Source organism: Peromyscus maniculatus, chromosome 1 (assembly GCF_049852395.1).
Source record: "Peromyscus maniculatus bairdii isolate BWxNUB_F1_BW_parent chromosome 1, HU_Pman_BW_mat_3.1, whole genome shotgun sequence".
Lineage (NCBI taxonomy): Eukaryota > Metazoa > Chordata > Mammalia > Rodentia > Cricetidae > Peromyscus > Peromyscus maniculatus.
In genome coordinates, this window is record NC_134852.1 from 101,174,965 (window position 1) to 101,286,058 (window position 111,094).

General features: G+C 38.5%; 1 protein-coding gene and 2 pseudogenes across 21 annotated transcripts; 1 reads left to right on the forward strand and 2 right to left on the reverse strand.

Annotated features, from left to right (window-relative positions):
* Positions 1-2,385: 2,385 nt before the first annotated feature.
* Picalm (phosphatidylinositol binding clathrin assembly protein) lies at positions 2,386-93,759 on the forward strand. 21 transcript variants are annotated; one of them, XM_042279174.2, is made up of 22 exons: positions 2,388-2,621; positions 36,451-36,593; positions 43,589-43,664; positions 48,025-48,127; positions 53,854-53,947; positions 55,519-55,630; positions 57,229-57,335; positions 59,295-59,336; positions 60,881-60,966; positions 62,853-62,976; positions 63,240-63,376; positions 63,885-63,988; positions 70,366-70,515; positions 76,309-76,416; positions 78,643-78,774; positions 78,860-78,890; positions 79,049-79,148; positions 81,683-81,706; positions 83,238-83,297; positions 84,309-84,413; positions 90,933-91,034; positions 92,406-93,759. In XM_042279174.2, exons 1-21 carry the CDS (start codon positions 2,492-2,494, stop codon positions 91,023-91,025), a joined length of 2,061 nt encoding a protein of 686 aa, XP_042135108.1. In that variant the 5' UTR covers positions 2,388-2,491; the 3' UTR covers positions 91,026-91,034; positions 92,406-93,759. The 21 variants fall into 21 exon arrangements, with proteins under 21 accessions (XP_076403072.1, XP_042135108.1, XP_042135114.1 ...); XM_042279180.2 differs by having other exon boundaries at positions 78,658-78,774; XM_042279182.2 differs by having other exon boundaries at positions 2,408-2,621; positions 70,387-70,515.
* On the reverse strand, positions 27,559-27,714 carry LOC121827058 (U2 spliceosomal RNA; annotated as a pseudogene).
* On the reverse strand, positions 28,422-28,880 carry LOC102918207 (large ribosomal subunit protein uL23 pseudogene; annotated as a pseudogene).
* Positions 93,760-111,094: the final 17,335 nt, after the last annotated feature.

Sequence of the window (111,094 nt, forward strand, 5' to 3'; positions counted from 1 at the left end):
TCCACCTGCCTCTGCCTCCTGAGTGCTGGGACTAAGGGCATGTACCACCACTGCCTGGCAAGACTGGGTAATGTTTAATAAACATACATTGATTAGTTCTGGAAGCTAGGAGGTCCAAATTCAAGAGCCTGATTATTCTAGGGAACAAGGTAAAGAGAAAGTGGGAGAGAGGGAGGAGCTGGAACTTCAAGGCCTTTTATAATTAGCATGAATCCATTTATGATCTAAACACCTCCCATTAGACCACACCTCTTCACACTGTTGAGGATTCAGAAACTGTCGAATGGAGGGTTAAACGATAGAGAAGTTAGCTAAGAAATTACTAGATCAGTTTGAGAATAAAGGGGATTATAATGGATTAAAACTTACACTCACACACATACGTGCATCAACATGGGAACATGCATACATGCATGCATACCATATGCAAATGAAAAAAATCTGGTCATCCCACTGCCTGACAAACATGGGGCACCGAACTACAGATGGACTGCAGAGGCACCACAGGGAGTTTTTCAGTTTGGTGGAATTTCAAGCTGCTTTGCCCAGAGTGAAACCTGCAGGCTTAAGAACTCTGAGTTCTTGGCAAAAGCATTGGTGGCTTCAGAATTTCAACCAGCCATAAAGTGTGTGTGTGTGTGTGTGTGTGTGTGTGTGTGTGTGTGTGTGTGTGAAATAAAAAGGGAATGGAAAGAGACCACGGAATTCCTGATACCACACATATAATTTTAAACATCTATTAGTTTTTCATCTTTTGAGAGTCAACAGATTTAAGCACAGTATTCTAGATTTGGTTGGCAGATGGTGTACACAGATTTTGAGTACGTTAGCATTTCATTTGAAACTAGCAAGATTACATATAACCATGATGGTAACTTAACATTCACAGAGAATTTAAAATTTATCCCTAACCCTGAGTTAAAGGTAGAGCATTAATAACATTTTAAAAGGCTTTGTTAATAGGTCGTCTGGATTTCATAGATCGGAGACTCAGGATGTAATACTGTTCTAAAATGCCTACCGGGCAGCGTCAATATCTTTCCATGGAAATCTGGCTCACACAAGAGGAGAAAAGAGGCCAAAGGGAAGAAAGACTAAACCAGGGGAGATCGCAGGTACTGATGTCTGACTCTCTGAATGAGACTTCTCCATTTACCGCCCGGCCTCACTTCCTTCTATGGTGTGGACCTTTAATCTCCCCAGTTGTCAGCCTTGTAGGGTCAAGTTAATCACTGTTGACATCATCCTACTACTTCCCTTTTCAAATTCCACCGAAGCTATGTGTTTCCTGTCGTATTTGACACCGTAGAAAACGAATACCGGGCTGCCGCTTTCTATCTAAATTTAGCCTGGCAGGAACGTGGCGAGTTTTAGTAGTCGAGATAAACAAAACTAGGTGACATTTCCAACACTCAAGGAAAACGGGTGGTGGTGGTGCAAGAAGACCTTTCCGACTTTTAAAAACCAGAAAACGGTGTGGACGTGGCTTTGAACAGTTCCACGGCCAAGAGGCCTGCGTGTAGGCTCAGAACACGAGACTGGCCGGGGCCTTTGCCTTTAAAAAGGCAGGAGGAGGGCCACGGGGGTCGTCGCCAGATTGAGCGAGGGAGAAGCCCCGGGGGGGGGGGGTTCCCAGACACCTCCACCTCCGGGGGCGAAGCTGCGCGAACGGGCAGCCGCCTCACCTCTTTGTCAAGCCGCCCGCCTCTGCCTCGGCCACGAGGACGTCCTCGCCCTGGCACCGAAAGAGGGGGCGCAGCGGGCCGCCCCTCCCCCTCCCCTCCCCCCCCCCCCCCGCCCGCCCCTATGACACGCGGGCCCTGCCTGGGGCGACCTGTTGGCAGGGCGCATCACGTGACGCGGCGGCCCGCGCCGTCCCCCCCCCCCCCTCCGCCCCGCCCCCCCCTCGCCGCGGGCGGGCCTCCTGTTGCGCCCGCCGGGCGGGTTCCACCACGTCGCGCGCGCGCGTGGGCGCCGCCCCGCTCTTTCCCTCGCCGCCGCCGCCGCCGCCGCCGCCGCCGGAGCGAGGGAGGGGGGGGGGGGCGCGCCGGAGAGGAAAGGGAAGGGAAAGGGAAAAGGGGCGGGAGGAAGGGAGCAGGGGGAGGGGGCGGGGCCCGAGTCACGTGACGCCGGGGCCGCCCGGAAAGCTCCGAGGAGGAGCCTGGCGCCGCCATTTTCCTGCAGCTGCCTGCCTGTCCCTCTTGGCCGGCCGGGTTCCAGCTGACCAGGGCAGGGGTGGGCCCGAGGCTGCGGCGGCGCGGGGCCCGGCAGTGGCCCGACTGGGTGTGGGAGCCCGCGGCGGTAGCACGCGAGCCGGGGCTCTCTCCGGGCGGGTGGCGGCGCGCGGCCCTGAGCCCCGCCCCAGGCCGGCAGGCGGGCCGGGAGCCGGTGGGGGTAGGGGGGTGCGGTGGGGGGTGGGGACCCTCGGGCGCTTGGGGGTCCCAGGCCCCGGCGGCTGCCGAGCGGAAGGGGTGGCGGACGAGCCGCAGAGATGTCTGGCCAGAGCCTGACGGACCGAATCACCGCGGCCCAGCACAGTGTCACTGGCTCGGCGGTCTCCAAGACAGTATGCAAGGCCACGACCCACGAGATCATGGGCCCCAAGAAAAAGCATCTGGACTGTGAGTGAAGCCCCCCCCTCTTCCCGCCCCGCACCCCCTCCTGCCCCCTTCTCCATCGTCTTCCTCTCCCTCTGGAGCTGCCTTTTCCCTCCCTGCGTCTTATCTGCACCGTGGATCCTGTGCCTCCTATGTCGGGCTGTGTGTGTTCTTTTCTGCTTCCATCACCCCTGCCTTTAACGGCCTCAGCTCTCCCCTCAAAAGAGAAAGCAGTATGACAAGCCATTTTCTCCCCCGGAGATCCCCCCGAGACCCTCTCCTCCTGGCTCCAGGCACCACCATGCCCCATCGCGCTCCACCAACTTGCCTCCCACCCAGCTCCTCACCCCAACTCCTTTCCCAGCCACTGCAGCTTTTGCCCTTCCTTCCCACCCGTCCCGTACCTCCTCGCCGCCCTCGGCTCAGTGTCTCCCTGCTAGCTCCGGGACTCACCGCCCCATTGTTCCCCCGTTAGCTTTTTTTTCGCGTTTCCGTACTAAATCGGCTCGGTGGGCCCAGATTCCTGTCACTTCGCAGCCCTTGAAGTGGTTTCCACATCTTTCCTAGATTTTTCCTCCCATTCCCTTTGGGTTTCCTTTTTTACTTTTCTATCTCCCTTTTGGGTTATCTTTGCCTCTGTAGCTTCCATTAGGTTCCTTTGACTTTATGTCACCTCCTTCCTTCAATATTGTACCCAGGTATTCGGCTTTTATTCCGTTTATATTTGCGGGGAGTAGAAACAAAGGGATTCGGGGTGGTGTGGGGAAAGCTTTGTGGGAAGTTACTCTTTTTATTTGCCATCATTATACTGTCTTGAGTTTTAAAGTTGGGTGAGTTGTACATGTCCGACCTTTCCCTTTTTTAATTCATATGGGATATGGAAAAAGGCTTTACGGATTGGGTATCGGTTCCTGGAACTGTTAACATTGGCGGTTTGAATTTGGAAGCTTGAGTGTGAAGTGTTGGGATTAGAAATGGATTAATAAATTTAAGTACAAATAATCAAGTGTGGAAACATTTTAATTCATGCTGGTTGTATTTTTGATAACTACGATTGCTTAAGCGGCATAGTATTACTCCAGCACTAATTTAGGTACAGTTAATAGAACAAACTCCTCCCAATTGTTTTCTAACCCGGGAGCCACCTGTAAAACCACCTCCTTTTTCTTGTTGCTCCTTTGCCTCAGGATACAAAGCTCAGTGGATCACTCTATCCTTGAGTCAGTGGAACGTTTCAGGGAAAAAAAAATAGAGATATAGTCAACGATAGTAAATTCTCTTTTTAAATGACTCCCGGACACATTAGCTGAACTGACTTTCATCATACATGAAAGTTGCTTTGCCCTGTGAAGCAAGAGTGAGCTTGTCCTGAAAGGGAATTCACTGTAAGGAATCTTGTTTCTCATTTGGACTTTGGCTGTTAGGTTTGTATTTCACACACACACACACACACACACACACACACACACACACACACACACAGCGTGTGAATTCTTCTAAGATACATTGCTCATGAAGTGCTGTTAGAACAAGTTATTGTCACAGACAGACCTATTATTCATTGTAATTTGTTCCCTAGCTCTGAAAAAGTTTTTATAAAACTCTGCATCTTGGTTGGCTGTGGTCCTCATACAGGCTGCTGTTCAACTGTCTTTCCCTGTTTAGAGAGTGGATTTAAAATGGTGACACATCTGTAAACATTCTTTATGATAGTGTGGATAAATCATAAATGGGTTTTGAAAATAAATAATAATTGGAGTAGATGTTTCTGTTTACATTCTTTGGGAAGACTACCCACAGAATCATTTCTCCTCCCTCCTTCCAGTTCCAGGCTTGTCTCAAAATTGGCTGTGTAGCCCAGGCTGGCCTTGAACTTGAGACCATCCTTTTGCCTCAGCCCTCCTGGCCTAGGCTGGAATACTGGGTTCTGTGATGCAAAATCCTACTGTTTGTTTTAATGCTATGTTTGTGGGTTTTCATTTGTTTTTGTTTTTTGGTGTGGAGAGGGCAGAAGATACTTGGGCATATGTGAAATGTTTTTCTTTAACTCAGATGATCAATTATAACAACAGATACAGCATTGAAACATTCTTTATAAAGGTTGATTCTTCAGTTGCAGCAAAGATTCTAAAGTGAATGGGTAGAAGTCAGAAGTAAAGGTTGTGGTTTTATCAAGTTAGTGACCTTTTGTAATAGTCACTACTAGAGATTTGAACTAGTTGGTCTTTAAGGATAACCTTATATCTGTACTTTTTCTCTACTACAGCTGTGTTTACAAATTCCCATACTTTTAGAGCTTGAATATACTTACTAATGTTTTAATACTAGTGTATTAATAATAAGGTGCCTCTGTGTCTTCTTAATGAGGCCTTAAAACAATGAGACTTTTCCCCCTTTATTGTAAAACTGTTTCTCACTAATATTTTAGTAAAATCTCTCTAATGATTGGTTTACAACCCTCCCTTCCCACTCAACCTGCTTTGAAAAGTTATCCACAGACAATTTTCGGTGTCAATGCCATGAACATCAGGCTATATAATATATAATAAAGAAATGCATCATTTTAAGTAATTTTTGCCCCTTTAAAAAACTTAATTTTGAAAACTTAGTTCTCTTAGGCTTCTTAATATCCTCAACTACTAATGTCTGTTTCTTTGAACTGAGTGGAATCAATTTCATTTAACAAAAATATGCCTAGTAATTTGCCATCCCTATAAATCCTTTAGCACGTGGAGGTACTTCCTTGGCAGTATCTTTCCATATTTAGGAAGTGATTATTGTCCATAAATTATGAGTCAATTCATACTACATTGTATGTTTATTGAAGTTTTTTTGGCTTATAGGTATTAGTGCATAAAAGTGTTTACTAATGTTCCTAGTGTGAAGAGTCTTTAAACTTGAAAAATAAGCATGATTTTCCATTTAATTTCAGGCTTCTAATGGCTATTTGTAATCAAGATAGAAGAGCACAACCCTTAAATTTTTAGACACAGCCATCTCCCCACCTGAATCTACAGCTGTTCAAGTCCTTTGTATAAAGTGCAGCATTTGCTCACAACCTACACATCTTCCTGTACATCTTACAGCGTCTCCACATTACTTAAACCTGCTATGATGTAAATGCTGTGTAAACAGTTGTAGTTGTTCAGGGATTAATGAAGAAAAAAAATGTATGTGGTTCAGATACAACTTGTTTCCTACCAAATGATTTTGATCAGATGATGTGGAACTCATGTAAACAGAAGGCCAATCTCCTTTTATTATTTTTATTTTTATTTATTTTTTTTTTTAATTTTTTTTTTCAAGACAGGGTTTCTCTGTGTGGCCCTGGCTGTCCAGGAACTTGATTTATAGACCAGGCTGGCCTCGAACTCAGAGAGATCTGCCTACCTCTGCCTCTCGAGTGCTGGGATTAAACCACCGCCCGGCAAAAGAGAAAACTTTTTTCTTTTTTTTTCATAAACATGGAAAACTTTATTACTTCTCACAATCAGAGATCTGACATTCATCCTTTTTAGCTGTTGGGATTGTAATTACCAAATAAATTCGAAAACATTTTTAAAAAGTGATTATATTTAAGAAGTGCTTAATAATATAATTGGAGAATCATGTTTCTTAGCTTTATTATATATTTCTTTATATAGATAATTTTAAAGTGTCTTTTAGTTTAGAACTGTAAGTGAGAAATGAAACACTTCATAGTGACTTGACTATTTTTTTATGTTTTGCATGCTTAGGTTGGCCTGGAAATCTATGTAGCCCAGGTTGGCTTTGAACTCAGAATCATGCCTCTGCCTCCTGAGAGATGGGATTGATGAAAAGCATATACTTCCATGATTGCTCGCAAAGCATTTACATGAAATATATTGATGTTTTAAAATAATCTCATTAAAAATTCTAGTTATCAAAAACTTCTAGTTATTAAAATTGATTTAATTTACAATAATAGGGACTGAATCTAGGGCCTCATACATGCTGGGCAAGTGCTCTACCACTGAGCTGTATATATACCACCCTTTACTTATTTTTTGTTCTTGAGACAGAATGACCTTGAGTTTTCTTTATAGCCCAGGCAGACCTTGAACTTGTGATCTTCCTGCCTCAGCTTTCCATGGCACCAGGCCCCAAAGTTTTGCTTTATTTTAAATAAAAGTGCTTACTTTGACTTTGTCCATCATTTAGAATATTAAAATGAAAGTTTACCACAATTCATAGAGAGTTGCATGTTTATTTTTAGTTTCAAAGTGTTTAATGTTACTGCTTTTTAAAAATCAAATCGGTAAGAAACCGAGTATAAAGGTTTCTTGGGAAAGAGGTTGGAGTCCTACCTCCTTTGAAAGTAAAGGTTTAGTATTTGCTCTTCCTGTTCTTTTGGTGGCGAAAGTGGCATTTCCGTTACTTTGTGTTCTGTCTCATTGTGTTCCCAGTTGAAGTGCTTTATGTATTTTTCTAGAGAACTGGAATTTTGAATATGACCTTTTAGAGTTTTCTATGTTCATTGTGTATATTGTTCTTTTCATGAAGAATTGTTCTGTTAATTTTGACTAATGAATTCATTAAAAAACGTTATATTGGTGAATCTAAACTTTTGCATTAAAAATTATATTCAGAATTTTGATTTGCCGGATTTTGTCATAATTCTGAGGATTTCTCATATATTTGTAGGTAGCTAGTGTATAGCTTTGGGGCTTATGCCTAGTTTTATTTATTAATATTTTTTGAAACAGGGTCCCATGTAGACCAGGCTAGCCTCAGACTCACTATGTAGCTGATGATAACCTTAAACTCTTGGTTCTCTTGCCTCTACTTCTCAAGTGCTAGGATTATAGACATGTGCCACCATTGATTTTTTTTTTGATGAATATTCTTTTGAATTTATTGTATGCAGGACACTTTACATTTATTAACTAGTTCTTTTTAATAACTTCACATGAGAGGCTTTTGTTTCTCTATAAGATCACATTCAGGAAGAGGTGGACTGGGCATTGAGCTCAAGTCTAGCATTGAAGTATGTTAAGGTTCAGCAAGGTGAGTATTTCTTAGAGCGCTATTCAGTTCATAGGAAGGGTCAGAGATTTCCCATGTAGTTGCATTCCCTCATGTCTATATTGTCAAAAATGTTGACTAAAGTGGTACATTTGTATAATTGATAAACCCCTTTTAATATATCACCACCACCAAGCAGTTCACATTAGGATTCACTCTTGGCTTTTGTAATTCTATAGGTTTGGACAAATATATGCATATACCCACTATTACATTGTCATATAGGGTTAATTTGACTGTCCTGAAATGCTTTGTGGTTTTCCAAACCCCTTGAAGCCTCTGATTTTTCACTGTCTTCATAGCTTTACTTTTTTCAGAAAGCTATGTGGTTGGGATCTTGCATACAGTAGGTAGCCTTTTCACATTGGGCTTTTCACCCAGTAATATGCACTTCAAATGAGCCTGTCTTTCCATGGCTGAGTACAACTCATTTTCTTTAAACACTGAATAATATTCTGTTGTATGTACCATGGATTATTTGTCCATTCTGCTGAAGGACATCTTGGTTCTGCCCAAGTTTTGCCAATTATGTTTTAACCTTTTTCAGCCTTTTTCTGTATGTGTTGCAGTAAGTATGTTTTGTTTTGTGAGAAACTGCTAAACCATTTTTCCAAAGTCACCTCATCACTTTTTATTCCTACCAGTAATGAATGAGAATCTTGTCTTGTGTTTGATGTTTTCACTTCATTCTGGATTTGACTACTCTTTGTAGGTGGGTGATAGGGTTCATCCTATTCATATCATGCCTTATATGATAGTTCTTCATATACTTGGTTGGTATCTGTAGGTCTTTGATGAAGTTTCTTCTGTTACAGTCTTTGATTCTTCCTAAAAATCAGATTCTTTGTTTTCTTACTGAATTTTAAGAGGGGGCTTTTGTTTTTTATTTTTTGTGTATTTTGGATAATTGACTTGTCTCACATCTTTTGCAAATACTTTTGTGGCTAGTCCTTTTTTGCTTGTTTGTTTGTTTGTTTGTTTTTGACAGTATCCAGAAAGCAGAAAGTTTTAGTTTCAGTATAGTCTAGACCAATGTTGAGCGACCCTTTGACAGGGGTCACATATCAGATAGCCTGCATATCAGATCTTCACGTTATGATTTATAACAGTAGCAAAATTACAGTTATGAAATAGTGAAAATAATTTTAAGGTTGGAGGTCACTGCGACATGAGGAACTGTACTAAAGGGTCGCAGCATTAAGAAGTGTGAGAACCACTGGTCTAAGCACCACTGGTCTAAGCATCACTTCCTCTTGGATTATGCCTTTAGTGTTGTATCTAAAGAGTAAACACCAAATCCAAAGTTGTTTGGATTACTCTCCATATTGTCTTCCAGAAACTTGGTTCTGTAATTTTCATTTGGTTCTGTACTCATTTTGCGCCAGTTTCTGTGAAAGGTGTGATAAGGTCTGCGTCATTCATGTTTCTTTTGCATGTGGGTGTTCCTTTGTTCCCATACCACAGACCTGGTCTTTGCCCCTTTGTTGGCAGCAGTTCCTTAGGTCTTGGCCAAGGACTCCTGGGAGTCTACAAGCTTGGCAAGTTTTTGAGGTCAAAACTTAGTGTTACATATCCTAAGATACAACTGCTCTTCTCTGTTCTTGTACAGTAGAGTTTTCTAGAGGCTTTGTGCTGTGTGATTATTGCAAATGAATGTATTGGCAAACAGTAACCGCTTAACTCTATTGTCAATCCATATAGTAAAGACTTATGAAAAGTATTCTAATGCTAGTCTTCTAAATTTTAAATATAATTTTCATAAAACTCGCTAATACAGTGATTTTATTTCCAAATGAATACATTTAAAACTACTCAGTTTCAATTTCTGACATTAAATATTCATAGAGAAAACTCACAAGAAGGTTCTTTAGGATCCTCAGTTTTTATGCATATAAAGGTACCAAGACTAAAATATATACTTTTGGGAAGGATATTAGGAGTAAAGGGTGCTCCAGGAGGAACTTGATATACAAAATATTTTTAAAAGATTAGTTATTTTTAGTTATATGTGTCTGGGTCTGAACACAAGTGCAGTGCCCACAGAGGCCAGAGGCCTTGGATCCCTTTGAAGCTGCAGTTACTGGCAATTGTAAGTTGTCTGACGTGGGTGCTGAGAACTAAACTCAGGCCCGCTGAAAGAGCACTTTTGAAAAGGAAGCACTTCTCTCTCTCTCTCTCTCTCTCTCTCTCTCTCTCTCTCTCTCTCAAACAGGGTTTCTCTGTGTAACAGCCCTGACTGTCCTAGAACTCACTATGTAGACCGGGCTAGCCTCGAATTCACAGAGATCCACCTGCCTCTGCCTCTCAAGTGCTGGGATTAAAGGCATGCGTCACCACTGCCCGGTTCTCTTTCTTTTGAAATATTTCACCACATACATTCTTTTCTTGTGGAGTCTAAGCTGAAAACGCCATGTAAATGGGTCACCAAGTAAGCACTCGTTAACTACTGAGCCATCTCTCCAGCATATTGACCACCATTTACAAAGTTTGTAATTTTCTTAAACTGTAGTCAGAGCAGATATACTGGTGGGATTTATGTGAAAAGTTTTGTTGTAGTTTTTGTTTCCCTGGCTGTCCTGTTTCTCTTCACAGTATACTCAGTAGCACTCTGGTGTTCAGTAAATAGTGGATAGGCATGTATCTGTCTTTATGGCTAACAGTAATCCGGGAAGTCTGTGGAAACAGCGGAGAGATCTGTCTCAGCAGTCTAGGATTGGTTTTCCTAGTTCAGCTTACTTATATCTGGTGTAACATTGCAAAGACATTGTAACCTAATGGGCGGCTGTGGGTTTCTTAGGCCTCAGAAGCTCTTAAGAGGTGTGGTTTAGTTCAATTGTTTGTTGGTGATGAGGGAGAAACATTGTAACAAGCAAAACTTTTGGTTATGGTTCTTCAATTGGAAGGAGGTATTAAAATGTACATCTTGAAGGATGTTCTTGAAAGGAGTACAATTTTAAGTATGAAGTAGGGATCTAAAACTAGATCTCAAATGATTGAATCCGTCTGTGCTCTACTCCAAGGAGGTGCTTATCACATTGACCTTCAAGGGGACAACTATGTGGGAGGTCTCCCCCCCCCCCCCCAGATAACAAAGGAGAAATATACTTACCAGATAGAAATGAAATAATTGTTTTGGAAGGAATCTGAATGAAATCCAGGTAAGGATTAGGAGAGCTAGTGATGGTAGTAAAAAATATTACTAAATCTGGAACTTCATTTCATGCCAGGGATTGATGGAGATTGTTGAAATTTTCTCTGAAACCTGGAAATTCTAGTCTTAGAAATGTGCTAGAATCTTTAGTAGCAACTTACTACTGGAGAGTGCTAGGGGCCAGATATACCTCGAGGATAGTTCTTTCAATAGTGGGTGAGGACGTTAAGCATGTTTACGACTTTCCTCACTACAGATTTCCAGGGTTGCTCTGCAGGTGTCTTCACAGGATATGGTCAGTTGCTATATTTTGATTGTGTATATTTGTATTGATTATGGGTCCTTATATGACTATAACTTAGAACACGACAGCTTGCTGGTCATAGAATTAGCTATCTTTGAGTGCTTAAGAATTACTTTGAAACATCTAATATGTAAAAATATCTATGTAATTTAACTATACACCAACAAATAAATAGTAAGGGTATTTATATAGAGAGTATTGATAAATTTTTGATATACTTCAGGTATTTTTTTATAGAAATTTATTCATTGTATAAAGTAATTTAAAGTATTACCTCATAACTAGTCCTAAGGTAGCATGAAAAGGGGATTGTGAGGTTTTATGCTCCCTCCCCCTCTCTGCATGTGTATACATGCATGCCTCAAATGTTGTGTTTACAAGTTTTAAGTTGAGAGAGAATTTTTTTTTTTTTTTTTTTTATTTTATTTTTCCCAAGACAGGCTTTCTCTGTGTTGCTCTGGCTGTCCTGGAACTCTAAACCAGGCTGGCCTTGAACTCAAAGATATCCGCCTGCTTCTGCTTCCCTTTTGCTGGCATTAAAGGCATGGTGTCACTACCACCTGGCAAGGGAGAATTTTATAATTGTTAATTGAAACATGATTCATATTGCTGACAACTTAACTGTTTCAAAGTGTTCAGTGGTGTGTATTCATAACATGTATGTGCCCGTCACTGTTACCTAATTCTAGAACATTTTTCATCCCCCTACCAAGAAATTCTGTGTCTGATAATAATCATTCCTATTCTCTTTACCACAACCAGGAATCTATTGAATCTGTTCTGGGCTTTTCATGTTAGTAAAACCATAGCATATTATCTTTGCTTCAGGTATCTGTCAACTAGCATAATGCTTTGAAGGTCCATCCTTGCTGCTGTAGTAACCATACTTCTTTCTTATAAAGGAGTAATTTTTACCTCGTATAAACATACTACATTTTGTTTGGATATTCATCCATTTTTTAAAGTTTGGACATTGTAGGTAATAGGGAAAATCCCCCAGTAGTGAGTAACACTGCCGACACAGTAAATCAAATCAGATCGAATGAATGTGTCCTGGTTTAATCTGAGCAGAACAAAGCAACTCCCATGTGACTTTGATAGACAGAAGTACTTAATATTGGTAAACATCTATTTCCTTTGGTTGTTAGTGCTATCATATCTAAGAAACCATTGGCTTATTCAAGTTTACACTTGTCTTCTAGCAGTTTTATAATTTTAGCTCTTACACATAGGATTGATTGATCACTTTTGAACTGATTATTTATATATGGTGTGAAGATGTGTCTTAATCTATTTTCTGCTACTTTAAAAGAATACCACATATTGAATAATTAAAGGAAATAAATTTACTTTTCATGGTTCTTGAGCCTAGGAAGTCCAGTATCAGTGTGCCAGCCTCTGTGAGGTCCTTCTTGCTAGGTCTTGATATGATGAAGGGCATCACATGGTAAAGAACACATGAGAGTTTTTGCTTTGCTAACTAACCTACTCTCAAAGTAATGAAATGAACCCACTCGATGAAGGTTAGGTCCTCATGGCCTAATCACATCTTAAAGGCACGCCTCTTAGGTCTGTGCATAGTGGCAGGTGAATTTCAACTTGAGTTTCTGAGGGAGAGTAGAGGCCAAAATATGAGAGAAAGTTAAGAGACTCTAAAGATAGTTGAAGGTTGTCTTGTTGGCTTTTTAAAAAACCCTTTTGAGGTCATCATGAAGTCCAGTTCTATTACCTTCATATAACATGAAATAGAAAATTTCATGAGTTAGTGTGAAGTACTGGTCATAGTTTATTGAGGAACGAATGGAATTGTTTGGCTCAAACAGTCTCTCAGTTGGATGGACCACTTGATCAGTATGTTTTTAGGTTCTGAGTTATGTGTTGTTTTTTAATTGAGTGAAGAGGTGAACCATCAATAAACAATTTTTTATACAGAAATGTCTTGGACTTCCTTATAATGATACTTTACTTGTCTCAAAGTTGTTGTTGTTGTTTTGTAGCTCTTGTAATTATAACTGTTTATAGAAAGGATCCTCATGTGTCTTCTTTTCCCATGCCAAATGCAGCATGGGACAAATATGCAATGAAAGATGCTGACTGGCTCAAGTAGTGGGGAGCTTTTTGTGGGTTTCCATGCCGTAGTACTGAGTAGTGCTTCGGAGTCTTAGGAAAGGAAGAGAAGGGTTGCTAGAAGAGTAATAGTGTTTGCTGTGTCAGTGAACAGCTTTTTTACAGACTCGAGTCAATTTTTATTTTATTTTGAGAGTGAAGGAATGATGGAAATGGGGAAATAAACATTTGGATTTAGTTCATGTAAAATTAGGGCAATTTGAAATGAAAACATTTATTCCAAGGCTCACCTATTGTTGGTATATTTGGTTTTAGGCATAGTTTTGTCAGTAAGATCTTTCCTTCAGCTTTTCTGCTTTCTAGGATTATAGGCTTATGTAGTTGTTACAAGTGAATTCTAGACAGTCCTTGGTTCTAAACTTTTGGTTATTTCCAATAGTTTGTACCTTGTGGTAGGATATAAGAGCTTATTTACTTGTGTGTTGTGATCGAGGATACCGGTAAAAGCATTTAAACTGTAACTAGGAATAGTAAGAAATGACGGATATACCTTTAACACACTGCTGTGCATGGTGATGGCAGTGTCTTCGGGCTTTGCCTCAGCGGTGTCCTTGCCCTTCTAGTTGCCATGCTGTTTTAGAAGGCCTACTGAGATTCATGGGTGTATCTTTTTGTGAGTATTTTTCTTGAAGGGTTGAGTGACAAACAAGACTCTTATTTAATGATACTTTAATGACATTCTTTAGAAAACTTGATTTTGAGAGAAAAAAAGGTGTTTTTTTTGTTTTTTGTTTTTTTTGAGACAGGGTTTCTCTGTGTATCCCTGGCCATCCTAGAACTTGCTCTGTAGACTAAGCTGACCTCGAACTCAAGAAATCCACCTGTCTCTGCTGGGATTAAAGGTGTGCCCTTCCACTGCCTGGCCTTTTTTTTTTTTAGACAAAGTCTTAACTGTATGCTAGACTGACCTGAAACTCAGCAGTCTTTCTCACCTCCTGGGATTCCAGGTGTGAAGTACCAAGCCTAGCTTTGAATTGATACTGAGCAGGATCTATGCCAGTCTTGGATCGATACAGTGAGTGGGGTAGATACAGTGAGTGAGGTGCTAAGGGAAAATGATCAAGGTTCAGGAAGAATATGAAGATGTGACCTTGTCCTTACCCTAAAAGGATTATGAGTGCAAAACTACCAAGTAATTGAAATAAATTGAGGTGTGTGTGTGTATAGTTCATGTGTGAAGTTTTCAAAGTAGGAGGGAGGAATTAAGTTGAAAAGGAGGTTAGTGAAGTCTTCACAGAGGAGGGGACCAGATTTTAAAGGATGCATAGTGATTTTGCAGGTATAGAAAGAGTTATTTTTAAATTAGCATATGTAGTGACAGGGAGGTAAGAAAGAGCTTTATAGTGTGGGAAAAACTTGGATGGTGCAATGCAGTGTATTAGAGAATAGGCTAGATGAGGCTGGATAGGGAGCCCTTAAAGGTCCTGTTACCTTGCCAGACTTTGTCTTCAACCTCTACTCCACAGAGCTTTGTCTTAGAGCCCCTATCCCTTTGCTGTTGCTAGATGCCAGGGCCACGAAGCTGGGGAGTGCGTTTTTCCTAACTTGGTAGTTTGTAGGCTGCAGAGGACGGGAAAGAAGGAACAGAGGACCAAAAAGTGGATTTTATATGTTGTTATGCATGACTGTTTGAGTTTTAATAAATGAAATCAGCTATACCGTGATCTTGTGGGGTTTTTTTGTGTGTGCTTGTTCAGATATCTAGCCTTTGGAGGGGGCTCTATATTTATGAATGGACATAAATTCTTTAGATAGTAGTGAATAATAAAGATTTTAGAGAGAGCTCCTTGATTTCTTCAATTTAACTATTTAGATGTGTTTGTCTCAAAAAGATCAATTTTTCTTGATATTTTGTTTTGTTTTTGAGACAGGGTTTCTCTGTGTAAAAGCCCTAGCTGTCCTGGAACTTGCTCAGTAACCAAACAGGCCTCGAACTCACAGAGATCCACCTGCCTCTGCCTCCTGAGTGCTGGGACTAAAGGCATTTGCAGCACTGCCCAGATTATTCTTGTATTTTTAAAAGCTGAATCTACCAAATGAGACTTGTAGTATGGTGGGAATTAATAAACTCCTAAATAATTGAAATGTTGACTGTCTTCTATTAATATATGCCCAGGTTACTGTGTGGAGATTATTCAACTCTAAAGCAAAATTGCTGACTGGGGTTCTTAATCTAGTAAGGAAAATGACATATACACATAACTCTATTACCAGGCAATGTCAGGTAGATACCAATCTAATGACATTGAGGATTTCACTGTTTGCCCAAGCTTCTCTCAAATTTGGGATTTCTCCTTCCTCAGCCTTCCAAGTGGTAGGGTAACAGATGTCATTACTCTGGGCCAGACTTGAAATTTTGACTAGATCCAATATCTTTATGTACTTAGTATCATCTTAATGTATTGTTATACTGTATACTATCATGTGTTTCAGTTTTTAATGTTACTTTATTATTAATACAGTGACAAGTGTAACACGAATTCAGAACGGTCTTACAATAAAAATACCCGGAGCCTGATAGTGGGGTAAATGCTGAAAGATCAGAGAGACAAAGGAATAAGCCACCTCTAGGACTCCTCAGCTGAAAGGGATGCTTCTGCCGAAAATCCTTTAGTGCCTATCTCCTCACGCCTTATATACCTTTCTCCACCCAGCCATCATTTCCTAGAATTAAAGGTGTGTGTGCTTCCCAGTACTGGGATTAAAGGTGTGTGCCACCACTGCCTGGCTTGGTTTTCCTCTCCTAGACTGAGTCATCTCAGGTAGTCCAGGGTGGCTTTGAACTCAGAGATCCAGACAGATTTCTGCCTCCTGAGTGCGAGGACTAAAGGTGTGTGCCACCACTATTTGGCCTCTATGTTTAATCTAGTGTCTTGTTCTGTTCTCTGATCTTCAGGTAAATTTTATTAGGGTACACAGTATAAAACACCATAGACAAGTACTGAGGGTTGGGGGTATTTCTGTCTTTTAGAAGTGAATGGGATCATTGAAGAACAACAGAAGACTTAACTTATATACCTAACTTTGATCTAAATGTAAAGATTTCCCTCCCTTCCTTCCCTCCATTTTGAGACCAGGTCTCAGTCTGAGTACTGTGTTTAAAGGCATGTACCACCATGCTTGGCAAAGTAACATTCCTTAAAAATTGAAGGAAACTTCAGTATTACATAAATTGGATAAAGTTAGTTTAATTAAGACACAGTGTACACACAATGGGATAACAGCTAACATTTGGCTTGGTATTTTTCTGTTTTTAGCATTGACATGCATCATCATCCTTATAAAAACCTATTAAAATGTACTTAGTAGATAGTCTTGTTGTAGGTTGTAAAGGTGGTTGCACACCTTTAATACCAGCACCCAGGAGGCAAAGGCAAGAGGCAGGCGATTGCTAAGAGTTTGTGGTCAGCCTGCTCTAGAGTTCCAGGCCAGTGAGAGCAATATAGGGAGACCCTGTCTCAACCCCCTCTTCCTTTAAAAAAAGAAAGAATACACTGACATTTTATCCATTTAATTTATTTATCTTGCAATGCTGGAGATTGAACCCAGAGCTTCAAAGAATACTAGGCAAGTATTCTACTACCATGATAAGTCCCTGGCCTTGACTTTTTTCTTTTTGGTCAGAATACATTTAACTTTTAGATAGTAATAAAGAACCTTGACTGGAAGTCTGGAGAAACTCCTTAGCTCACAGAAAACTTAGACTGGGAAATAGACTTCTTTGAGAAATATGATTTCTATATATATATATGTAAGTTTCTATTTGCAAATAACGACTTCAAGAGGGAACTCACCCTCTGGAGTATGGGGTCCTAGCCTTTTCTTGGTATGACCTTAGGAAAATCCATTGCTTAGCTTGCTTATCGTCTAAATTATCTCCTTCTGCTATTCTGTGATGCGATATTTGTGCTTCTGGAAACTACGGTCAGAGACAAATGGTCTATGAGCTCTTGCTTTATTTTCCATCAGTGTTCACTCCCATCTGCTGGTGTGTATTATTACTTAAAAAACAATTAGAGCTTGTATATCTTGCTACTGTTGGCAGGGAGAGATGGCGTTTTTTTAAATGTGATTTTGTTGAAGGAAAAAAATGGCTAACAAATTGTGAAATTTTTTGTACTTTATTGAAGCTATTCAAGTAAAGTGAAAATATTTGATGGTAAAAGTCTTCCTGTAGCCTCTTTAAACACATCTCATGTTTGCTTTGTAAGATCTTACTCCAGTCTCCTGGCTTGTCAAAAAGGCTTTCTATTCATGCATTAGATTGGATGCATTTGTTTGATGAAGAACAGGGCTTCCCAATCCCAACTGTCCAGCTGGGCTACACTTGACCAACCATAGCAATTGCAATAAGATTGCACCCCATACCTCTGCTGGGGTGTTTTTATTTTTTTGTACTTACAGCACCTATTCCTGAAAATAGGGACTGTTCTATTTACTTCTGAATACTCATGCCTATTGCATAAAAGTATTTTCAGTAAGTATTTAATGCCTTTTACGCTTGTGTTTTGTTTCTGAGAGAGGTTCTCATGGAGCTGGAGGCTAACAGTGATCTTGATTGATTCCTGATCTTCCTACCTCTACCTTGAGTGCTGGGTTTATAGGAGTGCTTCACCACAGCTTCTTTTAATATGCCTTTGATGATGACATGAATCCATGATGCTGGCCTAGTGAACTCTTCAGTCTCCAGTTTTTAAGTGCTAATTTGTTCATGGATAGAATTAATGTTTCAATTAATGTTGAAAGTATTCAAGTGTGATATTGATCTTAAGTTGGTTGAATTATCAGTTCAGATAGTTCATACCAGAATTGTGATTTTGGTTTTAGGAAAAGGTAAAAGGTAAAAGCAATGCTTGTAACTGTTTTCATAGATTAAATGATCTACAGTGATTAATTGTCCTGTATGTTTTTGGCTTTATCATAATAGAACACTTGAGAGTATATCAGAAGCATCATTAACCCATCACCTTGTGCCGTGTTTAAGAGAGAGTAACAGCTTAGAATTAGTTAAGTGATGAATTATAGATTATTGCATTAACCTTATTTTTATGCTTTATTTTATTTTAATATAACTATAGGAATATAAGATTTGTTACTAAGAATCTTTAGTTTGCTTGTTGGAAGGACTGCTACTGCTGTGTTTTGTGTGTGTGTGTGTGTGTGTGTGTGTGTGTGTGTGTTGGAGGATATTATTTTAAGGTATGTTACTTTCGTTTATGTTGCATTTGTTTAGAAGCTGTGTTACTGTGCCTGTTTAAAACACCAGGTGATGGTCTAATAAAAAACTGAACGGCCAATGGAGAGGCAGGAAAAAAAATGGGGCTGGCAGGCAGGGAGAATATATAGAAGGAGAAATCTGAGAGGAGAGAAGAAGTAGCCAGAGAAGGAGGAGGATCCAGGGGCTAGCCACCCAAGCTACCCAGCAAGCTCCAGAGTAAGAAGGAAAGAAAAGGTAGACAGGAATAGAGAAAGCTAAAAGCCTAGAGGCAAAAACTAGAATGGGCTAATTTAAATTAAGCTGGCTAGCAACAAGCCAAGCTAAGGCTGGGCATTCATAATTAAGAATAAACCTCCATGTGTGATTTATTTGTGAGCTGGGTGGCAGGCCTCCCAAAAGAGCCAAAGAGTAAAAAATAAACAACAACACACACATGTGTGTATGTTGTACAACAAGAAATTGCATATATGTTCTTAATAATCCCAGAATTCAGGGGTACCTTTTCAAAAAATGTATAATTGCTTACAGAGGTTTGCACTGAAATCTCTGTACCTGTGATAACTGCTGGCAGAAAAGAAGGAGTTTGTGTTCACTTGGCGGTGAATGTTCTGCTGGCTGTTAGGAGACTGATGTGCTGCTGCCTATGATGTTAGGAGGCAGATAGTACAGCTAGTTTTTAGTTGACTTATTTCCTCTTCCCCTTGGTATTTGTTTGTTGTGAGTCCTCTAGTGATTGAACATTAAACAACTTACTGGTATAGTTTATAATCTTTAATTATATTGAGTATGTAGTTACACCTAGAAAATTTGCCTTCCAACATTTGTTTGTTCCTAGTTTGTTTTCAGCTTATCTCTTTGGGAAGGAAGAATTTTGGTAGCATTTCTTTGAGGTTAGACTAGGAAACTGATTTCAGATTGTAGTTGCTAACGTTATTTCAGTAAGCTGCCTAGGGGAATTTGGGCTTTGATTTTTAAGGACAGTGACTGTACTGGAGATTACTTTTCTCTTCTTGAAAGAGTCTCATGTAGTTCTGGTTTGCTTATTTGGAGCTTGAGACACGGTCTTCTAATGGAGCACAGGCTGGTCTGGACTCACTATGCAACCCAAGTGACCTTCAACTCTGGCAGTGCTCCTGACTCAGCCACTTAAGCCCTGAGATTACAGGTTTGTGTCCATGCCTGGCCTGGTTTGCTACTGTGGTGTCATTTCCCCCTTCAGCTTTCAGAATGGGAAGGTATGTCCATTTTATCTTCCCTGTTTGTATGTTTTCTTTGGAGACAAAATCAGCTGTGTGATGACAAAAAGTTAAGGGTTAGAAAGCAATGTTTTCTTGTTAATTTTTCTTTTCTTAACAGTTTTTGTTGTTGTTTGTTTTTTAAGACATCTCATTCTGAGATAGCCTGGAATTTATTATTCATACTAGGTTAGGTTGCTGTGGAAATTGTGGCTATCTTGCCTCTGCTTCCCTAACCCTGGGTTTACAGGCATATGTCACTAAGCTCAGCCTTCGTAACTTTTCTTTATGCCACTATGTAATTGTCCTTAGCTGATTTGGAATATATGTCAGGTATTAAGTTTACTTCAGGGTTTTAGATTTTGTACACTTAGTCTCTCATTTAATTTTGGTTTCATTTTGTTTTTGCAAATTGTTTAGGGTTTGTGTGTGTGTGTGTGTGTGTGTGTGTGTGTGTGTGTGTGTGTGAGAGAGAGAGAGAGAGAGAGAGAGAGAGAGAGAGAGAGAGACTGACTGACTGACTGACTGACTTGTAGTGAACCAAGATACTACTTTTGGATAGTTTTTGTAGCCTGTCCCAGAATCACTGCATAACAGAACTGTTATGGTAGGTGCTGATTTAGAAATTACTTGGTAGTTGCAACCAGCAGAGTTTGAAAGCTGTCTAGAGCAGCTGAGGATGCAGTGTCTTGACTTGAAGCTGCTATACAGGGAGAGTTCCATTTATTCTGTACCATAAAACAGCCTTTCTCTTAGTATCTGCTGAGTTGAGTTTGTTCTGTTATTTATGATTTTCTTAAACTTACTTGTCAATTAAGTCTTAGAGTTTCTGAGTCATTTGGGGATGGGAAATACATAAAGCTTTTAAAATGTGTCCTCTGAACTTGGGTTGAATAATATACCACCTTCTTTATTTTAGTTCATTGTAGTCAGAATGAAGATGATGCCAACAGACAATTAAACCTAAGTTGTAGTTACTGCCTATACTAGAGTTAGGTTTGTGAGAGTTAAAGAGAATATATGGATTTTAGGATAATTAGGGAAGATGATAAGAAGGCTTACACCACTGATTATTGGGGGGATCTGAATATGAATCTATGTTTCCCTTCGTTTTTGGAGTGGGAAGATTATTGTTTGAAGATTCTAATTCTACCATCACTACTACTGTTTTTCACTCTAGTTAGGCATGTATTTAAAATGGGACAGTGGAGATAACAGCTTCTCTTGCTTTGTCATAAGCTTTGCAATAATCAGAAGACTAGGATGTGAAATAATAATTATGTGAAGAGACCATATGGGTAAATATTTTGCTGTTTTTGCAAGTACCCATTTAAGCATTCCTTTGTTGGTGAAAAAAAAATGGGCCTTAGAGAAGGTTTTGCAAGAGCTACTAGATTTGATAATATTACATGAGAATGAGGGGAAACTAGGTAATAAAATATGCTAAATAAAAACTATATTAATTTTTAATGGTGCTTTAAAGCTTGTGAAATAATCAAAATAGATCTTGATAATTGAGCAGGGATGTTGTGAAAATTAAATACTAATTTCTTATTTTTTAAATATAGGTATTGAAATTCAGTGATTAAGGCAGCCACAGAGCACACCTGTAATCCTAGTACTTCAGAGGGAGAGGAAGATCAGGAACTCAAGGTTACCCTAGGCTAAATAGAATTAGTTTGAGGCTAGCTTTGGTTGCATCAGACCTTATTTCAAAACAAATAAAAAGAAGAAACTAAATGGCTGAGATAGCTGAAGACATAATGGTAAGAGTGAATTTAGAATTTGATTCTAGCTCTTTCACTCATTTTGGTATGTTTCAGTCCTGTTACATAGTACAGTCATGTCCTATGGAGATGAATGGCATGTACTTGGAAGAGTTAGGAGAGCCTAGAGCAGAGCGTTAAGGATGGTGAAAGTATATCTTTATTACTATTGAAGCAGAGATGGAGTAGCACTTAGGACAGACTATTAAGTGAGAGTTCAAAGACTTCTAACAGGGAAGATGAGGTTTAAAGGACGATGTCACAGGAAGCTCTAAAAATAGACACCTCCATGCTTGCCAATTCTAGTCATTCTAAAAGGTGTCTGACAGCAGCAGTGAAGAATAAGCAGGTTCCAGTACTCCAGTGTCTGTCAAGTTAAGGAAGGCTCACCTGGAGATGTAGTATGCCCCGTAGTAGTGGCATATAGTTGAACAGAAGATTTATTTGAGGATCCTTTGACAAAATTACTCTGGAAATTAGTTCAATATTGATATTGTAGAATGGCAGTAGGAAGGTGATTAAGTTTTCTTAAAGGTGGCTACTTGTCTGTACTACTTAGGGCATTATTTCCTCATGACAAGCCAACAAGAAACGTAATATCCTTTTGGGAATTTAACAGACTTTTCAAATGTCATCCATAGATAGAATTTGGTTTTTGAAACTGTACACGTGTCATCTATTTGGTTACAGATACTTACATGAAAGCGACAGCTGCTTTTATTTTGAGGTCCTGATTATTAGCGTTACTGCAGTTGTTACTGTGGTTGATATACACATGAGCTGAATAAAAGTCCAGAGAAGTATTATGATGTATTACTAGCCAGCCAGCCAGCCTTCCTCCCTCCTCTCCTTCTCTTCCTCCCTCTTACTGTCTCCCTCACTCTTTCTTTCTTTCTCGACAGGGTTTTATTAGGTAGCTCAGGCTGGCATGGGCTCACTATGTAGATCAGAGTGGCTACACAGATATTACAGATACTTGCCTGCTTTCTCTCAAGTGCTGAAATTAAAGGTGTGTGCCCCCTTTCCTGGCCTTATTTTCAGATATTTTAGTAGCAGAAGCATGCTTATGAAGGTGTCTTGTATTAAGTGATAGTTGAAACTGACAAACCCATAATTACCAGCAAGTGTCCAAAATGTTACTATCTTTCTAATTTTAATACAAGAAATGCAGTACCACTTTTAAAAACATACTGCGTCCTCTAATTTCTTACTCTGATATACTGGATTGATTTTTCAAAACAGTGAATTGATAAATAACACATTATTTTCAGTGATCAAATTATATATATATTGCAAAATAGTGTCTCATCCTCCCTCTCCTACATAGTGGTTTTTGGAGGATAATGTTTGAGGGTCTCATGTAGCTAAGGCTAGCTTTCAACTTGCTTTGTAACCAAAGCTGGTCTCCAACTTCTGATCCTCCTGCTTCCACTTTCAGAGTGCTAGGATTACAGATGTACACCACTGTCTAGTTTATGTGGTGCTGTAGATGGAAACCAGGGCTTTGTGCATAGTAGGAAAACACTCAACCAAGTCTGTCCTCACTCCAACAAATATTTTTTGATAATCAAAGCTTGGATTTTTAAGCAGGTGTATTTTTTCTTTTAGTTCATGTTACTCGAGTATCATTTTCATGGAATTTCTAAGTTAAAAAGTATTCATCAGCTTAATTTGGGCAGCTTTTAAGACAGATACACATTACACGATAAATGCCTTTTTAGAAAAATCAAGGCTAGCCTGGTCTACATAGTGAGTTCCAGGACAGCCAGGGTTACACAGAGAAACCCTATCTCAACCACCACCACCACCACCACCACCACCACCCCACCCCCCCACCCCCCCACCCCCCCACCCTAAAAGGAAGAAAGGCATTTGTTCAGGAAAAAAAAAGTTTTAATGTTGAGTTAGGTGGGTATGGGATATAGAATCAGAGGACTTAATGTGGTTATAAAATGTGTGAGGATAGAGATTTTTGCACTGTTTAATTACCTTTTGTACAAATTCAAAAGGTTCACGTTTTAACTCATTAGGAAAAATACTTTAGCTTTATTTTATAGTGATTTAACAATGTGTTAAAACTGCTCATGCTTTCCACTTATAGAGCATTAGTTCAAAACTTAAAGCCATATAGATAGCCTATTTGCTGCTTCAAATTTCTAGCTGCACCTGCCATTTCAGCACTTTGAAAGGTGTTTTTAAGTCAGTTTTACTTTCCTAGTGATCTTGGTGCCTGCTTAATTTATTACACTTAATGAAGTGTAATAACTGGCTCGTGTTGATTTTGACTCACTTAAGGTACATTAAATGTGTGTAAAATAATTGAGACTCCAATGTTTTTGGTTACAGTCTGAAAAATCTAGAGGCTTTGCAAAATCATGTAAAGAAGATACAGTTAAGAGTCACTTCACTTGGCAAAGACAGGATGCTACTATGCTTCCTGCTCCGTGGAGTTGACATCCATAGGCATGGCCCACTAGTACTTGCTGTGATAACTAAGTCTCTATTAGTACTCTTTATTACTATCATGTAAAAATAACAGCCTCCTCCAGACAAACCCCTATCTCTGTGCTATGAAATTCTAGCAAATACTGCCAGCTGCTATGTATTTGTCTTCCTCCCACTAATAGACTCCTGATTATCTTTCCCTACCAATGTATAAACTCACCGAGGTAGAGGATTTGTTTGTCTACTCTTCTGTATGCCTAAGAAATTATTTGGTCAGTTATTCTGTACAGTGAATATTTGTAGAATAAACAGATTTCTGTTTCTTCTGAGGTTTGCAAAGCTTCTGGAAGGTAGACCATAGATTATCATTTACCTGGTTGCACTGGGGACATGGACTAGTGTTTGTGCTTTCTGGGTGAGGGAGAGGGTCAGAGAAGCGAATTAATCCAGCACTCTTTCTGAATACGCAGATTAAATTGTTAGATGTGGGAAGTGCTTTGATTCCCTGCTTATAGGGGCTTGGACAGTACAGTGATCTGGGCACAGGAAAGAGCCTTTACTGGTTCCACTCTTCCTTCCTGGAACTCACAAGCGGGGAGATGGGCATCACCTCTGAATCCATATATATTTATATCATATGAGCACATCTATCAAGTACAGTGTTCACATTGTGCAAGATAGGAAATAGATTCCTGACATTTATTTAACAGAGAAAAGGATGCCTCTGACTTATTTAAATGAAACAGTCTTGTTTTGTTGTGTTTTTTACTGTATAGCTCAAGCCAGCTTGGAACTTTCAATAATTCTCCCTCTGCCTCCCAAGTGCTTACATTATAGGCTTGTAACAGATTTGGTTTGTTCTGATTTTTTTTTAAGTGTAAAATATTTTTGGACATAAATGTAAAAATTCTAGTATTTCCAACTCCCCAGCTCTGAGAAGAAACATGCATCATTTGCCTGGGACTTTGTTAGCAGATTAGATGATTTTCAGGCAGTGCTTTCTTTAAAAAAAAAAAAAAAGGTTCAGCGACTAAGGTGAAATATGTTAGTGGGTAGGGCGAGAGGACAAAGTACAGTGAAGAATCGTGTGTTTTAGGAAGACTAGGGAAAACCCAAAATACAGCACTCAGGGCAGAAAACTACAAGTACCCAGGATGGGTTGGTGGTTTATCAACTCCTTAGCTACTTGTGAACTTTCACTAGGTTAAGTGATAACTAGGGTGACATAATTTTTGTCCCAATTGGTTCACTTGTGAGGGAGAATACAGCATAGGGACAGGTAGAAACCAGGACACTTGGTTATTCACATTTTAGAACATGGTTTTCTCTAAATTGACCCAGTTCCACATACATCTTCAGACACTTCTAAAAGTTGTACAGTACTCTCGTCTGTGTTTGCAGAGCTTCTCAAACTCTGCTTCCCTTTTATTGGTCTTGTTGGGACTTGGGAGAATTCTTTCTAAATTGAAAGAATTTCTACATGCCACCCCTGCAATATTCCAGTTTAGAGCTCTGGTGGAGGTAAGTATAGTACTCATAATGTACTTTCAATGGAATATTTTTATTAATTCTTTAGGAGTTTTATATAATGTATTTGGGTTATATTTGTTCCCCATTTCTCCCAATTTCGTGTCCTTTTTTTCTTTTAAATAACCAGTTGAGTCCAGTTTGTACTCTGCATATATTATTTCTGGGTGTGGTCATTTCCTGGAGCCTGGTCACTCTACAGGCTGTACTGAATAGACTTTAGTTTGCCTAAGAAGTTGGTCTTTGTAAATTCCTGTTTCTATACGGGACTGCTTTTGAGAATCCTGGGAATTAGTATCTCTGTCATCAGACAGAGTTACTAGTGAGATTTTAGAATATAATAACTTTGTAATTTGGCATGTAAAATTTGAATTTTTTACTGTTTGATATTTAAAATATTTTCTTTCCTGTAGGAGAGATTGTAATTCTGAAACTTCAGATCTTCAAAGAAGAGAGGAAAATACCTTTTGCTTTACCAAGATTTATTATTATTATTTGATCTTATATCACTTTAATGTTTTCATTTTGGTTTCCTGTTCAATTTAAATAAATACTTTTAAATTCTTAAATTAAGTGATGGGTTTTTACTCTTAATGTTTGATCTTGCATTTTCTGATAAATTGAAAATTGGCATGGAAGTCTTTTGAGGCAGTACTTGCGAAAAATAAGGATTCTGTGCAGTTCTTATTTGTAATTTGGGGCACGGGCGTGTAGATTTGAAAATCACTGCTTTAAAGTACATATAAAATCGAGCTCATATTCATGAGCCTGTACTCTTCTTGCCAGTGTCTGTTGTTTCTCTGGTCAGTCTGCCACCCAGTGGTAGGAATATAGAGTTCACCAGAACACAAGGGAGAAGCTCAGGGGGTGTATTAAGACTGCAGAGATGGCTCAGAGGTTGAGAGCACTGTCTGCTCTTCCAGAGGTCCTGAGTTCAAGTCACAGCAACCACATGGTAGCTTACACCCATCTATAGTGGGATCTGATGCCCTCTTCTGGCACATGCAGATAGAGCATTCATCTACATTTAATAAATAAGTAAATCTTTTAAAAAAAGTGTTCACATAGTAATCAGAAGCATTTTGATAATGTGAGGACAGGGACTTTGAATTAAGTATATAATTGCTGGATACTTAATATTTTGAAAATACATGTTTTTCTATAAAGCATCTTCATAACAAACCTTTTGCTTTTACAATTTTTTTGTGTGTATTTATGATAGATCAGTAAGCAAAGAAATCAGTGAAATAATAAGGGATAATTTTAAGAGACAGTAAGTTAAGCTGATTTGAAGAAAGTGTTTCTGTTTCAATTTTAAAATTTAAGGCAATAACACAATGACTCTCCATTAACGAAAGTAATTTATTTTCCACTTTTAATATGATTTGGCTTATGTCCTGCTGTGATTGGCCAGCTCTTGGTATGTAATATCTCAGGGGTGGCTTTGTGCACCTGTCTCCATCTGAATGCTTCTTTAAGTGTTCGTTTAAGTTCTGCTTTTCTCTGCTTCAGATGAGAGAGAGAGCAGTCAGTTCTCAACTAGATACACACCTTTTTTGGAAGCATTTTCTGTGTCCTAGTGTTGAGATGGAGGCTTTGTATTAAGGTGTTTTATACTGTGTCACTGTAGTGACAGGATAGGTATGTGGAGTACTAAAAACGTGACAGAATGTTTGCTAAGTTGCTAACACGGTTCTTACAGATTATCACTGCACCAGAGCTTAGGCTGCTTAAGTAGAGGATTGCTACTTTGTGCATACATCTTCTGTGTTGTACTTCACTTCTTTGAGTTGCTGGAATCCAGGGCCTAAGTTGTAGAAGGCAGGCAAGCACTCTCATTGAACCACACCACAATCCTCATATAGTAATTTCCTTCAGGGCATATTGTGTTGGATGCTGGCAACACAGTGAGATAGACATAGTGCTGCTTCTGCTCAGCTCGTTTTAGAAGAGAAATGCACACATACTTCACTGAGATGTGGTGTTATAATTGTGATGCATACAGGGAGTCAGGGAAACCATGTTCCCACCTTCAGTAACCTCTTGCTCCTCCTGGGTTCTATGCAAGCCCCATACATATGGATAACAATGGACACAATGCAAGACTATTTACCTTTACCCTCCAAAACCTCATTTTAAGAGAGCAATTACATGTTCTTGACTTTGTATATAGCTATTTGCCATGAATAAGTGTATCACATACACGTGCATGCACATGATAAATGTAATTGAAAATTCCCAAAATACATACCATCCATTCTTCTACACTTGATCTTAGCCAAAAGGCTGAGAAGCGATACCATCCATTCTTCTAATATTGAGACTTTTTTGTTTGGTCCTTGTGTATGGCTTCAATCTCTTCAAGGTAATTTAATTGCTTTTTATTTCCCATAGTGCTCTTACAATCCGTATTACTTGAGGTTGTGTAGTATATTTCCAGAAATATTTACTGAATCTGTATTCAGTTTTTTACATTCTTTTTCTAAAATAGTTTTCTTTAATTTGCCTTTAGTATATTCTGAAAGCTGAAACTTGCACTGAGGGAGGTCTAGTTAATGCATTCTTGTAAAAAAGAATTTTGCTTAAAATAACATAGAAGTGGTGGGGCACATGCCTTTAACCTCAGTACTTGGAGGCAGAGACTGGCAGATCTCTTTGAGTATGAGGCTAGCCTGGACTATGGAGCAAGTTTAGGACAGCCAGGGTTAATCAGAGAAACCCTATCTCAAAACTAAAAACTAAACCAAAACAAAACCAAAAAAACCCAAATAAAAGCAGATAAGAAAATTTGCAGAAATTTCATAGTAATTTGTCTATTAAAAAGATCTTGGGGAGAAAGGTTATTTCTGTATAGCATCTATAAAAATTACTAAAAGGATTGGGGCGCTTTATTAATTAGCAGGATAAATATAATGTCTATTACACAGTTGTAGAATTACTTGTTAATTATTATTATTTTTTAAATGATGAAAAAGTATATTTAGAATTAACCAGCTGGACTCACTTTAGATGATTCCAATTTTGTTGGCAACATCCAGAGCATCATAGTCAGGAGCCAACTGAACATACCATTCTTCTCTCCGTTAGGCCTTATGAGGGTATTGACTTTGGCCACATCAATGTCATAGAGTTTCTTCCCAGCCTGTTTGATCTGGTGCTTGCTGGCCTTAACATTCACAATGAGCACAAGTGTGCTGTTGTCTTCTGTCTTCTTCCTGGCTGACTAGTGGTCAGGGGAATTTGATGATGGCATAGTGGTCAAGCTTGTTTCTCCTGGGCATGCTCTTTCTAGGATATTTGGGCTGCCTCTGGAGCCACAGGGCCTTGGGCCACAAGAAGGTGGGTGATGTGTGGATCTTCTTTTTGTGGACATCTTTCAGCACTGCCTTCTTGGTTTTCAAGGCCTTCACTTTGGCTTCAGCTTTGGGAGGGGCGGGAGCTTCCGTCTTCACTTTCAGTGCCATCTTGGCGAAAAAGCTCTTAATTCTTATCCTGTTCATTTTGAGAACACAGTGACAGAAATAGCATACCTACTTTGTGCTAACAGTGATGTTTTGCCTACAATTAAGATTTTATTTTCTTTCTAAGATAGGACTGCTTTATTTTAAACTGGGGTCTAGAGATTCCTTAGGGCTGCCATTGTGAAAATTGAGTTCAAAATACTGACCTAGTCATTGAGTAGTGTCCTTCAAATTATGTACTATTTATTTGAGACTGGGTCTCTCTATGCAGCCTTGGCTATGCCTGTAACTTGCTATAGACAAGGCTGGCCTTGAACTCATAGAGATGCACCTGCCTCTGCCCTCTTCTATGTGCCAGGATTAATGGTGTGCATCACCACACTGGACTAAATTCTAAGCTCTTAAACAATGGAAATCTTGTTTTTTCCTACCTTTGCCTCACATGCTGTTTTCTGTCAGGTTTGTCTTTTCTGCTGTTGGACATAAGTTTCAGAGTCTTATGTAAGTAGTTCAGCATTCTCTCTCTCTCTCTCTCTCTCTCTCTCTCTCTCTCTCTCTCTCTCTCTCTCTCTCTCCACATACACACACACACACACACACACACACACACACACACACACACACACACACACACGAGACATGAGGAGTGTTTGTTGTAATCCCAGAGATCACACAGGTACAGGCATAACTCTTCTATGTTAGCCTTGATTCCATGTGTCAACACTGTAGACAGGGGTTCTCAACTATAAGGGCCCCATAGCAGATATCCTACATATCAGGTATTTACAATTTATAACATTAGCAAAATTACAGTTATGAAGTAGGAATGAAATAATTTTATGGTTGGGGGTCACAACATGAGAAACTGTATTAAAGGGTCACAGTGTTTAGAAGGTTGAGAACCACTACTGTAGAAGGTCAGTTCTTTTGTATCTCTGTATTTGGACAAATACAGTGTATATCAGCAGATACACAACTGAAGTATGTGTTCTTACTGCATGTTATTAATGTTTCTTCTCTGGGGCTTTTGCTTAAAAATGGGTAGACTGTTTTTCCCTAGACAGCTTTTTTTGTGTTACCTTTTAATGAACTAATTCTGTATAATTAGGCATGTCTACTACATTGTGCATTATAATCCTTAGCTTCCTAGTATTTTTTTACCAAGTTATCTGGTTATTTTGTCTTTTTAATACCTCGACTCTCCCCTTCTTTCCATATCTACTTAGCTCAGTACTTAGTCTGTACTGAGTGTTGTGCAGCCCATCTTTTTAAGAGCCATTACCTTGTTATTACCCTAAAGTCTGGTAGATTGTTAGATTGCTTTCCCAAGATATAAATTTGCCTGTATAAATAATGTTTTTGCTTTTGAGACAGGGTCTCACATGTAGTCAGGGGAGCCTTGACCTCACTGTGTAACTCAGGCTAGCTTCAATTCATAAATTTCTTGCGCTGGTTACCCTGGTGAATATAGGTATGTGTCATCATGCCAGGCTTAGCAAGTATATATTTAAATTCTAATGGAAGTTATATGAAAATACACACTGTATTCTTGTATGGTATTCCAAGCTTTAAACATAATGTTTTAGCAGTTACATGCTTTGTGATCCCTTTCAGAAGAGCTAGATGTGTAGGAAATATTAGGATATTTTCAAACATTTGACACTTAAGACTAGGGCAAATGTCCCTTGACATATATACTTCGCTTTGGTTTAAGTCTGATTGCAACTTCTATATTTACTAAATACTTCATTTTTGCTATATGATAACGTGTTCTGTCCCCCCCCCCCTTTTTTTTTTGTTTGTTTTTGCTTTTTTGAGACAGGATTTCTTTGTGTAGCCCTGGCTGTCCTGGAACTCACTATGTAGACCAGGCTGGCGTTGAACTCAGAGATCCACCTGCCTCTGCCTCCCAGGTGCTAGTATTAAAGGCATGCATATTCTGCTACTTTTTATATCAAAATTCCAGAAGCTGTTTCTTATCCTAAGTTGTTATTCTTGGTGAGCATTGTTCCATTTATTTGTATTCCCACCCACAAAAAGTTCCAAAGAATGGGGATGTAAAGTGGCATTTAATTCACCACTTAATTGTCTTCCTGGCAACAGACAAAAACCTGAAGGAACAAAGAGGTTATCTTTTAAACTTAACTTTTCTGGAAGTGATAACATTTGCTGAATGGTATGTTTTTGGGCAGCCTCACATATGTTTGTAAAATATAATTTGTTAGCCAGAGTTGTTTTGATACTGTCCACTGAGTGGCTTTTTTTTTTTTTTAAACATGGAAACTCAAGACCTTTGCATTTCAATTTTGAATGCCACTGACTGAGCTGCCTGACTTACTGAAGATGAGAATACTAAATGTTTTTGCTTAAGTTTCTGAGGTTGGTGTAGGGAAGTCTAATTAGGCTGGTGGCCTTGGGCTAGGAATTTGGTTATAAGATGAATTAAACCATTTGGTAACTGTTCAAATTTTTTTGTACATTCTGAAAAATACAGAACTGTTGTTTTATGTTTATACTATTTTTCTTATTTTCGTTGTTAAGTAGTTATAATTTAGGACTTGTTTTAAATTGGGTAGTTGCTTCTGGGCATGATGATACACATGTATAATCTCAGTGTTTGGGATACTGAGGCAGGCAAATTATGAGTTTAAGGTTCTCTTGGGCTACATAGTGTGTCCTTGTCTCTTAAAGTTCTTGGGCATCCTTTCTATGCGTTTTTTAAATGTCCTTATCATTTACAACGATTTTGTTCTAGACATAAATCTGTCACTTAGTTCCTGTGACCTCCTTACAAGAGACTGGTCTATATAAATAGAACTAATATCTGGTTTCTCAGATTCTAATTCTAGTTACAAGTTGGGGAATTGTATTGATAATAAAGGCAAGAACATTTTGTTTGGTAGTTGATAATCCCATCAACTTTCTGTGAGAAAAGTGGTTATTCACTGTTGTAAATTTTCTTCATGACATTAAATTCTAGAAATTCTCATTATCTGAACCTACATGCTGCTTTGTTGTTGTTTTTAGTTTTTGAGTGTGGGGGTTTGGAAATTGTTAATGAAATGTTGATGAAGGACTTCAGATTTTATATTCTTGAGGTAAATTTTCAGAAATTTGACATTCACGTCAACTTTGTTATAGAGTTTTTGTTTTCAAGAAATACATCTCCTGGGACTGTGCATGGTTGACAAATACCTTTAATTCCAGCACTTGGGAGACAGAGGAAGGTGGGTTTCTGGGAGTTGGAGGTCCGCTTGATTTACATAGGAAGTTCCAGGCCAGCCAGGGATACACAGTAAGATCCTGTCTAAACACACACACACCCCACACCACACCACCACCACCACCAACAACAACAACTGGATTCAGAGTGGGACAATTAATAGCCATTGAAATTCTCAAAAATGAGAGTTTTGTTCAAAAGTTTGCTTTTGATTAGTTACAGGTGGAGAAAGCATTTTCCTTTCATAATTGGTGCCGTTAGGTAGAAATTTCATAAAGGAAGAATTACCTGTGTGAAGAGAGTGACTGGCTGAATTAAGGAACTGTGGAGAAATATAGTAGTTTCTACAGCTCCTCACCTTAATAATAGTTGTATCACTTTAGTTTTGCATTTGGTCTGTTGTGATATATAATCTTATCATGAATTCTTACTTCATTTTTCTTGTTTTGTTATATGAGAAATATTATCTTGCAGCTTCTGGTGTTCTTTCCATGTGATTGCTTCTAAGCCACGTAGATTTCATAAGGGTTATAGTGAAAACTTGTTAGATGTTCTTTACTTTGAAATTTGAAAATTGTATATTATGGATTTGGGTTTGTTTTTCAACTTTTCGACAAGATCAAGTAGCTGTAACCTGTTGGTTTAATATAACTAAGAAACACTATTTTGAGTGGATGGATTCATCCTCCTTCCTTCCTTTTTCTCCCATATTGCCTATCTTCCTCTTTTTCCCCTTTCTCTTTGCCTATTTTTTTTTTTTGTTTGTTTGTTTTTTGAGATAGGGTCTCACACTAGCTCAGACTGGCCTTAACTTCTCTATGTAGCCCGCCTTGATCTTGTGACAGCCCTCTTGCCTGGACTACCGTGCCCAGTTAGGTGCTTTCTTAAAGTTAAATATATATCCAGGGTATGCCTGTAATTCCCAGTACTTAGGAGACAGGCAGGAAATTGGAGGCCAGCCTGATCTACATGGAATGTCAGGTGAACCTGGGCCAAATAAGTATACTTTCAAAAAAGAAAGTGTACAAATACATACCAATGTGAGTGTATTTATTTAAGGAATATGAGTGACTTGTATATGCGTGGCATTGTTTCAGGCCTCTAGGGAAATAGTGGAGCACAAAGCAACTCTTTCCACACAAAAATGAAGAGTTTAGAGATAGTCAGTAAACAAATTCAGATGAGTTAAGTAGTAACAAGTGTATAGTGGAGTAGGTATGATGGCATGGAGGTACAGAAGTGCCCTAAGTATTTGTTAAGATGAATTAATAAAGAAGTTTATCTGGTAAATGTGCCCAATTTCAGCACAGATTTATAGAAAGAAAGTGAAAAAGCAGATATCTGGGAGAAGAGCATCCTTCATTATTGGCAGTCTTAGTTGTGGTGGGGGTATTGGTTGTGCTTTGCAGAATAGTTCACTCCCACTTTGATAGTCATGCTGACAGCATTCCTCAGACTTTGTGGTAGCCCCTTCCTAATTTCAGATTGGGGATTCAGAGTCTCCACACTGAGATAAAAAGAGGTAGACTTTTCGGAGGTTTAGGAGATGGGATGAGAAAGCTTGACTTACTGATGTGTAAAATGTGTATCTCTATTAACAGATGTAGAAAGAAGAGGTAGGAGGAATACTTTTGGGCAGTTTGATGGCAGGTTTAACTTTGGAAATAACAAGATGCCCAAGGGGGCGCCCGGGGCGGTGGTGCACACCTTTAATCCCATCACTCTGGAGGCAGAGGCAGGCGGATCTCTGTGAGGCCAGCCTGGGCTACAGTGTGAGTTCCAGAACAGGTGCAAAGCTACACAGAGAAACCGTCTCAAAAAACAAACAAACAAACAAAAAACACAAAAGAAGAAAGACAGATGCCCAAGGGGTTGGGGAAATGGCTCAGTTGGTAAAGTGATTGCTGTACAAGTGTGAGGATCTGAATTTGGATTCCCAGCACTCCTGTAAATAGCTGGACATAGAGGCGGGCACGTTTTACCCTAATGATGGGGGAATACAGAGGCAGGAAGATGTCAAGGGCTTGCGGCCAGCCAGTCAAGCTGAAACAGGTTCAGTGAGAGACCCTGTCTCAAAACACGTGGAAAGCAATGGATAAGACACCTGGCATTGATCTCTGGCCTATGCGTATGCCCACATGCATGTACATTGTATGCATTTGATCACATATCCACATGAACACATACACAAGTCACATACAACACCAAACCAAAAAAAATTAATGATATTTTGAGACAATGGTTTACTATATTTCAGAACTTGAATAGTTTCTCAAGGTAGCTTCTGGAAGGATATAGAAGAAAAAAATCTAAGGATATAAAGCTAAATAGGAGGAAGGAGGTGGGGACAGAAGTTTAGTTTCTTAAAACCAAGAATCAGGTCAGACCAGAGCCAGGTGTCATAGGAGGCTGAAGCAGGAGAATCATGGCTAGAACCAGCCTGGCTATATAGGGAGACTCGTCCTTTAAACAAGGAAGTAAGCAGTCCTAGGTAGGCTTTGGCCCAGCAGATTATGTTTGGAGTAAAGCAAGCATTAGGCATTCAGTGCTATAGAACAGGTGTAAATAGTATGAAGAAGGTTCAGAGAAGGCAGATTGGATTCCTTCATTTTTTTAAACTCTCAGAAGCCAGACCTTTCACACTCAAGTTGAATTTACTGTTTTGTTTTTGTTACAATTGATCTGGGTGGTTAAAACTTTTGTCATTCAACTGTTCTGTAGGCCTTCTGTTTCATTATGTGAGGCTTTGTTCTTCAAGCCATATTGGCTTTGGGTAGCTATTTGAGTTGTTAGCAAATGTTACTAATTGGATCTACTAAAGCAAGCATTTTAAAGAATTGCAAGCAAATAACTATTCTTAGTTACATTGTCATTTCTTGCAAGCAATCAAGGCCAAGTTAGGTCATTGGAATTAATGTTGAGTCATTTTCCATTAAACAGTTAAAGTGAACAGTTAATCAGTCATTAATAAAGTGAATTATTAATTAGTCAGGTAGTTATAACATCTTTGATATACATTTTAAAAGTAAAACAAATCATGTCTGACTCTACCTTTCTATTCTCTAGAATGGGTCTTAGTTTGGATTTCCTATATTGAATTTGCCACTAAAAATTTTAAAACAGATTGTAAGTAAAACTCTGCAGTCCAGTAAGAATTTTATTTTTTCCATTTTGGGTACTCAAGCAGTTGTGTGCTAGACTATTTTATAACAATGCTTTTGCATTTGAAATAAATCAAATTGGAACTTAGGCCAGACATGGTAGCACATGCTTAATCTCAGCACTCAGGCAATTGAGTTCTCTGTGAGTTGGAGGCTAGGCCTGGTCTATATAATGAATTCCAGGATTCCAGTGCTACATGGAGAGACCCTGCCTCAAACAAGCAAACAAATAAATAATGGGTAGAGAGACCTGCCTCAAATAAGTAAATAAATAAAATAAAAATAAATTTGGAACTTTAGCAGTATGAATTATTTTTAATTTGGAAACTTGAATGTTTTCAGTTTTTGTCAGAATTAGCTAGCTGATAAGAATAGCTACCTGAATTAACTCAGAAGGATTGAGGGGGAACAGGAATGAGCCATAGTTTACATAAACTAAGATTTCTCCTGTCACAGACATGTCTCTATTCCTTTCCTGCTGGTACAGACAGCACCACAGAGCAGACACTTGTACAGGTGGCCAGCCTTCTTCCTGCTCAAGCTTCTAGATAATGTGATTTCTTTTGATAGATTTTTTAAAAAAGAAAAACATACAGATTTAACTCTAAAGGGATGAATACAGCCAGAATTGTAACGTCAAAAGTTATAGGCAGTAAGGCTGCGGTAAGTCCTTAGTGTTCCAGAGCAGTTCCTTTTGAGATGAATAAGGCTTCTGACGCTGAATAATGTCACCTAAGGGAGCTGACTTAATATTCTGATACTGATCATTTATGTAAGACTAACGAGTACTACTCTGATTTACTCTCTATGAATTTATTTATTACCAGTTAATTGTATTGTGTATATGTGCAAATGTGCATGCCACATAAGATTGAACGTGTGTGTGTGTGTGTGTGTGTGTGTGTGTGTGTGTGTGTGTGTGTGTGTCTAGGTAGGTAGGTAGGTAGGTGGGTGGGTGGGTCGGTCGGTCCAGCTCTCTCACACTTTGGGTCCTGGGTTTTAAACTTGGGTTATCAGGCTTGGTAACAAGTGCCCTTACCTGCTGAGCCATCCTGCTAGCCCTCCTGAATTTTAACAGTTTGTCCAAACTGTTGTTCTACTTTGTTCGATTTTTTTTTTATATTCGTTACTGCACTAGCAGTAAATCAAAATGAGAGAATAAATTAACCTTTTTCTTTTTAAATTACAGACCTAATTCAGTGTACAAATGAGATGAATGTGAACATCCCACAGTTGGCAGACAGTTTATTTGAAAGAACTACTAACAGTAGTTGGGTGGTGGTCTTCAAATCACTCATTACAACTCATCATTTGATGGTGTATGGAAATGAGGTAAGAATAACTTTTTTTAAAGTATTTTATTATTGTGTGGGGTGGGAGGTTGGTCTTCAGGGGTCAAACTTAAGTCATCAGGCTTACAGGGCATCCACGTTTACATGCTGAGACATCTTGCCAGCCCAGGAAAAACTTGAAAAGTATGTCAAAAATGTATGGCAAAAGTATGCCAAGTATATTGATATGATTACTGATTATTTAACTTGCTTTGCTCATTGAAACTTTGATGATTACTCCTGCAGCTGAATGTAGATAAAAAGAGCAAGTTGTATGGCCAAAAATAAAAATCTTAGATCCTGCAACTTGAAGAAAAATGGTGAATAATCTAGAAAGTAGAACATAGGTCAGAGCACACAGGACTTCAATAATGAAATGAAGAAGCAGAGATAATTCTAAGCATTAGGCTTCATAAGCAGCACTGGTTTTTACAGTCTTCATTTATAAACTTTATGTCCATATCTACCTGATTATCATCATCATCATCACCATTATCCATTGAGTTACTGTCTGACTGCATGTGGTTGTCTTTGGAAATACTTGGCTTAGTGGAGGATTATGCTGTTGAGTACTAAAGTGATGTTTTGCTGAGAGGGACTGATAAAGAATGTCTTCATCATAGAGGGGTTCCTGGTGCCTTTGCTGCTCAGAAGGGTAAACCAGTAGGACCTACATAGAGGCCTTGATGGATTTTCTGTCTGGAAAGAATCATCTTGTTTTCCACAACAGCCTATCAATCACTGTTTGGTTCTTAACCTTGAATGGGTTTCTCAGCTGCTCTATTTACTTGTGACGTTACATTTAATGAAGCTGTTGTGCAATAATTGAATGAAACTAGATAAATCTATATTAATAATTTGGAAGGAAAAGATGCATCCCAAGATAGTTCTCAAGGGGATGAGAAAGGCTTTCTTATCCTGTTAGATTTCTGAAGATCATGGTTTTCTGATATCTGTCATTCACTTGCTATCTTTTCTTAGGCTTTTCAATCAGGGGAAACTCTGCTCTTCTTTGACAAATACCAATTCAGCATTACTAAAGTCCAGAATTAAAGAGGAATTTTCCTGCAGCTATATTACTCCAACAAATCTTAATTCCTGGCACATTTTTGTATTCCCTTCTGGTTGTTTTTTGGTTTTTTGAGACAGGGTTTCTCTGTGTAGTTTTGGAGCCTGCCTTGGAGCTCGCTCTGTAGACTAGGCTGGCCTCTAACTCACAGAGATCCTCCTGGCTCTGCCTCCCAAGTGCTGGGATTAAAGGCATGCACCACCACATCCCAGCCCTCCCTTCTGGTTCTTGTCTGAAAGTGGGTTTTTGTTTGTTTTTTTGTTTTTTGTTGTTGTTTGTTTGTTTTGTAGCAGTAATCATACTCTGGATACAAAACTGTATTTGGCTTGTTTGTGTGTTCCGCTTATTATAAGTATCACCATGTTCTGTTTTGTTTATCATCGTCAAATAGTTTTATAATCCAGTTTTTTTTAATAATTTATTTTTATTTTATATGCATTGGTGATTTACCTGCATGTATGTCCGTGTGAGGGTAACAGGTCCCCTAGAACTGGAGTTACAGTTGTGAGCTGCAATGTAAATTCTAGAAATGGAACCTGAATCCTCAGGAAGAGCAGCCAGTGCTCTTAACAGCTGAGCCATCATCTGTCTCTCTAGCCACCCCCCCCCCCTTTTTTTTTTCCTGGAACCCTCTTTGTAGACTAGGCTTCTCTGTAGACCAAGCTGGCCTTGAACTCAGAGATCCACCTGCCTCTGCCTCCTGAGTGCACCACCTCTGCTTATAAAATTGTATTTTTTTTTTCAGTTTCCTTAACTAATATCCATACTGGAAATTGAGCTTTCAGATTATTCATATTATAGCATCATATTGAGATTTGTTTGTCGTTTTTAAAAATCGGCAAGTGCTGCCTGAAATGTGTACTAGGTAATCTTGCAGCAACTGTTAAGGACATGTGTTACCCAGTTGCTTTTAAACTCATTCCAGCCACTTCATAGATCTGATTGAAGTGTTAGGGTATGCTAGCTTAAATGTAACTCAAAACATTTTGGCCTCAACTACAATAGTAGTTTCTACTTTTAACACAATGTGTTTGCTTAAGGGTATTCATTCTGAAGAATTTCAGGAGCCACAAATACAACCAACTCTAATACCAGGCAAAGAGGCAGAGTATCAGCGTTAGTTTTCAGATGTTGTAAATGAGGCAGTGGTACTGCAAACCAGTATTGATATAAAGGAAAATAGAAAGTTGACTGCTGTTTCTAACAGTTGGCCAACAGATAGGCGAAAGAGCATTTCACTGTGCTTTGTACGTAAACTCCTGTTTACTTCCCCTAAAGCAGCTAAGTGTGCGCCTTGCTTTGCTTCTCCCATCTCTCTCCCTGCACTCTTCTTTCTCTTTTTTCTTCTCAACTCAGGTTTATCCACTGGCAACTCTGTCACCTCTGACAAGGTGTACATAGGGTTCCTTTATGCTCTGGTTATGGGAATACCATAGAATGGTAGCTCTTATCAGGAAAGGAAATAATGTTTCACCCTAGAACATTTGTTTACAACTAGAAGAGATCTGCTATTACCTGGTAGGTAGAGGTCATGGCTATTCCTTGTAATAGATAGGATAGAATCAAGGGATGATCTGTCCCAATTGCCACTAGTGTTAAGGTAGAGAAACCTGGACACACAAAGAAGAATCTCTAAAGGTTGATTCTGTCTCAGGGTCTTAACATGGGATAGCTAGTTACTCCTATCTTATTTTCTGCATAATTGGCTTGAACAAGTCATTTCTGTCTGCTTTACATTTCTTGTCAGTATTATGAAAATAACCTAGGCTTCTCATGACTCCCCTTTGCCCAAGAGAGTTTTATGTGATCTCAGGTATATGGGTATATAAAATATGTGTATTAGGTTTAGTGCAATGGCTTATTGGGTTAAGACACTTGCTACAAGCTTGGCCCCCTAAGTTGTATCCCCAGACCTCACATTTTAGGAGGAGAGAATAACTGCACAAAGTTGTCTTCTTACCCCTACAAGTGGGCTGTGGTATGAGTGTACACATACACACAAAATATAAAAAAAATGTAAAAAAGAAATTAGGTATACAGATCCTATACTTTATACTGATAATATACTTTATATTGATAACAAAGTATAAAGAAGTATATTTTAAACAATTTTATATAAAACTTTATCATTCATTAAAATACCAAGTTGTATGTTAATGGCATAAATATGATCTCTTATATTTTCATAAAGAATTAAATTGTGGGGCTAGTAAGATAGCTCAGCAGGTGAAAGTGTCAAGCTTGACACCCTGAGTCAGTACATGGTGGAAGGAGAGAACCTGTTCCTGCAAACTGTCCTCCGCTGACCCTCCACACATGCACTGTGGCTTTCTACCCACCTCCTCACTCTACCCCCGCACACATCATGAACACACAATGAATAAGGGAAGAAAGTTTAAAAAGTAACTTAAGTCTTGGATAAATATTTGATATTGTAGGATATAAACATCTTCAGAGTTTTTATAGTTGATTGATACATTGATTTTAGAATCATCAATGTTGAGAAAGCCCCTTCTCATTATACATTCTACAAAATGGCAGAAGTATGCTTAGAGATGTCTCAAATTGTTAGAAATTTTTTTCCTAATCTTAAACCAAATTTTAAAAATCATTTTAAAAATTACATGTATTTCTGTTTGTTTGCATGTGCGCACATACACTACCACACATGTGTGGAGGTCAGAGGACAGTTTCAGAGAGTAATTTGTAGTCTCTGAGTCCTTTCACTGTAGTCTCTGAGGATTGAACTCAGGTTATCTGGCTTGACAGCAAACACCTATACTTGGCTGGGTCATTTCAGTGGCCTTTAATGTTTTTTTGTTGGAAACTTGAGTTAACAACTCAAACAAATTTTTTTAAATCAAACATTCTGACACAGTGACATCTAAAGATTATTTAGATGATATATGCTGAGGAATGACAGAAAATATTAAGAGGTTTCTTTGTGGGAGCCCATTTTCAGGTTCCTTGTGGCTTTACCCAGCAGGTCTGCTTAGAGAGGATGATTGGATCACGGACCTTAGTGTAGGTGTCTGAGATGGTCTGCACTTGGCTGTGCTAGGGGGAGGTCTTTTGCTCCACCCCTTGGCGTTTCTATAAATACCCTAGGGCAGAGACAGTCAGGGAATAGGTTCCAGGCCCTCTCCAGGCTATCATGTATTCTCTATCTGTTCATCTCCACAATCTAAAGTCTTCTATCTAATATTTCCTGCTGCTTGCACTCAAGAAAACTCTGGGGAACTGTGGGGTTGGTGGGTAAATGCCCCACATTTCTTTTTCATAATTATATCATGATTGTATAAGAACAGAAAATTTTGTCTTGTATATGTGAAGTCACAGAAGTTCATGGCACACAGTGGTCTCATCTGAGCGAGACATTCAGGCAGCATTTGTTGGTGTCCAATGGTGTGATGGCATGCACAGAGCAAAGTGTGTGTGTTATGTGTTCATAACCAAATGAGTGCTTCCAGAAACACTGGATTTAGTATGTTTTTTATTTTAAATTAATTTTGGTTCTTGCCCATGTAGAACCCTTTTACTGTTGCCAGAATTTTCACAACTCCCATGTTCAGTTCTGTTAACCATATGCAGTCTTACCCACAGTTTAAGAAAGAATACATTACAGCATAATAAATTGTTGGTGACTAAAATTTGTAGATAAAGGTTCCAAACATTTTATCACAAAAAATTTCAAGCAAAGTGAATCAGAAAGACTTGTATTAATTGCTATGTACCTATCAGGCAGCTTCAACATTACCAATATATTGGCATTTTTAAAATGATACTTTTAGGATGGTGAGTTCTGAACTACACCAAATGAGAAACTGTGAAGCCTTGCTATTTGTCAGATTGGTGACATAATGCTTGAGTTACTAGGTCGCTTTTAGAGACATAAATCAAAACTTCATTAAAGCCATGAGATTTATTACTCCTAAAGACTTGTCTGAAATGTCTTGATATAAAATACATGTTATATTAGAGTATGAAGGGAAGAAAAATTGTTATGAAAGCCTGTAAAAATCACAGTTATGATGTTTTTATGTTTTTAAAACAGGCTTTTTTCAGGATAAAGATGAAACATAGGTCTGATTTATAAAATGCTTGCTTGTCAGTTTGGGGTGATGTCATATGAAGGTCAGACAGGGGGACAGTGTAATTGGTAGTAAGCTACTACGTGTTTGAAAACAGTGGGGAGGGGAAAGGGAACCCGAAGAAGTGAAATGAGAGATGTTCCCCTTTGTGTGTCTGGAGTTGTATTGAAGTACAGTTAGGGTAACTTTGGAGAACATTTTGAGGTGTTTGGAAGAGATGTAATAGCCTAATAGTCCAGCCTAACGTATATCCTGACAATGATTTGCATGTGGATACCAAATACAAAGATGGTAATGTATTGTTAATAGAGAATTTTAGGAGGGACTAAATATCTATAAACGAATAGCTATGCATTTGTTGGAACACTAGGCTATTTATAGTAGATGTGTAGTAGGGGATCATTTTGTTGAGTTGTACATATTGAAAAAGTACTGTATGGTACTTCTGTAAATTAATTTTTAAATTTTTTTTAAACATTTATTTATTTATTTATTATGGATACAGCATTCTGCCTACATGTATGCTTGCAGGCCAGAAGAGGACATCAGATCTTATATTACTGATGATTGTGAGCCAACATGTGGTTGCTGGGAATTGAACTCAGGACCTCTGGAAGAACAGCCAGTGTTCTTAACCACTGAGCCATCTCTCCAGCCCTGTAAATTAATTTTTAAAAGTGTTTTGTTTGTTTGTTTGAAACAAAGTCTTGCTGTGCATTCCTGGCTTGCCTAGAACTCACTTTATATCATATCCATGGCTATTCTTGAACTTGTGCCAGTGTCCTGACTGTTGAATTGCATGTTTGTACACCATATCTGACTTACTTTTTTGTTGTAGCCAGGGCTTGCTTCAGATTCTTCTTCCTATTTCCTTAGGCTCCTGAGTCTTAGGAGTGCATTACACTTAGTCTGTAAATTTCAAATATAGTATAAAATTATATCAATGTGTACATACATAAGTTGTCAGAAAGTGTGTAGAAACTATGCCTGCTTCAACAAAGTAGTCACCTTTGGTGACAGATGGAGGAAATGAGATTAAAGAGCTGTGTTTTCAATGGAGTCCATGATGCTGTGATTGTATCATAAACTCTGAAGTGTGAGTAGTTCAATGTATTTTAACCTAATCAGTGGAGAAGGAAGTCTCTTTAACATTGTCTTGTATGATTAGGAATATTTTGTTTTTTAAAAATCACAAAAATTGGACCTCCAAAAATCCAGCTATTGGAGCTAGAGAGAGAGCTTGGTGAGCAAGTGCTTGTTGTGCAAAGGTGGGGACCTGACTTCGGGTCCCCAGAGCCCAGGGCTTAAGATGAAGCTGGGAAATAATATGTAAGGCTCTGTCTAAAAGAAAAAACAGAGCTGCTGAGACAGTTCAGTAGGCAGAGCCACTTGCTACCAAGTGTGAGGATCTAAGTTTGTTCTCTAGAACTTGCATGGGGGAGTGTGTGTGGAGCTGAGCCCCGGAGGTTGTCCTCTGACCTCCTCATATGTGTCATGGCATGTCATACAAAACAGAATAAATAAATGAGTTAAAAAGTACAGAAATGATCTGGCTATTCTTATGTGTCCTACTATGCTATAGTAAAGACAAGTATTGATCATAGTTTATAAGTGCTTAATTCATTTAATTATTTTGACTTTAGTATTGCAGGTGCGGTCACCAGGTTGTAATAAATGTCTGTACTGATGAAAACTATTATGTTTTTATGTTTATGTGAGGATGGGAAATTGAAATAAGCTTACTGAAATAGGTTAACCATCACTTTCCTCCTACTTTCAAATTAAAAGTTTATAAGATGGCAGTACCATAATTTTTTGTAATTGTTTGTTTTCCAGCGTTTCATTCAGTATTTGGCTTCAAGAAACACATTGTTTAACTTAAGCAATTTTTTGGATAAAAGTGGATTGCAAGGTAAAGACTTTTTTTTTTCTGAAAAACCAAGAGTAACTCCATATAATGATTACTCCTGCATTTAACTATATTAACATATTGATGTTTCAAATCACCTTTTAGTGAATGCCTTTTAATTGAACTTAAGGTTGATGTTGTAGTTAGCACCTTAATCTCTGAGAGGCAGTGCAGGGTAGTTGCAAACATGGACTATGGAGCTGCACTGCCAATGCTTTACCATTTAGAACTACATGGTCTTGAGCAAGTTTACTTGACCTCTGTGTTTGTTGCTGTCTGTAAAATTAGAAATGATGGTAGTCACTGCTCAGTAGTTGTTATGTGGCTTAACTTAGTTAATAACTAACCCTAAAGTGCTTAGGATAATGCCGGGCACACTATATGAATATTTACCTTAATTGTTCTCGTTGCTTTCTGGTTTTGTTTTATTACAAGAAATATAGTTGACATTATACATTGTAGGGACAAAGTTGAGTGTAGTGTTACTGACATTGATAACATGACTGTTCCTTTTTTATTTAACTTTAAAAGATTTTTCATTGTCTATATTCAGTATATGTGTTACATAACAACACTTTTACACAAGTATAGATTTTTGAGTTGAGCATGCCCACCTGATACCTCCTGTGCTTCTCTTAACAGTTCCCTTTTTTTTTTTTCACTTTGAATCTAGTCACTTTAAATTGCCATATTTGGTTATAACCATCTATGTCCATTCTGTTTTAATGGGTCTGTTGTCCAGAACTGGGACATTAATATTATAGACTGTCAGAGCTAGGAAGGACCACATAAAGGATCGCTAACCTATTTGGTAATATCAACAGTGAGGTTCCGTCTGGGAAGTATCTTCAGAGGTGAGACCTGTTCAGGGCTTGGAGAGGTGGAAGATATTCCTTAATCTAAGTTCACTTGTACAGATGTACAAGTTTTGAAATATTTAAGATTGTGATAGGAAAAATGAGTAAGGAAAAGTGAGTATGAACCGAATATATGCATGACACATTGGAGAACATGTAGTGGTAGACAGCCCTCAAGAAGCTATTCAAAACCTAATAGAAGACTTTGATGGGCTTGAATTTTATAATGTAGTAAGGGACCTGGGCAAGATTTTTTAGGGGAGAAGAAAGTGTGTGCTGTAGTACAGCCCGAGGTGAAGTTGGGTCAGAGAGACTGATTTTTGAAGCCATTGAGACTGTTTAGTCATTGCCCTGTCCTATAGTGAGGTGAGTGCCGAGACTATAGTTCTCATGGTGTCAAATGAGAAGAACTTGGTGCATTTTTAGTTCAATGTGTGTTTCCTTTTGCTAAATGCAAGTATGACTTAGCATGAACGGAAATACTGCTTATGATGAGTCTGCTTCCAGTGATTCTGGAATATAAATGCATAGGACCCAGTGTTACAGAATTTAATTAATTAATATTATTTAACTTTAAAAGATTTATTTATGTTATGTGTGAATATATCTGCATATTTGGATGCACATACATGTGTGGCTTCCCTTGGAAGCCAGAAGAAGGCAGAGGGCATCAGATCCTATGGAGCTGGAGTTGGAGGTGATTGTGAGTGCTGGGAACTCTGGTCCTCTGTAAGAATAGCAAGAGATATTATCCTTGGAAGCATTTCTCCTGCCCCTCATTCAGTTTATTTTAATAAGAGGAGCATACTAAGGGGGAAAATAGCAATACTCCCTTTTTTGTAATATTAAGAATTTTTTAGTTTTTTGAGACAGGGTTTCTCTGTGTAGTTTTGGTGCCTGTCCTGTAACTCGCTCTGTAGACCTGGCTGGCCTTGAACTTACAGAGATCTGCCTGGCTCTTGCCCCCCAAGTGCTGGGATTAAAGGTGTGCGCCACCACCGCCCGCCTGGCATTAAGAATATTTTTAAAAATAAAAACTACAGAACAGACTGATAGGTATAATAAAAATGGGGCTTCTCTTTCAGGGAAGATAGAAACTGCTTGTTTATCATCTCCATTTTTTTTTTTTTTTTTGTTACTTTTGCTTTTGTTTTGTTTTTTGAAACAGGATCTCAGTAGCTTAGGCAGGCCTGGACTTCATGGCAGTCCTTTGCCTCAGCCTCCCAAGTGTTGGAATTATTGGCATGACCATCATATCCTGCTTTGCTTGCACCCCCACCCCACCCCCCACCCCCGGAGACAGAGTTTCTCTATATATTTTTGGTGCCTGTCCTGGCTCTCGCTCTGTAGACCAGGCTGGCCTGGAACTCATAGAGTTCCACCTGGCTCTGCCTCCCGAGTGCTGGGATTAAAGGCATGGGGCATCACTGCCTGGTGCTTGCAGATCTTTTTATTGGTACTTCTTGGTTCTTGTTTAACTTTTACTTTAAAACTTTTGGTGAAAAAAATGTATACAAATTGTAGCTATAGAGTCTAAACATACAGTTGGTTTTTGTTTCATTATTTACTAATTTTCATTTCCTTGAGGTGAAAAATTAAATAAATTTGTCTTAATATTTCTAACTTGTATTTTTATTTTATGTGTGTGCCTACAGAGGCTGGGTAAGGGCATTCAATCCCTTGAAACTGGAATTACAGATGGTTGTTAGCTGCCATGTGGGTGCTAGGAGTTGAATCTTGGTTCTTTGTAAGAGGGGCTGGGCCTCTTAACCACATAGCCATCTTTCAAGACCCAGAAATTAAGTAGTTAGTGGTAAAGATTTTTAGACTTGTATTCTGTTTTGAAGAGGTAGATTAGTTGTTTAGCATTTCAGCCTACCTTATAGAATATATTCTTGGTGAGATGACCCAGTAGGTAAGGGCACCTCTTGCCAAACCTGACCACGCTTGATCCTTAGACCTACATCGTGGAAAGAAAGAACAGAGGTTTGCAAGTTGTTCTCTGGCCTCCATGTGCATGCAGTAGCCAGGAACATGCACACGTACACAGACACACACATATATATAGGCAGACACATACACATACTTATTTATATATGTTTTTAAAACATACATTCTAGCCAGGTGATGGTGGTACACACATTGAATCCCAGCACTTGGGAGCCAGAGAGAGTTAGATCTCTGAGTTTGAGGTCTACAAAGTGAGTTCCAGGACAACTAAGGCTACATAGAGAAACACCCTCTCTTGACAAAACAAAACAAACAAATAAATATATAGTCTATAAAGTTTTTAGCAATAATATTAAATAATAGTTAACGTTTACTCATTGAGATTTTTGGAAAGTAATTTTGATTACTGGTGTACCAGTGTTTTGTTGGGTAGAGTCTGGTATCTGGTGTATAAACTATAAACAAACTAGTCTAGTCAGTAGGATAGACCTGCTTTATAATCAGTAGCTACTAGTTATATTTGAGGGAATGATACTGGAGCATGAAAGGTTAAAGAGAACTTTTAAGTAAATTGATTGAGGCTTGAAGAGCAGGAAGTATTTTCCCTGTCAAGATAAGGAAGACCAGATTAGGGGAGGGAACAGCATGGACCACAAACCCAGTAGTGTTTTATCAAGTACATGAACAGGGATGAAACTGGGTGGCAGCAGTAATTCCTTTTCCCCCTTGTCTGTTTTGTTCTGACTATCTAAATACCAAATCCAGTTGTATGTGTGTGCGCGCGTGCATGCCCGCATGCGTGTTATTATTGTCTTTTTAGAAAGCAGAGATTGAGTCAAATTCAATCTGTTTGAAGAAGCCGAGTTAAAAGAAACTGACTTATTTTTCATCAAGGAGCAAAAATTTATAGACCTTTGACCCAGACAGTAGCTAAAATACATGGTTTCTGGTATCTTAAAAAATAATACTGTTGAAGTTTTATGTTGCTGATTATGATGAAACAGTGTTAGAATGATTTATATAAATTTACAATTTATTGAAAATACTCATTAAATTCTGTATTCAGTATACATATTACTTTCCTTTTTATGGGACAGTGCTTTTCTTATTTCTTATAAGGTTGGCACATGTGAGTACACTTGTCCTAAATAATACACAGCTAAAGGTTTCACAACTATAAAAATAGAAACTTGATTTGATTTGAGGGGTAGAATTATGGTTCTGCTGGGTGTTAAGATTGAGTTCTGAGGTTCTTAAATCATGAAATGGAACATGTTTTTCTAACTCCTGAAAAGTCAGGTATAGGCATATGGGTCAGATGAAGCAAAACAGACTTATTTTTAGTGAAATTGTAAGGGAAAAGTTTTTAAAGCCATATATAATACACTTGACTTTTAATATGACTCTAAAACATTTTAGGAATTTAGTGTGAAACTTATTATTACTTAATTTGCATCGCTGAATGTAGTTGGGATATCATTTTTGCTGTTGAATTATAAAGTTGTTTTAATAGATAAACGTTAGATTTTAATCATTCATGAAACTTTGTTTTACAGGGTATGATATGTCTACATTTATTAGACGGTATAGTAGATATCTAAATGAAAAGGCAGTTTCATACAGACAAGTTGCATTTGATTTCACAAAAGTGAAGAGAGGGTGAGTTATGTTTTCATTTCTAATTCAGATATCAAATACTATAAAACAAGAATTATACATTGTGAATTACAGAACTTTACCCAGTTTTATAGTTAAACTTTATTTTTTGTTGGAGAAATGCCATATACATTTTGTAGTGTAGGATTTTTTTAAAGTTCCATTTATCATTATAACAACTTTATTGAGTTACAGTTCTCATGATTAAAAATTCATCCTTTTAAAATTTATAGTTAATTTTTAGTATGTTTACAAAATTATGTGACATAACCCTGCTGTATGATTTCTTGTATTTTCTTCCCCTAGCCCTCATCTCTATTTCCCACCCACTCAGTTGATTATGTTCAGTTTTTCTGGTTACTTTGCAATTCCATAGGCGTTTAGGATCAGTATGTCAATTTTGGTAGGTAAAACATCCAAGAATTTTAATTAGTTCTTTTGGTTACAGACAGGGCCTCATGTTTCCCTGGCTGGCCTTGAGTTCTCAAGAGATCCTTGCTTGCAGCCAGGATTTTAAAGTAGGAATCACTGAATGTGTAGATCTGTCTGGGCCACTTGTAGCACGTTTAGTTTCTATTAAACGTAAGATGTCTTTCCATTCGTTCTTTCCTTTACTGTTTGTGGCCGGTTGTGATAGCGTATGCCTATAACCCATGGGTTACAGAGGAGAAAGGCAGGGCCGTCACCAGTTTTCTTTACTAATTCTGGTCGGTCTCTCCCTCCCTCCCTCTCCCTCTCCCTCTCTCCCTTCTTCCTGGAGAAGAAAAAAAACATTGTCATAGTGCAAGGATTGAGATGGATGAGAAAGTACAGATGCCCAGACACCAACTGCATTGTGTGGCTGTTCTGATGGTCTTAAATGTGCCAAAGGTGCCACCAATATGCAGCATAGTTTTCCATTGCTGCCCATTAGTTCTTGATCCTGAGGCATGAAAAAGTGATAAAGAGCACCCTGGCTGCCATGCTCACAGTACAACTCATGACAAAGCCCATCTTGTTATAGTTTAAGCAGCTAGGCTGGGGTTGCTTATTGGTGATCACCTGTATTGCTCAGCTCTATACCTCATACCAAAATCTAGGCAAAACCAGGCAGAGAGCAAAGAGTACTTGTGTCACAGGGGAAACCAGGGGTTCACTTTCATAGCACTCATTTCAGGAGCCCAGGGTTGAGAACTGCACCCTTTGGGTCCTAGGCCCTGCCATTGGGAACATGCTACTATAAGCCACTTAGAGGTAGATGGCTTTGGGAGTGACTGCGGCTCTCAGGCCAGGGCCTACAGTGTCCACTTATATATTTTTTTTCCCAAAAGTGAGTTATCATCCTGTGTGCATGGTGGAGTGGTAGCTGTGTATGCCATGGCACATGTGTGGAGGTCAGAAGACAGCTTTATGAAATTGGGTCTCTTTTCCCACCCTTATGTGTGTGCCTTTTCCAGCTGAGACATCATGCATATCAAAGTTGAGTTTAATTTTTCTGCATTATGAGTACTGATCATTTAAGCACAAGAACTAATCACATGACTAATGTGACTAGTACTTTGATGTCTAGTAGTGTCTTATAGGCAGCTTTTTTCCTTAGGCTGTATCATGGTAGCTCAGGAAAGAGCCATTGAAATTTTTTTTTTTTGTAAATATATTCATTCATTTTACAACCTGATGAAGTTTCCCCTCCCCTTCTCCTTCCATCCCCTCCCTTCCCCACTTCCTCCCCCAATCCACTTCTCAATTTCTGTTCAGAAAGGGGCAGGCCACCCATGGGTATCAACAGAGCAAGTTGAGGTAGGACTAAGCTCCTCCCCTTGTGTTAAGGCTGGCAAGGCAACCCAGTATGAAGACTAGTTCCCAAGAGCCAGCCAAAGCATTAGAGATAGCACCTGTTCCCACTGCTAGGAGTCCCACAGATAGACGAAGCCACACAATTGTCACACAGATGTAGAGGGCCTATGTTGATCCCATGCAGGCTCCTTGGTTGTCAGTTCAGTCTCGGTGAGCTCCTATGAGCCCAGGTTAGTTGTTTCTGTGGGTTCCTTTGTGATGTCCTCGACCAACTGTGGCTGGTACAATCTGCTCCCTGTCTTCAGCAGGATTCTTGAGCTCGGTCCAATGCTTGGTTGTGGATCTCTGCATCTGTTTCCATCATTTGATGGATGAAGCCTCTCTGGTGACAATTGGGGTAGTCACCAATCTATAAATATAGCAGAATATCCTTAGGTATCATTATGTTTACTTTTTTTTTTTCTTCCAATAGTGTTTGGTTCTGTCTTAGGTCTCTGGGCTATCCAGCCTCTGAGTCCTGGCACTCCAAGCAGTGTCAAAGGTGGCCTTACTATCGTGGTATGGGTCTGAGGCTAGACCAGTCATTGGTTGGCGACTCACACAATCTCCATGCTACCCATAGCACCCTACCCCACCCCTCCACCCCTGTAGGTTAAAGGCGTGTGGCTGGGCCAGCATTCCAATCCCTCCACTTGAAGTCCTTCCGGTCACAGAAGGCCAGTTCAGGCTATGCGTCCACCATTGTTAGGAATCTTAGCTGGGCCATCCTTGTAGACTCCTGGGAGTTTTTCTTTGCTCCAGGTTTCTACCTGACCCTGAAATGCCCCCCATTCCAGTCATCCCTTTCAGTTTTCTCCCCCTCCATCCACCCCTCAACCTGATCCTCATGTTCCCATCTCTACCCGACCCCAGTCCACCCACAAAATCTCTATTTCCCCTTCCCTGGGAGATCCATGCGTCCCCCTTAGACCCTCCTTGTTACCCAGCCCTTCTGGTATGTGGATTGTAGTATGGCTATCCTTTACAGCTAATATCCACTTATGAGTGAGTACATACCATGTTTGTCTTTCTGGGTCTGAGTTACCTCACTCAGGATGGTTTTTTTCTAGTTTATTCATTTGCCTTCAAATTTCATGCTGTCATTGTTTTTTACTGCTGAGTAATACTCCATTGTGTATATGTACCACATTTTCTTTATCCATTCTTCGGTTGAAGGGCATCTAGGTTGTTTCCAGGTTCTGGCTATTAAATTATAAGCTGCTATGAACATAGTTGAGCAAGTGTCCTTGTGGTGTGATGAGCAGTTAAAGGAACAGTGAGTTTGACACCACAGAAATTTCTGGTGAATGCTTTTCCAGCTAAACTGCCTTCTAGCTTACACATCCTGGAGACCTAAACAGCTGCCTGTGTACTTCAACTTGTTCTTGAAACTATAAACTATTTAACTCAAGTGAAATTTTTAGGAGGGTTTGTTTGTTCGTTTGTTTTTGTCTGTTTTGGGGACAGATTTTCTCTGTGTAGCCCTGACTGCCCTGGACCTGACTCTGTAGACCAGACCAGGCTGGCTTTGGACCCAGAGATCCACTTGCCTCTGCTTCCCAAGTGCTTGCATTAAAGGCATGTGCTACTACAACCTGGCTTAAAGTAGAAATCTTCAGAAAAATGTAGACATATATAAGACATTTAATAGATGAAATCAAGTTGTTTTTGTTTGTTTGGTTGGTTTTTTTTAAGCCTTTTTAAAGTCAAGGAGAGGTGGATAGGTGGATTGTTTACCAAACCAACTTCTACAGATTTTTATGTTACATATTTAGGCATGTTGTAGATTGTAGTAGAGAGGTTCATAGGAATTTGATTTCTGTCTAACTCCTTGAACCCTGTTGAATAAACTGTTTTCCATGTGACTATATCTGAATGAATGAAACATTTTGAGAGTTAATGAGCTGAGAGTTTGTGATGGTAGGCTAAGATACAGAAGCAGAGGGAAGTTTGAAGATACTTTGGAGTTCTCTAAAAAAGACTATAAGGATTGGTAGAAATCTTTCCTATTTTTGTGAAGTTGATAATCATGAATTTATGTGTCTGCCAGCTTGCCTAGTAGTGTGATTTTTACAAACCAGTGAATTTATATGCATGCTAGGCTAGCTTGTACCATCAACTGCATCCCCTGTGTTTTTTTTTTCTTTTTTAATTTGTAGTCATGTATGGATGTGAATGAATTATTTGTTCATCCAAGATAATGAATTTGCTAAGTGACTGGCTGCAAGGGAGAAAGGTGCAAGAAAATTAAGTATTTGCAGTAGAATGTTTACAATAGTAATATTTGATCAAAATCGTTGTAAGGTTAAGGTTATTTTCATAGAATGAAGTGTCAATTTAGTCTCTTTTCATTTGGGAGCTAAGGGTTGGGATAATGTATCTGTGAATATACTATACATATATATGACTGCTATAAAAGAGACTTTGAGATAGAGAAGTTGGGTTGGTTCTTCATTTAAATGTTAAATTAAACCAAGAAGACTGAGACATTTCAGATATCTGTGATGGAGAAATGTCCAGAAAGTAAAAAATAACATCAGCAAGAAGGAATTAAATGAGAAGTTATGGTTTCTGGGAAGAGAGTGTGATAGTTATGTAAATAAGGACAAGCTACAAAGAGGAATTTTGTTCTCTCAGATTCCTGAGAGACAGCAGCTGCTGTCAATCAGTGTGGTACCTGAGAGAAAACAAGGTTGAACATTTGATGGGTGTATTAGTCAAGCAAGCCAGGCTAAAGCTGATCAGTAGCTGGCTGAGGTAGTCCAGTATTTGTTTCATTAAACTCTTGCTTTATGTAACTTGTCGACATAGTTTTTAGTGTGGCTTAGATTAGAGTGACTTGATAATAAATATATTTTGTAAAACTGACTTCTTTATAACTTTCTTTTAAAAGCCTCTGATGTTTGACTCATAAGCAATGCTCCACCCCTCATTAGTATTGGGAAGTGTATTTAGGACCTGGCACGTGCTAGGCAAGCACTCGACTGCTGAGTTGCATTGTCAGAACCCCTTTTCCATACTTTTATATATTCTTATTGTATGAATACCCTCACACACATGTTCCATGGGGTGTGTGTAGGTCAGAGACAGTTTTCAGGAGTTGTCCTGTTTCTCCACCTGAGTTTCTGGGGGACAGGAACTTGGGCTCTTAGGCTTCTAGAAAGATGCTGTAAACTTAGGTCACCGGCTGCCCTATTCCCAGAAGTTTAAAGGTTTTATTCTGTAAAAGATTGCCCTGGAGCTTGTGATATGCCTGCCTTGATCTGTGTATGAAATGAGATTACAGGCCTGGCTATGAATAAATTAAATGGAATTAACTTCTCACTCTGTAGTTCCTAACTGTTTAGTGATTTCTGGCAATAGTTTCTTTTGCTTTTAAAGAAGTATAAATCTGCCTTTACATACAGGAATGAGTGAAGTTCATGCCATTTCTTCTTATGATAACTACACAATCCATCTGACTGTATAATGTAAATTTTCACTTTCATTTAAAATAATACTTTATATGAATGGATATTCTTTCTGCATGTATGTGTGTACATCATTTTTTTTTTAATTTTTTTTTTTTATGCTCACAGAGACCAGAAGAGGGGTTTGTATTTCCTAGATCTGGTATTACATATGGTTGTGAGCTGTCATATGGGTGCTAAGAATAGAACCTAGGCCTTCTGGAAGACCAACCCATGCACTTAACTATGGATCCATCTCTACATACACACACATCCTTCTCCCCTTTTTGGTAGCACTAGTTTTCAGCTGTTGGTTTTACATTCTTTTTATATCATCCTTACTTGAAATAAAGAGTTCAATAATGACTTAAGAATATATGATATTTCATCACAGTCTTGTTATTTAAATAGAGAACCAAATGGGAGATTTAGTGGTGAATTGGTTTTGGTTTATTTTCTTACTAGGGCTGATGGAGTTATGAGAACAATGAACACAGAAAAACTCTTAAAGACTGTACCAATTATCCAAAATCAAATGGATGCACTTCTGGATTTTAATGTAAGTCGATGTGCTTTTGTAATTCAAAATAAAACTTTATCCCCAAGTTTTCGTAATTTTATTCCATGCTGTAATACTGTTTGACTAATGGTTGGGGTTTTCTCTGATGCTAGAATTTTAGTTTATACAAACTAAAACAAGTGATGGGCAAAATGTTTTATTACAATTCTTCTCAGGAATTTTAGATTTAAAAAATGTAAGGATTTCTTTTGTGCATAGCCTCTTTAGTATTTCACTTCTGTTTGGTAAGACTCAAAGCATGACAACTACTCAGAAATAAAAGGAGGTTCAAATCTCATTTATGATAGATTGCTATGTATTGCATAGTGGCAATGTAGTCCCTGGAATTTTTAAAATGATATTATTTGGGTAGTGAGTGTTGACTAAGTGTTCAACAAACTACTCATGTGTTTCATAGACTAGAAAGTGTCACACTATAATAACTAGTGAATTGAGAATCGTTTTATCATTTTCCCATTTTTATATGGTTGAAAAGTTTTAGTTTTGGGACATTTGAAAATTTTATGAAATCAACATTTCAGTGTTCACAGTAGCACTACTTGGCCCATAGACAGATTCTTTTCTTTGTTTGTACATATGAATGCACTTTTATTAATATGTAAAATCAATACTCTTTCCTAGGCAGATTCTTGATTGGCTTGTATAATGCTGTGGCTGTTTTTGTGTTACAGTAGTAGTGCTGGATTTGCTACAGAAGAGAACATAATACCCAGAGCCTAAAATCTTTCCTTTCATAAAAAGGAAGACAAGCATTTGTTTGAAGACTATAGCTCTGGAAGACACAGGAAACTGGTGTTTAGAGAACATTATGTTGGTTTATATAGAGGTTCAGAAGGTCCGACTACATATTTTTCATTTAATACATAGTTTGGTCTCTATAAAATTGCTTGTTTTAGTGTCTGTATTCTACTTTATTGTATAGAAAAATAATTTCTTGATCTTATTCATAGTTTTTTTTGTTGTTGTTGTTCATTTTTGTTTTTTTGTTTTTTGTTTTTTCGAGACAGGGTTTCTCTGTGTAGCTTTGCACCTTTCCTGGAACTCATTTGGTAGTCCAGGCTGGCCTCAAACTCACAGAGATCTGCCTGGCTCTGCCTCCCAAGTGCTGGGATTAAAGGCATGTGCCACCACCGCCCAGCCTTACTCATAGTTTTTAGTGCATGCTTTGTAAACCTATAGCATTATAATAAAGTTGTAAGTAAGAGACTGGAGATGTGGGTGAGTGATTTCAAGAGTTAAAAGGTAAATGACATTTTCACTTTTGATTACAATTCTAAACTAGAATGAATGTTCAAAAGTTGCTTTTTGCTGTTTGTTTTCTTTCTTCTGATTTTTTTTTTACTTAGAATTTTACAATATTTGTCTATAATTCTGATTGTGAGAAATCAGAAAACTCATGTATTGGAAAACTTACATGTAATGTATATCCTAGTAGGAAAATAAGCCCTAATAAGCTGACATGTCTTAATTTATTTCTTATTAGTGATGAATCATTGTGTTAGTGTCACAAAATATGAGATAAGCTAATCTTATTTTCCATTTTCCCCTAGGTTAATAGTAATGAACTTACAAATGGGGTAATAAATGCTGCCTTCATGCTCCTGTTCAAAGATGCCATTAGACTATTTGCAGCATACAATGAAGGAATCATTAATTTATTGGGTAAATACTGCAACATCTTAGATAACTTTTGTATCATGAATTAGTGTTGACAGAGTAGCTGCTTAAGCTGCTGTGGAGTCCATTGCGACATGTTAAACATTTTTTGGAGAAAAAGTTTTATTTCTGCACATATGCATGTATATGTATATCTATCTACACAAGTGGATAAATTCTCATTTTTATAACCAGAGTATTCAGCTAATTAAAACTTTGTTTTTGATATAATAGTAATTTTTTAAAACTTTTATTTATTTTTAGAAATACTGATAATTGGTAAAGTTAGATTGAGGCATGATAGTACATTTTATGTTATATATACTTAAATGGAAAAGCCTTTTATTTCTCTGTCTCAGAAAAAGTATATTTCCTCAATATTTATTCTACAGTGAAACTTGCAAAACTAGTATGTGTGTATATATAACTTTTTCTACTAAATTTAAGGCACATACATGTGTGTGCTGAGGATTAAAACCAGAGGGTTTTTTTTATATATATATATATGTTTAAATTATGCTTTATCTCTGAGCTGTATCCCTAGTCCCTAAATTTAATTTTGAAATCAATAATTATTTTTAGGCCAGTCAATACTTACTTTTTGGTACCTTTTACTTTGGGGGGGTTTTAGGAATTCGTGATGTTTTCTTACATATCACAGTTATTTAAAATAGTCAATTTTGCATAGAAATGCATCTCTCAAAGATTGATTTAATTTTTATTTTTATTAATGGATACTTATGTGTGGATGACACCTGTCTATAGTTCAGGTGCTTGTGGAGGCCAGATGGATCCCTTGAGCTGGAGTAGCACACAATAGTGAGCTGTTGGAAATGGATGCAGGGACAGAATTCTGGTCCTTGGGAATAGCAGCAAGTGCTCTTAACCTCTGAGCTACTTCTCCAGCCCCTCTGTTTTCTTTCTTTCTGCTTTTTTTAACTGAGGTTTTAATGGAGTAGAAAAGGAGGGACAAAAAGTGTCATGGTCTTAACTATCAGATGCTAAGTACTTTACTCTAGTATGTACCCTCCCCTTGACAGTTTATTGAAATGTTGTTTCCATAGACCAGGGGAACACAAATATATGGAAGGGTACTTTAAACCATGAGGACAGGTAGATTATACTTATTTTTTTTATACCTGAACAAATAAAGCTCTGGAAGTCATAGGCGTCAACTTCATGATTGGTAAATGTGAAGCCTGGTATTGCTGTGTACAGATTAAATTTAAGGAAGCTTTTGAAGTGACATTGGACAGAGTTGCTGTCTTAGAATGTTAGTACTGGTATATTACTAGTAAAATATTTAGAAATAGATTTTAGTGTTTTAAATGAAGTAATATGTGTGTTACATGCAAATATCCCAAAGCAGTATTGTGAACAAAATAATAATGTGAGTACATTCCAGTAATTTTTCTGTTTTTAACATACTAGTACCTTGATTCTAATTTTTCAAACTAATCTAGCACTAATTTTTGTTGTAGGGCAAGTCCTTTGAGAGAATTACGATCTTTTTGGAGATTCGGCCTAATCTTTTTCCTTTTTTAGGGAACTTTAAAAAAGTTTTTTTCGTGTAACTAAGAGTATTTTCATACTTCTTTGGGCAGAAAAATATTTTGATATGAAAAAGAACCAGTGCAAAGAAGGTCTTGACATCTATAAGAAGTTCTTGACTAGAATGACAAGGATCTCAGAGTTTCTGAAAGTTGCAGAGGTAAGCTGCCTTATACTTTAGTTAATAGGTATGGATTTTGAAGAAATCATTACCCAAATTCAAGAACTAGTTCAATATAATAAGGTGTATATCTAGTAGTTTTAATATGCACTGTTGAATTCCATCAAGTGGTGAATTAAAGTACATGCTGTCTATTTCATTTCTATGGGGTGTTGAAAAGTCATCTACTTTACATTGTATGCATCTCTACAAAGTAAGACTATGTACTCTGGTTGCAGTGATGTCTGTGTTTAGAATTACCATGTGTTTATGAAGGTTTACTGTGGTGTTGGTAGTGGGAAAGACTCGGGGTCAGCCTAAGTTCTTTTGCCTCCAGAGAGGTCTGCAACTGAGCTGCATGATTCAGTTTTTCTCTCCCACATAAGTGAATTTTGCATATTTAATTACTGAGTTTGAAGAGGTAATATGATAATCTAATTTTATAAATCTCCTAAAAACAGTTATTATGAAGTTGGCACAGAAGGCAGTTCTGATGTTTACAGGCATCTTTTATATTAGCAAAGACAACTCAAAGATTTTTCCTCTTACCCATCACTGCCAGAAATGCCCCTTCTTTAGGATATTTTGATCACTTACATTAAAGTCATTATTTTGGAATTACCAAGTTAGTGGCTCTAGGCATTGTTACCCTTTTTTTTTTTCTTCGAGAGAGGGTTTCTTTGTGTAGCCCTGGCTGTCCTCGAACTCTCTATGTAGACCAGGCTGGCCTCAGACTCAGAGAGATCCACCTGCCTCTGCCTCCCTAGTGCTGGAATTAAAGATGTACACTGCCACCGCCTGGAGTGATACTTTATTCTTTAGCAACTGGACTGACCTTGCTTATGATGCCTGTAGAAATTTGCTTTGATTCAGACAGGTCTTTCAAGGGAGAAATCCAATTTTTGCTCCCTTTCCCCTTAGCACCAGTTATGTATTAAAACTGTGAGGAAGCAGGGTTTATGATGCTATGATTCCAGTAAAGTGTTGAAGTAAGTTTTAATTTGTTGACTTTCTTTTCTGGTCCCTTATTTCTTTGTATTTGGTAGTTGAGTTACTGTCATACATTGAAAGCCCTTCCGTACTTCCAGGTTTGACACAGATGGCGTGGATTATCTGTTCATGTGATCTAAGAAATAGGAAAGATTCTGCTGTAAAATGTTGTTAGGAGACCGTCCTTTGGCTTGCAATGTCAGTGAGAGACTTCAGCTTTTAAAATAAAGGCAACAGGAATCTCTTGGACTGTGTTTCAAGGGAACAGTTGTCGGAGTGATGAGCTATTAATATCTAAGTAGGAATGAATTAGATTTTCTACTGACTTAATTCTGAGATTCTTAAAAGTTGAGAAAATAAAACAGTCAAGGGAGAAAGAAATATAGGTTTCTAATTCAGGTCTTCAACTACATAGGAAGTAAGGTTTTTTTGTTTTTTGGTAATTGTTTTATTGGTAGTTATCTAATGCCTGAACACCATGAAAAATACAGTGAGGTTTTTGTGGAGGTAGTTATATCCTGGTTAAATATCATTTGACATCTGTGAAAAGTCTGATTACCACAATAAACAGACTTTTCAAAAATTGTTTTATTTGTGTGTGTAGGCACTTGAGTGCCATGGCATTTGTGTTGAGGTCAGAGAACAACTTGTGGGAGTCAGTTCTCTTTCTACCATGTGATTCCAGGGATCAACAAGTGCTTTTCTCTGCTTACCCATCTCACTGGCTCCCAAATAAAGTATATTCTATGGTGACGGTCAGGGGAAGCATTTTTTATGAAAAAAGACAGAAAATTAGTTTAAGGCAAGTTGGTGTTATTAGATGTGTTTCTTTTTTATGTCCCAAGGAACTTGTTCATAGTCATTCTCATTTCTCCCAGTGTTACTATATGGCACATAGAAGAGGTAATGTTCATACTGTTATAATTTTACGTGTTAAATATAGCTTTTTTGTTTGTTTGTTTTTTGCAGCAAGTTGGAATTGACAGAGGAGATATTCCAGATCTTTCACAGGTGAGTAGATTGTTAAAGCATGAATCCACTGTCATGTGCACTGCAGGGCCAAGATGAGTAGTGATTTCTGTCAAGGGTAGTATGGTTTTTCCTTATAGTTTTTAACATTTTACTATATTGCTGAAGAGTTCTATAACATTATGACACATACAGTGAGTGATGAACTCATCTCTTACTGTGGTGGGTCTGTCTACTGCTGTACTATAACAGCTGCATCATGGAAAAGCCCACCCCAGCATGGGTAATGAATGATCCATGAAAATTGTACCCAGGAAGTTTCCTATCCAGCTTGCAGGCAGTTTCACTTAGAGACTCTTCTTTCCTAACAGATATTCACTAGTCATAGAGCCCTAGGGAGGGGCCTTGTGGGTCTTCTCATATTCATGAGTCTTGTAGGCTTCCCTTCTCCCTTCAGGAGGGAATTGTTTCGTTTTGAAGATATGCATACACAATTCCTAAACATACACACATTGAAATCTAGATTGCACATATGGCAGAAAACATAGTATTTGTCTTTTCTGAGTCTGGCTTCTGTAACTTGATGGTTTGTACTTCCATCCATCCATTTTCCTGACAGTATTATGTCATTTCACTGCAACTGAGTAAAAATTCACTGTGTATATCTTCTACGTTTTTATTTATCCATTCACGTATTGATGCACATCTAGACTGATGCCATACCATAACTATTGTGACCAGTTAAGAAATAAACATGGACGTTCAAGTATCTCTGTCATATGATTTAGAATCCTTAGGGTAAATGGCCAAGATATTATAGCTGGGTCATTTGGTATTTCTGTTTCTTACTTTAAAAATTTTTTGTTTTACTCATGTTAAGTATATGCTGTGTGTGTAGGTGCCCAGGCAGGCCAGAATAAGGCATTGAATCCCCTGGGGCTGAGGTTAAAGTTGATTGTAAGCTACGGTGCTGGCAAACAGACTTCAGGTCCTCTGGAAGAAGCAGCAAGCACTTTTCATTGCTGAGCCTTTTTTTTTTGTCCGTCGTCCTCCCCCCCCCCCCCCGTGTGTGTGTGTGTGTGTGTGTGTGTGTTTGCATGTTTGCGTGCATGTAATTTTATGTATGTAGCATTTGTGACTATGTGGGTCCAGGGTCCAGAGATTGAACTAAAGTTGTCAGGCTTGGCAGCGAGTGTCTTTACCTACTGAAAAAGCATCTTGCCAGTCCTAAAACCCATTCTTTTATGTGCATATTAAATAGGTATGTGCTACATTCTCAGTAATATTGTTACTAAAATTTTACATATATTAAATATTTCAAGAATCTTAGGTTCTTATACGATTCTTAGTTTCATGCTTATCTTTAGTTCTTAATTTTTGGTGATGCTTATTGGTAACTTCAATTAGTTTATGTTACAGTAATAATAATAGCAATAAAAGATTATAATTTCTTTTTGGTAGCTAAAAAAAATGCCCACCAATAATTAGTACATGAGGTTTTTGTTACTCTCATGTTAGATGACATTTGACTTATTTTGTAAAATGTTGTAATAGTTATAAAATTCCTAATATTTGTGTAATTTCAGGCCCCCAGCAGTCTTCTTGATGCTTTAGAACAACATTTAGCTTCTTTGGAAGGGAAGAAAATCAAAGATTCTACAGCTGCAAGCAGGTACATTGTTTTTTTGAAGGGTGAAAATGAGGGTTCTTTTTTCAGGAGGAGTAGAAGAAACCAGCTCAAGTTCAAGCTGTGTGGTGTCTCTATCTTGACTTAGTTATCTCTGAGATTGTGTGTAGTTAGATAGCCACTTCATAGAATTAGTGATAGGGCTCCATGGAGGTTAATGCACTTTAGTGCCTGATAGCAGTAAGTGTGGCCATAGTTTAAGATGATGACACTTGACGCTGTGGTTCAGAGTTGTGGTTTCAGTGATAAAAGTTACCATAAATATCATGCTTGGGTGTGTACCGTGCTTCAAAATTAAAAGATAATTTTGTATTAATTTTTTCAGCCTTTATAATATCCTCATGGTAGATGCAGTAGTAATACTACAATTTGGCCCTAAGATGTCATATTTCATTTTTTTTATGCCTTTTGATGGGATTGATTGTTGTCATGTCCCATTTTAATTAAGTCAGGTTTTGAGCTCAGTTTACCTAGCAAATTAAAAATAATAGAAATTATCTCATATTGATCCACTAATTGTTTTTAGTTGGGTGTAGTAATTGCTTGAATAATTACCATGTTTTCTTATGAAGATTTTACCTCTTTATTTAAAAGAATATATAAAATATATAGTGAAACCTTTTCTTTGGTTCCTTTTGATTTTTAGTTTATATTTTGGTGATTTCTGCCCTTTTTAGTAATAAAATTTAAGCAATGTGAGGTACAGTGGCTCCTACCTATAATACCAGAACTTGGAAAGCTGAGGCAGGAGGAAGGCAAGTTTGAGTTTAAGCTTGGTCTGTATAGTGAGTTAAGGCCAGCCTGGGCTACATTGAGGGCTCCTCTTGTGTGCCCTCCTCAATCCCCAATTCCAAGGGGAAAAATCCACTAACGATTTTTTAAATAATATTTTGCACAAGATTTTCATTTTATAGTAGGTTTTTAGAAGTACTATTATCACCAAGATGTTACAGACCAGTTGGTTATAGGAAAGAAATGAAAACAAATCTACTCACATGTACCAATTTCCCTCAGATGTTTTTCATGATGTGATTGGCTTATTTTTGTCATAATTATATGACTCATCCATTGTCTTCTCATTGGTTCATTTATAATATTGATTTTACATAAATTAGATTAGTTTTTGCCACTTTATGTATTTTAAAATAGCAATTATCAGTGTGTACATAGTAGGAAAAGGAAGATTAATTGAGGCCAGATGTAGCTCTTTACCCTAGAATTTAATGTTGGTTCTGGTATATAGTGTGGATAAATCCGAAGAGGGAAGGAGACAGCTAGTGAGAAGTAATGAATTGCCTGTATGTAATAGATTTGAAAGGAGAATTCTGGCTTGTCAGAAAGGTAACAAGCACATAGAAAGGAGGTGCCACCCAAACTCATTACTGAATTGAACTCAGGATTCCTTTTCAAGGAACCTGACATCCACTGGGAATAGCTTTTGTGAGTGTTGTTGTAGAAAGACAAACCTGGACATACACAACTTACTATTGGTGCTCGAGCTTTGGTATTCTTGTAGTAGAACTGTCAAAAGCCAGGGTGTTAATTGGTCTAGGAGCTGCCTGTTAGAAACGGAATCATTTTTGTTGTTTTTCTAGTAGGACTCTCCTAGGAATGTGAAATCTCTTTCCTGTCGCATCTGTGTCTTAAGAAAGGCAATGTGCTCTGTGTTGGAAATTTTCTCCTGAATTGGACACTTAACTTTAGAAGCTGGGAATTTGCAATTCAGTCAACAGTGTTAAAAGTGTTGGAATTTTCTAGGTCATTGATTAGACGATTCCAACTAGTTACTTGTTACTTCAGTTTATCAAAAGCAGGGCCACTTCATTTTATGTTCTAGCTATGAAGTGTTTACATGTATCTGCTTACTCTAGGGCTACAACACTTTCCAATGCAGTCTCTTCTTTGGCAAGCACTGGCCTATCTCTGACCAAAGTGGATGAAAGGGAAAAGCAGGCAGCATTAGAGGAAGAACAGGCTCGTTTAAAAGCGTTAAAGGTAAGTAAGTGTGGGTTTTCTCTTTGGAAGAACAAGTAGAGGGGATCATTATATAAATGAACCTCTAGCCAGATTTAAGTTTTTAATTGTGTAGCAATCCTATAGGCTGAAACTCCATTTCATTTTTCATCACATAGAATGCTTGGTGAAAAGTCAGGGAGTACCCTTCAGCTATTAAAGCAGAATTAGAAAATGTCTTTTTTCAGAGTCTGTACCAACAGATCTAGTTTTAGATTCCTTATGCTAAGTTCCTTTCTCAACAGGAACAGCGTCTAAAAGAACTTGCAAAGAAACCGCATACCTCTTTAACAACTGCAGCCTCTCCTGTGTCCACCTCAGCAGGAGGAATAATGACTGCACCAGCCATCGACATATTTTCTACTCCTAGTTCTTCTAACAGGTACAGTGGAGAGTAAGGGTACTTTTGAGTATTTAGTCTGAGAGCTTAGCTTCTTCAAATACATGCTTTATAGATGCTATGAGTTTGTTTTATGATTTTGTAATTACAAATTAATACAAAAGGTATAGTAAACAATGCAGTTGGTATACTACCTAAATAAATATAAGGTTTATATAACTAGGAAATGGAATATGGTTAAATTACTAATTTTTAATTGGAATATACTACAAGGGAATGGGTGTTTTCTTAGGAAAGTCAGAGTCTTTCCAGAAAAGGTATTGTTACTCAAATTCGATAGAAACTTAAAGACATCATGTTCAGGTATTTTTCTGGACTTCTTTATAATTATGTGAAATGGGGAGCATGCAGCTATTACCGTTTAGAATTTTTTTTTGAGGCTTACATTGAAGCTTTGCAGTCTTAATTTTTTGGGAGTAGGGTACAGGAGACCAACTGATATAGCAGAGTTCATCTAGAAATAAAACTGCTTTGTACAATGTTTTCCTAGCACATCTAAGCTGCCAAATGACCTGCTTGATTTGCAGCAGCCAACCTTTCATCCATCTGTCCATGCTATGTCAACTGCTCCTCAGGTAGCAAGTACATGGGGAGGTAAGCTTTCATTCTCCTTTAAGTGCTGTAGAGGAATCTTCCCTCTCCATTCAGTAGTAGAGGTTTTGGTTGTATTTGGTACATGGGAACTTGAGAAATAATAAACTAATTTTTATCTCCTGAAGACAGTTTTTATTCTATATGAAGTATTAGAATTCATAGTTAATTATGAAGTAAGGTTTAGGGAAGATGAAGTTAAGTATGAGAGGAATGATCACTTTTTAAAGTATGAGATCACCCTTCAATGTGAATTTCAAAGGTACAGTAATTACTGCTTTTGATGTCGGAAAAAATTTCCTGGGGGGTAAAAGCCTTACTTTTATGTATGTAGATGATAAAGTTCTGGTAAAACTCATATTATGTTATCAACCAGCAAAGTATGTTGTGACCAGGTATCTCATGGTGATTCTTGTCCTTTTTAATTAATTGTATTTTATTTTATTTATTTAATTAGGTGTGTTTAAAATGTTGATTTAATTTAGACTTGTAATATAACAGCAATGTTTGGTGCCCTTGAGTAGGATTTAGTTCTAAGGTGATCATGGTCTAGTGCCTTAAAAGCAAAGTGCTAATATATATGTGTTTCACAGTTTTAGTTAGGCATTTGCTTCTCAGATCATCTCCTTTGGATGGTTTTGGTGTGTATGTATGTATGTATATATGTATGTATGTTATTTTATAAATAGTCATCAAAAATTGCTGGAAAGAAAAAGATATTTTCAGGAAAAATGATGCTAAGTAGGAAATTAGAAAATGTTAAAATTTGTATTGGCTTTCATGTAATGTTTGAATTATTAAATTTTTATAGCATGTAAGATTTTCATATTCAATCATTTGATTTAAAAATACAGTTTACATGCTTTTCTTCCTTTCTTCCCTCCCCTCCAGTGTCCACCCCTCCCTCCCTCCCTCCCTCCTTTCTTTTTTTTTTTTTGTAGTAGTACTGAATATTGAATCCAGGACTTGCCCACATTAGGCAGAGGGTCTGGCATTGAGCTGCATTACCAGCCCTGAGACACTGTTCTATGTACTAGAATCTAAGCTCTGTGAAGGCAAGGCTTATCTATTATTAATTAGAGAGCACTTGGTGGCGCCGGTGGCGGTGGTGGTGGTGGTGGTGGTGGTTTGGGGGACAGCAGCATTTGTGCCACATTTGGTGGAGTCAGTTCTCTCCATCCACCTTAACGTGGATTCTAAGAAGCCAGCTAAGTCTCTACCAGAGCCTTGTTGTTTTTCTCACACTGTATGTAGCTCGGGCTGGTGTCAAACTCATGGCAATTCTTCTGCCTCAGCCTCCAAGTGTTAAAATAGTAGGGGTAGAACCAGCCCTAGAGTAGTTGTTATATGTAGATATAAATAAATTAATATAATAAATACTTTGTTGAATAAGTGGGCATTTTCTTTTCAGTACAGGTTGTAAAGAATTAATAACTAAGCATTAGATTTATACTAGTTTTGTGTAAGCAATAAGGTTAGTTTAGTTTAATTTAGCAAAATCGTGAGATTTGAGTATAATTTCTAAAGAAGGTAATTTAATAAGTATATTAGAATTATTTTAGAGTTAAACTATAGACAACAAATTAAAGGTTATGAAAGGAGTTTCTTGGTGCTGGAGAAATGGCTCAGTGGTTAAGAGTTCATGCAGCTCTTGTAGAGGACCTGGTTCAATTCTCAGCACCCTTGGTGGGCAGACCACAACTCGTGTGGAGATCTGATGCCTCTAGCCTCCTTGCACACTCACATACACATACCCAGTCACAGACATAAACATAGTAAAATCTTAAATCTAAAATAACAATAGAGTAATAGAGTAGAAAAGCATTTCTTTTTTTTTTTTTTTTTTTTTTTGGTTTTTCGATACAGGGTTTCTCTGTGTAGCTTTGCGCCTTTCCCGGGACTCATTTGGTAGCCCAGGCTGGCCTCGAACTCACAGAGATCCACCTGGCTCTGCCTCCCGAGTGCTGGGATTAAAGGCGTGCGCCACCACCGCCCGGCAGAAAAGCATTTCTTAATGTTCTGACAGATCATGGGTTCAGAATTTTGAGTTCGATACATTTTTATGTTTTATTTTCCATTTAATCTCAGTTGTGCTCTTTGGGGTGTGGGCAGCAGGGAGGTCTCTATTTTGTCCTGACTGTCCTGGGATAAAGTAGATCAGGCTGGCCTCAAGCTCACAAATAACTCCTGTCCCTGTGCTAGGGTTAAAGGCATGCACCACCACTTCCAGCTCTCAGTGGCTTTTTAAAATATTAGAATATGGGCTGGAGAGATGGGTCAGTAGTTAAAAACACTTGCTATTCTACCGGGGTTCAGTTCCCTCCACCCACATGCCATCTCACAAATGCCTGTAACTCCAGTTCCAGGAAATCTGATGCCCTTTTCTGGCCTCTACTGGCACCAGACATGCACATACATACTTAGATACAGCCAGAACACTCACACATATAAAATAAAAAATAAGTATATTTTTTAAATATTAGCATTATTAATAAGACCATTAAATAATTTTAATTTCTTTCCTTTATTTTTAATTTTTTGATAGTTAATTAGCTTTTTTGTTGTATCTTTTTTAAAAAATGGTTGTTGGTTCCTTATTAGTCCTCCTTCCATGAATGGCCAAGATAAGGAGAGAAGAGAGAACAGGCCAGCTGGTGCAGGGAGGGGACATTTCCACAACATTCCATTTATACATAGAACTAAACAGATAAGCACAGAGTTTCTCTTGCAGTGAGAAATTAATCTTCTGTTAACTTTATTTTAAAACTATATTTGTTTATAGAGATGGTGTGTGTGTGTGTGTGTGTGGAGAGAGAGAGAGAGAGAGAGAGAGAGAGAGAGAGAGAGAGAGAGAGAGAGAGAGAGAGAGAGAGAAAGGCGCGCAAATGTTAACTTTTGGGAGTCCGTTTTCTTTTCCATCATGTAGATCCCAGGGATCAGACTCAGGTTGTCAGGCTTGATGGCAGGTGCCTTTATGTGTTTAGCCGTCTCATCAGCACTTTTTTATTTTAAATAAAGAAGCTGAAAAGTTGTTTTTCTAAACAAACTCAAAATTTTAAGGGTTGGTATACTCAACATTCCAAAGGAATGGAACTATAAAATTCCTATATATCATGTACAGTCACTTGAACAAGTAAATCTGAAATGTTGAACTCATGCAGCAGGTAAAATGTAAACTAGGGAAAACAGTTTGCAGTAAACTCAGTCGAAGAATTGTTTCTTAATACTCTATATAAATACATTATCTTTAACTGTATTTTGTTTGTTTTAAATTGCTTTGTTGGCTATTTCTCAATAATTTGCCCCACATTTTAGCATTTAGCTTGTTCACATGAGTAACAAAGACTTTAAAAATAGAAAGCAAATGATGGGCATGATGGCCCACACCTTTGATCCTAGCACTAGGGAGGCAGAAGCGGGTGGGCCTCTGTGAGTTCCCATCTCAAAACAGAGATCCCTAGAACAGAAGGAATAGAAATTGTACTGTTACTTTTCCAAAACCTTAGTTATATCTGAGGAAAGTAGTGTAGACTTTACTATGAGCCCTTTAATGTACACAGAATTCAATCCCTACTTCCTCATAAAAACAATTAACTTCTGAATTGGTCATAGTTTCAGTGTTTTTTATTGCTGCATGATGAGGTAGCTGAAGTATTTAAAGGAATTCAGTCAGTAGAGTCAACAGTAAACAGTTGAATTGTTGTTCATATCCTTGATGTTTGGATGAAAAAACATTTTTTAATTTAAGCTATTTACAATAAGGAAATCTTGCATTTAAGAAAATTTGACCAAAACAGTTTTTAAAAAGAAAGTCTTTTTCTGTTTTTTTTTTTTAATTGCTACAATCCAGGACCTAATGCATACTAGCCAACAGCATTACCACTGAGTTGCAGTTTAAAGCCAGCCTGAACAACATGAGACCTTGTCTCAAGACAAAACAGAAAGTAAATGGACAAAATTATTTTTCAAAAGTTTTCTTTTTTTTAATTCTTCTCATATATTATATACCTACTGCCATTTCCCCTTCCTACCTCTTCCCCAGTCTTCCTCCATCTCCCCTCAGAAAAGAGCAGGCCTCCTAGGGTCATCAACCAAACATGGCATAATCCACTACTATGAGACCAGGCACATGCTATCAAATCAAGGCTGGATGAGGCAACAAAAGCAGTAGGAGGACAGGAGTTCCAAGTAGGCAAGAGTCAGCAACACTCCCCTTCCCCCATCCCACTATTAGGAATCTCACAAGAACACCAAGCTACTCAGCCATACCATATTTGCAGAGGAGCTAGGTCATACCTCTAAAGACTCCCTGATCTCGGTGAGTCCCTGTGAGTCCCACTCAGTTGATTCTGGGCTGTGTTCTTGTGGTATCACTGACCCCTATGGTTCCTCCAGTCCTTCCTCCCCCTCTGCAGGACTCTTGGAGCTCTGCCTAATATTTGGCTGTGGGACTCTGCATCTGCTTCCATCAGTTGCAGGATGAAGTCCCTCTGGTCTCTTTGATGACAATTCTGCTAGAGTCTGATCTCAGAACACTCTGTAAACAGGGCAAGCTGTAGCTTGAAGGTTTTATAGCTGGGTTGGATTTTTCAAAAGTTTTAAGAGTACTAGGGAGATCATTCAGTGGTTCAAGTACTTGCTGCTGGGCAAGCCAGAGGAACCCAGTTTGGGTTCCTAGAACGTATGTAAATGCCAGGGTGGGTATAGTGTCATTCTAGACTTGTAGGTCATTCTAGATTTCAGACCCTAACTGGAAACAAAATCTTACGAGCAAACTTGCCAGATAGACTAGTCAGAATTGGCAAGCTCTGGCTTCCTTTGAGTGCCTCAGTGAATAAGGTGGAAGAGAGATTGAGGAAGACTACAGGTGTCTGCTTCAGGCCTCTATATGCACACCACATAGATGCCAAATACCTGCACTTTCACCACACTGCAGGCACTCGAGAGAGATTTGCCAATCGAGAGAAATAGGTCATAGATCATGACTCCTAGGGCACTGTGTACCTTTCAGTTCCTGAAAAACTAGGCATTCCCTCAGGATGCAGGCTACCTGTGTTTCTCTCCATAATTCCCTGAACCTTACATTTGCCTTTAGTACCAAAACCAGCTTCTTACATCAGTTTATTTCTGAATTATTTTTTCTTACATTATCCCTGTGCTGTTCCATTTGTTGTTGTTTTTGCCTCCATGAGAAAGATGTTAAAGCATCCTGAGTTTGAGAAGTTCATTAGTATATTTTGAGTTTAGAAGTGAGTTTCTTACTGCGAATTGCTATTCTATAGGAATACTTGCTTCCTAGAAAATAACTTAGGATAATGAAAAAAATTTTAAGGATGCTTTATAATTAAAGCCATTAATTTGTTATTTTCTTGTGATTTTCTAGTTTTTAAGTCGTTACATTTAAGGTTAATGAATATTTGCCTTGAATTGATTGACTAAGGGAAAGTGCCTGTCAGAGTAAGTGGTCTAACTGGTCCTTAGATTGTTGATTATTGTTCGTTTATGTAGTGGTAAAACAGGAACAGATTGGAAGGGGCTGCTGATTGAAAGTATAGAACCATCCTCTTGACTTTAATTATTACAAAGAAAAATAGGATGCTATATGTTTGCTGTCCTTTATTTTTTTCCCCCCCTTTAGCTAACCCTTTAAATCTTGAGGCTTTAATCACTAGAACAACTATCTTGAATGAGGCAAACAAACGGGAATATGTAATTCGAGAGTAACTTTAGATACAGAATTGAAGGAGAAAAGCCTGTTAGTTTTATGAAGGGAACATTTGTTACCCTGTAGGTAACCACTTCAAGACTTTCAGAGCTGTTCCCAGACAGCTGGGCAGTCATCTCAGTTGTCAACAGGTCCTCCTCTCTCTTTTCCTTCACTTTATTTAATTTTTCTGACTATTGAACCTAAACAGGAGTTTTACAAATATTAGAATCAGTTTCTTACCTTAATTTGAAATGACTATTTCTTCTGCAAATTTACTCAATACCATACATTTACCAAATGCTTATTTCAATGATTTGAATAAACAGAATTATGCCATCAAAACCAGTACACTCAGCCAGAGTAGGTGCAAGGTGAGTGGTATGGAAATATTTTGGTGGTTATTTTCTTATTTAACTATGTGACTATTGGCTTTCTAATGTGGGAGAGCAAGTCTGTCAGTAATGATCTGCTGTGGTTGTTAATGGAGACAATTTCCCCCTAAGGATTTCTATATGTTAAATGCAATTCTTTCATCTTAGTGATTAAATGTTTTTGTGTGTAAAATTAATAATAATATAGCTACTACTTTTCACTTTGCATCTTTCGACTAATTACAATACTAATTTATTTACTTCCTTTCTTCATTTTGCTGTAATTCACTTGGACTGCACAGATCCTTTCTCTGCTACTCTAGATGCTGTTGATGATGCCATTCCAAGCTTAAATCCTTTCCTCACAAAAAGTAGTGGTGATGTTCACCTTCCCATTTCTTCAGATGTATCCACTTTTACTACTAGGACACCTACTCATGAAATGTTTGTTGGTAAAGTACCATTTAACCTTTTTTTTCCAATTAATGTTTATACTAAGTATTTTTTTTAACTTATGTGCTAATTACTTTTATAATGCTACAGTAATTACTTTGGATTTTAACATCAAATTTTAAGATAAACTGGAATGATAATGTAGTAAGATTCTTAAATTGATTCTTTAAATACTCCTGGTGGTATTTAATGCAGATTTTAGGAACTAGAGTTCTTTGATTCTGAATTTCCTGGGTTTTGTTGTCTGCTCTAGTGTAGCACTCCAGCTATCTAGTTAGTGTCTTGTATGGTATTCTGCTTATTAGTTCAGAGAACTGATTTAAAAGTAACATCTAAGTTTACATGTTTATGTGTGCTTATACCTTTGTGCACTGGAAGGAGATCTTTTGTCATTCTTGTCATTAAAACTATTGCATATTACAATTTCATGTTGATTTAAGTTGTACATTTCCTTAGTCCCTTTTGTAAGTCTTTTACTTCATTGCTTGTCTAAAGATAAAGGAAAAATGAAAACATATGTATTCCATTTTAACTAATAAATTAGAAAAGTGACAACTAACCTGCCAATACAGTATGAAAAGTCAAAATCTTTTTTTTTCCCCCAAGACAGGGTTTCTCTGTAGTTTTGGTGCCTGCGCTATCGCTCTGTAGACCAGGCTGGCCTCGAACTCACAGAGATCTGCCTGGCTCTGCCTCCCGAGTGCTGGGATTAAAGGCGTGTGCCACTGCCACCTGGCGAAAAGTCAAAATCTTACATGAGTTTTTTAGAAAATAATAAGTTTTAAAGTATATACTAAACTTGAAAAAAGGAAAGCTAGAATCTTTGTCTAGGCCTACTTCTTTATCTGTAAAGTTAGGTATTCGAAGATAGGTTAGAATTGGCTGAAAAGCCAGTGACTTTATACTTCTTTTCCTAATGAAACAGTGTGTGAGGGGGTTGTTTGTTTGTTTGTTTATTAAATTGATATGGTGGTTTTTATTAATCTTTTTAATAGGGTACTCAGAACCTTGTGTTTTTTCAGAAATTTTATTTTAGTAAGTTTTAAATTGAATGCCGACATGGCTTGGATTTCTCTGACTTTTATGTTTTGTTTAATTCATTTTAGTTCCTTTCTCCCCATTCCTTCCTTTTCTCTTTGATCTTGATTGCCTTGTCAGGATTTTCTTGGCACTCAGGCTTACCCTAGTACTACTCTTACATGTCATGAGCCTTCTGTTATTGTTTGCTTACTTTATTGATGTATTTGTACAGGAGAGGTTTCTTTTTTCTGTATAATGTAACTTTTTATACTTCTTCCCATTAATAAGACTCACTGTATAGCCTTGGCTATCCTGGAAAACTCAATATATAGACCAGGCTGTCCTTGAACTTAAAGAGATCTGCCTGCCTCTGCCTCCAAAGTACTGGGATTAAAAGCGTGTCCTACCACACCTGGCTGAATTTTCATAAACTTGTTAAGAATAAATAGACTCACTTCCATCCCTGCCCCCCAATGGTAATGGAGATTAAAACCTAGAAACTTGGGCACACTCAGCAAACTCTACCGCTGAGCTATATCCCTGGCCCTTACTTGCTTTTGAAAATGTGCTCCTCCCCTTTTGTTTTTGTTTTCCTTATTTTTTTAAGCATATTATGATTTTATAAATAGATACCTATTATGCTCTTTAGTCTGTACTCATGACTTGGACATCTTCATGAGAGTGTATTACCTGTACTATTACTACCTTGTGGAATTTAGAGCTCTTTGTGTATTCATTGAATTTATTGATTTCTTTCCAACTGTGTTCTTTTTTCATGTATGTTTGTGTATATCTGTACGAGTGTATGTCATGTATATATGGGTGCCTTTGGAAGCCAGAAGAAGGCATTGGATATCCTGGGGCTGGAGTTAAAGGCAGTAGCGAGTCACTTGATATGGGTGCTGGGAATTGAACTCTGTTCCTCTGGAAGAGCTGCAACTATTCTTAACTACCAAGTCATCTCTCCAGCCTTGCAAATATGTTCTTGGTTAGTGCACTACAATAAAAATAAAGTCCAGCTAATTGTATGTGTTTATGCATAGTACTTGATTCCCTTCATTTAAATTGTCATTAAAAGTATACATACCACTCAGGAGTGGTTGGCTCATGTCTTTAATCTCCTTAATCCTTTAATTAGTGTGTCAGGGTGTAGATGTGTATCTGTGTATGAGCACCACAGTTCAAATGCAGAGGTCTGAGGACAACTTGTTGCCGCTGGTTTTCTCCTTCCACCATGGAGGTCCTGGGCATTGAACTAAGGTTGTTAGGCTTGATGCCTTTACTCACTGAGCTATGTTGCTGGCTTGTTTTTAAAGATACTTGGGCTAGGCACTGATGGCACACACCCTTAATCCCAGCACTCAGGAGGCAGAGGTGGCGAATCTCTTGTGAGTTCAAAGCCAGGTCTACAGAGCTAGTTCCAGGACAGCCAAGGCTACACAGAGAAACTCTGTCTTGAAAACAGAAAAAAAAAGGGGGTGGGGTGGGGTAAGGGAGGACTGGAGAGATGATTCAGCAGTTAAGAGCACTGACTACTATCCTAGAGGACCTGGGTTCAATTCCCAGAACCCACATGCCAGCTCACACCTGTCTCTAACTCTTAAGATCCAGCACCCTTATACAGACATACATGCAGGCCAAACACCAATACACATAAAATAAAAATAAATTAATTTTTTTTAAAAAAGAAATGTTTGGGATATTTTTTTTTATCCCAAATGCTTGCTGTTTTGTGCCTCTAGGTTCATTTATTATGTCCTTTTGAGATTTGCTCCAGATATTTGTGTGTAGATTGGTGCTGACCAATGACAGTTTTCACCGGGTCTTATGAAAGTCAAGAATGGGCCCGATAATAAGATTATTTCAGACAGCTTGCTCATTCGCTTCCCTCCTTCCCTCCCTCCCTTTTCCTTCAAAATGTACCTTTTGAAATAGTGCTGTTAGCTGGGCTTGATGTTGTTTGCTTATTGTTTGTTGAGGTAGGGTTTCACTATGTGGCCCAGATTGGCCTGGAATGCCTTCTGCTTTTACTGCCTGAAGGTTTTGTTGTCTCCCCCAGTGTCATTTGCGTGTGTGTGTGTGTGTGTGTGTGTGTGTGTGTGTGTGTGTGTGTGTGTACCATGACATGACATGGAGGTTAGAAGACAGCTTTGTGGAGTTGGTTCTTCTTCATCCGATATATAGTTCCGCTAATTGACCTCAGGTTATGAGGTTTGTATGGCTCAACCTTGAGGTTTTAAACTTTAAAATTTGATAATCCTGATAACTGAAAAAGTAACAGAAGACCATTAAGTTAATGATGTTCATTGAAACAGTAAGGAAAAACTTGACCTCAAAGGGAGGTGTGGGTGTGTGTACTGTGTGTGTACTGGATGCACAGTGGTATACAGAAAAATGATTACCTTAGAAATATGTTGCTTGCTTCCCCAGGAGCTATTACAAATTAGTCTATGTAGGGTATGTATGTATACACACACACATACACACACACTTGAGGTGCATGTTTTGAATTACTTTTTTTTCTTTTTTTTTTCTTTTCTTTTCTTTTCTTTTTTTTTTTTTTTTTTTTTTTTTTTTTTTGTTGTTGTTGTTGTTTTTGAGACAGGGTTTCTCTTGTGTAGCTTTGCGCCTTTCCTGGAACTCACTTGGTAGCCCAGGCTGGCCTCGAACTCACAGAGATCCGCCTGCCTCTGCCTCCCGAGTGCTGGGATTAAAGGCGTGCGCCACCACCACCCGGCCTTTTTTTCCTTTTTAATCTTTCTTACAGCTAATAAAGTTCACAGTTACCCTAGGGACTTCAAGAAATGACTTCGCTACAATAGGAAATAATAAAATTGTTCCTAGGTTGCTGTGTAAAGGGTAGAAAACAGGAACATTATAGCAGAAGAAGATGGGAATTAGATGTAATGGCCTAGCTGTAAATTGTTGTTAACTATATGACCAAAAGATTAGTGGTCCTTTAGCCAAGATTATTCCCAGAGTGTAGGAAGTACCATTATACATCTTGCAGTGTGGTAGTAGCGTGGACACATGCAAGCACAGTAACGTTTTGCTCTTAAGAAGCTATGATAAGAACCATTAAGCCCTTGCAGTGTTAAAGCTTTATATACGTTTGTCACTAAATCAGTGAGTCAAGAATTCTAAGATCCTTTTGAAAGACTGGTTAAGAGATGTAAATACTAAATGATTTTGTACTTTGATAGTATTTGTTTCTCATCGTAAGACCGTAGTTTTTGAAGTAAACTTATTTAGGGTTAGAATAAGGTCAAACTTTAAACATTCTCAAAAACTTGTATATACTCAATATTCATATTATAACCCCAAATACTATATAGTATCACTAATATATGTACCACTTTTTAAGTGATAGTGACAAAAACATTACTGAGGCTGGAGAGAAAGCTGAGGTGTTAAGAACACTGGCTCCTTTTCCAGAAGACCCAGGTTCAATTCCAAGGACCACATGGCAGTTTGCAGTTGTATGTAATTCCAGTTCCAGGGAGCTCCAATGCCCTCCTTTGGTTCACAGAATCCTGTCTGCGTGTGGGCCTCATAAAATCCGCCCCCCCTCCCCCCCCCCCACGCACTCAAGATAAAGATAATTTAAAAAACAAAAACCTTTAAGAAATTTATGTCAGCATTTTTTTTTTATTCTTGTATTTATTCTGGATTTCAAGTAAGGTTTTGGTGATGGTCTCCTCTTAGGAGAAAGAGAACCTGTGAAGAACTCTTAATTCCCTTGTTGGTAAAGATGCTAACCTTCTAAAATTGGGTGCTTTGGTGTGCTTCAATTCTGACTTGATAGAACTTTAGGAAGCAAGAGACTTTAGAAGCAAATAACTACAGCCTCCTATAAAGGCTAAGAATTTCCCTAATGTTGAAAGTGGTGAGTTGAATTCAGAGAGTGAGTGGGAGTTGAATGTCATTTTCTTTTATGTTCCAAAAACAGTTGGACACAAACATTTGTGAAGTTGCAACTTTTAGAATCCTGCCAGTTCTCAGATTTATCTTAAACCTTGTAACTCCTGGGCCAGTGATAAGGCTCAGCAGGTTAAAGGTGCTTTCTGTCAAACACTGTGACCTGAATTTGTATCCCAAACTCACATGGTGGAGGAAAGAAATAACTCTCAAAAGTTGTCTTCTGACTTCTACACATGCACTGTGGCGTGTGTGTGTGTGTGTGTGTGTGTGTGTGTGTGTGTGTGTGTGTGTGTGTGTATCACACACATACATACAAGCAGGCTCAAATAAATACATGGAATAGTAATTTTTTTTAATGTGTAACTGTTGGGGTGAGGTAGGGAAAGCAGTAGGTGATACAGGATACAGAAGGTCATATAGGTAGAGAGATAATACAGAACCTTGGTGTTTTAGATGACTAGATTTTAAGAAATTATTAGATGAAAATAAGATAAAAGACAAGCAAAGGTTTCACTTCTGGAATGAAGTAAGCTCCTGATTCATGTATGTCGCTCAGTCTTCATTTCTTAGTGGGTGATTTTAATGGAAATGTAGCTGAATGTGATGGCTCACTCTGTAATCTCAGCACTTGGGGCTGAGGCAGCAGATCACTTGGACTATAGTGTGATGCTACGTCTCAAGAATGTGAGGTAGTGGAAAAAACATCTTGCTTGAAAAACCAGCTTTTTTGTTTAAGGAATTGATTGCTTTCCCCCATTCTTTTACCATTACCATTATTAATTTATAGTCACTATATTTAACTCTTAATAATAGTAGAAAATTGAGCATGTTTTCATTTTGCTTTTTCTTAGGATTCAGTCCGTCTCCAGTTGCACAGCCACACCCTTCAGCTGGCCTTAACGTTGACTTTGAATCTGTGTTTGGAAATAAATCTACGAATGTCACTGTAGATTCTGGCGGTAAGAAAGATGTTTTTGCTTTGTTTTTGTTGATTCAAAATATGATAGTATGTTAATGTAGATTCTCCATAGGAAACATGATACTGCTTTTAGCATTTATAAATTGGAGTAGGTTGATCTTCCCCCAACTACTTGATGAGAATTCAAGGAATATTAATTTTACCATTTTTTCTTGGTAACACTTTAGAGTTTGGGAAAGTTTTTTGTTTTTGTTCCACAGTGCAGTAAGAGAAAATTTCTTGTGTGCAAAGTGCTGTAGCTTTTCAATTATAATTTTTATTTGACTGAAATGAATAATGACCATATTGTTATTACAGTGTGTGAGATTAATTATTTTTGAAACTGAGGATATAGTGTATGCTTACCCTAACTTGTTTAGGTAGTTTATCTATAAGTGAGTAGAGTACATTAAAAGGTTTGTGACTACAGGGCTTTTAAAAAATCATTTTGATAGTTATTATTATTAAAGTACACCTACTAATTTGTCTTAAAAAACTATAACACTCTAGAATGAGGTTTGTAGTTCATGCTTATTATCTTGAAGTTTATAAAATTACTCTAAAACTTTAATGTTTTAATTTTATTCCTACAGGAAGACAGTCATTGACTTTGGCTAACAATTAAATTTTAACTTTAAAACATAATGAAGTATTTTTAGTTGCATAATATATAATTAGTTATCCATAAAAGTAAGAAGCAATCTTACATGTATGGACTAAGAATTTATTTAATGTGTACTGATAGGCTTATAATTCTGTATTTAGAGGGTTCATTTGACTTTTCTGTTTTGAATTTGGCTTGTCTAGGAAAAGGGAATTGGAGAGTAGTAGTTCTTACTTTGTAAATCAGTTACCGTTTTTTTTTTTTTTTTGGTGATTTCTGTTTTTAAGCTCTAGCATTTTTGGATCAGTCATGCTATTGAGTCCCTGAGCAGGCTAGCTTGGTTGTGTTTGTTTTTACCTTTTATCCTTTGGTGGAGAACCTTCATAGCGTTTTATTTTTGTTTTTAGGTAAATTTATGTAATTAATTAGTTTTCTTAGGTACAGTTGTCTTAATTAATTATTTAAAATTAATAATTTTTATTTATGTGTATGGGTTTTTTGCCTGCCTGTCTCTGTATGCACCATGTGCATGCAGGCTCACTTGGAGGCCAGAAGAGGGCATTGAATTCCCTAGAACTGGAGTTACAGGCAGTTGTAAGCCACCATGTGGGTGCTGGAAACTAAGCCTGGGTTCTCTGAAAGAGCAGCTGGTATTCTTAACCACTGAGCCATCTCCCCAGTCCCTGACTCACGTTCTTATATTCCCAAGTATGAGAAGCAAGAAAAAGTCTCTAATATGCCTTCTTGGGCCTATGAGATAGCCCAGGGGTAAGGGCACTTGCTTCTAAGCCTTACAGTATGAGTTTCATCCCCAGGTCGCACATGGTGGAAGGAGAGAACCAACTCCTACAAGTTTTCTTCTGACCCATTCACACACGCGTGACAATTTCAAAACAAAACCAACTTTTAAAAAGGGTTTGTTGTAGCTGGGCATGGCTGCATATGCCTTTAATCTCACCACTTGGAAGGCAGAGAGATTGGTGGGTCTCTGTGAGTTTAATGTCAGCCTGGTCTACATAGAAGTTCTGGCCCAGTCAGCTGCACAGTGAGGATCTGTCTCAAAAAACTTTGTTTTTTAATTTTTTAATTTTTTTGAGGTTAAAAGGCTTATTTTATATTTTTTTAAATTACATGTGTGGAGAGGCAGGTGTATGCACATGAGTGTAGGTGCCTGTAGTGGCTAGAGACATTGGATCTCCTGGACTCAAGTTCCAGATACTTGTGAGCCACCTGATATGGGTGCTAACTGCTCAGCCATTTCTTCAGCTCCAGTACAAAAGATGTTTGAAAACATTCTTTCTCAGCATAAAAGGGACTTTAGGATTGAGTGTTGAGAACAATTGGCTGGGGTAGGGAGAGATTTACATTCTGTCTCCTTCCCTTTTGTAACTTTTAATAAAAAAACATCTCCTTTAACCTGGATATAATTTTGTCATTAGATTGCACAATTATTTCTGTCAGAGTTCGCTTGAAGATGGCAGATCTCTCCTCTTTGCACATGAGGCATTTCCCGTGTTGTGGGAAAACTTGCAGTGAGTAAACAAGGAGAAAGGGGAGCTCCTTTAGAAAGCTGCAGCCATGAAGTTCCTTACGCATCCCATTTCGTCTGTTTGTAACTTTAAGGCTTTGATGAACTAGGTGGACTTCTCAAACCAACAGTGGCCTCTCAGAACCAGAGTCTTCCTATTGCCAAACTTCCACCTAACAAATTAGTGTCTGATGACTTGGACTCATCTTTAGCCAACCTTGTGGGCAGTAAGTAGTCCTTTGATTCTTCAGTTGTCCTTAAGCTTGTTTATTAAAATGATTCTGGTTTTTAAATACTTTTCTCTTTTCCTAGATCTTGGCATTGGAAATGGAACCACTAAGAAGTAAGTGTCTTGTTTCTATTATTTAAACATCATGTTTCTGTATTAAAGCTGATGTGACTTTTACTTCAGAAGTATGTATAGAGACATCAGTTTGGTACTCTTATTGTTCAGTGTGTTCGTGTAGTACAGAAACATTGTATGTTTATGTTTTTTTAAAGTGATGTCAGTTGGAGTCAACCAGGTGAAAAGAAGTTAACAGGAGGATCTAACTGGCAACCAAAGGTTGCACCAACAACTGCCTGGAATGCTGCAACAATGGTGAGTTGAGGAAGCTTCTGATATTAATTAATACACGGATATCTTAACTGAGAGTGTAACAGACATGAACGTGATAGACATAAATGGAAAGATTCTGACTGAGTTTTACTATGTACTTCATGTTTTCTTTAAAGCTGGCTTACTGTCTTTGTCAGGCAGATTTTAATACTTAACCTGTATTTAAAGACTGTTCCAGGCTAAACATTATTTTAATAAGTATTGTGCGGTTGTGGTAGGAGCTATTTTCTCTCACATTAGAGACAAGAATACGAACACAGTTCCTAAAAAGTACAGCAGCATTACAGAGTTCTTGAGTATTGGGATGCATCCTTAGCATGTGGCCTAGAAGCTATAGACAGGGTACACTGTGTTGTCACTCTCAAATTATTTGTCTAGAATCTGAAGACCTTATACCCTTTAGACCTCATTGTAGGTAAACAATTTTCTTGGGTTTTGTTAATATTATATAGTTTATGGAGTTGATTTTTATTTTGTGACCATTTAATATTTGATTGAAGTTGCCCCGATCACTGAGTTAGTGAAAACTGAACCAATTTCACATTCTAAAAAGCCTCATTCTAAGCCAGACAGACATACTGGTACATGGCCTCAAATCCCAGCACTTGGAAGCAGAACATCTAGTTTATTCCATCTTACTGGGGAGTGAACTATTGTGTGATTCAATATTTTATGCCTTTGTACATGTACATGAATAACTTAGAAAGTACTGTGAGTATCGAATTTGGGGATTATAAAGTTCACTAACAGCAAGCAGGTGAATTGATTAACAGTGTTTGCTAGCTAAGTAGCATCCAATACTAAAGAGGTTCTATTGATGTTTTTAATTACTGTAAGACATCATAGGCCCAGAATAGCTTGTGGCTATTTTCCTGTCTTTGGCCTGTTTTATCTTAATCTACCAAGTCTCCTCTCCCTCAGCTAGGGAAATGCATACCCTTTCTGTTGGAACACTTTGAAGTGTAGTTTTCTTTTAGTGGGATGTTGGCAGGGTTTTGATTACCTAGGTGCTATATATTATAGCCTCCCTAATTGCTGTTAGAAAGCTCCGTTGTGCTTAACAATAGCAGCTTTCTTGTCATTAAGTTCCTTACAGGACATTGCCCTGTTTACTTTGGGTTGCATATATGTTAAAATTGTGGGCTGAGGTTAAATCTGTGTACTGGTAAGTTTTGACTATTTTTAAAGAGTTAATAGCTTTAGATGTTATAAAATTAATTCAAGTTTAACTTTGTTTTATTTTTGTTTTTTTGTTTTTTGTTTGTTTGTTTGTTTTAAGGGGGCAGGTGTGAGTATGTGCAAAGTTTTGATGTATAGCTTAAACTGGCTCTGAATTTACTAAGTAGTTGAAACCAGCTTCAAATGCACCATCCTCCTCCCATGACCTTTCAAGTGCTAGAATTATAGGTGTCTAACACCATGTCTGGTTCATAGTTTAGGTTTTACATACAAACACAAGCATATGCACATGACTTACAGTAAGTATATCCTAAGATTATAGTGTTCTCTCAGGAGAGTTTGAGTACATACTTCACTTTGAAGTACAATGTTATCTGTGCTTCATTTTAAAATTCCCAAATGAAAAAAACACTTGAAAAGCTGATTTAAATTGAAACCTGATTCTGAATCCAGTGTTTTTCCATGATAACATACCTCAGTGACTAGAACTGGTGGGGTGTTAGGTTAGTGGGCCTCATGGCTGCAGATGGGATTATATGCATTAATAATGTATGTACAGTACTGTAAGTACAACATCGAATATTAAACACAGTGGGTGTTTGCTTATTTAATGTTAAGTCATTGTTAATCTTTATGAAATACTGAAAGCTTTGAATAGCATTTGCCTTAATATTGACTACTAGAATGTAATAAACACCTAACCATCTAGCATTTGTATGTAAGTTGGCAAGATAACAGTGTGTTGTATATGGTAGTGTGTGTCATATCTTAAGATATTTGTTTAAAATATTTGTGTGTATTTTATATTTTTTTTTTGATGGCTAACATGTGAGACCTGTGATGTGATTCACTAAGAATAAACTGCTGCTTATGGTGTTACTTTACATTTCTAACCTTTTAATTAATTCTTTAAACACTGTCAAGGTTTTTAATTTTTAATTTTAAAACAAAATCATTTATTTTATTTAAATATTTGTTATGCCACAAACTCTTTACATTGGTAATCCCCACCCTAGTGGTAGATATATGATGTCACCCTATTTGAGAATGAACTTGAATTTTCCTTACTGACATCACTGGTATATTTTATGTTTTAATGATGTTTGTAATTAGTAAATCATTGTGTCTATAGTGGGAGGTAGCTAAAAGTCTGTTCCCCTTGTCAACCTTGATAGTGTTTGGTAATAGATGTTCTTTCATTAGATATAGAAATACCCGGAATTTTAGGTAGTGAATGTACATGTAAACTAAAATGCTCTCTGTGTATTTTGTTGTGTAAGTACTTGCTCTAATCCAGTGTTATTGCATTATGTAATTGTTCTCCCTGGGAAAAACAGAATGGCATGCATTTTCCACAATACGTAAGTGACCAAAAACTAGCCCTTCTTCTTTTTTTCTTTTTCTTTTTCTTTTTTATTTGGCAATAAATTGGCATGCTATTAACCACCGCTGCAGCAGAATCTCATAACCTTCCAGCTAGTCCTTGTTTTCACATCCAATTTTCAGTGTGCCAGAAATTCTTCCTAGCATTTACTGATTTTCATGGGTGTGTTGCAGAATTGATTCTGATGGTGGCATGGGAAATACAGTTTTTCTTTCTTGCTTAATATTCCGCCATTTGCTGCCAGATGGCTGGGTGTCTGTGTGTGTATCTGTGCTGCCACCATGCACTTGATCACTTTTGAATGAAGGGAAATGTTGATTGTGGTAATGTTTGAAATAACAGTTGCATGTAATCTTACAGGCTTCTGCTGTACTTGGCAGTTTGTCTTACTGCTCTTGTAGATCTTGGTTTTGAAGTAGGGAGAGACCAATACGCCCTACATGCTCGCCTAAATACTAAACTTCACTTGTTAGTGTTATTTTTTAAAGTTATGCTTCATTTAACTTCATGCATATGTTCAAATTGCTGTATAATTTCATGTTTTCAAGCATATTTTAACTATGTTATTGGTCTTTCACCTGTATTCAGTTTTAGTCTTTTAAGAGTGATACGCAGGAAATATTGTTAAGACAGCAGCCATATCTAAAACAGTTTGTTTCTAGATTGTATATTTACAAGTCATCAGTTAAAGAAGTAGAACAAGAAGACCTCATTAAAATACAAACTTAGAACTTGATTGTTCCTTTTAAGTAATGGATAGTTGTAGAACAAATTAGGAAGCTAACATACAGTTACATACATGAATGTTGTGATAATAGGAATAGTCACTCGGAGGCACTTTGAGATCTTCCTATGGTTCTTTGACAACCATGAACAAGATCCTTAGAAACTTATTTTTTGAATATCAGGTTACTAACTGATGTGGAATCTTTGGGTTTTTTTTTTTTCCTTCTTTTTTTCCTTCCAATACTAAAGAAATACACTAAGAAAAAGTCCATATTATCTTTTAATTGATAAACATTTTGTTGTTGTTGCTTGTTTATTTGTTTTTTGAGACAGAATGTGTAGCCCTGGCTGTCCTGGAACTCAAATATTTTTATGAGAATGATAAACTTTAAATTTTGGATCTTTGGATATTTTTAAATACTTGGAGACTTTTTTATTTGTTTGCTTACCTTGGTGGAGCTGGGGATAGAATCCAGGGTCTCAAACAGAGCAGGCAGGTGCTCTGTGGAAAGATCTTTGAAAGCTGTAAAGTAGGTTATGATCTTAGACTACTGTTGAGTCAAAGTTTAAGTGTTTTTTTCCCTTAACAAATCGCTTTTCTGCTAATTTTGAGATTTTATTTCTCATTGAGTATATTAATTGACAGTTACCAGTAACCACAAGTGTCACTTAATCATAGCTGTCTTAGCAATTTGTTCTAAATAGAAATCTGACAATCCTTTAAACTCATGCCATGTAGGAATTAACATTTCCTTGTTTACTTTTTCTTTTTGCCATGTCAGGCACCCCCTGTAATGGCCTATCCTGCTACTACACCAACAGGCATGATAGGATATGGAATTGTAAGTATGTTTCTAAATACAACGTTTCGGAAATGGAGTAATTTATTTCTAATATGATTTATTATATTCTTAGATTTTTTTTTTTAATGCCTTGTAGATACTACTGGACCCAGAACCTAGCCATTGCTTCTATAAGTATTTTTTAGAATAGTTGTAAAATAGATATTGTTATTTTTCCCCTTATAACTTTGCTGTGCATGTTGTTTTTCATTACAAATTTACTTAACTGTTAGTGTTAACTCCAAGCTATTTTGGTACGATTTGGTGAGATGATACCACCTTAATACTGTAGAATTGTATAGGGGTAAATTTAGTGGGGTATAGGCTGGGATGATTTTACTCTGACCGTGATTGTTGGAGTACAAAACCAGTCTTTGAACCAGTCACCATTCTCACAAATCTGTATTCTGTTATCCTCAGTGACATGTGATTAACCTCTGGTCTCCACGTGTGTGCTTGTACCTATACATACATGAATATGCATGCTCACCTACACATATGCACATACACACAAAATCAGCCATTTATGATCATTTGCATAGTGGCATAAAATTTGATTTGATTACAAAGGCAATGGGCTTCCTCTGAAATATATTAATGTTTAGACATAGAGCGTGCAGTTTTCTCTGTATATAGATGTAGAAAAATCTGGATAGTTGAAGCTTTTTCCTCCGCCATCACCTCCTCCACTCTTTCCTCTTCCTACTCATTTTTTTTTTTTTCCCTTTTTGGTCAATATTTCTTTGTTATACTACAATAAAGTTTTTAAGATTGGCAAATTTATTAGATAGAAAAAGTTAGGCTTTATTTGGTACTTTTTTTAAAGACTTTATATGAAAGTAGTACTAGGAAATTTGTAGATAGCAGTCTTCCTTGAATGCAGAATAATTTGTCCTTTTAGCCAGAGCAGAGGTACTGTTCACCTTTCACTCCTGCTGGCTTTCTTGTTTTCTTCTTCCACAGCAATAAATGTGAGTCATTATTTCTTAACTTCATACTATTCTTTTTTAGCCTCCTCAGATGGGAAGCGTGCCTGTAATGACACAGCCAACCTTAATATACAGCCAGCCTGTCATGAGACCACCAAATCCCTTTGGCCCTGTATCAGGAGCACAGGTATTAATGATATGCATAACTATTGTTTGATTTGGAAGGGCTCTGTAACACTAACAGTTTCTGTCATACAACTCCAGAAAGAAGTTAATCAAACTCTCCCTTTTGTCATGGATATTACTTGCTTTATATCTTCCTGATGCAAGAACTTTTCAGTATATTGATTAATTGCAGGAAATTGACAAGTAGATTACAGGTAATATAGTGGGAACTTCTTATAACTTCATGCTTGTGGTTGTTCCAAAGCTGAGGAACCTTGTTTATTTTGATTCTTGCATTTAGACCCTCAAACCCATTGCCTCAGAGCATGAGCTTGTAGCTGATGGCTTGGGGTTTGCTCTAAGTGTTGCTCTTGGGATGTTTGCAGACTCTTAGAAAGCCTACAGAAAGTTTGGCTGTTATTTTTTTCATTAGGTAACTTTTTGTCACTCAGAGTTATACTAAAGCAAACCAAAACAGTAGGGAAGAGCCCCTGGAAAGGCTGTGTGACTTAGGTTCTTTAAAGGAGAGACTTACTTTATAAAATGCTTCTAATGCTCTCCCTGATGGTTACTCTAAATGTCTTAATTTTATCCTTTCTCGGAGGGAGAAGCATATTAGAGCAGTCTGGATTATGTTTATTGTAGAGCTGTGAGATAAGTGTCTTTTGAAGTGAAGGGTAGCCTCTCCTTATGTGTGGCTCTGCTCATTGCATAGAATTGTTAATGTACTCCTTGATTTCCTAAATGGTGTCCAATGTCAAAAGGTTGGTAGACTGTAATTTTGAAGCTTATTTGAAAACAGAATATTTGATAGCGTGTAGTCCTTTTCTAATACACATACTTAGTAGGCTTATTAGGACATACAGGGTTATAAAGATGTGTATATTTACTTTGAATCTAGTCTCTATTTGATAGACAGACCATGATGGATAGGAGACCGTTTCATACATAGTCCATTTTAGGTAATGAAGTCATTGATCCGTGTCCTCACGTATGCTGCTGAGCTGCTTCCTAGCCAACTTCCACCCCTTTTCTTTGTTTGGGTGCATGTTCATCATTCAGTACCTTCTAGAGATTTTCACTTACTACACTTAGAGAGGTGTATGAAGATCTTTATTTTATATCTAACATTTGCATTTTCCCAGATGTTTATGCAGAAAATGCTGGATCCTCAGGTTTTATTTTTTCCATCTTTCTGTGTTTGTTCCAGAGTCTGTTAATTATATCCTTTTTAAACTTGTACTTTAAATACATTTTACTAATGTTTTATATAAATTAGAATGTTCATTGTTGACGAATAGCTTGTAAATTCATTGTTTGCCATGTGTAGGTAATATGTCAATTAAGTAGGAAGACAGTTACCCTGGTGTCAGTTTTCTTTTAATGAGTATTGACATGATAATGGTTTTAGAGGTTGTTGAAGCTTTTTTATGGTGGCAAAGGTTGTTGTGCTTCCATAGTATCATCACTTCTTAATGAGGAACTCGTGTTGGTTCATCCTTTGTTTATACACAAAATTGAATAGGTGTTTAACTTTAAAAATAAGAATATTATAAAAGTTTTGTTGGTTCCTTTGTTAGCTAAGCTGCTGCTGCTGCTTTTTTATTATTGTCATTTGTTTTTGTTTTGGGAGTACTGCTAATTTTGCTTAAGGTGGATATGGCTAAAAGGAGCAAAATGGCTTATGGGTTTTGTTGTTGTATTTGCAAGTCTGACATCAGTTAAGTAAGTGTCTGAAAGGAAACAATAACACTTTGCTTTTAGGCTTTGCACATGGGCTGAGGGGACAGCTCTGGTACAAAACTTACCTAGCACTCACAAGACCCTGCCTGGGTTTTATCTCCAGCACTATGAAAGGAAGGAACAGGGTGACACGGGGAATGGATGTAATTATTAGTATCAAAATGCAGGACTCTTTCAGAGGTTTTGAAGGTTCCAACTTCATGAACTAGACAAATGATGTTATATGACAGTGGGTCCATGGTCTCTCTGCCCTTCATATTATATTCTCGTGGGGTTTTTTGTTTTGTTTTGGTGTGTGTGTGTGTGTGTGTGTGTGTGTGTGTGAGAGAGAGAGAGAGAGAGAGAGAGAGAGAGAGAGAGAGAGAGAGAGAGAGAGAGAAAGAGAGAGAGAGGTGAGAGAGGTGAGAGGTGTCATACATTCAAACAGTAACCAGCACATACCCACCATAATTCTGTAGGTTGAATAATATATTCCTACATTAGTAAACATTAGATATCAAAATTAAAAAATTAGACTGGTAAATTTTCAAATTAGAGAAGTTCTAATTTCCTCTTATCTGAATTTGGAGGCCATTTTATACAAAGTGTTTTATCGACAAAACATTTTAATACATTTTAAAATGGTCATAATATGTAAGTCACTGCTGATTACTGAACAAGAGAAGTAAAATAATGTTGCCTTCGCCTGAGGAACCTAAAGGTGAGTGCCATTTGGAAGCACAAGTGAATGATGATTCATAGAGTGAGCTTTTCTCAGAGAGATGGAGTGCTACAAATCTAACAGAAGACCAAGAGACATACAGATGCAGTGACTTGATGGGAGCCTTGCACAAGCATAGGTCAATGTTTGATGGTAGGTGCTAGGGATGAATGAACTCATATTTGAGCTAGTGGTTTGTGCCAGGCAGTATGCAGAGTGTTTATGACCACTTAACCTTTATGACAACCATAAACATGGGTACAAGTATTGGGCTTTGGTATTCCAAACCCCATTTTGTGAATGAGCCAGAATTCAGTTCACTTCATCTTTCTATAAATCCCTGGTGAGTCATTCCAAGTCAAGAAACTACACCCAGTTTTCTCTTGAGTTCCTGTCTTTGTTTTTTATAGAAAAGTCAGAGTGGGTGTATAGCATTAAGACTTACTATCCAGTCTTTGTAGTGACTGGAGAATCTAAATGTAAGCTGTTTTCTTAGTTCTATGTATCTATTTTTGGTTTTGTTTGTTTGCTTTGTTCTTGTGAAGGGGGTCTCACAGTAGCCTTCCCTGACCTAGAGTTCATTTTGTACCCATGTTTGCCTTTGAATTTCTGATCTTCTTGCCTCTACCGTTGATTACAAGCAGTGGCGCTGAGCCCAGATTTTCCTTAAGAACTTTAGGTACAAAGCTGCTAGTGTCTTAGCATTAAATTTTGTTCTCATAAACTTTTTGTGGTGCTGGAGATTGAACCCAGGCTCTCCTTCTGTCACTGAGCCATGCTCTTCAACCCCCTTTTCAAGTTAATTTGTGGATTTTGAGACAGAGTCCCACTATGTGTCCCCGGCTGACCTGAAAATTAGGATCCTTGTGTGATTCTGAGTGAGTAGCTGGGTTTTACAAGCCAGCCCCTCAGCCTCTCAGAAGACTGTTTGGAGCCTGGCCCTTCGAGCCTGCTGTTATTTTTTTTGTTCTAACCTGCAGTTTTCAGAGTTTAACTTGTCAGCTCCTTAAAGTATATTTTAAAAGATATTTTAAAGTATTTCTTTGTCTTTTGTTAATTATGATTTCACTACTCTTTCTCCAGTAAGCATTCTATAACCAAGGAAGGAAAGAAAACCAGACAACTCTATTTTGAAGCAAAACGCTTTCTGGAAATGTTATATTTTTACTAAAATGTATTGTTATGTATATGTGCGTGGGAATGGGGGTGTGTGCTGTGCCAGGTGTATGGAGGTCAGAGGATAACCTTGTGGCCAGCCTGTGGCATCAGCTCTCTGTCCACCTTTACATGGATTCTGGGGACAAACACGGTTTTCAGCCTTGGCAGCAATGGTTTTGACCTGCTGAGCCATCTCACCACTCATGTATTCTCAAGAGTGATTCGAGTGGTAGAGGAATCTTGGTTAAGAGCTGTCATCATCAATTACTTAGAAATCTTAGAATTTTTGTTCATATGCTGCTCCTGGCAGTGTTTCATTTTCCTATAAACGAAAAAGACTGAATGTGTGTTGGAGCAGTACAGTGGCCTTTAGTAATGAGATAAATCACTTTGATTTGAATTGACTCATGGCTCTGCTAACTCTTCAGCACTTTATTCCAGGATAGAGAATGCCACTTGGAAAAGAGGGCCAGGGCATTTTCTGTTAGAATTCTGTTACACCTTTCTGTAATGGTATTATTTTATGCCAGCTTCTAAATTTGATTTTGTGATTAATTCTGACAAGTTGAGTTTTTAAAAATTCCTTTCTGCAATATATTAACTATGCTTTTTTGGTGTGTGTTCCTTAGCTCTTTTGAAACTAGGTTCTTTAATTTACTCAAAGAATGATGAATAAAAGGGTCAGCACGTTCTCTCGGGCAGCTTCTTCAGACTTAAGAGTCCCACTGCATCTTAACTCTCTGGAGTGTCCTTGCCCCACCGTCCCTTTTCTTCTTGGTGCTTTCTTTGAGCAGTACTGTAGGCGGCATGTCCTGTTCTTGTTCTTCTTTACCCCTCCATCTGACTACTTTCCCACCAGGGAAGGCTTTATCTGCGCTTTCTGCTAGTGATGGGAAGAGATGGGAGTAGGTGCTTATGGCCACTTGGATGGCCCAGGCCCTGGAGTAGTGTAGCAGCCAGACCACTCTGGGGTGTGGTTTTGCCTGGTTTAGGGGGAAAGTGCTAAGAAACTTGGTGTAGAGATAGATACTGAATCATTGATGGCCTCAAATATGTAATTTTACTGAGTATACACATAAGACTCACCAGTGCATGTCTTACCACTTTAAAAGACTGGAAGGAGTTTGTGATAAGACCATACTTTTTCCCCAAGGGAAATTGAACCCTTTCAACATTGTAAAACTCGTAAGATTGGTAGCATGCTCATGTATTGAGAATGGTAATGTCTCTTCTGTATTCTTCAGGGACATTTCCTCCTGGTGCTATCAGCTCTTTACATTGCTGCCTTCATGAAAACATGATTTAAAAAGACATTTTAGTGTGGGGCTCTCATAGGAGAGTTGCCATTTAAATGCGGTATACAAGGAGCAGGTTTGTTTTAACTTGAAAAGGAAAATCTGTTTGTAAGTGAAGTTAAGAATGGAAATAAGCATGAATGTTTGCACCTTTTATCTCAGTGATTAATGAGTATTTGAAATCATGCTTTTCTGGATAGTCATCCATTCAGGGGGGCTCCAGGGAGAAGGTTGGGGCATCTTTCCAGTTAGGTTTCACTTTCCTCTGCCCCTAAGTGGTGCTTAGAGTGACTGGTATCAAGAGCTCTAGTCAGAGCAGACATGTTGCCCCATCCTCCCATCTATAGCAGCCTATGCAAGTTCATTATCCTTCCCACCGTCTCTTCTTACTGTCTTTGAACGTGTATTTCTGAAACAATACGTGGATTGGGAAAATCTTGATGGCCAAAATAACAAAGGATGATTTTCAAATTTGTAAGTTGGTCATAGTGCCCTAAATGGCAAATTGCTTATACTGGCGAGGTAATATTTGCAGAAATTCATTGACCAATCATTCTTTATGGTGCTTTTTAAAACAAAAACAAAGAAGCAAAACTTAAAAAGAGATGAAATAATTTTTGAAGCATCGAAGAGTTTTTTTGTGACTTAAAATTCTTTATATACTTTAAGTGTTGGAAATATGAATGGAAGTTGTTTTATACTTAGTCAGTTTTAATTTAATACTTAACTGACATTCCCTAAAACTAGTTCTTCTCATAATGGTCCTTTGCTTGCAAGCTCTATGATCCTGTAGTGAGGGAGAAGCCGATAAAAGTTTCTTCCAAACTAAAAGCAGTTTATGTTGGGTTTAAAATACTCATAAGGCAGCTTGGTAAAACGCTTGGATATGGTGTGTGTGCACACACACAGAGTAACATCTAAATTGTCCAGAAAAACTGTCTTTTCTCTGGGAGTAAAGATAATGATACTTGGTGCAGTGGTCAACTTCATCTTCAGTTTAAAAGATGGGGCAAATTCTGAAAGTCAAACCAACTTAGACTGGAACAAGCAGAGACCTTGCCTGGACCCCTTACTCTGAGCTTTCTATGCTTAGTTCCCACAGTGTTTACATCTGTTTCAGGGTGTCCAGATAGAAAAGCAGGAGGTAAAGCCTGTTAAGGAGAGAGAGAGAGAGAGCCCTGAGGGAAGAAGGTAGAAAGTGATAATTGCATTTGGAAATGTGGAATCTGAACTGAGGTCAGTTTGGACAACTGGACAGATGTCTGAACATAGGAAAACAACTTCACCTTTTTTTTTTAAATCACAGTTATGCATCCTGTCTCCTGTACTGCCCACTCCCTTTCTCTCCCCCCACCCCCACTAAAAGTCTTGACTGTAGGTCAGTTTATATCAGCTTTTATGGATAAAAGACTTTCATTTCATGTTTCAGAGGCACACATTTGTTTTCTGGAAAACACATGCCATTGGATATCTTTTAACTTGACATTTAATAGCATTTTAAATAATCCCATTTTCTGCAAAAGCTGCCTTTAATTTATTAAAGGTGACAAAACAAAAACCACCTCTTCCTTCATTACACTTTCTGCTCTCATGTTCTGTCATTCTGAGATCTTTTTCTCCCCTGTCTCTGTCTTCTTTCCCCCAGCTGTCGGCAGCATCCAGCCCCTCCAGGCACAGTCCTCACAGAGCTGCAGGAAAGGACCCCTTTGCAGAGCTTTCTCTGGAGGACTTCTTATAAGTCACTTAGGTATTGCTGTGTGTGGGGGAGATGGGGACGTGAATACTTAATCAAAGATTGCCAACACTCAACACCGTGCACACTTCTCCTTCTTTATTTAAAGGAGTCTGCTTCCCTCTGTGCCCCAGCTGCCCCCCCCCTTCTGTTCTTTATGTGAAGAATAAAATAGTTCGAGATGGGACAAAAGAAGAAAACACCTTTGGAACATAGCTTATCATAGTTAAATGTGTGAGATCAGGGGATCATCTTAACACAGAAGCATCCACTGCTCACAGCTGATGGGTGTAATCAAATATCACTGTTAAAAATGAGGTGTTTGGGTCAGTCCTAAGAGAACTGTAGAGAGTGCCCCACTTTTAAACAGTGCATTCTTGGTTAGGAGTAGCTTTAGTCTTAATGTAACAGCTATGGCTAATGATAAAAATTCATTTATGTAATTTCATTAGAGAGTTGCATTTTATGTGTTCCTTTTGTTTAAGATAGTAACTTATAAATGCAATTTTTTTGTTTGGGTTTGGTTTGGTGTTTTGGTTTTGATCTTTTTTTTTTTTTTTTTTTTTTTTTTTTTTTTTTTTTTAAAGACAGGGTCTCCCTGTCTGTGTAATTCTGACTATCCTGGAACTCTGTAGACCAGGCTGGCCTCAAACTCACAGAGATCCATCTGCCTCTGCCTCCCAGCTTGTTTTTTAAGGGCAAATGAATACTTAAGCTTTGACTACAAGGATCTCTGTATATGATCCACACCACCTATATCTTCTAGAAGACAGTTTAATTTGTTCTTGATGCTCTAGCCCCAGTTTACATTTCCCATCTAGATCTTTGGCAGTCTGTACTTTTATTTGGCTGGCACACACCTCAGTTTTAGCTGAACATTGGCAGTTGAAGAGAAATGAGTGAGGTGTTTCTGAGTGACCAGTGACCCCTGACTGAAGAGTGTTCCTTTATAGATACTTCAGATTTTTAATTATATTAGTAAAGAATTGAATCAGTGCAACACTACTTTTGATTTTATTCTCTAATTGTGTATATTTAAAAAGTATTTTACATTTTGCTTTCCCAAATGAGTTACATGGGGCATTTGTGCTTATGGATAAATATTTTTTAACTTAAGGAAAAATAGTTTATTGGTCTTCTCCCATCACCTCCACTCCTTCCTGCTTTAAGTAGTTAGGAAGATAATTAGAAGTTCCTACAGTCTGGTCCATGGACCGAGTGCTGGCACTTAGGAAGCTGGTGAGACTTTTGCCATCAGGATCTCTGATAAGCATGTAAACATTTTTAGGCTGGTTGAATGGTAAAGGCACAAAGTGTTTTTAATCTGTGATAATGTATCCTATAATATTGTGAATTAACTTAGACCACCACTTTTTTTTTTTCCAGATACAGTTTATGTAACTAGATGGAAGAGAATGGAATTATTCCAAGAACACAAGTTCGCACGTGGCGACTCCTTACTTCCAGCAAAATCCAGACTGATGTCTCTGAAACTCTTCCTCCATTAGAGCGCTCCAGTAACCCATGAAGGCCACGGCAGGGATGGGACTAGTTTATAGGAGAGCGTTGTCAATACCATTTATAAAGCCAAGGATTGCCATGAGTTAAGACTAAGATCTGCCTTTTTGGTGACTAACACTTCAGTTCTTTCAACTCCTATTAATACCCATAATCTGTAACCAACCAAGAAAAGCCCATACTTGGAAAGTGTGGAGTTTGTGTTTGAAAAAGCTGCCTGGAGAGAAGAGTTGTGTCCTTCACCATAATTCAACAGGACTTACTGGGGGATCAAAATCATAATTTTTAATTATGCGTTATATTTCTTTCTCCAGTCCTCACAAATACAGAAATCATAATTGAAGTTAACTTTTCTTTTTTAAAAAATTTATATTCAGTTTGCAGTAGACATTCCTTAAGTATTTGTATTTATTTATGATTATCAATTTTACATAACATTAATATTATATCAAACCTCCTTAATAAAAATGAGTATGGATGTTCACAGTATGTTTGATTTTATCCACAAGAATGAATCTGATTCAGAATGCTTTTCAGCTGACATACGGAGCACTAAATATTTTAAGGCAAAACCATAGGTCTGAATCTCTTAAGAATTCTCAGTCTCTATGGGATTTAGGGAAGCATTATAAATGCATTAATCCTTATAGTCAATTCTGTGCCTAGGATTTTGCAAGGGAACAGTTCACTGACTAGGAAAAGCACTACATTTAAAATTCAGCATTAGTGCATTGGGAAGGATCTTTACTGCTTTGTGCTTGGCATGTCATTATTTTCCATTTGACATTAGGGCCTTTCCAAAATGAATGTGAGGAATTGCTTTCACTTCAAGACTTTCCTTCTTTTCAGTAAAACTTTAGGAGATGTTATGGGGAAGGGAGGGGAGCAAAAGTCCTTTAACTTTTTATTTGGCGTGTGCCATTGTTATGATCATGTACCTTTTAAATAAGGGGAGATAGTATCTTTAAATTCAGTGTCTAGCCAAGAGTTTAGTTAATGAAGAATTAAACTGCACTGTTGATCGGTGCTTTCTGTAAATACATCTTAACGCTTGGGTTGAGAGGGGCCTTAAGAAGGACAGTTCATTGTAGGAAAGCAATTCTGTACATGAGTTAAGCATACTTGTTGCATTGTCTCTGCAGATTCTATTTTTGTTTACAATATTAAAATGTATGTTAGCAAATGGGTGGATTTTCAAATAAAATGCAGCTTCCACAAAACATGTTATGGTATTCTGGTTTGAGGTGCATTCTCCTTTTTCCTTTCATTTTTTATTATCTATATCATTTTTTTTGCTAATAAAATTATATCCAAGTGGTTATATCTGGTGGTTTAATAAAATGTAAAGTTTGTTTTATTTAAACATCCAAAAAGAATTATGTTTGAATTCTTGTTACCATCTGGACTCACTTAGAAACTGAACTACTTACTGTTCATTTGTAACTTTCTGATCTGATGCTTCAGTCAGGTAAGTTAAGGAAGAAATACTCTTTAATGCATAAGATTATGTATGCTAAGAATATTTGTATTATGTAGCATATTGAGTAATAACCAGGAATCAGAGTTCATCAAAAAGAGATTAAAAGCTTTGTACTGTTAAATGTTTTCTGTGGTTGGAAAAATTATAGTCTTTAGCCAATGTGCCTTGTTATTATTAAAATGTTTCCATATAAACTGAGAAATTGTATTTTAAGTTAGAGCCCTTTAAATAGTAAGTTTTGATTGATCTCTTGGTATTTTGATAGGGTATGTTAAGGTATGTGACTTCTTTCATGACATTATTTTGATAGTGTGTTTCTGCATGAGAAGTGCTTTATAACCACTTCCATTTTATTCTCCCAATACTTTTGGACGCTGCTGGATAGGAGTTACTCACATTCAGTCTGTTTTAGGGATAGAAAACAAAATCAATTTGTCCAGGGTGTTAAATTAGCAGGTGGAAGAGTCGGGTAATTAATGGCATGGTCCATTGACTTGCTGTCATTAATTCAGAACTGAAATGGGAATCATATCCCTTGGTCTAGACTGTTGATCTTCTAGGAAGCTCATTTCCTGCTTCCTTCCCTTCTGATATTGTTGATGGGGAGGAATATAAACCTGATAATGACAACTTGAATCAAAATACAAGGAGGAAAGTAAATCAATTGTCTTAGTTACTTTTCTGTTGCTGTGATAAGACACCATGACAAGAGCAACTTCTAAAAGAAAGGGTTTATTAGGGCCTTGCAATTTCAGAGGATCAGAGTCCTAGACTGTCATGGCAGGATCATGGCAACGGGCAGGCATGGTGTTGGAGAAGTAGCTGAGAGCTTATATCTTGACCCACAAGCAGGAGGTAGAGTGTGATCCCTAACGGGGATCCCTCAGAGCCCATCCCCAGTGATACACCTTCAGCAAGGTCACACTTCCTAATCCTTGCCTAATAGTTCCACTAATTGGGGACCAAGTATTTAAACATGGGAGCCTCTGGGGGCATTCTCATTCAAACCACCATATCAACTTAAAAAAAAAAGTGCATTCCCCACACATTTTACTACCTAGTTAGCAAGTTGATAATCGTGGAGTACAAATATACCTGTTCCAAATTATTTTGTAAATTAGCTTTATGCTTCTGATTATGTGAAAGACATCTTTTAACCACTGGCTATGAGATTTTATATCTAGGCCTTACATTATATTGATAATCTTCAGCTTCACAGAATATAGCTATAGTTTTTGTACTGTATGAAACAGCATATTGTCAAAAACTGGAAGCTTCCTTCTAGGACATTTTTTTTTTTTAAATTTTTTTGTGTATGGGTATTTTACCTGCAAGTACTCTGTGTATCACATGCCTGCCTGGTGTCCACAAAAGCCAAAAGAGGGCATCAGTTCCCCAGGAAATGAAATTGCAAGTGATTGTGAACCACCATGTGGGTGCTAAGAATTGAACCCAGATCCTCTGGAAGAGCAGCCAGTGCTGTGCTCTTAACTGTGGCGCCATCTCTCCAGCCCCCTCCATTTCTTTTAGGACAAATCACAGCTGTCTTGAGACAACTAAGTAAGCTGACTGTAGGCAAATAGAAAAATGTGCAGTTAGAATACTTTGGAGAAACCATTTCTTGCTAAGCTCAGGTTAAAATAAAGTTTTCTAGATATTGTATATAGTTTTAAATTTTGGTGCTAGACATCAAACCCAGGCTCTCCACATGCACTCTTCCTCTGAGCTGCATCCCATTCACCAGCAAATTTGGAAGATGGTTTTGAAATATGAGATTTACCTTGGTAGCCAACCTTGGCCATATTGGGCCTACTCCACTCAGATACACTGCCTAGCTTCGTTCTAGCTTCGTTCTGACTGGGACACTTGGCTGTTCTGTGCTCCATTCAGCTGGACTTCAGATTGTCCAGAAAGTTCATTTCCTCCTTCCAAGAGCATTATATGGAAGCATCATGCACACCATACTGGCACTAGCTAAATGACTGGCTTGCCACTAAGTCTGCATCCCTGATCAGTTTTGTCCTGAACTGCAAAGCCTTTAGTTGATTAAATTCCTGGGGTAGTTTCAAGCATGGAAAGACAAGCTGCAATAGGATGGAGTCGACTGAGAGGTCCCAAGAAGCAACCTGCTCTGACGTAGGGTCATGAATAACTAAACACATTGCTTGGTTTTCATAATGATGGTCACCAGGAGCTAAAATTTCACAAAGCCTGTTGAGAACTATTGTGGTGCCTGGTACTTGGCTTACTGTCCTATTCTGTGGTATTTAGTGTAAACTCACTGACTGAGCTTTTTGTGTTTCATGTTGTGTCTCACTAAATAGTACAGGCTGGTCAGTGTCTTAGAGATCTTTGGGCCTCAGCCTCTTGAGTGTTGGGATTACAGACATACACTATCACACTCCTCCTCACTGTTGAGTTTTCACCCTGAACCCCGATGGTGTTTCTCTGGGCCTTTTCATGACCACTGTATAATACACCGGTGTATGAAAGGGTCCTTCGCTTATTAAATGAAAGGGTCCTTCGCTTATTAAATGAAAGGGTCCTTCGCTTATTAAATAGGATAGTTTTGTGGGAGTGGAGAGAATAATAACATACTAAGGCTGAGCGTATCCAGACAACTACTTGATGACCTGATCCTGAAACCAACAAGGCTATGTCTCCAAAGATCAAAGGAATTGGCCAAAGATATGATGTTGTGATAACTAGGAGAATCCAGGCACTCTAGCTCAAGAGTAGTGCAAACAAAGAACTTTAGTTTTTATTTATTTCATATGTATGGATGTTTTGCCTGCTCATAGGTCTGTGTATGTAGTTCCTGCAGAATCCAGTAGATGGCATCAGATCCCCTGGAGAAAGGAACAGACAGTAGTGAGCTGCCTTGTGGGTGCTGGGAATCAAGCTAGGGTCCTATGGGAGAGCAACTGATGCTGAGCCATCTCTCCAGCCCCTCGATTTTTATTAACACAAGCAAAATGAGACGATGTTTACAGTTATCTTAAGTAAACAAGTACAGAGAGGAATACACCTAGTAATATGTCTTACCATCTTTGGTAGTGTGAAAAGAGCCAAGAATGTTCCTCTTAGGCCTGTTGTCTTTCCCACAGAGATTATGTAGACATGCCAGCATTCCCTTCATGTCCTTGCTTTCAAGTGCCTTCCTTTGTCGTAATTTATGCAGTTATTTTAAGAAAGCCACCTTGTTGGCAGAACATTCTGCATGCTGTCCCATCCCTAGTTCACAGTGAATTCACAGCTTTCTTACACAGGCTTCTCAGCTACTACCACCATTTTGGATGAGCATCAGCAATAGTTGTCAGAAAGTTTAAGAATGCTAACTCCATTTTTAGAAATTTACTCTAAGAAATCATCTACAGGTGGTAGTTGGGGTAGAGGACTTGAATTATACTGTATATTATAACACACAAGTAATATATTTCAGAGGATAGGATGACAATAAATAGGATATATGCTACTTAGAAAAGCTCTCCCAGGGGACCATATGTACAGTACTAGTATGTGTGTTAAGTGTGCCAGACTATGGTGGAAGGTGTGGCAGGTTCTGCTTCCATTCCAGATTCTGAGTTATTTTCCTGGTATCCAGACCAACTAAAGGGAAGAAAAGTGCTTCCCACCCCCCACCCCCCTCAAGGAGGTTTGGTCTTCACCACACATGAGAATACTGGCCCAGCATCCTTAAGCAAGCAAGATTGTTTATCATTTAATCAACAGAGAAGCAGACCTTTCACTCCACTCATCCATCCACATTATTTTATTGTTTCAGACTTTTTTTTTCAATTTTTTCCTTTTATTGAAAATAGTTGTGTTTTTTCCTGTTCATATATCCTTATTTTGGTTTTCTCTTCCTCTACCCCTGGTTCTTCCCATCTTCCTTCCCACCTGATCTACTCCGTTTTTGTTTCTCCTTAGAAAACAGGCTTCTAAGGGATGATAGTATAATATAAGTAATATAGCGTGATAAAACAAAAACACATCAGAATTTGGCAAAATTGGCAAAATGTGGAAAAGAGCCCAAGAGAAAGCACAAATAACAGAACATCCATTTGTTCAAATATTCTTGAGCAATCCCACAAAACAGCAAAAACAGCTGAAATGGAAACCATAATATATATGGCAAAGGACTTGTAGGGTAAAAAGAAAAAAATAAAGATTAAAAAATAGTAAGGTTAAATAAGTAAACAGGAAAATCTCTGACCCAATATTCTGAGACGAGGAATATCCAAAGATGCCATTGAGTTAGTTTTCTGTTGGCCCTCTTTTTAAAAGTAGCTTGTCACTCCAGTTAAACTCCTTTGGAGGAAGCTAAATTTTCATTTGCAAGTGGTTGTCAATTGGAGATTGCTTCTGGGTTCAGGATGGGGACATGTCCACTTCTTTCAGCTCTAGAGCCCCACCTGGTGCAGATCTGCGTTCAGGCCCTGTGCATGCTGCCTCAGTCTCGGAGTTCATTTGAGCTTTGATCATGTTGATTTTGAGGGTCTTTCTTGGTGTCCTCATCCCCTCTGTTTTTTAGACTCTGCATGGTTTTCTACAGGGTTCCTTGACCCGTGAGGGGAAAGCTTTGATGGAGACATCACGTTCATGACCGAGTGTTCCAAGGTCTCTCACTGCATTATGTCTGGCTGTGGGTCTGTTCCCATCTGCTGCAGGAAGAAGCTTCTCTGATCATGGCTGAACAAGGTGCTGATCTATAAGTTTAGCAAAATGTCTTTCTGGTCTCAGGTTCTTGGTCACCCAAGCAGTGTTGGGTATGGATTCCATTTCATAGGGTGGGTTTTAAGTATCAGATATTAGTTGGTTACTCCCACAAGCTTTGTATCACTATTGTCCTAGTATGTCTTGCAGACAGGGCATCATTGTAGATCAAAGGGTTCGTGGCTAGCTTGGTGATTTTACATTTCTGCTTTGGTAGTGTGCAGAGTTACCTTCCTATGCCAAAGACGCTAGAACATGAGGTGAAGGCTCTATGTAGGCACCAGCTGGACCTCTCCAATGTCAGTGAGTTGTGTAGGTGTTGCCTTCAGCAATGGGGCCTTGCCATCCAGTTGTAGAAAGCAATCTATAGTCTTGGCAACAATCTGAGTGGTTTGGGGGTCCCCATGAGACCCCTTTGGCCAACAGCTCAATTAGATGTAACCCATTCCCAGTACTGGAAGCTTCACTGGTGATAAGAGATGGCCAGTTGGGACTCTATCTCCCCCATTATTTGGTGATTCCATTTAGATTGCCTTTATATATGTCTGTATTTTAGAAAGCTTCTACTGTATTAGGTTTCCACACTACCCCTCAGCCCTGAATTTAGTTGTCTCTCTCCCATATTCTGTTTCTTCCTTTTCTCCCCCTCTCTTTCCATTCCAGCCCTCCCCACCCATCCATAACTATTTTATTTTCCTTTCCTAGGGAGATCTATATGCTGTCCCCCCCTCTTACTCCATACCTAACCTCTGTGGTTCTATGGATTGTAGCTTGGTAATCATTAATAACAAATATCCACACATATCATATTTGTCTTTCTAGGTATGGGTTACCTCACTCAGGGTGCTTTTTTTTTTCTCCTAGTTCCATCCATTTACCTGAGAATTTAACAATTTAATTTTTTTTTAAAAGTTTAACAGCTGAGTGATATTTCATTGTGTAAACACTGCCTTTTCTTTGTCCATTCTTCTGTTGAGGAAAATCGAGGTTGTTTCCACATTCTATTTTGAATAGAGCAGTAGTGAGTATGGTTGAACAAATGTCTCTGTAACAGGATGGGGGTGTCCTTTTGCATGTATGCCAAAGAGTGGTATAGCTGGATCTTGAGCTAGATCGATTCCCAACCTCCTGAGGAACTGCCACACTGATTTCCATGGTAGCTGTACAAGTTTGCACTCCCATTAGCAATGGATGAGTGTTCCCCTTGCTCCACATCCTTGCCAGTTTGAGCTGTCACTTGTTTTATTGATCCTGGCCATTCTAGTAGGTGTAAGATGGAATCTCAACGTAGTTTTGATTTGCATTTCCCTGATGGCTAAGGATGTTAAACATTTCTTTGTTTCTCAGCCATTTGAGTTTCCTCTTTCGGGAATTCTCTGTTTAGATCTGTACCCCATTTTTTAATTGGGTTTTTTTGTTTTTGTTTTTTTGATACCAAGTTTTTTGAGTTCTTCATGTAATTTTAGATATTAGCCTTTTTTAAAAAAAATTGAGATTAAAATACTTGCTTCTAGCTTTTGGAGAGATGAGTCAGCAGTTGAGAGCATGTACTGCTTTTGCAGAAGACTGCAGTCAGTCTGGTTCCAAGCACCCTGTTGGAATCTCGTAACTGACATTAATTGCATTTCCAGGGGAATCTGTTGCCCTCTTCTGTCTTCTGTGGGCACCTACACCCATGTATACTTACCTACAATAGACAGACATACACACTAAAAAAAAAAAAAAAAAATGTTTTCATACAATATTTTAAATGATTTATTTTTATTTTATGTGCATTGTTTTTTGCCTACATTTATGTCTGTATGAGGGTGTTGAATCACTTTGAGCTGGATAACTGACAGTTGTGAGCTGTCATGTGGGTGCTGGGAATTGAACCTGGGGCCTCTGGAAGTAGAGCCAGTGCTCTTAACCACTGAGCCACCTCTCCAGCCCTTTACAATATATTTTAGTCGTGATTATCTCTTTCTTTAACTCTTCCCAGATCCTTCCCACCTCCCTTAGCCACCCAACTTGCACCCAACTTTGTTCTCTCTCTTTCAAAACAAAACAAGAAACAGACAAAAATCGAACAAAAGTGAAAGTCAAATAACAAAAGTATTCTTGCTTGATCATTTTTTACCTGAAAGTAGCTTCCCGGGAAAGGAGGGGATGACTCATGTGGTGGATCAGGCATTTGGCTGAACTGCTGTCCTGTGTCTTCACTGCTGGACTCCTCCAGCATATGTGTGAGATACTGCTTATTATATGTTCGATCTTGACTATATTTCGAGTCATTCTCAGGTGTCAATTCTGGGATCTTCTGTTCAGATTAACCCATATCCTGCCCCTTAATATAGTTCTGGAATGATCCGTTTCTTTGTATTTCTCTGTTTTGCCTGTTAAAACTTTATTATTCTGAGGAGAAAACTCTACTTCATTCATTGTAAGAGGCAGTGTAAATGGGAAAGCCATTTCAGAAATTGATAAAAATGTTTTTTGCTTTTTTTGCATTGCTTTGCAAATTTAAAGTCGAACATATGGGAAAGATGATGCAAAGTCATATTCATAATCGCTGAGATTACCAAAGGAACAATCTGGTAACCGGGGGAAAAAAAAAAAAAGAAAGAAAAAAGAAAGACTAAACCTAGGATGAGTCCCATTGAAACGCCTGCATTACTCACGATAAATGGAACCAGGAAGGAGCCATCAGGACTGCAGGAGGATCAGGGAAGAAGCATCAAGGACTTAATTGAAGGAGAGAATGGTCAGCAGCATGAGTGGAATACAGAGCCCAAACTGTCTGTTTAGTCTGGCATTAGGAACTTGATTATTAACTATGGCAGAGGCAGAAGTCCTGTTACTCCAGTTTAAGAAAAGAAAATGTCGAGGGAACCAAGCGAGGGCACTGACAACCAGCCAAGAGTGTACAGAGAAGTCTAAGATGGAGTAGAACCACTTGTTCCTTCACCTGTTAAGCACACTGAATGCCCTACATGTGCCTGTAGTTAGTTGTAGGTCTGAGAGTTAGCGCTGGCAATGTACCACAGTGATGAGTGCTTGAGAGGTCACTGAGTGAAGACGGGATGTTGCTATCAGCCGAGCGTGGTGGTATTTGGGGAGGGTGGAAGCAAGCCAGATGATGAGGTAGGGAGAGCAGTTCCCCACACATACACAAGCAGAAGGCAGCAAACGTCTGAAGGGGTTTGTGGTTGGCTCCCAGACCAGCAGCAAGGTTGTCAGTAAGGCCGGAACACCTTAAGTAAACTAGAGGAGATCGGTGGGCGCTGATGTCTAAGCAGACCAGGACTTAAGCATGCTGAGGCTCAGGTTTCTTTCTGAGCTGAAAAACAATGACAAACTAGAAATGCCGGAAATTGGTGTAAATGTTTTGTTAAAAGGATTGGTTGCTGTGGTGAGAGTAAACAAGGAGAGAAAGAAATAGATCAAGGAGTTAGAAAACCATTCTAATAGTCTAAGGCACGACCAAATCTTAGGTCCAGACCTGGTCCAAAGGTAAGAAGCTGCGTCTATGGGAGAGACAGGCACAGATGGGCAGTTTTGCCTGGAGAGGAGATGGAGTCGGTAGAAAGAAAGCGAGTAGAATCTGGAAGATGAACCTACAGGACAGTTTGGAGAAATCCTTGTGTCGTGGAGAACATTCTCTTTCATTTCAGAGAATCTCTCTCCTGAGAGAACCAACTTGGTGAGCCAGTACAGTGTAACAGTAATGGAGGACTCGGTAGCCCTTCTGTGATTAAGTCCATTTGGACCTAGAACACAATCTCCTTTGGACCTCAGTTTCCTAATCTATAAATTATGTGTAACAGTGCCTTCCTCATAGGACTGTTGTATTTAATGGGTTAATAAGTAGAAGCGTGTATGATGAATAGCCTGGCACATGATAAAATTTCAGTATATAGCTTATGCTTACAGGGATTCTGCATGCGGTCTAGAGCCAGTCTGGAAGCAAACTGCCTGCTTCTATCTAGCTTGGCAACTTTAGACAAGTTGCTAGACTTGACTTCAGCCTGTTTTTCCATCTGCAAAACGGGGATAGCTGTAGCCCCTACCTCAGGGTTGTATAATAAAAAACTTGATAAGGGCAAAGTGCCTGCATAAGCATACTTGTGTTTGCTGATGTTAGCATTTCTTGAATCTTAAAGTTCAGAATGTCCATTCAGCTCTTTTGCATCATTAGCAATCGTCCTGTGAGCTGCTTCCAAAGCATAACACTGAACCCTTGATTGCACATGCTCTCGTGTAAGCTGAGTCCCTGAGGTCCGGAGGCAACTGTTCTTTCATTTCTTAAATCTCCAGCGCTGGGAGTGGAACTCAGAGCCTTGTACCTGATGGGCAAGGGCTCAACCTTTTAGCCCCAGCCCTAATAGTGTATTTTAGTGAGCTAGGTTTAAAATGACACTTTTGGTGGGAACTGAGGGAGGATGGAGGGGAGGTTCAGACCGGGATGTAAAATAATTAAGTGAATAAAAATAAATAAATAAATAAAAATAACATTTTGGGGCTGAGGACAAGCTCAGTGGTAGAGGCCTTCCCTAGCGTGCACAAGGCCCTGGGTTTGATGTCCAGTTCTGGAAACAAAAGCAAACAAACTATTGAAAACAGCAAGGTCTACTTGTACAATGTACTTCAGGTGGCAGTCTGAGGTGTCCAGAGGTACCTTCTCAAGGAGAACACTTTCTAATGTGTAGTTCAAGCCGTTAATAAGTGACTGGGACCACATTTTCTTACGAAACTTGATTCTGGATCATATTTGAACCTCTATATTTGGATTTATTTTGATTGTCTTCATCAGAAAACAACAATGATTTATACAGAATAGAATTTTTTTTCATATGTGAAACTTGACTGGCCCTGTGTAGATTTGCTCCCACAAGGTTGTTCTGTGTGCATTTTTAGGTGTGTTTTGTTCCATGATCCTTAAAGTGTGTGTCTATCTCTGCCTCTCCCTCCTTCACTCTGCTCTCCCTAGGTAAAACAGCTAAATGAATATATTCTCATAGAACAAGCTATAGAATAGACTCGAAGGCAAATTAGCTCCCACTGTTCAGTCATAGCATTTGTATCAAAATAATTGTTCATTTTATGAAGGTTTTTTTCCTTAGCAGTGTCTTCAAAATCATATCCCATACTATACTTTCCATTTTCTTCCTAAATAAAATTAGTGTTACCATTGAAATATTTTAGTGAAAAAAATTATAGCTTAAAAGTGAAGTAAACAAGTCTATACTTTCAGCCCAGAAGATTGTTAGATGACATGTTAAAAATGTATATCTTTTCACCAGATAGTAAATCTAGATCTATTTCACACTGACATTTTTTATACAAGTAGTATCAAAATTAAAGAATACTTTTAAAAAGTGACTAGGAGAAAATGTCCGGTGTAAAAGTTTAACTTTGACAGAGTATTGTAGATACCAAGTTAATTCTCCATTTGCCTTAGAATTTCAGAAGTGACTGTGTCCACATCCTTCCCCACTTCAGAGTCTTGAGATAGAAGCAGCCTTACAGAGGGGGATCTAGTCTAGTTCATTTCCTTTCCCCTTAGGAGGGAAATGTTGCAAAGGCTAGCACATTTTTATAGCTGAGCCTATAAAAAACGACAGCACTAACCTACCAAGTTGAGGTCAGCAAGTTGACTACAGGACTTGCGAGAAAATGCTGATGAGGCTTGACACCAAGAGTGTGTGCAGATGTCTGAATTTGTACTTACTGTAAAACTTGCTTGGTACTCAGAATATCTGAAAACATTTCTATTCCAAGTTTTTTTTTCCCCTAATTTCTTGACTTTTTTAAAGCACTTAAATATCCATAGAACACAATAACCTAAAACTTAACTAATTAAAAAAGCTACGGTAAGAAAAAAAAAAAACTTTTTGGGAATTTGAGCCTTACATGTCATAGGAACGGGAAATGGAAACATTTAATCCAGTTAAAGTCACTAATATTTAGAAAGCCTCTGTTGCTTAAGGGCATACTTTCTTGCTTTTAATGCAAAAGCCTGTTTATTCCAAGAAAAATACAGAGAACTGTTGTGTTGAGGTCTAGTGAAACCCACTAGGACCAGAAGACTGTTAACAGGCAGGCCTTTATTTCTTCAAAAATCCTCTAGCTTCCCTGTGCCCTGAAATGGCCCAGTGTTTGCCTACGGAGAACAAAGGAAGCAAGGCCCTGTGTACCCCCCCCCCTTGCCCTCATTCACATTCGGGAACTAGTCTCACTACTTGGCATGATGAAGATGAGCAGGTCCAGAGTGGAGCCTCTTAGGTCCACCAGGGCAGGCTGGCCCCTCCTACCAGTGGTGGCCGGTTGATTGACTCCCACTGAGGCATCTTTGATAACTGTGTACAGTCCCATTGCCGCTAGAGACTAGTTTGTGCCTCCCCTTCCCGTGGATAGGGCAAGTCACAGGAAGACATTGTAGAGACAGCCAAACACGTTTAGCTTTGTTCCCAGAAAATCAAGTTCTTGTTAAAGGTCAGCTATTTCAGCTGTGACACAAAGCCGGTCCTTGAAGTACAGATGAGCAAACCAGGATTTCAAAATGTCTGTAGCTGCCAGAGATGGCCCAGTTTAGCCAGTCTCAGCAAAGTGTGCATTTCAAACCCTGTCTGCGTCGTCTTAATGTCTTTAAACCTTCTTAACTTCTAGGCTAACAGAAGCGAGTTCTGAGCCTGAGGCTAAAGCTGATGCCATTTGGTCTCCATTCCCCAAATCTGGAGTGACAAATGGAAACATACATTTTTCTGAGGACTGAAAGGTACATACAATCCCCCAAATTCATATGGATTTAAATCTTTCCCCAAACCTATCGCTAAACATGTGAAAATAGACTAATGTGGCTTAAACACAGGATAGATTTACTCACCCACTTGAATAGCTTGTCCTGTGAGCATGTAATGCTGCTTGCCATTGTCTTGATGCTTTTTATTGCTGAAGACAATACCAAAGGTGGCTCAACCTCTGACTGGGCCAAGACATCCTCAAGGGGCAAGTTCATCTTCTTATCTGTTAACCCTTCCTCACAGTGACAGACAAATAAACCCGAAATTGGATTCATGCCCCTAACTGCGTTCAGTGGCCCAGTGACTTTACTGGTTTGTAATGGAGCCACCCAGCAAAACTACCAGTGTAAACTGCTGAGAATCGGGGTTTGCTAGAAAAAGATATTGTAGATTTGTTTTACAAGTGTTCCTGTTCTAAAGTTGAAGCACAAGAAACGATACCTCTAGAAGGCAAGGGCAGTTTCCAAATGATGCTTTTGGCAGGGTTGGGCATTGAACTCAACCTGTGCATGCAAAGCAAGCACTCTCCCCTGAGCTCCGTCCTAGGCCCACACGACACTTTTCACTCTGATATTTTCCCACGTGACACTTTTCACAGCTTTCAGTTGTGAATTTCCTTGTGATTGAGGTACACATTGTGGAGGTAAATCCAGGACAACGAACCAGACCCTCGCCATGTTAGATCACATTCTCTGAACTTTCCCAGTGTGTGATGGAACTGGTGTTAACTAAGTTAAGGCAAATATTTTTTGACCTTCCTGTCAGAAAACATCCTTGCTATGTTTCCCACCACTGGACATAAGCAAGGCCTTTACATGCTGTCGCATATGGAATGGGTTAGACTATGAGGACTTGAGGGACAGTGTTTCCATAGTGTTTTTAGTATAAAATATATCCAAGTGTGTGATCTACCTTATCCTATATGATGAATAAATGCTTAACAAAATTCATACACCCATGATAACCACCACTCAGTTCAAGATCTCCAGGAAGTTCATACCTCATCCTGGTCATTATTAGGTTGCAAATTTGTGTGTGTGAAACGTTTAAATCAGACTTAATTTCTCTAATAGATTATTCAGAATCTTTGTCTCTTCCTGATTTTAAGAAATTATGTTTAAGAAATGTTTTTGTTTCATCAATATTGTCAGATTTATTGGGTGTTTTTTTCATTTCATGTCTTTAATAGTGACTATAAAATTTCATAATGATATTTGATTTTTCATGCATTTTCTGTCTTTCTCAGCCCTTCAAAGAACCAACTTTGGCTTTGTGGAGTTTCTGTCTTTAATAGGTTTTTGCCTTTAATTATTCCTACTTTATATTTTGGGCTTGTCCTCTCCTAGATCTTAAAGGTTAAAACCTAGATTACTGACTTTCTTCCTTTCTATGTTTTTTAATTAATGAGTTAAAAGTTACACATTTCCCCATAAACACTACAGTGCTCCATGTGTGTGATGGCCGGCATATGGCTTGATCTCTAAGCATTTCATGTGCATGTGAAAAGAATATGTATTCTGCAGTAATCCAGCCTTTTATAGCCTTAGTTTATTCATCCCATTGGCCCATTATCATTTTAAAGTACTTGACTTGTGTGTGTGTGGGTGTGTGTGGGGGTGCACCCATATGTGGATACATGTAGCATGGTAGTAGTTAGAGGTCAGCCTGGTTGGCGTTGTTCCTCAGGAGCCTTACACCTTGGGTTTTGAGACACCACCTTGCTGTGTTGGCAAAGCTGGGTGGCTAGCGAGCTCCAGGGCTCCCCCTGTCTCTTCTGCCCCAGTGCCAGGGTTACAGCCACGCCCATCAAGGCCAGCTTTTTAAAGTGGGTTCTGGGGAACCAAACTGAGACCAGCACTTTTCCGACCGAGTTATCCCCCTGGGTCTACCATTTCTTGAGAAGTGTAGTCAGACTTTTAAGTCAATGAGTTTGTATGTGTCTCTGTTTTTCCCTTTTTATGGTAAAATGCAAAATTTGCTCTTTTTTAAAAAGTTTGATTACACTAGACATTTTGAGACCAAGCTTGTTGCACAGTGGCAAATCTGGGATTATTAAATCATCTTGATGGATTGACCCATTATTATAAAATACTTTTCAGTTTCTCTCAGTACTTATTGAAGTCTAACTTGTCTGATATCAGTTAGGTCACATGACTCTTATTTTTGTTGACGTTTACATGGCATATGCTTTTGTAGCATTTTTCAATTTTTGTTGACTTTATAATTACAATGTGTAAAAGCTTTATGTACTAGGCTGGTTTTATATCTACTCAATCGACACAAGCTAGAAAAGAAGGAGCCTCAACTGAGAAAATGCCTCCATAAGATCTGGCTTTTTAAAAATTAATTTTCTTAATTAGTGATTGATGGGTGAGGACCTGACCCATTGTGGGTGGTGCCATCCCTGGACTGATGGTCCTGGGTTCTATAAGAAAGCAGGCTGAGCAAGCCATGATGAGCAAGCCAGTAAGCAGCACTCCTCCATGGACTTTGCATCAGCTCCTGCCTCCAGGTTCCTGCCCTGTTTGAGTTCCTGTCCTGACTTCCTTCAGTGATCGACTACTGTTGTGGCATAATCTTTTTGTACACTGTGAAGATGTGTTGCTCTCATTGGTTTAATGAAGAGCTGAAAGGCCAACAGCTAGGCAGGAAGGGGTTAGGCAGGACTTACAGACAGGGAGAGAGCGCTGGAATGAAGAAGGGTGGAGTCACCAGGAGATTGGAGAGAAGCAAGATGAGCCTGCCATACTGAGGAAAGGTACCAAGCCATGTGGTAGAACATAAATAAAAAATATAGGTTAAGTCCCAGCGGCGGCCCACAGAGGTAGACAGGCCCGGCGGCAGAGACAAGCAGACGCAGGTAGGCCTGCGGCGGGGGCCGGTGGAGGTAGACGGGCCCAGCGGCGGCAGCTGACAGGGATATTCAGACCCAGCGGCAGCCGGCAGAGACATTCAGGCCCAGCGGCGGCCCACAGAAGTAGACGGGCCCAGCGGCGGCCCGCTGAGGTAAACGGGCCCGGCGGCAGCGGCCGACAGGGACATTCAGGCCCGGCAGCAGCCGGCAGAGACATTCAGGCCCAGCGGCGGCCCACAGAGGTAGACAGGCCCGGCGGCAGAGACAAGCAGACGCAGGTAGGCCTGCGGCGGCGGCCCGCGGAGGTAGACGGGCCCAGCAGCAGCCCGCTGAGGTAGACGGGCCCAGCGGCGACAGCCTACAGGGATATTCAGGCCCGGAGGTAGCCGGCAGAGACATTCAGTCCCAGCGGCGGCCCACAGGTAGACAGGACCGGCGGCAGAGACAAGCAGACGCAGGTAGGCCTGCGGCGGCGGCCCGCGGAGGTAGACGGGCCCAGCAGCAGCCTGCTGAGGTAGACGGGCCCAGCGGCGGCAGCCGACAGAGATATTCAGGCCCAGCGGCAGCCGGCAGAGACATTCAGGCCCAGCGGCGGTCCACAGAGGTAGACAGGCCCGGCGGCGAAGACAAGCAGACGCAGGTAGGCCTGTGGCGGCGGCCTGTGGAGGAAGACGGGCCCAGCGGCAGCCCGCTGAGGTAGACGTGCAGCGGCCGACAGGGACATTCAGGCCCGGTGGCGGCCCCCAGAGGCAGACAGACCCAGCGGCAGCTGACAGGGACATACAGGCCCGGCGGTGGACCGCAGAGGTAAACAGGCCCAGGGACGGAGACAAGCAGACATAGCTTGGAACAGGGACGCCCCTAACCCCAACATCTGGGGAAGAAGCTATCTCCGTGGGTCAGAACCAGAACGAATCTGAACACTCCGTCTGAGGACAACCCAGGGCCCAGCTGCTGATCCTGTGAAACCCAACAACTTGGAGGTGTTGGTGAGACTACCCTGCTCAGCTGAAACCCATCTGGGAGAGGATTCAGATGCCCAGTTTAAAGTCTGAAGAAACAAGATCAGCTGAGGAGTTGACAAATGAACAAAAAGTGACCTGAGAACACAGAAGAAGGCGCTACCCAGACACCAAACCAGATCACCAGAATCATAAGTATATAATTCACCGATCGAAATCAGCTGCCCCTGAAGAAATAGCCCAAAAGCACCAATTTAACCAAGAACCCCTACTAAACCAAGACTAAAAATTAGAACAAGAGAGGCACTCTCAGACACAGACACCACCTGCACCTCACAGAGGAAGAGATGAGTAGGCGCCAGTGCAAAAATACAGGCAACAACATAAAGACCTATATGGCAACATCAGAACCTAGTGATTCTACACCTGCAAGACCTAAACATACCATGACAGAAGAAACAGAAGAAATCAACCCTAAAAATGACATTAAGAAGATGATAGAGGCCCTTAAAGAAGAAATAAAACATTCCCTCAATGAGGAAATAAAAACTTTCCTTAAAGAGGAATTGAAAAACTACCTTAAAGAGGAAATAAAAACTTCCCTTAAAGAGGAAATGAAAAACTCCATTAAAGAGGAAATAAAAAACTCCCTTAAAGAAATGGAAGAAAAAACGAACAAAAAATGGGAAGAAATCAAAGAAAGCCAAGAAAAAGCAATTAAACAGATGAAAGAAACATTCCAAGATCTGAAAAATGAATTTGAGACAATAAAGAAAACACATGCTGAGGGAATGCTGGAAATAGAAATCCTGACAAAACGAACAGGAACTACAGAAACAAGCATAACCAACCGATTGCAAGAGATGGAACAGAGAATCTCTGACACTGAAGACACGATAGAGAAAATAGATTCGTCAGTCAAAGAAAACAATAAAGACAAAAAAGTCCTAACACAAAACGTCCAGGAAATTTGGGACACCATGAAAAGACCAAACCTAAGAATAATAGGGATAGAAGAAGGAGAAGAATACCAACTCAAAGGCACAGAAAATATATTCAACAAAATCATAGAAGAAAACTTTCCTAACCTAAAGAAAGAAATACCTATGAAGATACAAGAAGCTTACAGAACACCGAATAGGCTGGATCCAAAAAAAAAGTCCCCTCGCCACATAATAATCAAAACACTAAACACACAGAATAAAGAAAAAATATTAAGAGCTGCAAAGGAAAAGGACCAAGTAACATATAAAGGCAAACCCATCAGAATAACACCAGACTACTCAATAGAGACTATGAAAGATAGAAGATCATGGACAAACCTCATGCAGACACTAAGAGACCATGGATGCCAACCCAGACTATTATACCCAGCAAAACTCTTAATCACCATAGGCGGAGTAAACAAAATATTCCAGGATAAAACCAGATTTAATCAATACCTGTCCACAAACCCAGCCCTACAGAAAGCACTAGAAGGGAAAATTCAACCCAAAGAAGCTAAACACATCCATGAAAAATCAAGCAATAGATAATCCTACACCAACATACACCACAGAAGGACAACACAACACAACCAAAAAAATAACAGGAATTAACAATCACTGGTCATTAATATCCATCAATATCAATGGTCTCAACTCACCTATAAAAAGACACAGACTAACAGAATGGATTAGAAAACAGGACCCATCCATATGCTGCATACAAGAAACACACCTTAACTCCAAAGACAGACACTACCTCCGAGTAAAGGGCTGGGA

Coding starts and splice junctions, on each gene's coding strand:
- Picalm (XM_042279174.2), top strand. CDS start 2,492: ATGTCTGGCCAGAGCCTGACGGACCGAATCACCGCGGCCCAGCACAGT. Junction 36,594..43,588: donor TGATGGTGTATGGAAATGAG/GTAAGAATAACT, acceptor TTTGTTTTCCAG/CGTTTCATTCAGTATTTGGC. Junction 84,414..90,932: donor GCCCTGTATCAGGAGCACAG/GTATTAATGATA, acceptor TCTTTCCCCCAG/CTGTCGGCAGCATCCAGCCC.